We start from the raw sequence: 143046 nt of genomic DNA, 5'->3' as shown, positions 1-143046 counted from the left end.
CTTGAACTTTAATACAAGGCCTATCCCCCCGAGAAGTGCGTCACATTAAAAAAAATCATAATTTTTGAAGGCTTGTAAATAGGTTAAGCGGATCACCCAAAACAGCTTATTTACAGTGATTTTACTATGTAGTAAAGCATGAACGCATAACGACCAAATTTGCTACATTTAGTATCCATGCTTGTTTGATAATTGTATAGATAACATATTTAATATTGTAGAAAGATTGTGAACATGGTTATGGAACTACATGATAGACGTGCTATGTGATTGCTTGTTTGTGTGCTAGTTGCTAGACATGTGTAGGACTTTTGTGCAATGTCCAAACAAAGTCTAATGTACCACGGTAACTATTATAGGGAGTGGTCGGTCGCTCTAGATTTCATACACTTAATCTAATCTGCCGAGCTATTCTAAGGTGAGTTCACACTTCTCTAAAAAAGCATGTAATTCCCGGTGGTTTAGGAATGGAGCAAATAACAACCATCCCCCATAGGTGGGATGCAACCTACGTATTCTCCTTGGGTAGAATACGGGCAACCTCGTCCCCTTGTGAGGGATGGAAACCATTTATTTACTATTTATTTAACATGTCTTAAACGGACTAGACGAAACTCTATCTGAAAGTCCCTACACATTTTATACCGATTAATCGTTGGGCCAATGGCGAACGAGTTATTAGTTAAATAGCGCTATTAGGTTTGACAAGCCTCACACCGTGCCGCAGAGGACGGGCGTGGACTAATATACTTGGGCACTTAGTCAATGACGATAGACATTGACTCGGGGCACTAAACATAACTACAGTCAGTAGTCGGTATGGTACGAGTCTAGTAGTTTAAAACAATGGGGTAGCTCCCCATGACATGTTTTCTAAAGAACAGAGTAATTTAACAAAATTATGTTTTTGGAACAACACTAAACAACTGTGAACTCGCCAACATTTTTGTTGATACGTTACTATATGCTTTGCAGGTCGTTAGGCACTATGCTGGAGCTTGTACGGAGGAATGGTCGTTGTGGCGGGAACCATCTATTGGATTCCTATTAAACTTTATAAACTTAAACTAATTATTGGGTTTTTAACTTTATGCTTCCACTGACACTTGAACACGGTTTTGCTTTTCGTAACACTAATCATATTGATTGAGGTGGTTTTTACTTTACTTTACTTTACTTTATTTACTTTTACTTATTGTTCAATATGATTGGTGGCATGATCCTAGTCAGTCACAGCCTCGCGGTAATACTCCGCATGTGGATTTTGAGGGTGTGACACAAACGATCACGCTAGGCACATCGATCTCGAAGAACATCCGCACGTTCCTGAAATAGTTACTGTTTAGGAACATGGATATCTTTGCCTGTACCCTAATAGATATGGTGGGCGTTCCATGGCATGTAGCAGAGCATCGGTTGAATGTTTCAGAGAATGCCAAACCAGTTGTGCAGACGAAGCGTAACCTCGGCCCAGAAATAAAACGAGGCCATGAAAGAACAAGTGACAGAACTGCTCAATGCAGGAATTATACACGAGGTACGCTACCAGACCTGGGTCTCGAGCCCAGTAATGGTACCAAAAGGAAATGACGGGTGGCGGATGTGTGTTGATCATAAAGACCTCAATAAAGCATGCCCAAGGGATTGCTATTCGTTGCCAGAAATCGATGAAAAAAATCGATTCTTTAGCATCATTCAGATGGAAATGCTTTCTAGACTGTTAGGCCAGAGGGTATGGAGGCGCCACCAAGGCCACCTCATCCCCTATAGCGCCACCCGGCGCCATTGACCCACACCCATAAATCTAACTTGGGGCGCCATTGATGAGGCTCCATCATGGTAACGAGCGTTTTTGGCTTGATTGAGGTAGTTGGTCAAGATTAAGGGGGCGCTATAGGCATTGAGGGGGCTTTATCACACACCCTGCAAGTTAAAGGGGGCGTGATAAAGCCCTCTGGCTGACGTGGATCCTATGTGGCGCTGACATGTCCTGATAAAGCCCCTAGGGGCTCCATCCCACACCCTCCAGCCTTACAAGGGGTACCATCAAGTTCAGATGGCGGTACAAGACGAAGACAATGGGCTATATATGGTTTACGCAATGCACGAAATTAAACAGGTCTTATCGTGTCGACCTGTTATAGACACAAAACCTGTTAACTTCATGTAGGTTCTTGTGTTATTGTGTTCGTATACAAATTGCCAGCCTTAAGTAAGACCGACATGAGTCACAGTTTTATATTTGAGACCCATAAGTATTTGGGACAATTGCATATTTCCCCTTAAAACTTTTTAATTGCATATTTACCCAACTTAAAATTAAAATTGCATATATGCACGTCCTTAACTAATAAAATTGTAAATTTACCCATTATGATTTGTTTCATTAAAACCAAGTTATATAATGACTTTTTTTACCCTTATTTTTACTGGAACTTTAAAAATTACATATCTACTCATTTTTACTAGTTAGTGTAGCTTTTTCACAATTTTTTTTTTGTTTTTATTTTTTTACGTTTTGCTAGTTAGTTTTCTTTTGTTTTTTTTATAATCTAAAAACTGAAATAAACCGATAAAGTACGTATACGCATATCTTTCCATAGAATATAAACAATTTCCGAATAAGTAGGAGCTTAATCAGTGGACTACAGACCAAAGAAAAGAATGCAACTTGCTTTAAACGTATTTTAATATATATATATATATATATATATATTTATAAATCAACTGAAAATCATTCTAGTTAGTTTTTTACTAACTTATTTGTTTTGTGTTGTTTCTTTTAATCATTAAACGTATTTTAATGTCTATATTTTTAAATTAGCTGAAATCACAAACACCCCTAGATATATCTTAGTAAAATAAATAACTTAGTAAAAAGGCAACAAACAACAACTAACTAGCAAAACGTAAAAAACAAAAAATTATGAAAAAGCCATAAAAACTAGTAAAAATGAACAGAGTCTTAGGATCCTGTAAAAAAGACATTTTTCGTGAGAAGTGTGAGAAGGCATTAGAATTGACATGTATGCACATGTTTTGGACTTGGGCATGATGTTTTGGGTTTTGGCAATAAAAACACCAAACGTAACAATTTAAGACATAATTCAATGAATTTTAGGCTTAAAACTTAAAACACAATACCAAGAACGTTAAGTAGTGTGCTTTAAGCGTTAATCAGTGTGTTTTAGTTGTGTATTAAATTTCACGCCCATAATACGTTGCATTGTTTTTTAGATTGTTATGTTTGGTTTTTTCTTGTCAAAATAACCCAAAACATAATGTCTAAGTCCAAAATATGATATCTAAATGTCAATTCCTATGTCTTCTCATTCTTCTCACAAAAATGGTTTTTTTTTTTACAGGAACCTCACCCAATGAATAGATATGTATTTTTCTAAAGTTTCAGTAAAAATAATGGTAAAAAAGTCATTATATAACTTGTTGTCAATGAAATAAATCAACATGGGTAAATTTGCAATTTTATTAGTTAAAAAAGGAATGTATGCAATTTTAATAGTTAAGGAAGAGAATATATGCAATTTTAATTTTAAGTTGAGTAAATACGTAAGTAAGTAGTTTTTTTAAGAGAAATATATGCAATTGCCCCCAGGTATTTTCTACTAACGATTTTTTTATGGGGAAATTACCCAAATGTTACTTGACCAACCAAAATTACCAAAATGTCACCCTCCTGCATCCTTGGACGGACTCCTGCGACATGGAATGCGTCCGTCTGTCAACTTGAATAGTCCATGAACGAGGAGCTTACACGTGTCCGACAAAGGTGATGCGTCGACGGCAGACTCCTCCCATGTACTTGGCCGACTCCTCCCATTATTATACCTGGCAGACTCCTCCCATGTACCTGGCAGACTCCTCCCATTGGCTTGGTTGACTCTTCCCAACGGCTTAGCGGACTCCTCATATTTTGGCTGACTTCTCACATTTCTTTTTAATTTTATCAAATATTTATATCTATTTAATATAACATTATAACATAAAACATTACAACATAACTTAAATATTACAACCTAAAAACGTGACATAGCATATTATTAAAAAAAAAAGAAGACACTCAAAAAAACATTACAACATAACTTCCGCCAAGCCGCTGGGAAGAGTCAGCCGAGCCAATGGGAGAAGTCTGCCAATACATGGGAGGAGTCCGCCGTCGACGCATCACCTTTGTCGGACACGTGTAAGCTCTTCATTCATGGACTCTTCAAGTTGACAGACGAATGCATCCAATGTCGTAGGAGTCCGTCCATAGACACAGGAGGATGACATTTTGATAATTTTGGTTGGTCAAGTTACATTTGGGTAATTTTCTTTTTTTTTTTTATTTGTAATTCAACTCTTAAATTTCTAGATTTGTTACAATTACCGTCTTGTCCTCTTTCTTGGACGCATTAACGCTTTTGTATTCCATTACTTGTCAAATAAAACTAAACAGTGAAACCAAACACATCTTTCGATCAAACCCTCAAAGGTTTTGCCATCATTTAACAATCATCGTCCTCAGCCACCACACCAACTCCCAAGTCCCAACACCCCACCCCCACCCCTACCCCTACCATGGCTGATAACAACAACTCTTCAGAGATCAAAGATTATCAAATTGTAGTTGCAGAAAAACAAACCACCAAACAACAACAACAATTACCAGTCAAACGTAGCTCAAACAAAGACCGCCACACAAAGGTCGATGGTCGAGGTAGAAGAATAAGGATGCCTGCACTTTGTGCAGCCAGAATCTTTCAACTCACTAGAGAATTAGGCCACAAATCCGATGGCGAAACTATCCAATGGCTGTTACAGCAAGCCGAACCCTCAATCATCGCCGCCACCGGAACCGGGACCATCCCCGCTTCCGCGATGGCGGCAGCTGCATCCGCAGCCGCAGAACCCCACGGAGTTTCAATCTCCGTGGGACCACATGTGAATTTGGGGCCCCCAAACCACATGACTACACCACCAGGTATTGCGGGCCTATGGCCCGCGTTACCTACTGGTCTGTCTGCAAATAATTTGAGCAACGATGGCTCGAATTATTTGCAGAAGATTGCGTTTTCGGGGTTTGAGTTACCGGGTGGGTCGAATTTAGGGCAAATGAGTTTCAATTCAATTTTGGGGAATCATAACCATCATCAACAACAACTTCCTGGGTTAGAGCTCGGGTTGTCGCAAGATGCTTGTGTTGCGGGTTTGAATCAACAAGGTTTGAGCCAGATTTACCATGCGAGGATGCACCCGCAACAACAGCCTTCACAGGATGATGATTCTCATGGTTCAGAGGGTCAATAGAATTGCCTGTAGCCTAGTGGTATCACGATGTGTATTAAACGTGTTCGCTCTCAAATGGTTGAGGGTCCTCGTCTTATGGTGGACGTTAGTGTAGATTTAGAGCAGGTTTAAAAGACGTGTGAGTTAGCGGTTTTAAAAAAATGTGTTGTGTTGTATAATTTGCTTAAAAAGAGTAATAATTATTAATTAGTGAACATGGAGATTGATGAAGATGGTTAATGACTTTATCAGTGTCAAAAGAGTTGTAACTTGCAGTTGCTTTTAGGGTTCTCATCTCTGACACCACTTAATCATATAGCTTTGTTTTCTGCTTTTCGATAAAAACTATGATATCCATATCTTTTGGTCCTTTTGGTTGGGTTTATGGAGTGGGGGGGTTAAATTAGGCATCTCCCACAAGTGTTTCATAAGTCATAAATCATTGATTTGTGTTAGATGTGCTTGCTATTTAGAACTCATTGCACCATGTTTTGCTTGATAAGTATGTTTAGTTTTATTGTTTAAGGATTGACTTATCAGCGAAGAGCCGAATTGGATTATTGTATGTGCGGAGGGATTCAAGCAAAACACGTATATAGTTTTTGATTTCGCGTATTGACATGACAAGAGATCTAGTTACACTCTCGGGTAAGATTTGATAAAAGGGTTTTGCGACATGCGTTTATACCATCTTTTGAAGTGTCGAAATTCATATAGATCCGACGTTTGGCTCGATTTGTGGTTACTAGGTTTGAATCATGAGTAGGAATTTGATACTTAGCCGTAAGGACTCTATGTTTGCGGGGTCTGTTTTTCATTTCTTTGTTAAATGGTAAGAGGCGGTAAAATAGTGGGGCGGGCAGGTTGGGTAACAGATACAAACAATTATGTAACAAGACTGTTAATTTTTTTTTCAATGTGGGTCAAAACGAGTCGAGTTCGAGTTTTCTAGTCAAACATTTATTAGGGCTTAAAAACCAAGAGGTTGCGCGCTCAAATCTTTTAACGCGTTAGCGCCTACGAAAATCCAATTTAAGCAACATGTTAACGCGTTGCAACTACAAATCCCTCTACTAAAATATTGGTTAATCATCTCTGAACCTTGTTGTTGAGTTGGTGTTGCACATTTTAAATAATGTTAACTTGCATGGTCAACCACGGGAAGGATCTGGTTTATCGTCGAAGTAAGACCAAAGCGTACCATAACAATATCGAAAAACATATTAATTATACTTTTAGGGACTAACATCGTATTGTAAAAATCCATTTGAAGACGCGGATCCAATTGTACTACATCATAGTTCTTTATAAATCACTTTGTCTTGTATAATTGGGACTATCTTCATATTAAAATTGTTGGTTTACAAATTAGCTCCATGTGTTAATATTAGCATTGGATTCGTTATTTAAATTGTTGTTTTGTTTTGTACTTGTGGAAGATGTTCAAAAGTCTAACTCATTCCTTTAATCATTCGTTACTTCATACGACTTGATTGAAAACGATTTATTTTTTTATTAAATTGTCCTTTATAAATTGATGTTACATGTTACAAACGTATGAATAGGGCTTGAAAGGGAGCATACAAGACAAAGCCTTTTACTTAGGCAAGTTCATCAAGACTTTTTCGATGATTGGTTGTGGGATTCATAACTTATCTCTATGTTATGAATTATTGTTGCTTGGAAATTGAAATTGATATTTTATCCCCTCTTCTTTTAGATAATTATAGAAATGTTCAGTAAACCATTCGTGAACTGTTCAACAGTAAATTCATTTATATTCATTTGATTACTAAACAAGCTGGCATGAACAAAACTTTTTGTTCATATAATTAAATGAACGAACATGAATCCATATCTCGTTATCCATTTATGTTCGTGAAAATTTGTTTACGTTTGTTCATTTAAATTCCTTTATGTTCGTTCGTTTACTTTGTTTATGTTCAGTTATTTGTTTATGTGAATTCATTTAGTTACGTTCCTTTATTTAAAATTCATTTATGTTTGTCTGTTTACTTTGTTTATCTTCAGTTATTTGTTTATGTGAATTCGTTTAATTACGTTCGTTTATTTAAATTCATTTATGTTCGTTTGTTTGCTTTGTTTACTTGTTTCTTTGAGTTCGTTTATTTGCGTTCTTTAATATGTTAATTTATATTTGTTAGCCGCATTACAATTTAGTGTAATTTTATGAAATTGTAATATCACCCATTACAATTTGGTCTAGTTATATTGATTTTATAGGCCCAACACATTATCATTGGTACTTGCTATAATTTGGTGTTAGCTTAGTTATGTTCTTTCATTTATCTTCAATTATGTTTGTTCGTTTACGTTTATGATCCGTTCGTTTATACAGTTAACGAACTAACATAAAGAACGTGAACCATTTTTTTCTTAACGAACGAATACGAACAAGAAAATCCTTTTGTTTAGCTGTTCGAGCTCAATAGTTTGTTTGATTAAAGTTGTGTTCGTTTGATTCCATTACAATTCTATCCACAATTCAATCAATTACACAATTTATTCCTCGTTTAATATGTTTTTGGATTGAAATAATGAGAGTCACGGGTGGTCCCTTATTCTACGTGAACTATAAATTGCAAATTAAACATATCATGCCATTTAGAGTCCCTTTTTTCATAAATTCTCTTTTCCACGTGTCCTTTTTATTATTATGTATTTGGTATTAGTAGAATATTTTGAATAGAAATATCATCCTAAATGTCTTCACAACTTTTAGATAAAAAATGTTTTTCCTATCTCACATCTATTTAGATAACGAGTGCATTAAAATAAACAGAGTTTCTACTTGGCGTAACGCGTAGGTTAAATCCCACTACTGTATTTATATTTTTTAAAATGTTAGCGGCCCATTTTTTTCATTTATTATTATGTTTTATAGTATATAAATATTAACTAATTCATATATATTTATCTTTTCTTTAGAAAACTGAGTTATTGACTTTATATTATAGGGCCGTTTTTTCTACTAGGCCTTGGCCCAAAAATTTTCGAGAATTCTCAGGGACGTCGCAACATACTCAAGTGTTCAAACTATCTTTACCCCATTTATTATAAAGAATATTGGGGGTGTTTGGGATTCCTTTTCAACTTCTCCTTCTCAAAAAGTCCTTCTCAAATCCAGAAGTGAGAAATCCTTACTTCTCAAAAACTCCTTTTTGAAGACATAATTAGTAATGAAAGTCCTTTTTTTCATGGTGTTTGGAATTACTTATGCTTCAAAAGTTTTCTCACATGATGTTTGGGTTTCCTTTTCCTTCTCAAAAGTCCTTATGAGCTCCAAAAGTCACTTTTAAAAGGAATCCAAAACACCCCCATTGTGTGGTGTTTGGCTTACATTTGAGGGTATTTGTTTGATAACATTTGAGTTTGATCAGGCTCAAGCTCATTTAATCTCTACTCAACTCGCTTTCAGCGGGTCAATCCTGGATACCCATAAAAATGGGCATACACCCAACCAATGTTGGGTTTAAAATTTCATCCCCATCCTTGTTCTAATGGCCAACCAAAATACCATATTTCCTTAAGTCATGCTTGAACAACATTGTACAATAAGGATTGAAAACTGGTGTTATGAAAAAAATATAATATTTTATATGAAACACCCCCATTTTAATAGTGCAAGATTTGTAATCAGTCTTACTATATCAATTAATTATATAAAATACAAAAAAAAAGAACATAAAGATGTCGGTGGAACAACCCGACCAGTTTTGACTCGTAAATTTACAATGATCAGATCAATCAAAGTTTACCTTTTTAGACACTGACATGAGCGCGTTTAACTCGACGGAATATGGTAAAACACAAAAGCATTCTGTAATGATAAGAGGCCCGCGAGGACCGGTATTCGCTGCAGCCCAAGCTACAAATGCACAACTTACAACAACAAATTATACATAAAAACACACGACACATAAATGACAAGGATGTGACTTCCCCTCCCCCCAGCACATGCAGCAACGTTGTACGCCACTGTTTACGCATTATTTATCTCGGACCAACCGGTTTTTCAGCCTCAAACTGGAATTCCAACGACCCCACCAGATAATATATCTGAACAAACAAACGAACTTAAAAAAATTCTTACAATATAGTACACCCACAGACGTTCTTTGGAGCCTCGTCAATCTTCTTTTCTGTTTATAAAGAAGAAAAAACAAACATAAGTTTCGGATAATACACTATGAAAAGAGCTACCGTGTTTGTTTACTTTAACTGTCATAAATTAAGAATCAAGATTCGTGCAATTAGATAGTAGATGCAAGGGTGATGTGTAATATTGTACCCAACAATAATTGATTATCTTAAACCAAAACTTCTTTTTGACCAATTTACTCATACAAGGAAAGAAACAAAATTATGAGCGTAAATTTGTAAAAAAAAAAAGTGTGCAAATCAATTATAGAGTCGAGTACCTTAACCCCCCCCCCCCCTCTCTCTGTCTCTCCATAAATTCTACATGACAAACTATCTATGCAGTTAATATCGCAATGTATCACCGATATATTGGTTATCAGTCCCCTGGTGAGATATTGGTGCAAAATATCTCGGCGATATTGGACCGATATATCACTGATTTTCCCGATATCAGTACCTTTGTTCTTAGTTCTCGTCTTTCTTCTTATTGTTGCTATTAGTGTTTTAAGTCTTAATTGTTAATTGTTAGTGTTAAATGTTAGTGTTTTAAGTATCAATCAGTTCCTAGTTGCTACAATTGTTAGTGTTTTGCAAGTTGCAAAAGGTTAATTTGTTAATGGTAGGAGAGTGTACTGAATTGTTAGTGTTTAATGGCTATATATAATAAATTCAGCAAGATATTAAATTACCGATATCCCACCGCGATTACCGATATCTCAAATATCGGTCCTTGACTAATATCCGATTTTTTACCGCATTAACTGCTTAGATGACCAACAGCCACTCTTGTAGATAGTTAGATACCATTGAAGTCAATTGGACTACTTTTGAAGTCAAAAAAAAAAGTTATACGACTTATTTCGTGATTTTTTACACATGGTATTTCTTATATAGTTCATCAAACATAACCAATGATACTAGATTTCATGGAATTATTTGATCTTGAAAAGAGGATCTTCATACTCGATCATTAAATGATTCAAATAAAACCGAATAGGAAAGTGACTTCCTTTCACTCAATTTCTTTACTTAGCGAGTGAACTATAGACATATAGTATGTGTCACTTGTATCATTATCTAAGAATTCAATGTGAGCTCTATAGACCAAATCATCAAATTGCATTACAGAAACTGCATAATAGAGGATACAAATAGAAAAAAACTTAACACATACGCATTGATGAGAAAAACCGGATATAGTTACCTGTTTTTGCTTTGTTTAAAGACATCTGTACAACAGCATGCATGGTGATTACCCCTTTCGGAAGCTCCCCAAACGGTGTTCTGCACTGCCCAACGGTTTTACTGTTTTCCAAAATTTTTCCAGCATTTATTAACTTAATGTCGTTTGCTGATTTGGGCCCCCCTTTTTTATCTGATGAAAAGTTACACTTGTGTTCAGAGATGATTGAATATGATACAGACAAATAAACCAATTTCAGAGAATCATGGGAGATATGATAGCTTTTACTTGCATTCTAGCATTAAAAAACACAAAAATTAATTCATTTATACCAGGATATGAATTTACCACATAACATAACCAAATCATCGGGGTCAAGAGAGTAGTTAATGTTTTCATCAACAAAGTTCATTATTCTTATAAACTATCGTGAATTCGTGATAATATAATTATTGTTAGAAAAAATGGTAACAAGATTCTGAAAGCTAAAAGAAGAGCTTAAGGCTCAGCATATGAAATAAATTCTCACAGTGTTACAAGAGCTCGTTGTAAGAAGTAAGAGCAGTAGATATCACACATGCTCAAAATTTTCGCAAGATATATACTTGCCAAGTTAAGCAACCACCTATTTACATGCTTCCTCATATTGAAATAGGGTTTCAGTGGTTTATCCAATGAAGTCAGAGAAGGGATTAAAAGATCCTTACACTGGAACCAAAAAGTCCATGTATGACGATGACGTGGCACAGGTAAATCTATTTTCTAGGTGGTATTATTTTGGATTACTTATTGAAAGTTTGAAACAACTTATCTGCTTATTGCACTTTTTAAAAATCATCTTTTAAAGTTTGGATGAAAAAAAGTGTTTAAACTCATCCAGTTATCTGCTTATTTAGGGTCAAGTACGCTGTTTGCGATAAACGGTTTGAAAATGCTTGTTTTAAACTGATTAGTCTTGGCAGATTCAAAATCACGTGTTTACCCTAAGCTGTTTTCAACAAGGTGCTTATCCCCTTCTGCTTATAAGCATAAACACATACGCGCTCATCTAATTTTTAACCAAGACCAAGGGATCCAAGTCCACTATGCTGCTCAAACCTCTCTAGGATTTAACAAGTACAAATTGCGGGGAAAACCTAGACGCTAATCCATACTTGACAACTCAACATACAGCTAGAAGCATTTCGGCAAAATATAACAAAAGTTAGAACCTCAAAATTCCAAAACAACAGTTTAAAACACTATACGATACACCTCCTCATAAGTCATAACATACTAGTTAGCCTCTATCTCACATCATTCTTCTTTACTCTAGCCAACAAGTATATCATTTAACTTAATTCATTCAGAACAAAAATCAAACCATCGACCACAAATACTCGACGCACAATTAACATTCATAACAGAGTTACTAACGAATCAAAACATGCACAAAACTTAATAGCAAAAAATCATCATCAACACATCAGAAGCAAAAAACTGCCTAACCTTTAGGCCATTCGGTAACAATTCTCTCCTTGAGCATCGCAACGGTGGAAGCCGGAGGATACATAAACGGACCGATATCCGATCCATCAAGCAACCGAAACTTGAGCTCTAGAAGATCCTCTTCCGGCATTTCAATGTAACAATCTACAATTTCAGCTTCTCTTAAACCCTAGGATCACACCTAACCACAAACTAGTAATATATGTTCTCAAAAACCTGCAACAACGTCAAATTACAAATTTACGATCAATCACATCAACGAAAATGAATCAACAAATGTAACAATCTACAATTAAGCTTAACTGAAGCCCTAGGATCAGACAGTTCCACAAACTAGTAATATATGTTCTGAAAAGCCTACACAAAGTAAAATTAGGATCGATAACAAGTGAAATTACGATGAATAGCATCAACGGACATGAAGAAATGAGTTTTGTAGAAGGTATACCTTTGAATTGTGGTGAAATTGTGTGGAATTGAAGAAGATGAGGAACCCTAGACCCGATCTCGAGGCGGACTGTTGTTAATGAATGTGAATTTTGAAAAGTTAAAACCCCGTTTGGTTTTGGTCTGCTTTTTTTGTACTGATTGCTGGTGGGTTTGAATTCGGTGGTTAATTTATATCGTTGTGTTCAAATCACTTTTTTTGTGTGTTAAAGGTGCATCTGGTTGTTTTCACATTCTGAAAATAGGTATCCTACTATGGTTTGTTATTTTATTACTCTGATTAGGGCTGTAAACGAATCGAACGAACACGAACAAGACTCTGTTCGTGTTCGTTCGTTAAGGAAATAAATGTGTTTACGAACGGTTCATGAACAGTTACCGAACGAGATTTTATGTTCGTGTTCGTTCATTAAGGAAATAAGGAAATGAGCGTGTTTACGAACGGTTCACGAACACAAATAAATTTGACGAATGCGACAAAGGATAAAGGTGGATAGCCCAGAGAGTAGCACTAGAACGTGAATTCCTTATTGTGGAACGGAGGTCGATCGTATTCGTCAATGTAAATAATAAGAAATGAAAGGGAAATGATGCATAAACAAGGTGAAACAGGATTTTCCAAGTTTAATTCTTAAGGTAATAAAATAAATATAAGTTTAATAATATAAAAAGTATAGATAAAATATATGAAAGTACAAAAATGTTTCATTAAAACACAAACATGCAAACATAAACGAACACAAATGAACGAATGTTCACGAACACCTTACCGAACGTTCACGAACACAATTGAACGAACGAGACCTTTGTTCATGTTCGTTCATTTAACTAATCGAACGAAATTCCTTGTTCATGTTTGTTCGTTTATTATACGAACGAACATAAACGAACTTGCCGCCGAACGGTTCAGGAACTATTCGCTGAACGTTCGGTTCGTTTACAGCCCTAACTCTGATAGTCCCTGGGATAGTCCCCTAACAGATAGTCCTCTGAGTAAATGTTAGGGGACTATCCGAGTAACAAAATGACAAACCATAGGGAGCATACCTGCTATTTCCAAAAAGTGGGAACTAAACGTGAAAAAATGTGAAACCATTGGGACCATCCGGTTTATTATAGATATTTATATAAAGCGTATGTGTAAATAAATTTTTAGAGTGAATTACAAATTTTATCTTTATCTTTATACCAAACTAGGGTTATAGTTACCCGCGCGTTGCGCAGGGACACGGTTGAAATTTAGAACGTATAGCACACTGTGATAACCGATAAATAAATTTGTAAAATTAAATAAAATGATATCTAAATGTGTTATGCTATCTGCGTCTTAACTCGGCTTTAAACCTCAAAATAATTAGAAAAGATAAAACAATATAATAAATACAAAGGTAAAAAAAGGTAAACGAAAAAGAAAACGATAGAAACTCGACCGGTTTTGGTGCGCTCATTATAACAAAGAAAAAGAAAAGTTAAAAAATATGTTCAAAAGGGTATCGACATGTTCATTCAAAAAAACCCTTTGCCACACTCGTTATAGCCAAGAAAAAAAGGTAAAAAAATTTAAAACAACATTAACGTGTTCGTTAAAAAAGCTATTTAGAGGTAGAAACGTAATTTGGTAAAATGACGAAATAGACTAAAGGACAAAAAAAACACTACTTATCTTCTTATAATTTATATAGAGATAATATTAGACGGTGTCTTTTATCTTTAAAATTGATGACTTTTGTACTTGTTTCAAATGTTACATGTTATATCCTTTAGCCCTAACTCACTTAATTTCAACCATTTACGGCAATTTCAAGCAATCGAGTACCTAAAGTAAGCCGTATAAGAAGACAATTCGAGAAATCAACGGGTTTGACTCGATTTTGACTCCATCGTCGCTTGTTTTCAATCTCTGATCAAGTCAGATTCAGGATCGGGACTAACCGCTTGCTTTGAAGCGACGTCGTCGAGTACTCGTCTTAGCGGTCACTGAACGCAGTGGAATCTTCGTTGGGACTAATCGTTTGCAGTCGCCCGAGTGGTCACCACAACCGTCGAAACTTCGTCGGGATTAACCGCTTTCAGTCGCTGAACGTGGTGGAATCTTCGTTCATGGTGATATTGATGAAATTGTGGTGATGATTGTTAGTATTTGAAATGGAATGGTAGCGGTGAGGGGATGGATGTATGATGAGAAAGAGTGTGGTGGATGGTTTTGTGATGGGTTTTAACCGTCGTGAAATTTGGTGTGATGATGTAACACCCCAAATTTTGTATGTCATGACTTGTAACACCCCGATATTTTTTGCTTATATTAAAGTATTAATTTTCGGGTGTAAAACTTTAGGAAGAAAGTTGTAGTGTTTAAAATAAAAATTTTCTAAACTAGTAAGATGCCTATATGTGGGAAGGTAGTAATAAACAAACTAAAAGGTGTAAAAGTGATATTGTGTGAAACTTGATATTCTAAACAATAAAAAAAAGGGTAGGGAGAAGTGGGGCAACGGCCAGGAGGAGAAGGGGAGAAGCAAACCAATTTCACCCTAATTTCTCTCAAATCACAACAATTAGTAGGAATTTTTTTAATCACTATTTCATCAATATCATTCCACACGAAAAAGGGCAATTACAAAGCAATGACAGGTAGTCGGGCAACAAGTTGCGCCGCCACCCCCTTTTGAATAGAAAAACCAATTCTACTAAATACACTTGCATTTAGCGTAATCATCATCATCATCCATTCAAGTTCCAAGCAAGTAAGTTTCAATTTTTGCCTTGGTTGAACACCCATGTGATGATTAGTAAGAATTTGTGATTTTGGTGGGTGTTAGGATGTGTATTGACTGAATTCATGTTTCGAAGTTGTATCTATATGTGTGATGTTCTATGTCTTGTGGAAAATTTGAATAAAATCCTTTTAAAGCATGAAATTTAGTTGTTCTAGTAGGTTGAGATGATTAAAAAGACATTAGAAGTGTTGCATGTGTGTTATTTGATGAAATTTATAGTTAGGATTGATAATGTAGCATGAACATGGTTAATTTATTTGATGTTAATGAATTGGATATGACAATGGAAGAAAAGTGCATGATTTACTTGTACCCATGGCTGGAATTTTTTACACACGCCATATGCTCGATAAAATGTCTAAAAGAGCAATGAATATTATTATGCATACGTAAAGTGTTTCAAGAATGTGTAGTATGTGAAATGGATGAATAAGAATGATATAAATTAAGGATGATCATTTAAGAATGTTGGTTTGGAATTGTAGGATTGAAAGAAGGCGGCTCGAGACAACCGGGACGCAAACAAGATAATACAAAGGTAAGTTTAATACTTACTCAACTAGTAGTAAAATAAAGTTTGATTGAGCATTGATGTTGTTTTGTGATATGGAATGTATGTTGGAATGTTATGTAGTCGAACCGTATGAACGGGTCGTACTAATGGAATGTATGATGGAATGTTATATAGTCGAACCGTATGAACGGGTCGTACTAATGGAATGTATGTTGGAATGTTATGTAGTCGAACCGTATGAACGGGTCGTACTAATGGAATGTATGATGGAATGTTATGTAGTCGAACCGTATGAACGGGTCGTACTAATGGGATGTATGTTGGAATGTCATGAAGTCAAACCATATGAACGGGTCCTACTAATAGAATGTATGTTGGAATGTCATGTAGTCGAAACGTGCGAACGGGTCGAATTAATGAAGAATATTATAAAGTTAGACGGGTCTTGGATCAAGTCTTAGTGCGCGAACTTGGTTTGATCATAAAGACCCGTTAGATGGAAAAGTATGTATGATCAAAAACAAAAGAATGATAATTATATATTATAAATTTGTAATAGAAATGGGCATTAGCTAATTGTACCTCATGCTTAAAGTGTGTTTTGTGGATATTATTTATTTATTTATATACTATTATTTTGCAACATGTTAGTGCAATGTAGAGTTGTAAGTGTGGCTTTAGTTGTGGTTTATGCTATTTTTAGTTGTACCCTTTCTTTGGTTATTTGTACATTATTTATAAATTTATATACTATTAATTTGGAACATTTGTATGCATGTTTGGTTGTAAATTGTGCTTAAGTGGTTGTACCCTAATCAAATAATGGTTTCATTACTTTACCAAATTTAATCTGATTTGTATGCATGTATAGTTGTAAATTGTGCTTAAGTGGTTGTACCCTAATCAAATAATGGTTTCATTATCTTACCATATTCAATCAGTTTGATCCATTCTAAATTGTGTTGTTTTATTTGTAAATTATTATTATTATTTATAGATCTAATTTAGCCAAAATCTTGTATAAATATAATTTGCAACATATTGATGCAAAGGTTGTTGTAATGTATGCATTATGGTTTTTATAGTGGTAATGATATATATTATATATAGATTACGATGAACCTGTCAAACGGGGAAAAATAGACGCGGGTTCATCGTAACACGCGAGTGCTAGATGAACTTAGTTATTTTATTCTATGTTTTACGTTTTGTTTTAATTTCTTCGCATTAACACATCGCAACTTCAGTGTCGGTGGTCGCTGGCAGTAGTGTGACATTAATGCTCGCCCCCGCCGCAACGCGGGGGCTACTTAATACTAGTTGTTGAAATAAAAGAATGATTATGTTAGATTATTGTTTTGCATATTTGGTTGACTTGTTAAGAATGTTGTAGGTAAATAGTTCTTTGAAGCTAATCTTGGACCGGAGGAACGAACACACATCGCGCCGTTTAATTGCTTCCGCTCGTCAAGTTCTAAAGGGTGATAGTGTCTTTTAGTTAATGGATGCTTTTATTATGATGTAATGGTTACAACTTTTTGTCTTTTGTAACGTGTCGTAGAATTTAGTTTGAATGATGATTGATAAAAGCAGGGAATCACTTATCATACGAACGGGTCATGCCCAATTTTTGTTAAAATTAATATGTCATTTTATTTTATTCGAATGTGAAATAAGGGCATTTCAAATGAGAGAGAGAGAGTGTGTGTGTGGTGGATGGTGGTGGTGGTGGTGGTGGTGATGGTGATGGTAAATGGGAGAGATAGAGGTGGGGAGGAGAGAGTAGTTTCTTTTTTTAAGTATTTAAAAATGGTTGGATATTTTTAGTTATTTACATATTAAGTCCTTGTAAAGGTAAAATGATGAAAATGCCTTCGTGACATTACCAGATTTAACCATAAAAATTAATTGGGTTAGGGTTAAAGGACAAACCATGTATTATTTTAAAACATTAAGTGCAAAACTCGTCAATCTTAAAGCCAAAAGACACCGTCTAAAATTTTATTATTGTATCAAATCAAAACATAATAAACAAGTAAATAGTGAAGTCCTGATAATTTTGTTCAGCGGTTAATTGGCCTGCCCTCCCTAGTGGAGACGCGGGTTCGATTCCTGCTTTGACCATTTTCGATGGACATCTGGATGAAGGGCGAATCGGGGCTTTAATCCCGGGTTCGAACCTAACAGGGGACGAGGGTTTACACATTTCATCCGGTTCCCACGCATTAAGGGGACACAGTCTCATGGCCGTTGAGGAGTTGACCTTGGACATGGTTTACATGTGAGATTCTTTGCCGTAAAAAAAAAAAAACAAACTGGTGAAAGCCTGAAGGGGCACCACACAACTATTGATGAACCTAAATTAACCACTCAATTATAAAGAGTTACCTCATTACAACTCAAAAAATGAACCCAGTTTAACTGCGGCTATGTTTCTGATTTACCCAAACCTAATTTCCAACCATTTTTTAGTCCCTCTCTTCCATATCACTCTTGGGTTCACCAACCAAAACCTGCAACAATTGCACTGGTGCCTGGTGCATCCGATGAACCCGATTCACTATCCCAAAGGTGCCCCTCACACCTTTATGGATATCAATAAATAGTCACCCCGTATTTAACTTAGCACCCATAACGTTGGCCTGCTTGTCACAATCAATATCTTAGTTTTAAATCGCGCCAATCAACAAGAGAGACAAAAGCACACCCATTAAAACAGGAAAAACAGGAGGGACACTTATTTTGAATAAAACTACTAATTTCTTGTTATAAACCATGTTTCATATACAATGCACCTATTATACATCATAATAACTTCGGATTTAAACATGCTATTAGAGCATTCACAATGAAAACCTTAAATGGATTATTTTATTATTTGGGCTTAATTATCATAAAACTAATTATTTGGGCTTGGTTACTAAAGGTTTTGGGCTTAATGAATAATATCAAGTTTCATAATCTTCTCTTAGGGGAATCCTCGTATATGTTTAGGGGTATCTTATGTATAAAACCGGAAAAAATTACACTGCGAATGTGAATACGGGGTTGAGTCGTAGCTTGTGCTACGACTAAGTCTACATTGGTTCCGCCCCTGCTTTTCGATAACACCAATCCTAACTTTTTCACCTAATTATGTCTTTTTACCTTCCATGACTAGACTCTTAAAACAAATGTAAGTGTGTAATGCTCTCTACGAGTTGTAATAAATCGTCTAGAATGAAGGAATTTCTATATTACTTCCTTAGTGATTTTTCGGTAAAATATCTTACCACTGGCATCACTCATCACTGTACACTAGTATCACATTCGGTGGATAAAGGCAATGAATGCTAGTTCTCCTAGACCCTAGGTCAAGAGCTAGAGCCCGAGCCACCCCGGGTTTTAGTCCACCGTACGTTACGTGACGTGTGCGTATATATACATAATTTTACAATGAATTTTACACACGAACTCGGTTTTAATATTTATAAAAATGATTTATACCTTATCATTAAAACACACACAAAAGGACAGTAAAGTATAGGTAAGAACCAGATATCGATCCATGGATGCGGGCGGATGCATGAGTACTAAACCATTGTCTCTGGTTTACCGGTAAAAATATAGGTGAATAAAGTTTTTAACTAAATTAATCTAAAACTATATTTAAAACATAAAAGACTCCAAATACAAAATATATATTATCTTGTTTTACAAACAATCTAAGCATGTTAACTAAGTTGGAAATGTCACAAAGGCACTTGATCAATCTTCCAATTAAATAGACAATTAGTATCCCTTTCGGGAATCCTAACATGACAATCATTCGGAAAGCTAACGCGATAAACACACTTTAGCCACCTAAAATCGTTCATTAGCGCTCTATTGATATATTTTCATGTAAATCTTCTAAATATAAGTTAGTCATCGGTTAAGAGTTTTCTAACCTCACTTAATCAAGGAAAGTAATACCGACAACACAATACAACCACCGAGACAAGAATAAAGTAGATCATATCACAAACTATTCCATTTTACAAACCTTAACACAAATCTACCAAGATAGTAATTTCAACCAAAACCACTAAACAAAGATCATAAACTGTGTCAAGAACTTGTAACAACACCATCTAACCCGTCAGGGTCCTTACGTGCAAGAAAGTACTCTTGATTAACATTTGATTTACCTTTTATTAAACCAATACCCATTTTTAGTTTCATGGTGTAAACATATTAACAAGTTAATAGCTTACTCATAAGTGCTTAATCAAAGGGTTTTTCAACATATCTCAACTAAACATTCATTAATCATCCAAGATAACCAAATACAATCAAGAATCCAACATCAATGAAACATGTTTGCCATATGATCATCAAGATTTAAACATAAAAAGTACCAAAGTTTCATACAAACAAGATTAACATACTAATGTTTGTTCATAAGACAAGTAAACCAGTATTTTTGCCCTAAGGCTACAATAATACATAATACATCAAATCAATGCTTGAAATGTAACCAAAATCATGGAAAGAACAAGGATTCAAACCATAAGAAAGCAAGGATTAGATGGTTTGGATGATAAATAGGCTTCTTTGCAACTTGAATCCGACCAAAGCAGGCTGTTTCAAACCATAAGGGAAGAAGCGTAAAAGTTTTAATACCCTTAAGGCGCCATTTTACTAAAACTTTTACGCTTCTTCCCTTAGAGTATTAGTAAAATACGATATAATCGTTATGGTTTATTTTGAATTCTAATCATCGTTGTAAAATCCCGACTAGACACCGATTAATTAATCACCGATTACTCCCGATTAATCAAAATTAATCTCGATTAATCGCTAGTCCCCACCCCACCGCCCGAATAGCGATTATTTCAACACTGATTCTAATAAACCCCATGCTTTATATTATTATTATTATTATTTGAGATACAGGTTTTTTAAGTTTTTTTTTTATTTCCATTTTCAAGTGGGTTTTTGTTGTTTCGACCTAGTTACTTTTTTTACAACAGCGTTTTACGTTTTGGTGTATATTTTGCGAGTTAATACGTTGCAACGCGTGTGTGTGGTTCAACGTTTTTACGTCTATTTCTTTTGCAGTTTAATAGCCCGTCGCAACGTGTGGATCCTAAGTCGACTTAGTTATTCTTTTCCATGTTTTACGTTTTTGTCTAATTTTTACGAGTTAACACGCCGCAACACGCGCACGTGATTCAACGTTTTCAAGTCTACTTTTTGTTCGGTTTCACCATAAAGCACGAGTCCTAAATACTAGTTATAATTTATATTCTATTAGCTTGTATGATTTAAGTAGAATAAAAGTAGGACCGTATAATTAACCCATGGGTCGAAACTTGTTAAGTAGATATGTATCATATTGCTACGCGTTTGTCACGTAGCGTGGTGATGACAGTAGCATGTATCATGTATGGGTTGTCGGCCGGTAAACACCTTTGACTTATCATTTCATAAAGACGCACCTATATACCATTCAAGTATATGTAATAATTCAGACAAAAAATATAAATATTATATAATAAAAACAATCTAATCCTTTACTATATAGAATTCAATTTTTAAACATTTCATCAGAAAATGTGTTTATTGTGTAATAGTTTAGGGTACTAATATGCAATATGTCTATATATTTAAGAAAAAATTACGAACCAGACGACCCATAAAAGAATTATCTAGAGAAAATTACCAATCTAGTCAAGACTTTAATCAAATTATCAATCTAGCCATCTCATGCGTCCTTGGAAGGCCACTCACATGTATGGGATGGGTCTTTCAAGCATGAGATGAGTCCTTGGGGAGAAACCCAATAAAAAATAGACACGTGGCCACAGACGCATGGGATGAGTCTGCAGACGCATGGCCGCGGACGCATGGGTTGAGTCTTTCAAACATGGGATGAGTCTTTCAAGCAAGGGATGAGTCCGCGGACGCATGGGATGAGCCGCGGACGCATGGGATGAGTCTTTCATGTGTGGGATGGGATGAGTCTTTCCACGTGTCAGTTGGGGATTGGCGGACGCAATACTTGGCCATGCAGACGCATCAGAAGACTTGGGATCTGTGAGTGGCCTTCCAAGGACGCATGAGGTGGCTAGATTGGTAATTTGACTTTTTTCTTGACTAATTTTGTAATTTTCTCAATTATCTATGAATAAACGTGTTTCAACGGAACATAAAAATCAGATAAATACATATATAATTTATAAAATAATTTTAACATAAAGACGGCCTAAACTAAACAATGCAAACAAGATGCCACTACACCACAATGCAAACAAAAACTCCATACACATGTATCTATTCAACTATGAGCGAGCTATCAATCAATTAATTTCAAGTCTCATCTCATCTATATTACTTATGTAACATTTAAGATTAAAAAAATGTGCAAAAATTTAAACTCGCAGATTTGGTCATTCTACTGCCAAGGCAGATTGTTGGCTATAAAAACCACCTTCAATTTGATAATTCTGGTAACTCTCTAGTGTAAGCGCAGCGACACCTGAAAATCCAGCAGACTGCATGAATTGGGTAACTGGATATGGCTGCACAGGTGGTAGAGATGACGGTGGTGGTGGTGGTTGCTGGTCAGCTGGAAGCGCTGGTTGTCGGTGTTGAGAAGATGGAATGTACGGTTGAGATTCGTTGTTATTGATCTTTGGTTTCTTTTGTAAAGGATGATCGTTTAAGGGTGATGATTGTTTGAGTGAATTTCCGATTACACCCTTGGATGCTAGGAATGAGAAGACATAAGAGAGCATCTCCGCTGAGGAAGTTTGAAGGGGTATGGTCCCAGATCTTGCGCCAGGCTTAGGCGCAAGTGACCATCACCCAATATACTTAGCCACTTAAGGCTAAAAACATGATTCAGTCCCGCGCAAGCTTGCAGGGTGCGCACGCGGACAACATCAGACGGTGGAACTCATCCAACACATGCTACGATCCTGTGCAAGCCTACAGGGCGCACGCGCAAGGGCAGCATCTTATTATAATGCAAATGGAACCTTCCTTTGACTTCTACGTCCAATCGAGAAGTTGCAAACTCTGACACTACACTGCACACTGCAAACTCTTATTATAATGCAAATGGAACCTTCCTTTGAACTCATCCAACACATGCTACCACTTGCATAAAGCTGATGAACAGACTGACAACGAAAGCTAATAGGCCACGTGGCGGCTCCTCCTTCGTGCGCCTGACACAACAGGACACGTGGTATACCTCCACCGTGCGCCTGACACTTCTGCAGTCTGCACACCTGACAGACCAGAAGATAAGCTGATACTTGTCATGTCAGGCTCATTAAACGGCCCATTGGCCTCTCTCCTTCACTCTTCGGCTATAAATACCAGACTTCGAACCAGGTTAAGGTAATGCTAATATGCTCTCTCATATTACTACTTAATCACTTATCTTGCTTCCTAAGCAAATGCTGATTCTCACGCCGAATGGTGGTAACAATGAGCAATCCCTACCTCATTCTCCTTGTTGCGAGTCACGGTTTTTTCATTGCGCAGGCGATAGATACAAGATCAACCAGTCATCGATCAAGGAAAGAAGGGATTAACCCTATCTTGACGAGATTTGACCCGGGACCAACCACTCGGTTAACCACTATTCCTTCAAAGTTGATGCAGTGAGCTTTTCCGCCATTGCGGCCGCCACAGATTTAGTATTCTCAGACTGAAGGTGACCAGGTTGGTTGGGACTGAATGTTATTAGAATTAAGCAATTGTCTGCTAAGATTATCAGCTTTTTGTAAAAAAATCAATGTTTGTTTTCCATGCATGACTGTTAAAAGTGACAAGTGTGAAGAATGTAATGGTTATTAACTTATTATGCACATATTAATAAAATATATATACATTGAAGGTCTAAGAAGATCACAAAGAAGTAAATGACAAAAGCTTCCCATAACATCAAGAGATAAGATTTTACCATTCCCTTGTACATCAAGTTATGGGCTGCAATAACTTTTATTCTTTTTAGTGTTAACAACCTATAAAAAGCTATTTGAGATAAAAAGAACATAATACTAAAAAGCTATATGGCTTCTCTTTGCATCAATGCTGCAATGTACAGAGCTTGCAACTCTCCTCACTTAGCCACCAAAGAACCGTCTCAGCTCGGAACCACACGCTCTTTAGGCACCAAACAGGACTCGACATTCGCAGCTCTGAATATCGAAGGCCATAACAGTCTAGTTGAACAAAACCACAACAAGGAAGTCGAAAACGCGGATGCAACAGAAACCTCTAGTGTCAGATTCGTCGATGAGCGGTGGAAACATGGGACATGGGATTTAAACATGTTTGTGAAATCAGGAAAAATGGATTGGGATGCTTTGATTGTTGCTGGTAAATAATCAATATGACACCATTCAATTGTATATTTGATTTCTTGAATTATTGTCTCACTAAAAGTCAAACTTTGACTCTTTTCGGTTTCGCAGAAGCCAGAAGGAGAAAGTTTCTTGAATTGTTTCCAGAGGCAGCAACAAATCAAGAACCGGTGGTGTTTTTAAGCTCCATTATACCTTGGTGGGCTTGGATTACACATTCTCACCTTCCTGAGGCTGAGTTGCTCAATGGTTAGCCCTCATTATATTTTCAGATCAATCTAATACTCTATAGGGCTCTAATCTAGCCGAGCCAGGTTGAGTTCGAGCTAGAAATTAAACGAGCCGGCTAGGCTCGTTTATTTTATGGAGCTGAAAAGACGAGCTAGACCGCCGCTCGTACAATGTTCGAGCCATATCGAGCCGGCTCGTTAACTTTTTTATTTTATTTTTTTTGAATTTTTTTACAAATATTGGTAACATAAAAATAAAAATTACACATCTCTCTCTCTCTCTCTCTATATATATATATATATATAGGTAGAGGATCCTGTAAAAAGTGCTCAAAGTGTAAGAAGTGTAAGAAGTGTATTATAACACTATATATAATACTATATAACACCATATAAACACCGTATAACAATATGTAACACCATATAATACCATATAACACTATGTAACACTATATATCATTATATAACAAATATTACACTATAGGTTGTCTGATAGCATGTCTATGATAGATGTATAGTGTTATATTTGTTATATAATGATATATAGTGTTACATAGTGTTATATGGTATTATATGGTGTTACATATTGTTATACGGTGTTTATATGGTGTTATATAGTATTATATATAGTGTTATAATACACTTCTTACACTTCTCACACTTTAGGCCCTTTTTACACTATCCTTACCCTATATATATATATATATATTAATATTTTAAAGATCCAAAGGCGTATTAAAAGTATTATATGTATAATTTTTGTTTATTTTCCCATATTTCATATAATAATTGATTAATTAAACTCAAAATGTTAACACTTCAACCCCCTTCCGCATATTTTTTTTATTTTAATACATTTAAAATTAAAATTAATCCATATAAAATAAAAGAATTCAAGCCGGCTTGCGACCTCACGAGATGAGCCAGGCAAAGCTCGAGCAGCTCGTTTAATTACAAATCGAGCCGAGCCGAGCCAACTCGTCTACAACCGAGCTTTTTTGAGTTTTTTTTCGAGCGAGCTTTAAGCGAGCCCCGAGTTGGGAGCTTTTTGAACACCCCTAGTACTCTAGTTAACCTATTTGTCATGATGTAGGTCGAGCTGCAATGATCGGGTTCTTTATGGCTTATCTTGTGGATGTTTTGACCGGGCTTGACGTCGTGGGGCAAAGTGGTAATTTCATATGTAAGATTGGTTTGTTCATGGCAGTCATTGGTGTGGTTGTTTTTAGGCAAACTGAGTCGCTAAAGGATCTCAGGAATCTAGCGGACGAGGCGACATTTTATGATAAACAGTGGCAAGCATCATGGCAAGATCAAGATTCCACAGGCAATGGTGCTTTAAGAGAAAAAATTAAACAAATGTACCATCAACTAATGAAATTTTTTTTTATTTGATCTATAAATCATATCATAGTAGCTTTGCCATGTCTTGTTTTTAAGGTTTATATTGCATTAACGGCGTTGTATGCTATGTTATGTTGCTGACATGTTTTATTCTTTTGACATTTCGGTACATTGATATGCCCAATCAACTATAAGGGTATCCGGGGTACCCACCGAAACCCCCATCGGTGAGCCCCTTTGCCGAGCGGGATGGTACCGCCGTTAAATCGGTGAGGTAGAGAAAGGGTGGAAAACGGTGGGGAGCTGCCGAAGAGAGGGGGAGGAGAGAGAGAGGAGAGAGGGATGAGGGACCAATCAAAAGTTTCTTTTTTTTAAAAAAAAAAAAAAAAAAACCAATTCACCTAAGAGGGGAGTGCCGCCATCAATTTAGGGTGTTAGGGTGTTTAAGAGGGGAGTTGACGTGGCACACGAGGATTGGTTGGACGTAAGAGAGGGGACTCACCTCTTAGGTGAGCACCCCTTACACCCTAACGCTAGTTTGTTACTGTCATAACCAAGTTTGTTTGGCTTTTCACTAAACTCGCTCATATTATTTTGATAAAAATTACTCAAGTTTAAATATTGCTTACTTTTATAACTTTTTTTTTCATAAATACTATTTTTGTATTTTTTTTATAATTGAGTGATCTAAATAGAACATGTATAAAACCTGATTATAAGTGTGTATAATTTTACAAATATTTTTTTTGGGTAGTTGCACGGGTTTTCAAATCTATACTCGTGTACACACACATATACATCTACTATATAATAAAAGAAACCACTTTAGGGACACTTGTCATTATATGAGGCCATCTCTTATAGATAATTAATATAATACAATAAAAAATAAAAAAAAAGTTACGATGTATATTGCATTATAATATACAATTATGGGTGAGGAATTGCGTATTTACTTTTATCTTCTCAAAATCGAAAAAAATAAAATATTAATTAAGTTACACAAAATTCCAAATTAATTGTAGGCCATACAATATAATATAAAACAGTGTTAACAATTACAAATGTTATATACAATTAGGTGATACCCCGTTTGCGTTACGGGGCGATGACCAAATAATTCTCAACTAACTAAAAAAATAGTACTATAGTTTTGCTAGAAAGAAAAAGTAAAAAGAGTGTTATGCAACTACTTAACACGATTTTTAGCTGTGGGCAAAGTCATATTTTTGTTTTTTACTTGGGGGAAAAATCAAAATTTTTATCCCGAAGGTAAAATCCTAACTTTTAGCTAGGGGAAAACCATATTTTTATTTTGTACTTGAGGCAAAAACGTAATTTTGAATTGAGGGTGATATCTTAATTTTGAACCGAGGGGAAAATCGTAACTTTTAGCTGGTGGCAAAAGCATAATTTTATTTTAAACCGGGGGCAAAGACGTAATTTTAAAATGGGGGCAAAACCATAATTTTAAAGTGGGTATAAAATAATAAATTGGTGTAAAATCGTAATTTCTAGCCGGGGGGGGGGGGGGGACAAAATTTTATTTATTTATTTTATTAAACTAAAGTAGTTAAGAATAGAACCTATTTAAAAAATGTTTATAACGGGTAAAAAAAAATATTAATCAATGTTTATTGGTTCTATACTTTTATTTCCGTGTTCAATTCTCAACTCAAATACGGTAATCACTATGTTTACGTGACATTTATAAGAACCATTACCACAATCACCCCATTTATCGTATATCGAGTATATCCGTTAGTTTTTTTAGAGATATTACTACACAAAATTACATTTATGCAACTCGTGTAATACACGAGGTTTTTAAAAAATATAAATTTTTATTATGTAGTGTATAAAATTAGATTTATTCAATCCATATAATACATAGGGTTTATAAAGATATAACTTTTTATTGTTTGGTATATAAATTACATGTGCTTAACCCGTATAACACATGATGTTCTTAAAAATGTAACTTTTTCATTATTTAATATATAGAATTAAATTAACTCAACCGTTACAATACACGGGTTTCTCAAATATATAACTTTTTTTTATTATTTAGTGCATGTTTGGCTAAGCTTTTCAAACTAACTTATTGGCTTATTGACTTATCAAAAAGTCAATAAGGAGTTTATAGTGTCTGACAAATTGAAAAGTGTTTTTTAAAATGACTTTCTGATATGAAGGAAAAGAAGTTTTTGAAAAGTTAAGAGATTGTGACTTCTTGATCAGCTTATAGCTTTTCAAACAACAAATTACCAATATACCCCTTATTTTTTAACACCCCCTTATGAAAGAATGTCCATTTTAGTCATTTTAAATCAATAAGCTAAGCCAAACACTTTTTAAAAAATAACTTATTGATTTATTGACTTTTCCCACCCCATAAGCTAATTCAAACACTATTTTTAAAAAGTCATTTTTCCCAAAAGTCCTTTTTAACTCTAATAAGCTTAGCCAAACATGCCCTTAATATATAAAATTACATTTATTCAACCCGTGTAATACACGGGGTTCTAACCTAGTAGTGTTATATATGACGTCGTATGTTTTTTGAAACCGATACAGCAAACACACATAGCGTTATATATGATGTCGTATGTTTTTTGAAACTGATACGAACCGATAGGACAAATGATTTGATTACGGAAGTTAAAAAATATTGTGTATGTCTATATGAATTATCTTTGCTAACTAGTCTAACTAATAGAACTCTCCAGTGCGATACAATTGGAATTTGGTATACGCACAAAACATAAAAAAAAATAATCCACTAAAATTGTGAGTTACAATATTATATTGCGGTATGGCACCACTTCAGTATCAGTAGTAAAAAAAAAAAATCGAAACTCACTCGCATCGAAACCATAAGCCATAAAAAATAAATACCAGTACTAATACATATGTTGTTCAGGCACTATCGATTTGGTAAAAATTATGTGTATTACAAAATATAAAAAAGAAAGTTATTTATAATGATTTAATTACACAAAAGTTATCACATGTAACCCAAAAAAAGAAAGTCGTGATATATCTAAAAGAATATCATATATCTTTTACATTGATTTGAAAACTATAAAAATTAATACTAATACCGGTACCTATGTTGTTTAGTTGATATCAGTTCATGTCGTCACGACATCGTTACTCGGTATATATATTTTTTATATATATATACATAAAATCAACTATAATCAAGTTACGAAATTACGTTATTCTTCGAATTAGGGTATACGGAGTGGGTCGGTAAACCCATGCGGTACCGATCCCAACTCCAATGCCAACATTGTTTACCGATATCCTTTACCGAATTGAGGGTTTGTTTCGGTGAGTGCTCACCGATTCGGTGAGAGGGAGGGAATGGGAGAGAGAGAGAGTGTGTGTGTGGTGGGGTCCATGCCTTCTCAACCAATCACATATTTTTTTAAAAAAAAAAAATAGTTTATCTATTCTAAAGTGTCTAACCACCGCCAACGTTTATGAGCAATAGGTAAACAAAATAGGTAAAATGACATGGCACTGTTTGATTCGGTGATTTGGGAGTTTACCTATTCAAAGTGTCTAACCACTCCCTACACCCTTAGCCCGGTCGCATGAACTACAATTCGAAACGAATTTGAATTCAAATTCGCTCTAAAAAAACCTTTAACCCAAACAAACCGATTCAAATAACCAAAATAACCCGAACCCTTAAATCTAAATTGAGGGGGCAGAGTGAAAATATGTTCCCAACAGACAAGATTCTTTGCCGGTAAAAACATGATCGTTCAAATTGATCCCCTGTTTGTTCTTCATTTCTTCGAATTTCAAAAACTTTACGAGCAATTTCATCGACAAACCACCTAAGAACGAACACTATGTTGCGTTGGTGGGTCGATGTAGGGATTGAAAATGAATTTAAAAAAATGGGGGTCGAAGACGATCATTGATAATAGGTTGGAGAAGATGGGAGGATTATCATGTTTCTGTTTTCCTGGTCGTCGGAAAGTTAGCCCCGACAACAATGTTGTATCCGAGGAACAACCGAGCTTGAAGCAACCCGATCCTACAGGTCTCGACACAATATATATCTATTTACATGTGTATGTCTTTCTTCTTCGTCTCAATTTTTCGATTTATGTTTTCAAACCATTCATGTTGGTTCATTCGTTTAGCTTTCGAGAATTACAAATGAAGCATTTAAGAAACTGATGTAATCATCGTGGTGATCAACATCTAGGATTAGAAGTCACATGGAAGCATGTATGAATGAATTTGTTAGTTAAATAGTTTGAGCTTGAATGTAGTATGAACTATGAACTAACATAAAAGGGTGTTGTTATCGGTACACCATCGATTTTTGTGTACACCAAGGTACATGTTAATCAATACGGGCTGTATTAGTGGCCGAAAAAAGTTGATATACGCCTCATGGGTTATGAATTGTCTCGTCAGTCATTTTTTTGTCGGATGGTACTTTTATATGGCACGTATGATGTGGGGGAAGCACCATCTCATGCATGTCGTATAGCCATCTTAACCATCTCATACAGCCCATATAATCCATAATGGCCTTGTAAAACGACCCATATAATGTGGGCGAAACACCCTCTCATATGGGTCGTATAGCCATTTTAATCACCCATAATGTACTTGTAATACAACCGGGATGAGGGCTAGTGTCTAGATATCACATCAATCTTAACTGATAACAGTCACCAACATAAACTATTGGTTTAGAAAAGCGTGCCTAGGCGCAAGGGGACCTCAGGCGCATAGGCTTACGCTTCAGACTACAAAAGGCGAGGGTGTACAGCAAGTACACTTGAGGCGCAAAAAGGGCACAGAAAATCGGCATGAGGCGCCCTTTTGTATGGGGAAAGTTTTGTGCATAAGGATGTTGTGCATATAGCTTTTTAGGCTGTGCATATAGGTTATTTACATATTAAACCACATATAGTGCTTATTTATGTCTAGATTTTGGGTAACCGATCCTATAAACCTATGAAAGTAAATAAAAAAATTATATAAAAAATGGTGCCTCGCGTATGAAAAGCGTTATGGTTTTACACTTTTTAAATAAATTGTGCCTCAGATTTAGACCCTATCACCTAGGTGCGCCTCACCCTTTCTAAGACCAAGCATAGATTTGATGCTCACAAGTACAATGTGACCTAGGAAATATGTTAGTTGGGAAATTTGTACAAATTCCTTAGAAATATTTGACCAAAAATTTGCTTCTTACAACACATGTTCTAATGCTGAATTCCATGTTGTGAGAAGCAGTTCCAAAGATCGATAACGAAGATTCACAAACAAAACCAAAGGAGCAGGAATCAAGAACACAACAAGACCTTGATGTTCCTGCAAATACTAAACAAAGGAAATTCAGTTACCAAGAGCTTGTAAAAGCCACTGATAATTTCAAAAGTGACCGTTATATTGGGGAAGGCGGGTTTGGGGAAGTATATAAAGGAAAGCTAGAAAACCCGAAACAAGTATATAACTTTCTCTATCTTTTAATCTTCAACTCATTCATTGCAAGGTATGTTTTTAAACTTTTAATGTAGTAATATAATGGGCAGGTTGTGGCTGTTAAAAAGCTAAACCGAGATGGTCTGCAAGGGCATAAGGAATTTTTAGTTGAAATCACAATGCTTTCGCTTGTGTGTCATCCAAATATCGTTAATTTGATCGGATATTGCTCTGAGAACGAAGAACTGCTACTTGTTTATGAGTTCATGCCTTTAGGATCCTTGGAAGAACACCTACATGGTAACATGTTTCCTGTAGTTATTTCTATAAGTGGTTATTTCAACTAATATACTTAATTTGTCAATATGGATTATGTTTAATCTCAAACGGGTCAAATAGGTTAAAATCAATATTTTAGCTAAAAGAATAGAACAAGCCTGGTACACGAGGCTCCTGCATGCGCTGGTCCAGGGGTGTCAGGCCAGCTTGTAGTACACCCTCCATCCCAAAATTATTTGGCACATTGCTACTTTAGGACTAAAGTACACAGATAGTCCTTGTGGTTTTTCAAAATTTTGGATTTGGGCCCCAGCTTTCTAAAAGTACATGTAAGTCCCTGTGGTTTACACTTTGTAACGCTTTAGTCCCCAACCAACGAATCTAAAGGTTTCAGGAAGTCCAAGTTAGGGACTAAATGTGTTACAAAGTGCAAACCACAAGGACCATCTATGTACTTTTGACAAAAGTTGGGGATTAAATGCGTTAAAAAGTGTAAATCACCGGAATCATTCGTGTACTTTTGGAAAGTTAAGGAGTAAATCCAAAATTTTGAAAAACCAGATGACTATATGTAATCTGTGTACTTTACTCCTACCTTAATTTGTCCCAAATAATTGTCACCTTAAAAAATAAATAGCTATTTACTAATTTTCCCGTTTTCCCCTTGATTACCTTATACATATTTACAACTCAATCTTATCTTATAACGGTAACATTGTCATTTTACTAACTAAAATTTGCATTAATTGCACATATCATGAATTGTGTTTTCGATTTTGAGATTGAGGGAGTAATATCATAATATGGTTTTGTAATCATATTTAACGAATATTTTAATATGACAAGTTTTAAAACCGGAAAAGTGTTTGTGGGTCAACCAAACCGACCTGTTCATTCAGCCATTTTCAGTTTTATCATAGAAACAATATCATTTTCACTAATATGATTATTGTGCAGATCCTAAGCCATATATGAAGCCGCTTGATTGGAATACACGGATAAAAATAGCATTAGGAACCGCTAGGGGGCTCAACCACCTGCACCATCATCGCGAACCTCCTATTATCTATAGAGACATGAAATCAGCCAACATCTTATTGGATGATGGGTACCACCCGAAGATTTCTGATTTGGGTTTGGCTAAGTTCGGGCCACTAGGCAATAAATCTTATGTGTCAACTCGGGTAATGGGTACAATGGGGTATTGTGCACCTGAGTATGGGTACACGGGTCACTTGACCATAAAATCCGATACATACAGTTTTGGGGTGGTTCTTTTAGAACTTGTGACAGGACGACAGGCGTTCGATAAAACTACGGAAGGAGGGCAATATCTTATCGAATGGGTATGTTATTATTAATGATTTATAAACGTAATAATTAGTTTTTAATGTTTGAATAAACAACTTCAGTCTTTGAGTATTATAACTTCAAACGACAAAAGCACATCCAAACACTATCTTATACAGACGTTGTACTATACATAGTTGTATAGTAAAACGGCTGTATAGTACAATGTATAGTTATATAATCACTTTTAATTATCCAACATTGTTTTAACTTGCTAATGTTATGTTTAGGCGGAACCAATGTTGATAGACAAGAGGAGATACGTGAAGCTAGCGGACCCAAAAATGAAAGGGGAGTTCATGCATAGACCGCTGAAAAAGATTGTACAAGTGGCGTTGATGTGTATGAATGATGATTTTGAGAAGCGTCCAGACATGAGTGAAGTTGTTGATAGATTGGATCGAGTTGCATCTTTATCTGATCCGCATGCGGGTTCCAATCAGAATCAAGATTCAGATTCAGATTCAGATAATAATTCAGATTTTATGTTTAAAGATGATAAGGAAGAAAGAGCAAAGGCCATAGCAGAGGCCAAAATGTGGGGAGAGAAATATAGACATGAAAAAACAAGCAGAACACCTATATAATGTTGCATTCGGAATATTTTCGGATGTATGTAAGTGTCAAATCTTTTCTACTGTGCGTGATAACAACATGATGATGATATATATTTATATAGCAAAATCAACAAACACCTAACAACACTTGAATGCACCAATTTTAAACTCAAGTAAGAAACAAGTTCTCAGTTATTTTGATCAATAGTGTCCACTATAGTTGGATATAGAGTTTATTCATACAACTAGTGTAGGAAAAAAAAAAAGGGTAATTAGGGTAATTACAACTACTGTATGCAATAATATGAACACAAAATTTGGTCAAAGTAGTGTAAGTTGATTCCGAACATCGATCGGACAGGTCAGTGATTAATTATTGTTGATTGTATTGAGTATTGATTCTTTAAAAGTATCGAGTATTGATTGAGTAATGATTCTTTAATTGTATTAAGTAATGAATCTTTAATAGGGTTGATTGTATCGAACATGAACATCAGAATAGAAGGTTTAGTGTTAATAGTTATTGTTAAGTATTGAATCTTTAATAAGCACAATGATGTTATTTATAAAAGATAGTTTTCATCATTCGTTCATTTTAGATATAGTAAGGCTTAGTGTTAAATGTTAATTGAGTATTTATTAATTATTCGAATAACATGATTTTCTATTTTTTTCGTAATTGCATTGTTTATGGAATACTATGATTTTGTCATTTTTCGCAATTGCATTGTTTATCATGAAGGCATAAGGGCACATTTTTTTCGAGCTTGACCAGGGTACATAAATTCACAGAGACGCCACTGGGTGAAAGTAACAAATTACTCTCACATGAAAGTTACATGTCATGATTTAACTCTAAAACCAAACGGGGTTTACCTTAAAGGATAAAACATGAAACGTAAAAGATAGCTTGTATAATTTCTAAACATAAAGGTTGAAATCTACACTTTTATATAAACGTAAAAAGACATGCTTTTATAACATTATCAAATATTAATACAATCTTAAAAGAGAAAGTCGGTGGTTTTTACACCAACACTCCAACTTTCGGACATTGTCACAACCAATCTTTCAAAGTTTGCCATAACCATCCCTCTACTTTACTTTTTCGTCATCACCCCCTCAGCTTTTACACACTTACGTCACCATATCATTACTTTTACATTTCCATCACCACCCCCTCATCTTTTACACATTTCCGCCACCGCCACTCTACTTCACTTTGCCTTTTTTTACCCATCCCCAACGCTTTTCCGCCACCCCCCCCCCCCAAAAAAAAAAAAAAAAATTTACACATTTTTGCCACCACTCCTCTACTTTTATACTTTCCATTTTTTATCCTACTACTTCTATTTTCCCTAAAGTTTTAGACTTTGCATTTTTACCTCTTGCACTATTACTCCATTTTTACACCCGCTCAACATTAAAAAATTGCAACTGTAAGCCATAGACTACTACTCTTGCTTTTGCAAATGTCAATGAATTGTGTTTTATATTTTTTTGTAATTGTATTTTACGTATTGTATTTTACATTTTTTTATAATTGTCTTTTACGCATTGTGTTTTACACTATTTTTGTAATTGGCTTTTACACATCGCGTTTTGCGAATTGTTTGTTGTCTTACTATACGTTTCCACCCGCCGCGTGCCGCCGCAATCTTGTAACTTAAAATAGCCCGACACAACTTGTTAAATGCATAAATCCAATCGTCCACTAATGTTGAATCATGGTATGGATAATATTTTTGACGAAAAATTATGTCTTAAAATAATATAATGAAGTTGTCAAAAGTCAGTTTTCAACAAACGCGTATGAAATGTGACGGTGTGCTGGTGTGTCCACGACAAAGGTATCTAGAAAGCATTTTAAATCTGAATTTTTATATTATTGACTCGTGTGAAAGTATAGCTTGACAAAATTGACGACTACATGTTTATAGGACATAAAATGTCTCACAATTTAAGGTTATGGTTTTGCCCCATGTGTTATCTATTTCTTTTCTTCGTCGTCAAGGTCTTTTTTAATACAAATTCAAACTCGTGTCATAACTAACAAAGAAGCTAAAAGAAAAACATATCAAAGATAAGATTGATGAATAGGATGGTAAGTGGACTTTTCTAGGATGGGTATTCATGATTATAGTTTCATATCATATTGTAAAAGTGTGTTTCATATCCGGTTAAATACTTAAATACGTGTCTTGTAGATTATGGGACATACCCACTGGTATTGGATATACCCGTTAGTTTGTTAAAAAATATCCGTTGAGTTTCGAAACAATTTTTTCTTAACATTCTAATATTTATATAAATTTTTGTTCTTGACAACTATAATACATGAAAATATAATCATTACATAGGGTGGGGTTAGGCAGTGTGTTTTTCTTAAAAAAATTTTAAGAAGTGATGTAAAAATTAAGATTAGAATAACTAAGTGATGAAATAAAAGGATTAACAATTTTGTGATATTTATTTTAAATTTATTGATTGATTTATTGGATTACGGGTATAAAGGTAAATTCAGTGTATATTAAATTCAGAAACCCTTATGCAAGTCACATGCAGGGGCGCAGAATAGAAGGGGCCGGGGGGCGCCCGATCCTTCGAACTTTTCACTCATTAGTGTTTGGTATGTAGTTTTCGAATATAGAATTTTTTAGGTATATACGTTTTCGAACCCCCGGTTTTATAATTTTTTTAGGTATATACGTTTTCGACCCCCGGTCGGAAATCTCAAGCTTCGCCATTGGTCACATGCAAGTTTCCCCATTTTTTTTAAATGTCAATAATTTTTATACGTATTTTTTGTAAAAAAAAGTTACACAGCACTAATGAGCGTTTTTATCTTTAATATGAGTATTTAGGTTTCAAACACTAATTTCACTTTAATCCCTCATATTAGTTACAATTTAGTTCTTCATCTTTACCCAAATTATGGATAATTAGTTAGTAGTTGCACTATATCCCCCTTACAAAAAAAACTAACTATCCCTACGTTTTTTAAACGACCATAATTTTTACGTACGTTAATATATATATATATATATATATATATATATATGTGTGTGTGTGTATATATATGTGTGTGTGTGTTTTAATTAAAAAAGTTGATATATTACGTGATTAAGAGTGTCTATGTTAAGCTATAACTGAATCGTTAACAAAAACCGAACCGAAACGAAATAAACCAAAAACTAAATTAACTGAAACCGATTAACTAAAAACCTAATTAACCAAGAACCAATTATTTTTTTACCCATGTTTAACCAAAATTAACCTATCCAAACCGAACAATTCATATTTCTATATTTATAGCTTTTATATCTCCAGTTCATGTATTTCATATGTTATACCTCAGTTTAATATATTTATACTTTCATTTCATTTGTTTATTTATATATCTATTTTACGTATTTATACCTCAGTTTCATTTATTTCTAAATAAAAGTTTTAGCACAAGTTTGGTTTTGGTTATTAAACGAAATTAAATGAAAAGAACAAAAAATCGTCAATCTAACATAATAAACCAAACTGATTAACTAAAAACAGACTAGTTAATAAAATAGACTAATCGATTACTTCGGTTTCAGGTTTGGTTGAGGAACCGAACCAATCAAATCATGCACATCCTTGTAGTGTTTGTGTTTCCTGTCGTATCACGCAGACGCCCTATTAATCTCAAAATATAAGTTAATAGTTCTTAAAAAATTATAAATAATATTATTTAAAAAAAGATAATAAATTAACAAAATTAAACGCGTGAAACACACGTGATCTTCGTTAAATTATAAAAAATAGAGTTAATATTCACACGCCCCTCTTCTTTATCACTCTCTACATATCTAATACTAATAAAAAATATACTTAATGCCACATGACATTCTCATACTAAAACAAGAGCCTACTTAATGTCATATGACATTCTCTCGTTCAATTCACTAATATTATTATTATAATTAATTAATTAATTAATACAAAACAATAAAAAATTCCTAAACAACTTAATACTAATAAATATTTTATTGTCTACTTAGATAATGATTATTTACTTTTGACTTATCTAAAATATATAGTTAGTTATTAATAACAAATCTACTTATAATAAACAATTTCAAATAATGTCCATGTGACAACACCTTCTTTTTCTTTAAAGGGATACTAGGTTATAACCTCGTGTATTACACGGGTTAAATAAATGAATTTTATATACCAAATAATAAGACACTATCTTTTTAAAAGCCTCCTTTATTGCACGGGTTGAAGAAATGTAATTTTATATATTAAATAATAAAATAAGTTATATCTATAAGAACCATATATATTGTACGGGTTGAATAAATGTAATATTATATACCAAATAGTAAAAAAATTATATATCTTTAAAACCATTGTATTACACGGGTTGAATAAATGTAATATTGTTTACCAAATAATAAAAAAAATTATATTTTTAAAAACCCCCACACACAAATAAAAAACTCATAGTTGCACAAAATAAAAAAAAAATCAAAACTCATCAGCATTCAAAACAACGATCCACACAAAACAATCACTAATTCCTCCAATTTAAACCTAACAATAATCCACATATTTCGCACTACAAAATCACAAAATGTACCGATGTGATGGTTCGTAAATTCACATTGCGGTTGCAGACAATTAAAGGGTCGTGAGTTGTGACTTTTTGATTTATATTACTGTCTACAATAGAATCAGTTGCTAAAAACATGAAAATTGTACATAAAAAGATGTAGAGTAAGAATCTAATAACCTTATCATATATATATATATTGAAAGAAGTTGAATATATGATTGAAAGATATTGGCGGTGGAAACGGTTTGGACCAATCAATCAATTCTTATTAGATTTGATTAAATATTATTGATAATAAAAATTTGTATTAGATTAGATTTTAGATTTGATTAAATATTATTAATAATAAGAATTTGTATTAATTTAGATTAAATATTATTATTATTAATAATTTTAATCAATTAAATGAGAGAATGACAAGTGTCCCAAAACAGATTTCTTTTATTATATAGTATAGATATAGATTTTACCTATATGTTTAAAATATCTATTAAATAAATTATTATTTTATATTATAATAATAAAAATGATAAATAATAGGTTAATCAAATATTTGAAAATCGATTTACTTCCATGCGTTGAAAACACTTATAATGTTATTAGACCCGTGCAATAAATGGGTTTAAGGATAGAATATATCTTCATAATAATTTTGATGCAAGTCTATACTCTTTAATGCAACTCTATACTCATTGGATGTCCTTTTTTTTTTAACGACAAATTTGGATCACTGACGGACCACTGGAGTATCATCGTGCCACCAGCGGAACCACCCGATCATATCCATCTCCACTAGGCATAATGCCTATACACCAATTCAGGAGGAAACCCAGTAAATATGGGAAAAACCCCCATTGTGGGAATCGAACCCAGGACCTAGTGGTCCCAAAGTCTTATCTCACCCCAAGATGCCACTAGACTATAAAGCCATGGACACTCATTGGATGTCCTAAATGGATAGGTTTGCCAAACCATTGATAATTACCAAAGGTCAGTATTCCAGTGATGTTATCAATAAATATTGATCGAAAGAATGATTTATGTAACGGAATTCGACTACATGTCCTATCACTGGGTGATCAGGTTATTGAGGCACTCATATTACCGGAAGTAATACTGGCACTTAAACGTTTATCCCTACTAAATTTCGTTTAATACTGCCAAATAGAAGGTTTCCATTTAAATTGAAAAGAAGACAGTTTCCTCTCGCCCTATGTTTTGCCAATGACGATAAATAAAAGTATAGGACAATTTCTATGTAAAGTTGGTTTGTTTCTAAATGAATCGGTTTTTACACATGACCAACTGTTACGTCATCTATGGTAAAAGAAATTCACTTATGTAAAATCTTGAAGAGAATATAAAATAAAATATAAATAAATTTATATCTTTAAACCAGTGTAGTATACGGGTCTAATAATCTAGTGTCTAAATATATAAAGAGAAATAAAGTGAAAATAGATGTAAAAATAAGATATTGTGAGAATAATGAAACCAAAATAAATTACAAACAGAATATTAGGTGGATAGAATATAGATTAGATAAAAGAAAACTTGTAAAAAAAGACACGTTTTATTGCAAAACCGAATATCCAAAGCACAAAGCATAAACTCCTAACGAAAGCGGGAAGTTTCTTAACAAAAAAAGAATATGCCCAGAGAAGATTCCATCTCTGTATCATCCTCTTCGTCATGTTTATTCACCACCATTACTTATAATCACCCCCCAAACCCTAATCTCCCCAATATCTTCACATCTTCCACTTCACACTTCATTCAACCACATTCATCTTCTTCTTCCAATGGCCACCAAAGCTGTTCACGTTTCCGACGTCCCAAATCCCCATACCACATCATTCTCACTCTACTCCAAACCAATTGTTTCCGGTATGAATCTTAATCTTATTATTTCAAAATAATGGTTTCTGGCATGAATGTTAATCTTATTATTTGAAAATAATGGTTTTGACAGTGTGTATATAAAGATTTGACGTTTTGTTTTTTTTTTTTTTTGTGATGAAACAGAGGTCGAGCATTCGCCGAAATTTGTAGTGATCGGTCACAGAGGACACGGGATGAATATGTTGCAGTCTACTGATCGGAGAATGAAGGCGTTTAAGGAGAATTCGATTCTTTCGTTTAATAAGGCTGCGAATCATTCGGTTGATTATATCGAGTTTGACGTTCAGGTATTGCTAAATTCAAATTCATCATACCGTAATTTTAAGCTTAATTGTTTCTTAAATTTTAACTTGAAAACTGACTAATTTTTGCAGGTTACTAAAGATGATGTACCAATTATTTTTCACGATGACTTTATTCTTCATCAAGAACATGTAAGTTGCTTTTACATCCATCCCCAAGAATCCCGAAAATCCAGGACGAAAAAAAATAGGCTTCTAAAATATAATATTTGAAAAAAAATATATAAAATACATTACAAAATAATTATTTAAAAAATAAAATAAAATATACCCTTAACGTAAGAAATGAAGGAGGAACTTTTTTTTAAATCTTTTTTCTCATCTTTATTAAGCACGTTTTTTAGTCTCAGAATTTAAAAAAATATAATTTTACATTACTAGTGTAATTATGTAATTTCGTAAATTTTCTTACAATAATTACTATACTACTGTAAAATCAGAATTTTTTTATTTACATTTTACAATTAAACATCCTTCTTAATCTTAAATAGTAGGGAAAAAATTAAAAAAATAAATAAATAAAAAATTCCCTTCTACGTTAAGTGTATTTTGCATGTTAAGTCTCAATAGTTAGTTATCCAAATCATGTGTTTTTGCACTAATTACTGACCTAAAACCCTAATTGTTTCTCAGGGCGCTATATATGAAAATAGAGTGACTGATTTGACATGTGACGAGGTCTTTAGCTACGGTCCGCAAAGGGAGGCCGGAAGTGTCGGTAAAACTTTGGTCAGGAAAGTGAATGGAAATGTCGTCGGGTGGGATGTCGAATCGGATGATCAGTTGTGTAGTTTGCAAGAAGCATTTGAGAAAGTAAACCCTAAAGTTGGATTTAATGTAGAGTTGAAGTTCGATGATAATGTTGATTATAAACAAGATCATCTCATTCATGTTCTTCAAGTCATCTTGAAGGTATATATGTTAAAAAAAATGTGTATTAGCGACCGGAATTTGTAATTCAATCGCTAAGTTGGTGATAAGTTTAAATGTGTCGCTGATTCGTCGCTTATTATTTGTAGGTGGTTAATGAGCATGCTAAAGAGAGATCTATAATATTTTCAAGTTTTCAACCCGATGCGGCTTTACTTATAAAGAAGCTACAACAAAGATACCCGGTAAGTATATATTACGATGATTTTTTAGGGTTAAGGGTTTAGGGTTTAGGGTTTATTAACTCGATTTAACTGATCGGGTTGAAACCAAAACATAGGTATACTTCTTGACAAATGGAGGAACCGAGTTATACAATGATGTAAGAAGGAATTCATTGGAGGAAGCTAAAAGGTTGGCGTTAGAAGGCGGATTGGATGGAATCGTGTCAGAAGTTAAGGGTGTTTTTAGAAATCCATCGGCGGCAAGAGAGATTAAAGAGGCGAATCTCTCGCTTCTCACATATGGCAAATTGAAGTAAGTACATGTCGCGACTAAACTTGTTAATTTATCTAGATTTATAATTATTTAATGATTCTCATTTGAACTCGTTGTATGAGCCAGTATGCTAAATTTGTGTGTTTTTCTATGGAACAGTAATTACCCAGAAACTGTGCATGTTCAACGTTTAATGGGTGTAGATGGAGTTATTGTTGACTTGGTAGAAGAAATTACGATGGCGGTTGATGAAATGAATACGAGAAAGGGTCGTGGTGGCGTTGAGAAGGGCGAAAATGGTGGCATTGAGTTGTCGTTTCTACTAAACCTAATATCACAAGTGATACAACATTGATAGAAATGGTTTATGGCTATATGGATCCGACCCATATATGCGTGTTTTGTAAATAGGATTAAGTATGGAGATTGTGAGTAATTGGATCGGACCCATAATGTTTTGGTTAATATAATTAGTAACATAACGAATTGGCATTGCTTCAAATTGTTCGACACCTTTTATTTTGGCATTTTTTTCATTTATTTTTGTATCAGAAAATATTATGGGAAATTATGAATAGTGCGTGTTTGGCTACGAGATAATAGACACGGAACAGGTTAATTGAACTTGTCAAAACTATGGAAAATGCCTTTGATGAACTCTCTGGTGCCATCGATTCGTTTAATTCGTTACTCTTAAATATGTACAAATATGTATTTATCAAACATTAAACTTGATATCGTTGATATCAGGAATGTAACTGAGCTGAGCCGAATCTGAGTTTCTCTAAGCTTGAGCCAAACACGTTTTAGCTTCTTTAACTTAAGGGAGCTCGAGCTCTACTCTTCTAAGCATGTTTAGGCACGCAAGCCAGATCAAGCTTGATGTGTGAAACGTGGTCTCAAGCTCATTTAAGCTCGACTCGATTTGATCTTTTAGGAGGGCAATCTTGCTCGACTTGATTGATCGTTTAGGAGGGCAATCTTTCACTAATAGCAGCTAGTTTCTTTTAATTTGATTAAGTTTTTTGAACAAGACAAACACAACTACCACATCTACTACTAAATCTATAACACTCGTCTTCAATGAAACTTGAACCCTCGTCACTTAAAGGAGAAAACCTTCACAATTTAATAGGATTCGACATTGTTTTTGTTTTTAAGGTCATCCATAATGGTTAATGTCCTCTAAGGGACATTTTCCTCCACGTCAAGCATTATAACGCCCCTTCAAAAAATATGTAATGGTTAACGCTTTTTAATGTTCATTTAGTCATTACTTTTCAATTTTTTCTTCTCATTGGGCATTATACTTGAAATGTTTCTCCTCTTCATGCCCTTATAACTCTCACAGGGGTGGTGTTGGGGGCTTTATCAAGGCACTTCACGCCCCTATAATGCCGATTACTCATGGCGAGGGCATTAAAATTTTCTATAATAAAATACCTAAACAATGAAATTATCAAAGATAATGATCTAATTTTCAAATTTGTGTAACTTATATCAAACGTGTGATTAATACATTATTTATTATAATATTTGACTGAATTTTAATTTCAAAAAACGTGTGATTAATACATTATTTATTATAATATTTGACTGAATTTTAATTTCAAAAAACGTGTGATTAATACATTATTTATTATAATATTTGACTGAATTTTAATTTCAAAAACACGTTAAGCGATAATGGCGGAATTTTACATATGGTTCAGGATTATTTTTTTTCTACAAAAAAATTCTTATTTGAATGTTAAATTAGAAAAAAAAAAAAAAAAAAAAAAAAAAAAAAAAAACCCCTTATATTCAAGCAATAATGGTGGAATAACTCAAGTTACCTTCGCCATTACATCCATAAAAGAGCCGGACTTTCGGTATTTCTGGCTCCCGGACCGGTCGATCCGAGTTTGAAAACCATGGTTGCAATTAGAACTATTTTATTTAACTGAAATCCCATATCTTTACTCGTTAGCCAATTTAAAGATTTTTGCTCGAATTTTGTATTGTATATTTTGGGAATAATAAAAGTTTGCAGTGTCGCAAACTTTTGATTTTTAAGTATTGTATATTTTGGGAATAATAAAAGTTTGCAGTTTGCATGTCGATAAAAGTTTGCAGTGTCGCAAACTTTTGATTTTTAAGTATTGTATACCTTGGGGTTTCAAGTTTAAACATCAAACATTGTTATGTGATAAAAACACATACAAAACATCAAACATGAGAGAGAGAAACAAAAGTTGTTAATTCTTGAAAGTCACAAAACCAACTTGCTCAGCTCAGCAGCAGCATCAGCATCTGCAGCAGGTTGAGTTCTTCTATCTAGCGTCACCTACACTAGAACATACACACTGATTAGTGAAAAGAGGTAAATCAAAATTAACTAAAATGACATGTCATTTGCCACGTTTACTATAGATATGAATATTAAGAAAATGTTAGGAAAACAAATTAAAGATAAATAAAACCTGATGGCAAATAAACCCAAGACTGATCTCCATCTTGTTTTACCAGAATTACCCCTTCCAGGATATCCAAACTCACTGGCCTTTCTAACATTGCTATATGACCCCACATATCCATAAAATTGTTGATTTCCATTCTGTTGCCGTTCAGTTTTGTTAGCCATCGTGCAAGTTCCACCCGGACCCGTTTGGCATCCAATTCCCAAACCCTCCCATCTGTTGTACTAGCATAAAGTTCCAAACAATGGCGTGCAAGAACTCGAGAGAATCTACAATAGCCCACTAGATATTCAACAATCTCATTTCCATCAAGTGGGTCGAAACCCGCGTAGCCAGAGACAATTTGGTATAGCACTGCATGAAAGCACAAATCATCAACAATTCTCCAATACCCATTAATCTCTACTGCTCCAACAAGCCTAATAGCAGATTTTAGTTCTTCATCAGTAACGTAAAGCATGCTCTTTAGGCAACCCCATTTATACAAACGGGATGGCGGACCAGCCTCAAATCCCGCGTCTTCTGCAAGTGAGTAAGGATTTTCTAGAAGAAGTGTCTTAAGTCTCTGCTCCAACGTTCCAGCATCTTCATCTATTATTCTTAGTCTGATCAGGTAGTAGTAGTATTATTATTATTATTATTAAATATAACTAAATTATGATTCAGCCAACATTAAGTTAAGAATAATTAGACAACGTTATTACCTTTGTAAGGCATAAAGTTCAATCTCAGCAAGTACCATTTCATCACACCTGAAACATATGGAAGCATTAACCGAAGCGAATATCTCATAAAACCAAATTTCTTCCCTTATATTAATTACATAGCAATAAGAAAATATTCAAAAACAACAGATCGATCCTAGATTAAGAAGAATGAATATGACTAGATAAGAGAATTGAAGAATTACCTGCTAGGATTTCGGAGGTCGGGAGGGCAGGCTTCGGACACTAAAACAGATACAAACACGCTAATTAGTTATGAGATGAAAACATTAATTTTATGGAGAGAAAGTGTTAACAAAATGACTAGACCTGGCAAACGGGTCGGTTCGGGTCAAAACGGGTTCGGGTTAAAACAGGTTCGGGTCAAAACGGGTCAATTAAAAAAAGGATTGTTTTGGTTCAGGTCGACACGGGTTCGGGTCGGAACGGGTCCGGGTCAAAATGGGTTTCGGGTCGGGTCAGAATTCTCTTTTTTTTTACTAATATGCATTAATCAAAGGGTGATTGCACAACAATTAATCGAAGAACATATTTCTTTTAAGTAAAAAATGATTTATTTACCATGGATATATGGAATGGGTATACAAGGAAGTGCTAATTACATAATCAAATTCCCACTTAACAGATTAACACTATACAGCAAATTCTAGACAGCATTAACAGCAGGTTAAACAGCTTAAATACAGCTTTAACAGCAAACATAATCATTAACAGCAGCTTAAACACGTTCAATACAGCTTTAAACAGCAAACAGAATCATTAACAGCAGCTTAAACAGGTTCAATACAGCTTTAACAGCAAACAGAATCATTAACAGCAGGTTAAACAGATTTTATACAGCAAACAGAATAATTAACGACAGCTTTAAACATATCATATACATCAATACATATGTCTTTATGTTCCATCTTAATAAGTTTCAGCAATAATAACAAGCATCAATATTTAACATTTAGTGGAGAAATAGAGATAACATACTGGATGTACAAAATTCCAAATATCAAAATGTTAAAATGTACGTATATATACAGATTAAAGAATAAACAAACCTGATGTAAGAGTTTTATGGTCTGATAGCAAATAAACACAAGCATGATCTCCATGGTCTGCTAACAAAATTTCCTCTTTCAACATATCCAAATTCACTGGCAATCCTACATAACTCCAATGATCCATAAATTTCCGGAGTTCCATTTTATTCCCATTACTTTTTAACACCCATCGTGCAAGTTCCAAAGAAACCCGTTTGGTATCCAATTCCCAACCCTTCCCATCGGTTGTACTAGCATACAGTTCCAGACAATGGCGTGCAACAGCTGGAGAGCATCCCCAAGGGTGAAATCTATCTCCATCAAGTGAGCTTAAAGACCAGTTTAGCGCATTTGCTTTCCATACAAGAGAATATAGCACTCTACCAATGCACAAATCATCAACAATTCTCCAACACCCATTAACCTCTACAGCTGAAACAAGTCTAAGAGCAGAGTTTAATTCTTCATCGCTGGCATGAAGCATGCTCTTTAGGTCTTTCCATTGATACAAACCATACGGTTGACCTCCCTCGGATCCCATTTCTTCTTCACCCTCGGATCCCGTTTCTTCTTCACCCTCGTATAATTCAAGTGTATATGGATTTTGTAGAAGAAGTGCTTTAAGTTTCTGCTCCATGCTTCCAGCCTTTACATCTCTTATGCTTTGTCTGATTTAAGTATAACTAATTAATAATACAGCCAGCATAATATTAATATATATAACTAGATTACCTTTGGTTAACAGGATCAGTTTCATCCATCCTTAACTTGTGAGACCTAAAACATAAAAAAACCCCATCATCGCGACCACAGAAAACAAGATAAACTAAATCACATGCATAGAAGTGTATTAAAAAACCTGCTGAAAACAGAAGCATACGTTAATAGATCGGCGGTCATTAGGACACTCTGATGTCGTGGGAGTCTTGTTACGTGTTGAAGGAATGAGAGATAGTGTCTCTCATTCCTTAAGATCGCACCTATAATTCTCGTTCGTCTTGCTCCTTGATGAACGATATAGCGTAGATCCATTTCTTGACCGGGAATGAAAAGCATCTTCTCTCTAATATGGTCAACAAACATCGCATATGGCGTATCAATTGTCATACAAATTTGTGTTGTTTCGGGCATTTGTGTTGTTCCGGGCCATCCGCTGTAACTCATGGTACCATTATAATAGAATGTTTCCCACTTTCCACCTCTCATGCAGGCAATTTTATATTTTTTCTCAGCCATATCAAAAAGATAACAACAAAACCTAAAACATAGAAAAACCCCATCATCACGACCACAGAAAACAAGATAAACCAAATCACAAGTGTAATAAAAAACCTAGGCCCTAAAACAAACAAACAAGCCACAAATATATCATCCCCTACTTGAATCGCAAATGCTCTGAGAATATGATAACAAGTACCTGTTGCGTGGAATGCAAGTGGGAGGTCGACACGACTACAGAGTGGGAGCTCGTAGATGCGATGGATTTAGCTTCGACAGGGTGAATCTCGGCGATATATCTGCCGACATGTGTGAATGGCGTCCAGTAGATATAGTTTGATTTAGGTTAAAAAATTGGGCCAAAAATAATGTAAATGGGCTTTGATTTGGATATGATCAACCTCTTCAAGTTGCCATTGTTTAACCGACACTTCGACACCCATAACTAGTAGTGGTGCACAAATCGGGTTTGCTGAATACCCGGTTCCGGGTATGGAACCGGGTTCGGGTACGATCGGGTTCTACAAAATCGGGTATTGACAATACCCGGGTCGGGTCTGGGTCCGGGTTTTATATAAAAAATGTATACCCTATATACCTGGGTTCGGGTCGGGTTTTCTAATACCCGGGTATTATAATACCCTATTTTCGGGATCGGGTTGGGTTCGGGTTTGGTGCGGGTATGCCTCGGGTTTTCATTTTTTTTGGATAAATCATAGAAATATAAAATGCAAAACCTTTTTATTTCATAAAACATAAAGATACATGACACCTAAATAATAATTGAACCAGATCGAATACCATGGTTCTTTCTAACAACCCAATTCAAAGATTTATATGTGTTATCGGTTTTACCTCAACCTTTATGTGTCTCAACATAATGTCATGAACACATACACACATTCTAAATAGTTTGGTATGACAATCGAGTCATCCCCGCCCACCGAATAACCGACAACCCACAAAGTTTTAGCAACCACCATCTTATCAAAGCATCACAAACCCAACGAAAGAGGGTAAACATTCTTAGACGCCTGAAGAGTAATTACAAAACGGACGCAATATTATACGGATGCAATATTGTGATACCCCGCTCTGCTAGCACATTATACGGACCCAATATTGTGAGTTCATGTCCGTCTTTTCTTTTAAACTTTTTCGGTTTTATAACTCTCGGTGGGAAACAGATGACACTCCTAATAATCACCACAAAAAAGAGACAAAAAAATTAGAGGTTTTAAACGAACCCAATACTTAAAAATCAAAAGTTTGCGACACTGCAAACTTTTATTATTCCCAAAATATACAATACAAAATTCGAGCAAAAATCTTTAAATTGGCTAACGAGTAAAGATATGGGATTTCAGTTAAAAAAAACTTTGATGTTTTAAATCTTTTCAAATAAAAAGTTGTTATATAAGTTTTTCAACTCCTGTTCAAACAATTTTGTTAAACAAACTTTGTCGATAGTAGATGATCTTTATAAATCGATATATGTTGACTACCTTCTTATATATCAAACATTTTTGTTTCTAGAAAGTTACTCAAAAAACTATTTTGACCAAGATAATATGTGAAGATATTGCTAAACATGCTATGTTGGTAGTTGTGACATTTAGAAGTCGATAAGTTTGTACTACCTACCTTCTTATGTATTAAACCATTTTCTATCAAGAAATCACCTATAACCATTTTGACCAACATAATATTTTAATTTATTTTAAGAGAAAATTATTTTAATTTAAAGAAAAATGATCAAGATAAAATCAACACACGTATATTAAACCATTGATTTTCAACTTGTGTTAAAACAGACATCTAAAAAAGAGCTAATCATAAAATGACAAATAGGATCCTTCATTATAGCGTTATGCCAAACCAAACACCTAGGGACCGCCTTTGGCTTATCACGTGAATTACGAGAGATATCGCATTTTCACTCAGTTCGCTAATATTGCAATTACTAAAAAATGACAAGTTAAATACGATACTCGCCTAAATTACATGATTTCAATTTTCAACTTTAAGAATCAAGTAAATCATGATGTCTCGTAATTCTTGTTGGCCCGGTTTTCTATATTTTTATAGAAGTTTCGCCGTCTAAAAAAAGTAAATTATGAGACATTGGCTTTTCTAAACGCAAAATCGTGTAATATATATAATATGCCGTCTGAAAAAATGATATCACGTTATTCACATTATTCCCAAAAGCATAAAAATCACATCTGAAAAAATGATATCGCGTTATTCACGTTATTCCCAAAAGTATAAAAATCACATCTGAAAAAATGATATCGCGTTATTCACGTTATTCCCAAAAGCATAAAATCACATAATTTGAACACATATCGTCTTTTATTTAACTTCTATAAATGCAAATATAATTTAAAGGTTATTAGATTTTAATAATCCTAACTTTTACTCATTAGCTAGCATTAATCTCGACTTAAAAAATTTCCTATGACAATCTCAACTTCTAAGAATTTGGCCCACATTAATCTTTTTTTAACTGTTATAACCCAGTTAGTTTTTTGCTGACATGGCAGCTTACGTAACACAAACCTAGTTATTGGATTTTAGGGGTTGTTTGGCTGAGCTTTTCAAAACAGCTTATTTGCTTATTTGCTTTTCTGAAAAGCAAATAAGTCAATAAGCTCTTTTGAAAAGCTTTAAAATGGAGCTTTTCAAAACAGCTTATTGACTTATTTGCTTTTCAGAAAGCAAATAAGCAAATAAGCTCTTTTGAAAAGCTCAGCCAAACAACCCCTTAATAATCCTAATTTTCACCACCACCATCATTAGTGGCGGCTGTTGGTGGTAGCGGCTGATGGTGGTTGTTGATGAATGTGGTGAAAGTTAGGATTATTAAAATCCAACAACTAGGTTTGTACCACATAAGCAACCACATCAGTCGATAATAAGGTTTGTGTCACGCAAGCTGCCACGTTAGCAAAAAACCTAACTGGGTTATAACTAGGGATGAGCTCGGTACCGGTATCGAATTTCTCGGTATAGAAAATACCAATTCCGAATTTCTCCAAATATGGGTACCGGTACCATAAATGTTTGGTACGGTACCGGTATTTAAGGGTAAAATTCAATAAAATACCGGTATCGTACCGGTACCGAAAACGCCAAAAAGTGGGTACCGATTCGGTACCGAAAAAATAGTTACGGAAAATTCGGTACCGGTATCAAGTATCATATGCTCATCCCTAGTTATAACCCAGTTAGAAAATGATCGATGGGGGCCAAATTCATACAAATTGAGATTGTGAGAGACAATTTTTTGTGTTAGGATTCATGCTGACTAACTAGAAAAAGCTAAAATAATATATATATATATATATATATATATATATATATATATATATATATATATATGGTTGTTTTAGACTATGGGGTATAGGGAGAGGTTGGGGCGTGGGTTGGAGAGAAACGCCCAAGTCACCACCTCGGGTGGGCTTGGGTTTGGGCGTGGCCCCTTGGGCGGGAGTTTAAGTGTCACACCCCAACCGATGGCGGAAACATCGGGGCGTGGCACTGAGCGAAACAGATTGTCCAGAAGTTTCCATAACAATTATAATTATCAATTAGTACAAATGAAATCTGAGTTGTCGGAACAGAACTATTTGCCTAGATTTTGTCTGTAATAATTGTACTATCTTTTATGACATGGTATGGGACATGTTGTTTTAAGTAATTGATAATTATAATTGTTATGAAAACTTCTGGACAATCTGTTTCGCTCAATGCCACGCCCCGATGTTTCCGCCATCGGTTGGGGTGTGACACTTAAACTCCCGCCCAAGGGGCCACGCCCAAACCCAAGCCCACCCGAGGTGGTGACTTGGGCGTTTCTCTCCAACCCACGCCCCAACCTCGCCCTATACCCCATAGTCTAAAACAACCATATATATATTATTTTAGCTTTTTCTAGTTTTGTACTAAACATTCAATTTTTAATGTACTGTTAAAAACATTCGATTTTGAATATACTAGTGGGATTTAACCCGCGCGTTGCGGCGGGGACTTGACGGAAGCTCGTGTGGATTCAATTTGATTCGTTATAATAATGGCACACGCTATAACAACCAAAAAGAAAAACCTTAAGAATAAAATTATAATATGACCTAAACAATATCTACGCGGTTCACTTCGAAATACAAATAGAAAACATTGCGTGGTAATTAACAAAAACGAAAGAGTTTTGATACACATCTCTTGTTTTTCCATATTTTTAGTTGCTTTTGAAAGTAAGTTATAAACTATAGCACCTATGTACTCCATGCACTAATAATAGTACTTTACTAAATCTGGAACCCATGTTATAAGAATATGTCCTAAAAACATTATAAATATAATTTAAATGAAAAAACAAAAATATTATGAAATACCAATTCTTTTTACCAAAATTTAAATGCAATTATCAGTTTAAATATGCGGGTAGAAGCTCGATTAATGTCGGTGTACTTACCGTATCAAACGAAAAAAAAGCACTCAAAATATGTCGAAAAGGGCATCTCTCGCTTGTTCGGTCCATTAAAAAAGTTCATTTAAACTAAAAAACTTTATGAGATATCAATTTATTTACCAAAATTCAAATACAGTCATCAAATTAACTAATAAAAGTAAAATTTCAAATACTATTAATCAAAATAAAATAAGAAACATTTAATCAAAATAAAATAAAAAACATTTTTAGTTTAAATTATGAAACAAATATATTTATATAATTATGTGATTTCCAGTAAACCTATGGGCTCTAAAACATTGTTTTGTTTTCAAGGTGCTATATACAAAAGGAATGAGATCAAATACAAACACTTAAGTTTGTAAGAACCATAAGAACCAATACATAATTGACAAGTGTCCATCAATAAAAAATTAGTTTAGGGGTAATTTAGACTTTTTGACCATATTTATTTATAACTAATTAAAAATAATTACAAAAAATATAATCAGCACAACACTATATAATTAGCACAACATCATTAATCGTTCTTCATTATCAGCACATCGTCATCGAATCGTTCTCCATTATCAACATAAACGACATTAGCACAACATCTTCAATCGTTCTCCATTATCAGCACACCAGATGTGCTGATTATATCTACTTTTGGTGTTTGTTTGTATTATTTTGTAATTAACACATAATCAGCACCTTATTAGCACAAATATAAAACATCTTTTGTTAACTTTTTTTAAAAAACACTTTTATAAATACAAAAAGGTATAGCAATATGGTACTCATATTAAAGATAAAAAAATACTTGATTTTATGGTATATATTTTTTAAAAAAATAATGAAGTATATAAAAGTTATTTTAGTTTAAAAAACCTTGGTGGAATTTGTATTTAATAGAAAATGGTCAAATGACTAGCAATTTTACAAAATTACCCCTAATTTGTTAGTAGTAATTTTTAATTATAAGAGTTTTATTTATAATCAATATCAACCCTTGATTTAAATTAACAATGGTTCAGATCTGTTCTTACGGTTCTTATAATTAGCACTGTTTGTACAGGATCTCAACCCATATACAAAATGTATGTATCATTGTATCGTTTGGTTTTAATAGTTTTAATATATTAATATAATATCCAGCTAATATACCAAATTAAAAAGATATATTATCAAATCAAATGCTTATCATTTTAATCTTCCCATTCTCTCTCTCCCCTCTGCATTACAACCACCCCAATCCCAATCCCAATCCCAACACCACCACCTAACCACCACATAACCACTCTGTCACCGCCAAACACCTGTTTTCAAGCGAAGATGCGGTTCTAGGCAGTAGATCGGTGCGTGATTATGTATTAATACTGATCGAGATCCGTGTCTCCTTATCTGCTCTCGAACTAACAAATAATCCATAAAATGCAAAATACGACCTCCACGGTGGTTCACCGCTAAGGCAGACGGAGATGATGACGAAACCATCGTTTGCAGGAGGTGACGGCTCTAGTGGGCACCGTGTTTACAATCGTCCGGGGACCCAACATATTAGCTAAACGATGGATGATAACTGCATCTGGGTTTACATCGGCGACTGCGTAATAGAGTATTTCCGGTGTTTTAAGATCATTGCAGTCCCGATCTAGCATTGCATGTGGTTTTCTTGACCCATTTTGTGTCGGATAGGGTTTAAAGGTAAGCTTCTGACCACTTTTCCGATTTTCCAGCTACAATTTTTATTTTTTCCAGCTATTAACGACATTTCTGTCATATTAGGGATATTATCTTAGCAGCGACGAAGTGGGTATGACAGTTGGTGTGGACTGTGATGCCATGCGGTGCGTGAAGACGGTTGCAAATTGTCCGGCAAGGAAGACAATGTTTGCTTGAATAAATTGTAATTTTAAACAGAAGGGTAAAATTGTAATTTGTCGGTGGCACTGTAGCCACCGACCTTTTGTTTTAAGATTATATAAATTGGTGAAAGTTAGTATTATTAAAATCAAATAATCCTAATTTAAAGTGCTCAAGATTATTCATTAAAAAAACATGGTGTAAAATTGTAAATTGTAATAGAACGTCATTCTCATTTCTTGGGTAATCCTTTTTTTATAACTTACTTCCAGTGACAACACGAGACCGAAATATTGAGCGATAATAAGTGGCTTTGTACGTAAACATGCTATTTCTGTTTTACTATTTTTTGTTATTATAACGAGGAAACGCTAACCGCGCGTTGCGGCGGAGTTGGATATAAAATTTAAATAACAAATATAAGATCCGTATGTATAAGCAAAACAATGATTATTGTCTTAAGTTATTTGTCCAAATTATTGGATCACATAACTTTAAAACTATACAAAAAGGTTTATGTTCAATGGTACGGTCACAGTTAATAATCAATGACACGTTCATTATCTCAATTTTAATCTTAATGCATTCCAAACTAAATGAATGATAACATGGTTTTATTTGTTCAAAAGTAACCCAGTTTTCCCTTTTGATATCCGATCATCATTAGCATTATTTGTACTCGGAAATAACAAATGGATCCAAGGATTCGTTAGAGACAATAATAACATAACCATAAAGTATACAGATCCAATCAACAATTACAATAATACCATGAAATAAAAATATAATCCTTGCCTAACTTAAATTTATAGTTTAATATATATGTTTATTTACATACAGTTTGCATCTCCCTAATTTAAAAAAAAAAGACACAGTTCGACATGTATGGAAAACAATAGCATTAATAGTAGTAAATTAAAATATATGTGCTTACATGGCTATCTACAAAAAGATAGCAAAGCTCTTGGCTATTTCCGTACGGTATCCACTTTCTTATTACTCTTATTTGAAGGGGCTCTGCATTATCATGTGGTCTAATCACTGATATTGCAACGAATGGCATGTTGACTGTCCTGTAATGCAAAGTGAGTTAATGATGATTAAACTTAACCGACAAATAATGACGCATCTGTATGCAAACATAATCGTAAAACAAAATATAATAAATGAGATCCAATTGTAAATCAACGAAAAGGAGGAAGTTAAAAAGTAAAAACAAAAACATCCAAGTAAGAAAAGATATCCAAATCGCATTATACAAAACATGGTAAAGGCCCTTAATTTCCCAATCTTTTTCAAAGGACGCATAGATCATGTTGTATTGTTTAAAAATATTAAATTACACATAATGATTTTAATAGGTCTGGTATAAAATCACTTTTGATTGTATGTGGCCAAATGCATGTCAATTAACTTAAAAAAAACACGAAACCTAAAGACTAAATACAAATATGATCAAACCAAAACGAATCAAGCAGCAAATCTATTAATCTATAATACAAACACATTAACACAATGATTAGAATTATCGATAAAAATCACACTTACGACTCCAAAAGTAAAAAAAAAAAAACCCAACGCAAATTACATGTTTAGGCATCAGCATAGTATACGACTTCGATAAATTACAACCATGAAATCAACAGACGCAAAAAAACATGTACCTTGAAGGGTGAATAGATGTTCTTGAATGAATAGCGGCTGACACCGTGAAGAAGAAGATGGGGAAAATGAGAATGAAGATATTGGGAAGATGAAACGGTTGTTGAGAATAAATGGGGTTGAAAAAGCTACGGAGACACCACTGGTGAAGGAATAGTCGTGCCCCTTCAAAACACCCCTTTTGAATAATAACCGGCGTTTGGGGGGAGGTTTGTACACTTTCATCTTCTCTCTCTGTAGGAAACTGATAATATTCTACCCCATATTACATTACTTAGATATGTAAAATCCAATATATAATTCATAACGTAAGATGTGTTATCTAAAGGGTTATTTAATGAATTTAATTGTAAAGTTTAATTAGTACACCGCCGCCGTTTCGGTGCATCACATCACGTTGATTCAGAAATGTTGAAAAGGTTATTTAATTATTTTGAAAAGGTTATTCAATTCTTTTTAGAACAGAAATTTTGAAAAGGTTATTCAATTTTTTTTGAAAAGGTTATTCATTTATTTTTAGAAATTTTGATAGGTTATTCAATTACTTTTTTAGAAATTTTGATAGGTTATTCAATTATTTTTAGATTAAAAGTGTTAACTAATTCAAAGATTAAAAGTGTTAACTAATTCAAATGTATTATTCAAGAGGTGTTATATTGAGACATGTTGGTTTGAGAGGTAATATTTAAGGGGTGTGTATATTGGGATATGTTGGTTTGGGTTATGTGTTTATTAAAACAAAGGTATTAGTTAAGGGTGTGATGTAAAAAGACACAACTTTTAAGTTATCCTAAGTAATATATTATTGAAGGGGTATGTATATTGAGACATGTTGGTTTGGAACATGTTGATCATATCCATTTGCCACGTTCATAATCAAATAATCAAAGAAGTAATTGGGGTGGTTTTAAATTAATTTAGAAAGTAGTGTATATACATTGAATCAAATATTGTTGTAAATTAATATAAACACTTATAAGGTGGCGGCTGGGTATTAATTGTGGAAACGGTGGCATTAATCGTTTCCAAACATTGAAGTTTTCTTTCTTTTCAATAGATTCGGTGTATAAAGTTGAAACGGTTTAGTTGAAACGGTGTCAATTACTGTTAAAAGTAAAAGTTGCAATGGTTAATCGATTTGAACCAAAATATTATATGATTTGCAACGGGTTGCGAAGTTTTACGTATTTAAATTGTTTGACTTAAAAAAGACATGATTCTTGAAGTTTGACTTAGAGAAAAGGGTGTGTATATCGGGACATGTTGGTTTGGGTTACATGTTTATTAAGGCAAGGGTATTAGTAATAGGTGTGATGTAAAGAGACACAACTTTTGATATTGGGACATGTTGGTTTGGGTTACATGTTTAGTAAGGAAATGGTAAAGGTGTGATGTAAAGAGACACAACTTTTGACTTACTCTAAGGCACCCCAAAGGGTATTAGTAAAAGGTGTGATGTAAAGAGACACAACTTTTGACTTACTCTATGGCACCCCAAGTTACTTTTTGTAGGGTATAGTAATATCTAACAACATATGAATGTAAAAGAAGGCATCAATTGAATGTCCGCAATACTCGTTACATCCCTTGTTCCTTGATGATCTACCACCATACATACAATTACACAATGTCTTCGTCCCATTTCTCTACCTCTTTCTTTCGGTCGCCTTCATCGATAACATCCTCCTCCACCGTCCGTACCCATGGGCTGCGGTATGTCCAAGTCCCATCTTTTGGATGAGGGGTTTGGCTCCCGCAACCCCTTTCAATTCCACCATAAAACCGACACCCCTTCTCCCAAATTGCTAAAGGGTTCATCAGAACCATCTATCGCGGACCATCATCCAGTGTTGCAAAAAATCAATACCGCTCCGGTTAATCTTGGTAATGACGATAATGATGCAATGTGGATTGGATCTCCTAGCTTTCGGGTGTACGTTCAATCCGACCGGACAACAGGTGTTGATAATAACTAATAACTGAAAACCAGATCTCTTTATTATATAAAATTGTTAAATTAGCAAAGAATGCAGGTGATGAACAGGAAAAGCAGACCGTAATTGGTACACGTGGAGGTGGAAATTATGTATGCAACGGCGAGGTATGAGAAAGAATTTAAAAGAAATGAAAAATTGTATTGGTTAATGTTATTTTCTTTGTATTGAATAACCGAAAACCAGATCTCTTTATACAGAGATATTACAAGGGAAAGGATAATAATAATATAAGAATAACCAAAAGAAATACAAATCAAATAATAATAACTATAATAGATGATAAACCCGGTAAGTGCATGTATATGATGACAACGAGTTTACAAGGTTAGCCGAATTTAGTTAAAATGAACGTTGATGCGATTGTATGTATGTAGGTTTGCGTATGGAGAGGATCGAATGCGGAGGAACATGAAGATAAACAAGATATAAGAGGAGGAAGATTTAGAAAGGCGTTTCAGGGGCACAGAGTCGCTTTCTGGCATGGCGGGCTGTGGCATGTCGGCCACCCGAAAGCAACCAGAAAAACAGTCGGAGCCTAATCTTAAAGACTTAATCTTACCGCCATCCATGATGAAGCAGACCGGGATTCACTCATTTCTGATGTAAACTAATGTCTATCTCTAAAGGGGTTTGATTATTCTGTACTATGATTGTTTGGGAAGTATGAAATAACATTAAAAATCCTAACAAGTATAAGAAGAGTTTGGCCATAATTATACTAATTTTTACCAAGATGGGGTGCTGTTTAAAGTTTAAGGAATTTATAACTTGTTATAAAAGTAAACCATAAAATTGGCACCTTAATTCTCTTTATTATGAGGAGAATATTGTTATTATATTAGTAAATAAAACCAATAATTTGAAGGGTTACGTTGTGCATACAACGGTGCACTCAAAACCATCCAGGCGCTTCAGTGACGTTCCAGCAAGGTTCCGACCAATTTAAAATCCCTATAAACAATAATTTTATGCTATATGTCTTGCTTATCTCATGCCCTAACTTTTTAAGCACCTTGTACCAAGGCCCAAGGCTCACGTTTTGCTCCTTGAGTGCGTTGTGTGCCGTCAAGGACTATGGTACACAGGTCTCCTCTACCCTTTCAACGACACAACAAAAGCCATTACACGGTGTGCCCCAAAAGTATGTGTATATGACGACCAGCAATTGCATAATCAGATATACGGACCATAAAGTGTTCAACTTGCATCTCTGTCTTGTGTTTTACATATCAGCCTTCTTCAGCACATAAACCATATATAATCTCCTATATCCCTACGTTTTTTACATATCATCCTCATATATTCTAAATTTGCTAAGCAACAGTTAGACCTACATGTGCAAACAGTGCAGACTCCAGGCAAGTTGGGCTCTCGCCTCACGCCTAACCCGCACTTTTTATAACCAATTATCTTTCACTTGCAAAAGATAGATAACCAACTTGGATAAGAAAATCCCAAACACCCTTAAAAGTTAAAACACTTTATAACCTATCCTATGCAGTTAATATCGCAATATATCACCCATATATCAATGATATATCAGTTATCTGTCCCATGGTGAGATATCGGTGCAAAATATCGGTCAGAATATCGGTACCGATATTGTCGGCGCTATTGACCGATGTATCACCAATTTTCCTCATATCAGTACCTTTTTTCTTAGTTCTACCATTCGTCTTTCTTCTTATTGCTACTACTAGTGTTTTAAGTCTTAATTGTTAGTGTTTTAAGTCTTAATCAGTTCCTGCTTGCTACAATTGTAGTGTTTTGCAAGTTGCAAAAGGTTAATTTGTTAATGGTAGGAAAGTAAACTGAATTGCTAGTGTTATATTTGCGATATATATAAATTCAACATGATACCAAAATTACCGATATCCCACCACGATAACCGATATCTCAAATATCGGTCCTTAACCGACATCCAATTTTTTACAGAATTAACCACCTAGAACCTATCTAAATCCATATGCAGAAAAGCAGTTTTATTTCGCAATCCCAAACACTAATATGCAGATGATCAGTTTTAATTCACAATTCCAAACACCAACTTGTTGCATTTCATCTGCACATAAAACAGCCATAACCTAATCCTCTATTTGTATTATCAGTTTCAACTTTCATCTGTTTCAACAAATAACATGTGTGTGCAGTATATATAATGTAAAAAAAAAAAAACAAATAAACAATCATCAATGGCAGATCAATTAGATACCACAAAATATTAAAGTTTGAGCCCAGAGATGATCAACAGGAAAAACATTCCTTCTAAAACCCTAATTTGGCAAAAACTTAACAAAAAACAATTAAAAAGGTGATTGTTGAAGAAAACCTCCATTAACATCAGGCATCGTCACCTTTACCATTGGTGACGTCATCACTGGAAATTTTCACTCCTGATGGAGCCGTACGACGTCGTGTCCTGGACGGAAGAATGTTATCCAAATCAACCTCCGTCAACGGATCATCGGAGAAATCATCATCACCGTCCGATCCACTATCTCCACCACCGTCAGATTCAGAATCATCATCATCATCTTCTTCAGATTCTTCAATCATCTTACCTTTACCTTTATCATCCTTCATTATCCCCTTCCCCTTCCGATCAACTTCATTTCCGCCATTAACATGTTCATCTTCGTCGTCTGAATCACCTGAATCTGTTTTGTCTTCTTCCTCGTAGTCTTCTTCTTCTTCGTCTTCGATTTCGTGTTTTTCGCCATTTTCGTTCGCGATTTTTTCTTCTACGTCGGTGGATACGGCGGCGTCCGGCCGGAGTTTCTTTGTGGAATCGTCTTCGGTTGTTTGCTTGCGTTTGGATGGAAATAACTGTGGTTCTTCGGTGCTGTTGAGGTCTGCCATGGCTTCCCCCAAACCCTCTTCTCTAATTTAGGGCTTTTCAGTAACAATCGAACCACTCCTAATTCTATTACTCTTACTGGATCTGGGTTCCGTATCAACTGGACCGGTTTAGGATCCATTGGGCCCAGCCCACAAGCTCCTTTCATAGTTTCATTTGTATTAGGAAGGGTTAACCCTCATCTTCGTCAATTTGAGTTTCATTTGTATTAGGAAGGGTTAACCCTCATTTTCGTCAATTTGGTTTTTCTAGATATGCCAGTTCAGGACTCCAGGACAAATTTCAAATTTGTACCATTTCCATCTCTTACATTCTTAAAACATACCAATTCCGTTTAAAAACTTAACGTCTGTTAAAACTTGTTGTTTAATGAAAGGTAAAAACATCATTTTCCTTTTTTTATTAACACCCTTTTAAACCCTTTTATGTCCTTTTTATAAACCATATTAACAGGGTTTAAAAAAGGGAGGTTAATAAAAAAGGAAAATGATGGTTTTACTCTTCAATAAACAATACGTTTTAACAGGCGTTAGTTTTTTTGGACGGAACTAGCATGTTTAAAGAATGTCAGGGACGGAAATGGTACATATTTTAATTTGGTCTCAACTGGCATAATTAGACAAACCACATAGACGAAAATGACAGATAACTCTATTAGGAAAATTAGAATTTAATAATAAAAAATATGACCTATAATGGCACTTCCAAAATGTAATTATTTGTTCTTTTATGTAAACTATTTCTCATTATGTAGAAGCCTGGTGTTCTTTTGACCTTCTATGATTATCTCTAGTGTTCTTTCGGACTACTATGTTTATCTTAAGCAGAACCAATGCTTTATTATGGCGCGGGCGGACCAACAGGCTTAGCATTTTAGGCGAAGGTTTAGAGCCACCAAAAAAAGGGGCCTTTAATTTTTTTTCCATATATTACATGTGTATGTGTATTTGGCCCAAATGAATAAACACATAATGACCTAGGGGGAAGTTTATTTGAGAAGAATCTTTTTAAAAGAAGAAAAAAAAAATTAATCTAGACCCTATATTTTTTTATCAATGCTTGTGAATCAAGATATCATTTTTGTCCACTTTTAATTAATGTTTTAATTACTAAGGGTAGGATAGACATTTTGATTTAGAATATTAATTAATATTTTAAAAAGTTACACAAGTCTTATTAATGAAACCATAAATTCCTCCTTCACCATCATTAATGTATTGGCTCCTACACAAATTTTATTAGAAGTGATAAAATTATTTAAAAATGTTGTGTCCTACACATATTTTATTATGAGTCGCAAAATTATTTAAAAGTGTCTGAGTACTACACAATATGTATCCTACACCAAAAAATTGTTTTAATGGTGTAGGAAACGTTGAAAATGTAAGATCATGTGCAAGATTGTCTTTATTGTATAAGGTGCACAACTATTTTATAAGGTAGACTCATTAAATGTTTAGAGTTCATTAATTTGAATAGCAAAAAATAAATAATAAACACAGATTTGTTCAAATTACCTTTGTATCATTTATTCTTTTTATTCTTAATTTTTAATTCTTCTCATTTGAACTCTCCACTAATGACCTAAACAAATTAAGAATATGCACCCAAAACTTGAAGGATTCTTGGCCAAATTTTTTTTTTTTTTATTGAATCAATAAGTTACAAGGTCCTTTTTTTCTTGAACGGGACTATGTGTAATCGATTGCTGTCGATGGTGCGATTTGTGATTGATCAATAACCATTAAAAACAATTTTGCGATCTGATATTTGCGATTTTACGACTTGATATTGCGATTTACTATTGCCATTTGATATTTTTTTAGGTTCAAGTCTCACAGGGGCCCCGACTTTGTACTTCGCTTAGGGCCTCCAAAAATGTTAAACCGGCCTTGGTTATGGCTTGTCAAAGAGACCAAAAGCATAAGCCATAGAAGAGAATGGGGGAAACCCTAGGGTAGCGTTTGGTACGAAGGAATAGAAGGCAGAATGGAATGATCCATTCTATTGGAATGAAAAAAAACATGTTTGGTTGTCAAGTGGTAATGGAATGGAGCATTCCACAAGGAATGTAAACCTTCCAAATATAATAATTTTCATTCCTTAGGAAGGTAGTGTTTTTTTTTCATTCCTTCAAGGAATGGAAAGATATATTATTATTATTATTATTATTATTATTATTATTATTATTATTATTATTATTATTATTATTATTATTATTATGAATAGAAAGAGATGAGGAACAGTGTATTTATTTATTTTCTTAATATTGTTTTCTTTTCTAAGTTTTTTTTTTATCTTTTTATTATTTTAATTGATCTTGAACATATTTTTTTCATATAAGTTATAAGATACTATCAAAGTACCAGTTATTAAACAAGAAACCATAAAAATGAATGTATACAGGTACCGATGTTGTTCGGTGCAGTAAGGTGGCGATACAGTATCAGCTTATCGAAAGCAAAAACAATAAAAATAACTATCGGCACCGATACAAATGTTGTTCAATCAGTTTCGATTGGGTTTGGTACGATAGCGGCACAATATCCGTTTAAAAAAATAATTTATCATAATGTTGAAATAAAAGAAAACATGAATTGAAATGCAAATGAGCCGAACCGATATCAATTGAACAACACACGTACTGTATCGATATGTGTTTTTTTGTTTTCGATCGATGTAGTCTTTTCTCTCTCAATTACTATAGCGAGTACAGGTACAATAACAAACCATATTGATACCGACTTAATCCCCGCCGCGAAGTGCGGGGAATATCACTAGTTATTATTGGTTTTAATAACTCACTCACGGCCGACACCACTACTGCCATAGCTGCCGCAATGACTACCGTCGCCGCCGTCACCCACTTCCGCCACCACCACCACCACCACCCACCTCCACCCCAGTCGTCACCCACCTCCGCAAAACAACACAAAGTAATGATTCATTTCATTCTCACATGGTAACCAAACAAGACACGGAATGGTAATGATCCATTCCATTACATCGTCCATTCCATTACCTCGTACATTCCATTCACCCGTCTATTCCATTATGCCATACCAAACAGGCCCTAGTTGTTATCACTCCGGAAATCAGTGCTTGGTTATGAACCCTACAATGAGTCAAATTAGGGGTGTTCATTCTTCAGTTATAACCAAATTAACCGAAACCAAAACTGAGAAATAGAGTAACCGAATAAGAACTCATTTATTTGGTGCAGTTTGTAACCATAACCGAATTTATTTTCGGTTATTTGATTCAGTTTTTGGTTTAACAATTTATTATATTTGGGTAACTTGGGTTAACCAAGTTAACCAATTTACCTATTTAAACTTTTGAATTACATATATTTAAATTATGTTGCTTGGTTATTGAGCTAGTTTATGTTTTATTAGCCCAACTTCAAGTTACATTTTATTAGCCCAACTCCATTATATTAGCCTAGTTCCATGTCCATCATGTACGATACATCCTCCAAAGTGACAAACCCTAAGACTACTTATTAATTTATATTCATTAACTTCTATTAGTTTGCTTCTAACACAGCTCGTAACTAGGTTTGTTAAAATAAGAACCACCAAATAATTAGAGGCCTCTTTTTACGTTTGATTAAGAAGCAAACAAAAAGAGAACGATTGCGATCTAGGTACTAAAAACGAATCCTAATCATGTCCATGCGTTGGATACTTGGATATGGTGAGCTTGTAGATCCGGCAAAAGTAACCCATACAGCTTATTTTGGGTAACGATAATAACCTCCTGCATTGTTTTGGGTTAATAACGGAACGGGTCAAAATGGATAAAAATAAAAGGAGGCAAAATGTGGAATTGGTTTAAATGGGTCAAGGTAAAAATAGGAACGGCTGAAAATGTTAGAAGAAAAAATTAGGACTTAACGGGTTGGGCTTCTAAATTGAAATTGCCGTTGTCGAACATTCAAACGGGTTGTTCTACAAATCTACAATTATCTTCTGCATCAAACTTGCTGCCCCCAATCACCCAATCATCTCTGAAATCACATCCAAAAGAAAGCTCTAGCCGTGATCGTTTTCCAATCATCGTTTGGTGCACACAATCATCATTTAAATCGATATGTAAGTGCTCACATAAGATCAGATGTATACTTTTGTTCTTATGTAGTTTATTCTGTATTTTATCGTTGATATAGCTCAGGTAACAAGCATTCTTCAATCTTGATTCTAAAGTGTACCAATGGAACGTCCACTATATGTTTGATGAAAGTTCAAGGAGAATTATGGAATAGAATACATAAATTGTGGATGAAAATCAACCGTTGATGTGCAAATTTTGGTTGGATTGAGAGTGCGTGACGGGAATTGTGGAAGATAAAAACAGCCCATGCACACTTTCGACCAGAACAGTTACGACCCAAACCCATTCTAACCTGCACTCGTCCCGACCTAAACCCATCCAGAGCTGACCGGCTCTGACCCAAACCAAATCTTTTGAAGTGACCCGTTAACCCGCCCGTTTTTTACAGGTTTAGTTATTATTCACAGGGTATCCATTGACCACCACAACCAACACCAACCACCTACTAGTTAACCTTGTCACAACCAAGTTGATAACCTACCATGTCAATCATGCATAATTCAAAAAACATTTAAAGCAGAAACTGTAAACATAAACATAAGTTAATGAAAAGGCAGGGCCAGAAGTATAACCAATAGTATATGCCCCCAATTATTATCCAAAGGTGGAAATTGCATTTTGTCTTTTCATAACAAAAACTTCTCCCTCTTTCAATACCAAAAAATAAAATACAAGTTAAAATCTGCACTGCAGTCTGCAGGCCTTTCTAGTGTCCCGAAACAAAAAAGAGTTAACTCTCCAAAATCACCTATGTTTATTGACTCAGTTTGAAGGGGTAAAAAAAGCATCTCAGGCTCCATATCCAAACAAACACCTATGCTTCCGCAGTCTCGGCACCACCTGTTGTTGGTCTGTACGTAGAATGAAATCAAAATTTTCGGTCAGAAAAGAAGGAAATGGGCCACAATACATGAACCGGGCCCAACAGAACTCTGACTAAGAGGGTGTTTGGGATTGAGTTTGAAAATGACTTATTGACTTTTTCGAAAAGCCAAAAAGTTAAAAAAGTTTTGGCAATGCTAAAAGTGCTTTTCATTTGACTTTTTTTAAAAGTAAAAAGTTGGTTTTCAAAAGCCACAAAAACCTGGTTTTTTAAATGACTTTTGGCTTTTTTTATCGTAAAATTACCAATCCATCCTCACCCATAAAAATAAGAACCAAACATGGAAACTTATACTATCCTTTTTGGTCATTTTACTTTTTCCACCACAAAAGTTCATCCAAACACTTTTTTAAAAACTCCATTTAGAAAAGTCACAAGTTAATAATCAATTTTGACAAAAAAAAACACTTTTGGAGTTAAATAAGCAAATCCCAAACACCCTCAAAACCAAAAAATGTGTTCATTTGCGTTCATCAACGTTCGTTTTCATTTGTTGCCTAAAATTAACAACAAACACGAACACGTTCCTTTTCTGAACAAACGAACACGAACATAAATCTCGTTCAGAAAGTGTTCACGAACAGTTCGTGAACACATATTTCTTAACAAGCGAACATGAACAAGGTCTTGTTCGTGTTCGTTCGGTTCATTTGCTGCCCTAATTAGTTCAATTAAAAACCAGACCCTGAACTTTTGGGCTCATGATCAAAGCGTAATTACTTGCGTAAACATTGTTGCTTCATTAAAGCTTTGAGGGGAAAAAAAGTTTTGGACCATATAGGTTTGGTACTTTGGTCTAGTTTCAATTCGGTTTGTCAATTTCAACTTTCAAGACTTTTGGACTGTGTTTTGCACACCCCTATGAATGTGAAATGACAAAAGTTGGATGCACTTACAGCCCAACAAACACTTTAAAAGCATCATAAATTCCCCATTGAGCTCCAGTGAGAGTTCCAATCATGACAATCCTGAGGGGAAGCCCTCGGGTGAAGAGACCCCAAACTCCAAGCTTCTTCACAGCCTGAAGCAAAACAAAAAAAGGGTACATTTATACCATGTAGTTTCGACCCATTTACTTATAAACAGTCAACATGGGTTAGGTTCTAATGGTCAACATGGGTTAGGTTCTTTTTTCTAATAGGTAAAAAATTGAAAGGTTTAGCTCAAAAGTTAAACCTACTGTTGCTTTATCCGAAAAGTTACATTATTATATGTATAATTATTTTCTTAACTATATTTAACACAAAGGATTAATTTCATATATACGCTTACAAACTTTAAAATTTTCATATATACCCAACCAAAACTAAAAATATTATATATGCCCTTACAAAGTAGTTAAAACATCATATATACCTAATTCATTAAAAACAATCTAATAAATGATCATTTTACCCTTATGTTTTTAACTTCAAGTTTTCATATAAGCTCATCTTTTTTTAACCTCATATTTTTACATAATACATTTTTAGCTTAAATTTATTTTTACCCGTTTTTATAATAGTTTTTATTTTTACCCATAAACAACAGTATACTCCATATATAATATTTAAGCTAAATAAATTATGCTAGAAATGAGTAAATATAATATTTGAAATTAACGGTTATATATGAGATTTCAAAGTTTTAGAAAAATAAGGGTAAAATTGTCATTTATTAAATTGTTTTTAGTGAATTGGGTATATATGATATTTCAACTACTTCGTAAGGGTATATATGATATTGTAAGGGTATATATGATATTTATAATTTTGCATGGGTATAAATGATAAGTTTGTATTGTAGTGGTATATATGAAATTGCCCCTACACATAAAAACTAATTACTAAAAAACCAGACGAAAGTGGTAACCCAGCACGAATTGTTTCATGTTAGTTTCGACCCATGCAGAAAGTACACATGTTACCCAAACCCAACCCTCGTTTTGCAACCTCTAAGTTAGAAAATGCTCAAGCATAAGCACTCACATCTCCAACACTTGCACCCTTGGCATTGTTAAGGAAGGAAACAAGATTGTCAGCAGGATGAGAAACAACAGCACAAAGGACACCGGCCACGTATCCACCGGCAAAACTAACTCCAAGTTGCAGGGATTTGCTGCACTCGTTCTTTGGTGTAGGGATCGCGTACTTGTACATCATCTCCACAATTGTCTCAAATGAAGCAAATTTCATCATCGTGTCTGCACATACCAAACAGTTAAGGTAAACTTATGTAATTATGTTGACTTCAAAAACCAAGAAAAGTGAAAGAGTTTCTGGTGATGTTGCAGTAGTGATAAATGATAGGAGTGTAATGACAATTTAAGTATCACATAGTACAGATAATAAAATCTACATCGAGTAAAGAAACCATTATGCAAACAACTGAAAATAACAATGTGGTTCTAGTTTTGTGTGCTAATGGTTACAGACTTACAGTGATACATACAACAGCACAAGCAAAAATACATGCACTTTTATAGCACATCAATATATCAGCCTTACTGAACATGCAAACATGCCATAACTCGTATTTGAGAAGGTAACATCATGCAAACATGCCATAACTCGTATTTGAGAAGGTAACATACTGAATCTAACAATCTGCTGTTAATGTAAACCAAAGTAGAGACCATAAATGAAACACAATAGCAAAGAACAATTACTCCTTCACATTAATTCAGAGCTAGTATGATATGTTTCTTATGTATTACTTTTTAGCAGAAACTAAGTGAGCATAACATATTGCAAAAACTTGCATCTCATATGCCTCACAACTTACATGGTATTTGACGTCCCCAAAGCGGTACCAATCCCTTGTACAACCTATAATATGTAGCAAAACTTAGTGAGGTGAAAATTATTTAAAAAAAAACAAAAACCTACATAATAATTTTCTCCAAAGAAAACCAAGGGAAATAAAAAAATAAATAAATAATATGTATACCCAAGTGCGCCTTCAGATCTGACAAACTTTGGAAGTCCATCTCCCAGACCCCTGGCAAAACCAGGTTGTGTTTGGACACGAACCTTCACTGCCTCCATAGGACAAAGAGCCACATCAGCAATGACCTCAGCGGATGCTGAACCAGCAAGGTAGATCAAAGTCTTGTACTTGGCAGCATACTCTGGGCCAGCAATGTCGGAGTAATATTTCTTGAAGAATTCGTAGAAGCCAAATTTGCAGGCACCCTGAGCACTGTAACCAAGCAGGGTAGGGACCCATCCCCTAAAGAATCCTCTTACACCTTGCTCCTTCAATAGAACTCCGAAACCAGATGAGATGCTCTTATATTTAGCTGGGTCAATCTGAGTGATCAACGAAAGATTTCAAGAATCAGATGTTATGAACACATAAAAGAAGACCATTGACAGAATTGGCATATCATAAAACATTTAGCAGATACAATTTGCCACACAGTATAAGGTTACAGAATTTGCTAGTACACCAATGACTCTGAACCTAATCAGAACCCTTTAGTGGTGTTGTATACGTGTATCTCCTTAAATGTAACGGGGGTGCAAATGTCTAAGACGCATATGCATGAGCAGACCAACATTTGTGGCTCAATGGGAATGCTCGTGACATTCAAACCAGCTCAACTAAGCTACAAGGACTACTTAAATTAAGGGATGCACATCACAGTTATCGCTTCATCGTGAAATCATGTCCACTTATTGCTATTGTTATATAGTCGAAAAGAACCAGAGATAAATATACACAAAACATATATTCAACAACACATCTCATCTCAACCTCATCCACTTTCACAATGGAACCAATAAAATCACATATAAAAGACGACGCTAAGTTGCAACTGCACAGTTTTCAGCATTAGATACCCAATACGCATATACAAAGCACATCAACACACCTATTCCATGCAGAAATGTAGATTGAAAAATCAAACCTTACACTTAATTTATGTACAAGATTACATAATTAAGTATCTCAAAACTACTCAAACTCGCAATTAAGTTACCTAAACTCTACTTAAATTATTCTTCAATCAAGTAGACTTCTGGTTGTTCAGATCAACAATCATACCCATAGGATAAACAATTAAAGGAAACGATAACTTTATCATAAATCACATGTGAATCACTAGTGAATTAGCAATTACTCAATGATTAGTATGTAACTGTAAACAGACAAGAAATGATAAGATATAATAACAAAACCCTCATAAATGTGATATAAATGTTTTCAATAGGTAAACACTAAATAAAACATATACTCCATCAGAATAACTCAAATCCGTAATTGTATGCAAACCAAACTCGCATCCAACATAACATAACCAGTAGATGATAAAACGATCATATCAATCGTAACAAACTCCCAACCAACAGATCCACAAAGGCTGGCAGTAAACGTTAAACATCTATACAGCAAAACATCATAACACAATGGCAAAAAATGATACTACCCTAGCTTCAAACAACAAAAATCAAAAACCGATACATGTTAAAACATCATAACACACGAGCATAATAACATAACCAGTACATGATAAAACAATCAATTCAAACGGAACAAACTACAACCAACAGATCCACAACAGCTACCGGTAAACATTGAATAACTATACAGAAAAAACATCATAGCACACTAGCATAAAAATTGATACTATTCTACCTTCAAACAACAAAAATCAACCAGATCAGAACAAAAACAATTCAACCGGTACATGATAAAACATCATAACACACGAGAACAATAACATAACCGTTAAATGATTAAACAGTCAAAATTTAAACGGAAGAAAATGCAACCAACAGATCCACAACAGCCATCACTGAACATTAAACAGCTATATAGAAAAAAAAACATCATAACACGAAATCATAAAAAACGAGACAAATCTACCTTCAAACAACAAAAATCAAATCAATCGGAACGAACTAGAACCAATAGATCCGAAACAGCTATCACTAAACATTAAACAACCATGAGGAAGAACATCATAACACAATAGCATAAGAAATCACACTAATCTACCTTCAAACAACAAAAACTAGTTAAAAATCAACCAGATCAGAACAAAATCAGTTACCTGCATGTTACATTTCACAAGATCAAGAGGAGTAACCGTCATATGAGTGAGTCCACAGCTGAGAATACCTCCAACAGTACAAGCAGCATAAAACCGAGGAGAATACATCTCGATCTTGCCGAGAGGCTCGTTCGGAGCAGGAATCACGAAGCTATTTTGCTGTTTAGCCGGTGAAGTTGAATGAAACAAGCTAGGGTTTGATGTTTTCGTCATTAACAGGCTGCTAGGAGAACTGGAAGAAGTGTAGATGAAATTAGGGATGAGAGATTGACGAGAGGTGTCGGAAACCGCCATTGTTGTGGATCGGAGAATGCGATTTGAGTGATGACGGAGACGACGACGACTCAAATCGCTGAGATTGTGTTCTCCGTTCCGATAATGGTGATGGAAATGGTTGCCTTTTTATTTACCAATGCAGCAAGTTGGTCTAGCCCTAAATTTCAGCCAATAGCATGCCTTGTTGCTTTACGACGTCGTTTTGATTTGATGGCATATTCTTCCAATTTGCCTGGGATGATTAAATTAAAATAAATATTAACAATTATTAAAAGTTTATGAAATTCTTTGTATTAGGCTATGGGTATGGGGCTTGGGTTGGGGGAAAACGCCTAAGTCACCATCTTGGGTGGGCTTGGGTTGGGGCGTGACCCTTGGGGCTTAGCTTTCAAGCCGGGCGTGGGGCGGTCTTGACAAACCCAAACCCAACCCACGCCCCGCCATACCCCGCGGACACGTCACTAAACGGTGGGGGGCTCCCATTCCACGTGTCAACAAATGCCCCAACCCAAGCCCCACCATACCCCACGATCTTAAGGGGGAAACTTTAATTTTTAAGTGATAGTAAAGAGTTAATTGCCATTTTAGTCCTTGAGGTTTGTCCAGATTTACTATTTTAGTTCAAATAGTTTTTTTTCGTCTCTGGGTCCCTGACTTTTCCCCTTTGTTGTCATTTTGATCGCATACCCTAACTCCATCCAAAACCCCCATTTTTAACTATGGGTATTTTGGGGGTTTTCAGTTTAAATCTTTTCAATTGCCATTTTGATCCAATTCGTTTATTATTATTATTATTATTATTATTATTATTATTATTATTATTATTATTAAATTCAAAAAAATAAAAAAATTAGAAAAACTAAAAACTTGAATCAACATCAGATCTGTTTTTCAGATCTGCATTAACTTCAGATCTGTTCGTCAATTCATCCAGAAACTCATCAGATCTGAATCATCATCAGATTTGAATCAACACCAGAAATCCATCTGATTCACATCCTATTAATCATGTCAACATCCACAACCGATTCAACAACAAATTCAAGGAATCAAGGACCTCCAATACCTAATGTTGCTAATCTGGCTAATCGGATTTCAATTAAACTTGACGGTGAAAACTACTTGGCTTGGAAGCATCGGATCCTGACGATTTTGAAGACTATGGGCTTATTATCTTTCTTAAATCATAACATACTTCCACCAGCAATAAATTCTGCTGAACGAGTTGCTTGGGAACGAACTGACAGTGGTGGGTTACTGGTGGGTAGGCGGTGGCGAGGGGTGTGGCAAATGTGATGGCACAATCTCAAGACAGTGGTGGGTTACTAGTGCAGAGATGAAGATCGACAACAATTTAAATCTCAAATATTTTACTTTCTCGAACGCCACCACTCCTCCTTCGTCTCCATCAATGTCCACTACCACAACACCACCAATCGACCACCCCCCTAATGCCACAACTGTTAATGTCCACTACCACCAGCTCTGTTACGAGTGATGCAGGTTATGGTGATGATGGCCAGATATGTTCACCGGACACCGATGTGTTTTAGGGTTCTGATTTGGGGATGCAGGTTATGGAGGCAGTGATGGGTTTTTATCAGGGTTTTGATGGCGACGGGGGTTTATGGATGGTAATGGTGTTGAAATATAGATGGTGATGACTGATAATGGTGTTGTGGTGGTGGGTGTTCATGAGAGAGAGAGAGAGAGAGAGAGATCGCGCAGAGAGAGAAAGGGTAAAGTGTGTGTATTTATATATTAAAATATATTTTAAAAGAATTGATCAAAATGACAAGTGAAAAGATTTAAATTGAAAATCCCCAAAATACCCTTGGTTAAAAATGAGGTTTTTGGACGGAGTTAGGATATGTGATCAAAATGACAACAAAAGAGAAAAGTCAGGGACCCAGAGGCGAAAAAAAACTATTTGGACTAAAATGACAAATTTGGACAAACCTCAGGGACTAAAATGGCAATTTACTCTGATAGTAAATTTGCTATTGCGTGGTAGGGCGGTTAAGGCTATTTCCATTCACAATCATCTCAACCCAACCTTTTAATAAAAAACTAATTTCTTTCTCTTCCACCTACACAACCCGACCTACTTCAACCTTCTATTCACATTCACAACCCAACCTTTAAAACATTTTTTATTAAATATATATATTTTTATGCTTATTATTTATCCATAAATGTGTTAGAAATAATTATAATTAATATTTTTATTTGAAATCGATTTGTTTTAGAAGCAAAATAAATAACAACAATACAATGCATTTTTTATAACTTATTTGAAACTGATTTGTTTTAGAAGCAAAATAAATAACAACAATATAATGCATTTTTTTATAAAAAAATAATTAAAAATCTATTTTTTGCAAGGAACTCGATTTTTGATAAAATTTATATCGATATGTTCACAAAAAAATATTAACAACATTGTGTTATCAGATTTTTGTAATAATTAAATATTAATAAGTTATTAAAGAAAATCATGTTTTATGTAGAATTAATTGTTATACAACAGAAATTGAAAACATAATTAAAAAACTAACTATTCATTTGTTTACAAGTGGCAACTTAAAATTATTAAAATAATGCACAACCAAAGTTGCACCACCAATTTGGTCGTGAGAATTAAATGGTTTTTTAATTTTTTTTTTTTACTTTTGGGGCAACCAACCTACTAATTGGTCACCAATGAATGTAGCCTAAGGGTTTGAGTTATGAAAACAACTTAATACATAAATGCATACAGGAGAGGGTCAGCTTAATCATTTTAGGGACCCAAAACGAAGTAAAGAAAAAACAGGGCCTTTTTGCGAATGTCAACATCATCTATCTGTTGTGGTTAATTAAAGTTATCAAGTTTATTTCCTAAAAACTAATTACTTGTTGTGATTCAGCCCCATATATCATATGATTAAACATTCTTGCAAATATCAATGGCTTTGGTAAAGACGTAGGGTTTATTATGGGTAAAAGTGATACGCCCCATACCTTATTAAATTAACAAGTATAATACGTATAAAGAATTTTTTTTAAAAATTTCGGCATGACCCATTCGTTTTAAACCACTATTTCCTGTTTTACACAAACAAACTTCAACAACAAACATTTTTGACAAAATCCAAAGACGGACGAAAATTAACATTATATGTAACAAGACTACAACTACTAGGTTTGACACAACGACACGGACATCAACATACTACATAAGATTAAATACATACGACCAAAAGTTTAACCCTTATCAAAACAACTTGTGACGGAAGCGTAAGGCGGGCATGAATCAAGTGTGCACGTTCCAAGCTGTCCAATCGCCTAAGCCGAGGATTTACCTACATTTGACAACAAGCTTTAGAAAGTTAGTTCTATTACTCATTTTGCTTACGTTACCACTTTTTAGTCGCATTCGTTTTTATTCATTCATTATCCTTATGCATTCGATTTACCCATATAAATAGGTAAAGCATATATTCTCATAAAGAGATTCAAGCATACCGCTTTCGACCCGGCATCATCGGGTTAATTGCTTTCAACATAAACCTTTCGTTCTATCCGTATAACGGATTGAACTTCATACATTCGTTTTTGCTTTCACGACCAACCGTTCTTGACGGATGGTATTATATCCTTACTCGACTGAGTTTACTCGAACCGGTCGCTTTGCTTATCTTGACATAAACTTCATTAGCTTAGCCAAATCCGCAAGGGATTTGCTATTTATTTACTAAACACCGTAATCATTATAACAAGGGATAATCATTATAGCAAGAGTTGTTCAACACAATTACTAACAAAATTTAAGTAAAGTTTTGTATGCAACGAAACATACCTCGGTCTTGTGATCCTTCCGTTTTCTTGGAATTTGAACCTTCTTCCTTCACGCCTATATCAACACATTTATTCTTTCGTTTAGTCCTCACAATTTATGCTATCATGTTCCAAATTGCACATCATTTTTCTTTCAAGCATTTCATCGAGCACCTAGTATGCGTTACATTTATAAAGCATAATGTACAATATTTAAAGCATGACTTTACCAGTTCATCATACATGCCATCAATAATTAACCTAGTTCTTACAATTTCTTTAGTCTACACCAATTCATCTAGCATTCAAGTATTACAAGCTGAAACACATATCAAGATTACATATAATCAAAATCCCTAAAAATTCCCTATTCATAACACAAATTTCACAAAGTGGGTTTCATAAAATTTTCTTCCAATAAAACTGAAATCAAGCATAATTTCTATTATAGGGAGTAACCCTAACATCTAATAAACACAAATCATATCACGATTTCATGATTGGGTTGAAACCCTCTTCCTAAAATTCACCAAATTCAGAAATTCGACTTACCACTTCACTAGATATGCTTAGATGTTTGAAACTTTAGAACATGCAGCAATTAAACTTTGATTTCTCCTTGTCAATTGGTGAATTTTTGCAAGAACAAGGTAACCCTTGTTTTCCCCTGCCCTTGATCGATCCCACATACGTACAGAATGTTTATCTTTGGTTTAAACATAATTAAACCCTACTAAGTTATAATTTTTCATATTACCCCCCTTGAATCTTGTTTAATGTTTGATTTAAACACCTCCATGATTTTACTTATTCTTGTGTTAAAATAAATTTTGGGATGTTACAATTCTACCCCCCTTAAAAGAGGTTTCGTCCCCGAAACCTGAACACATAACAAATTAAATATTGACATACCAAAGAGGAAAGGGTAGTATCTTCGCATTTCATCTTCTGATTCCCACGTAAGTTCCGACCCCTTTCGGTGCTGCCATTGCACTAACACTTGTTTAACGGCTTTGTTACGAAGGTTCTTTACTTTTGCGTCTTTAATGGCTATTGGCCTCGCGACATAATTTAACCCCTCGTCTAACTCGATATCATCGAGAGGTACTAATGTTGTTTCATCCGCAAGACACTTTCTCAATTGCGATACGTGGAAGGTACTGTGAATTCCGTCCAGAGTAGGCGGTAATTCTAATCGATATGCAACTTTTCCAACTCTATCTAAGATTTTAAACGGTCCGATGTAATGAGGACCTAACTTACCATGTTTGCGAAAACAGATTATGCCCTTCCATGGTGATACTTTCAATAGAACATAATCTCTGACCCGAAATCCAATAGGACGCCTCCTCTTGTCTGCATAAGCTTTTTGTCGATCCTGGGCTGCTTTCAATCGAGCTCTAATCACTTCAATCTTTTCATTTGTTACTGCTATTAAATCACTTGGCGCGAGCTCCCTTTGCCCCACTTCACCCCAACATACGGGAGTTCTACATTTTCTCCCGTATAGTAGTTCGTAAGGTGCCATTTAAATACCACTATGATAACTATTATTATAAGAAAATTCCACTAGTGGTAAATGGTCATCCCAACTTCCCCCAAAATCTAAGGCACACGCCCTTAGCATATCAACAAGTGTTTGAATGGTTCTTTCTGACTGGCCGTCAGTTTGAGGGTGGTAGGCGGTACTTATGTGTAATTTCGTACCCACACTCTCGTGAAACTTTTGCCAGTAACGAGAAGTCAATCTAGTGTCCCGATCCGAAACAATTGACACAGGCACCCCGTGTCGAGATATAATCTCGTTCATGTAAGTTTCCGCCATTTTCCCAGAAGAGTAAGCTTCTTTGATGGGTAGAAAGTGAGCGCTTTTCTTAAGTCGGTCTACGATTACCCATATTGTATCATGCCCCTTTTTCGTCCTAGGAAGTTTGGTTACTAAATCCATCGTTAGTTCCTCCCATTTCCATACCGGTATCCTCAAAGGTTGTGATTCTCCGTAGGGCTTTTGATGTTCCGCTTTCACTTGGGAGCATGTTAAGCATTTTGCGACATATTTGACGATATCGCGTTTCATGCCCGGCCACCAATAATTGGCCTTCAAGTCCCGATACATCTTTGTAGCCCCGGGGTGGACCGAGTATCGTGACTTATGAGCTTCTTCAAGTAACACAGTCTTGACTTCGCAAAAACGTGGTATCCAAATTCGGCCGAACCTCATCTTGACCACCACAACCAACACCAACCACCTACTAGTTAACCTTGTCACAACCAAGTTGATAACCTACCATGTCAATCATGCATAATTCAAAAAACATTTAAAGCAGAAACTGTAAACATAAACATAAGTTAATGAAAAGGCAGGGCCAGAAGTATAACCAATAGTATATGCCCCCAATTATTATCCAAAGGTGGAAATTGCATTTTGTCTTTTCATAACAAAAACTTCTCCCTCTTTCAATACCAAAAAATAAAATACAAGTTAAAATCTGCACTGCAGTCTGCAGGCCTTTCTAGTGTCCCGAAACAAAAAAGAGTTAACTCTCCAAAATCACCTATGTTTATTGACTCAGTTTGAAGGGGTAAAAAAAGCATCTCAGGCTCCATATCCAAACAAACACCTATGCTTCCGCAGTCTCGGCACCACCTGTTGTTGGTCTGTACGTAGAATGAAATCAAAATTTTCGGTCAGAAAAGAAGGAAATGGGCCACAATACATGAACCGGGCCCAACAGAACTCTGACTAAGAGGGTGTTTGGGATTGAGTTTGAAAATGACTTATTGACTTTTTCGAAAAGCCAAAAAGTTAAAAAAGTTTTGGCAATGCTAAAAGTGCTTTTCATTTGACTTTTTTTAAAAGTAAAAAGTTGGTTTTCAAAAGCCACAAAAACCTGGTTTTTTAAATGACTTTTGGCTTTTTTTATCGTAAAATTACCAATCCATCCTCACCCATAAAAATAAGAACCAAACATGGAAACTTATACTATCCTTTTTGGTCATTTTACTTTTTCCACCACAAAAGTTCATCCAAACACTTTTTTAAAAACTCCATTTAGAAAAGTCACAAGTTAATAATCAATTTTGACAAAAAAAAACACTTTTGGAGTTAAATAAGCAAATCCCAAACACCCTCAAAACCAAAAAATGTGTTCATTTGCGTTCATCAACGTTCGTTTTCATTTGTTGCCTAAAATTAACAACAAACACGAACACGTTCCTTTTCTGAACAAACGAACACGAACATAAATCTCGTTCAGAAAGTGTTCACGAACAGTTCGTGAACACATATTTCTTAACAAGCGAACATGAACAAGGTCTTGTTCGTGTTCGTTCGGTTCATTTGCTGCCCTAATTAGTTCAATTAAAAACCAGACCCTGAACTTTTGGGCTCATGATCAAAGCGTAATTACTTGCGTAAACATTGTTGCTTCATTAAAGCTTTGAGGGGAAAAAAAGTTTTGGACCATATAGGTTTGGTACTTTGGTCTAGTTTCAATTCGGTTTGTCAATTTCAACTTTCAAGACTTTTGGACTGTGTTTTGCACACCCCTATGAATGTGAAATGACAAAAGTTGGATGCACTTACAGCCCAACAAACACTTTAAAAGCATCATAAATTCCCCATTGAGCTCCAGTGAGAGTTCCAATCATGACAATCCTGAGGGGAAGCCCTCGGGTGAAGAGACCCCAAACTCCAAGCTTCTTCACAGCCTGAAGCAAAACAAAAAAAGGGTACATTTATACCATGTAGTTTCGACCCATTTACTTATAAACAGTCAACATGGGTTAGGTTCTAATGGTCAACATGGGTTAGGTTCTTTTTTCTAATAGGTAAAAAATTGAAAGGTTTAGCTCAAAAGTTAAACCTACTGTTGCTTTATCCGAAAAGTTACATTATTATATGTATAATTATTTTCTTAACTATATTTAACACAAAGGATTAATTTCATATATACGCTTACAAACTTTAAAATTTTCATATATACCCAACCAAAACTAAAAATATTATATATGCCCTTACAAAGTAGTTAAAACATCATATATACCTAATTCATTAAAAACAATCTAATAAATGATCATTTTACCCTTATGTTTTTAACTTCAAGTTTTCATATAAGCTCATCTTTTTTTAACCTCATATTTTTACATAATACATTTTTAGCTTAAATTTATTTTTACCCGTTTTTATAATAGTTTTTATTTTTACCCATAAACAACAGTATACTCCATATATAATATTTAAGCTAAATAAATTATGCTAGAAATGAGTAAATATAATATTTGAAATTAACGGTTATATATGAGATTTCAAAGTTTTAGAAAAATAAGGGTAAAATTGTCATTTATTAAATTGTTTTTAGTGAATTGGGTATATATGATATTTCAACTACTTCGTAAGGGTATATATGATATTGTAAGGGTATATATGATATTTATAATTTTGCATGGGTATAAATGATAAGTTTGTATTGTAGTGGTATATATGAAATTGCCCCTACACATAAAAACTAATTACTAAAAAACCAGACGAAAGTGGTAACCCAGCACGAATTGTTTCATGTTAGTTTCGACCCATGCAGAAAGTACACATGTTACCCAAACCCAACCCTCGTTTTGCAACCTCTAAGTTAGAAAATGCTCAAGCATAAGCACTCACATCTCCAACACTTGCACCCTTGGCATTGTTAAGGAAGGAAACAAGATTGTCAGCAGGATGAGAAACAACAGCACAAAGGACACCGGCCACGTATCCACCGGCAAAACTAACTCCAAGTTGCAGGGATTTGCTGCACTCGTTCTTTGGTGTAGGGATCGCGTACTTGTACATCATCTCCACAATTGTCTCAAATGAAGCAAATTTCATCATCGTGTCTGCACATACCAAACAGTTAAGGTAAACTTATGTAATTATGTTGACTTCAAAAACCAAGAAAAGTGAAAGAGTTTCTGGTGATGTTGCAGTAGTGATAAATGATAGGAGTGTAATGACAATTTAAGTATCACATAGTACAGATAATAAAATCTACATCGAGTAAAGAAACCATTATGCAAACAACTGAAAATAACAATGTGGTTCTAGTTTTGTGTGCTAATGGTTACAGACTTACAGTGATACATACAACAGCACAAGCAAAAATACATGCACTTTTATAGCACATCAATATATCAGCCTTACTGAACATGCAAACATGCCATAACTCGTATTTGAGAAGGTAACATCATGCAAACATGCCATAACTCGTATTTGAGAAGGTAACATACTGAATCTAACAATCTGCTGTTAATGTAAACCAAAGTAGAGACCATAAATGAAACACAATAGCAAAGAACAATTACTCCTTCACATTAATTCAGAGCTAGTATGATATGTTTCTTATGTATTACTTTTTAGCAGAAACTAAGTGAGCATAACATATTGCAAAAACTTGCATCTCATATGCCTCACAACTTACATGGTATTTGACGTCCCCAAAGCGGTACCAATCCCTTGTACAACCTATAATATGTAGCAAAACTTAGTGAGGTGAAAATTATTTAAAAAAAAACAAAAACCTACATAATAATTTTCTCCAAAGAAAACCAAGGGAAATAAAAAAATAAATAAATAATATGTATACCCAAGTGCGCCTTCAGATCTGACAAACTTTGGAAGTCCATCTCCCAGACCCCTGGCAAAACCAGGTTGTGTTTGGACACGAACCTTCACTGCCTCCATAGGACAAAGAGCCACATCAGCAATGACCTCAGCGGATGCTGAACCAGCAAGGTAGATCAAAGTCTTGTACTTGGCAGCATACTCTGGGCCAGCAATGTCGGAGTAATATTTCTTGAAGAATTCGTAGAAGCCAAATTTGCAGGCACCCTGAGCACTGTAACCAAGCAGGGTAGGGACCCATCCCCTAAAGAATCCTCTTACACCTTGCTCCTTCAATAGAACTCCGAAACCAGATGAGATGCTCTTATATTTAGCTGGGTCAATCTGAGTGATCAACGAAAGATTTCAAGAATCAGATGTTATGAACACATAAAAGAAGACCATTGACAGAATTGGCATATCATAAAACATTTAGCAGATACAATTTGCCACACAGTATAAGGTTACAGAATTTGCTAGTACACCAATGACTCTGAACCTAATCAGAACCCTTTAGTGGTGTTGTATACGTGTATCTCCTTAAATGTAACGGGGGTGCAAATGTCTAAGACGCATATGCATGAGCAGACCAACATTTGTGGCTCAATGGGAATGCTCGTGACATTCAAACCAGCTCAACTAAGCTACAAGGACTACTTAAATTAAGGGATGCACATCACAGTTATCGCTTCATCGTGAAATCATGTCCACTTATTGCTATTGTTATATAGTCGAAAAGAACCAGAGATAAATATACACAAAACATATATTCAACAACACATCTCATCTCAACCTCATCCACTTTCACAATGGAACCAATAAAATCACATATAAAAGACGACGCTAAGTTGCAACTGCACAGTTTTCAGCATTAGATACCCAATACGCATATACAAAGCACATCAACACACCTATTCCATGCAGAAATGTAGATTGAAAAATCAAACCTTACACTTAATTTATGTACAAGATTACATAATTAAGTATCTCAAAACTACTCAAACTCGCAATTAAGTTACCTAAACTCTACTTAAATTATTCTTCAATCAAGTAGACTTCTGGTTGTTCAGATCAACAATCATACCCATAGGATAAACAATTAAAGGAAACGATAACTTTATCATAAATCACATGTGAATCACTAGTGAATTAGCAATTACTCAATGATTAGTATGTAACTGTAAACAGACAAGAAATGATAAGATATAATAACAAAACCCTCATAAATGTGATATAAATGTTTTCAATAGGTAAACACTAAATAAAACATATACTCCATCAGAATAACTCAAATCCGTAATTGTATGCAAACCAAACTCGCATCCAACATAACATAACCAGTAGATGATAAAACGATCATATCAATCGTAACAAACTCCCAACCAACAGATCCACAAAGGCTGGCAGTAAACGTTAAACATCTATACAGCAAAACATCATAACACAATGGCAAAAAATGATACTACCCTAGCTTCAAACAACAAAAATCAAAAACCGATACATGTTAAAACATCATAACACACGAGCATAATAACATAACCAGTACATGATAAAACAATCAATTCAAACGGAACAAACTACAACCAACAGATCCACAACAGCTACCGGTAAACATTGAATAACTATACAGAAAAAACATCATAGCACACTAGCATAAAAATTGATACTATTCTACCTTCAAACAACAAAAATCAACCAGATCAGAACAAAAACAATTCAACCGGTACATGATAAAACATCATAACACACGAGAACAATAACATAACCGTTAAATGATTAAACAGTCAAAATTTAAACGGAAGAAAATGCAACCAACAGATCCACAACAGCCATCACTGAACATTAAACAGCTATATAGAAAAAAAAAACATCATAACACGAAATCATAAAAAACGAGACAAATCTACCTTCAAACAACAAAAATCAAATCAATCGGAACGAACTAGAACCAATAGATCCGAAACAGCTATCACTAAACATTAAACAACCATGAGGAAGAACATCATAACACAATAGCATAAGAAATCACACTAATCTACCTTCAAACAACAAAAACTAGTTAAAAATCAACCAGATCAGAACAAAATCAGTTACCTGCATGTTACATTTCACAAGATCAAGAGGAGTAACCGTCATATGAGTGAGTCCACAGCTGAGAATACCTCCAACAGTACAAGCAGCATAAAACCGAGGAGAATACATCTCGATCTTGCCGAGAGGCTCGTTCGGAGCAGGAATCACGAAGCTATTTTGCTGTTTAGCCGGTGAAGTTGAATGAAACAAGCTAGGGTTTGATGTTTTCGTCATTAACAGGCTGCTAGGAGAACTGGAAGAAGTGTAGATGAAATTAGGGATGAGAGATTGACGAGAGGTGTCGGAAACCGCCATTGTTGTGGATCGGAGAATGCGATTTGAGTGATGACGGAGACGACGACGACTCAAATCGCTGAGATTGTGTTCTCCGTTCCGATAATGGTGATGGAAATGGTTGCCTTTTTATTTACCAATGCAGCAAGTTGGTCTAGCCCTAAATTTCAGCCAATAGCATGCCTTGTTGCTTTACGACGTCGTTTTGATTTGATGGCATATTCTTCCAATTTGCCTGGGATGATTAAATTAAAATAAATATTAACAATTATTAAAAGTTTATGAAATTCTTTGTATTAGGCTATGGGTATGGGGCTTGGGTTGGGGGAAAACGCCTAAGTCACCATCTTGGGTGGGCTTGGGTTGGGGCGTGACCCTTGGGGCTTAGCTTTCAAGCCGGGCGTGGGGCGGTCTTGACAAACCCAAACCCAACCCACGCCCCGCCATACCCCGCGGACACGTCACTAAACGGTGGGGGGCTCCCATTCCACGTGTCAACAAATGCCCCAACCCAAGCCCCACCATACCCCACGATCTTAAGGGGGAAACTTTAATTTTTAAGTGATAGTAAAGAGTTAATTGCCATTTTAGTCCTTGAGGTTTGTCCAGATTTACTATTTTAGTTCAAATAGTTTTTTTTCGTCTCTGGGTCCCTGACTTTTCCCCTTTGTTGTCATTTTGATCGCATACCCTAACTCCATCCAAAACCCCCATTTTTAACTATGGGTATTTTGGGGGTTTTCAGTTTAAATCTTTTCAATTGCCATTTTGATCCAATTCGTTTATTATTATTATTATTATTATTATTATTATTATTATTATTATTATTATTATTATTATTATTATTAAATTCAAAAAAATAAAAAAATTAGAAAAACTAAAAACTTGAATCAACATCAGATCTGTTTTTCAGATCTGCATTAACTTCAGATCTGTTCGTCAATTCATCCAGAAACTCATCAGATCTGAATCATCATCAGATTTGAATCAACACCAGAAATCCATCTGATTCACATCCTATTAATCATGTCAACATCCACAACCGATTCAACAACAAATTCAAGGAATCAAGGACCTCCAATACCTAATGTTGCTAATCTGGCTAATCGGATTTCAATTAAACTTGACGGTGAAAACTACTTGGCTTGGAAGCATCGGATCCTGACGATTTTGAAGACTATGGGCTTATTATCTTTCTTAAATCATAACATACTTCCACCAGCAATAAATTCTGCTGAACGAGTTGCTTGGGAACGAACTGACAGTGGTGGGTTACTGGTGGGTAGGCGGTGGCGAGGGGTGTGGCAAATGTGATGGCACAATCTCAAGACAGTGGTGGGTTACTAGTGCAGAGATGAAGATCGACAACAATTTAAATCTCAAATATTTTACTTTCTCGAACGCCACCACTCCTCCTTCGTCTCCATCAATGTCCACTACCACAACACCACCAATCGACCACCCCCCTAATGCCACAACTGTTAATGTCCACTACCACCAGCTCTGTTACGAGTGATGCAGGTTATGGTGATGATGGCCAGATATGTTCACCGGACACCGATGTGTTTTAGGGTTCTGATTTGGGGATGCAGGTTATGGAGGCAGTGATGGGTTTTTATCAGGGTTTTGATGGCGACGGGGGTTTATGGATGGTAATGGTGTTGAAATATAGATGGTGATGACTGATAATGGTGTTGTGGTGGTGGGTGTTCATGAGAGAGAGAGAGAGAGAGAGAGATCGCGCAGAGAGAGAAAGGGTAAAGTGTGTGTATTTATATATTAAAATATATTTTAAAAGAATTGATCAAAATGACAAGTGAAAAGATTTAAATTGAAAATCCCCAAAATACCCTTGGTTAAAAATGAGGTTTTTGGACGGAGTTAGGATATGTGATCAAAATGACAACAAAAGAGAAAAGTCAGGGACCCAGAGGCGAAAAAAAACTATTTGGACTAAAATGACAAATTTGGACAAACCTCAGGGACTAAAATGGCAATTTACTCTGATAGTAAATTTGCTATTGCGTGGTAGGGCGGTTAAGGCTATTTCCATTCACAATCATCTCAACCCAACCTTTTAATAAAAAACTAATTTCTTTCTCTTCCACCTACACAACCCGACCTACTTCAACCTTCTATTCACATTCACAACCCAACCTTTAAAACATTTTTTATTAAATATATATATTTTTATGCTTATTATTTATCCATAAATGTGTTAGAAATAATTATAATTAATATTTTTATTTGAAATCGATTTGTTTTAGAAGCAAAATAAATAACAACAATACAATGCATTTTTTATAACTTATTTGAAACTGATTTGTTTTAGAAGCAAAATAAATAACAACAATATAATGCATTTTTTTATAAAAAAATAATTAAAAATCTATTTTTTGCAAGGAACTCGATTTTTGATAAAATTTATATCGATATGTTCACAAAAAAATATTAACAACATTGTGTTATCAGATTTTTGTAATAATTAAATATTAATAAGTTATTAAAGAAAATCATGTTTTATGTAGAATTAATTGTTATACAACAGAAATTGAAAACATAATTAAAAAACTAACTATTCATTTGTTTACAAGTGGCAACTTAAAATTATTAAAATAATGCACAACCAAAGTTGCACCACCAATTTGGTCGTGAGAATTAAATGGTTTTTTAATTTTTTTTTTTTACTTTTGGGGCAACCAACCTACTAATTGGTCACCAATGAATGTAGCCTAAGGGTTTGAGTTATGAAAACAACTTAATACATAAATGCATACAGGAGAGGGTCAGCTTAATCATTTTAGGGACCCAAAACGAAGTAAAGAAAAAACAGGGCCTTTTTGCGAATGTCAACATCATCTATCTGTTGTGGTTAATTAAAGTTATCAAGTTTATTTCCTAAAAACTAATTACTTGTTGTGATTCAGCCCCATATATCATATGATTAAACATTCTTGCAAATATCAATGGCTTTGGTAAAGACGTAGGGTTTATTATGGGTAAAAGTGATACGCCCCATACCTTATTAAATTAACAAGTATAATACGTATAAAGAATTTTTTTTAAAAATTTCGGCATGACCCATTCGTTTTAAACCACTATTTCCTGTTTTACACAAACAAACTTCAACAACAAACATTTTTGACAAAATCCAAAGACGGACGAAAATTAACATTATATGTAACAAGACTACAACTACTAGGTTTGACACAACGACACGGACATCAACATACTACATAAGATTAAATACATACGACCAAAAGTTTAACCCTTATCAAAACAACTTGTGACGGAAGCGTAAGGCGGGCATGAATCAAGTGTGCACGTTCCAAGCTGTCCAATCGCCTAAGCCGAGGATTTACCTACATTTGACAACAAGCTTTAGAAAGTTAGTTCTATTACTCATTTTGCTTACGTTACCACTTTTTAGTCGCATTCGTTTTTATTCATTCATTATCCTTATGCATTCGATTTACCCATATAAATAGGTAAAGCATATATTCTCATAAAGAGATTCAAGCATACCGCTTTCGACCCGGCATCATCGGGTTAATTGCTTTCAACATAAACCTTTCGTTCTATCCGTATAACGGATTGAACTTCATACATTCGTTTTTGCTTTCACGACCAACCGTTCTTGACGGATGGTATTATATCCTTACTCGACTGAGTTTACTCGAACCGGTCGCTTTGCTTATCTTGACATAAACTTCATTAGCTTAGCCAAATCCGCAAGGGATTTGCTATTTATTTACTAAACACCGTAATCATTATAACAAGGGATAATCATTATAGCAAGAGTTGTTCAACACAATTACTAACAAAATTTAAGTAAAGTTTTGTATGCAACGAAACATACCTCGGTCTTGTGATCCTTCCGTTTTCTTGGAATTTGAACCTTCTTCCTTCACGCCTATATCAACACATTTATTCTTTCGTTTAGTCCTCACAATTTATGCTATCATGTTCCAAATTGCACATCATTTTTCTTTCAAGCATTTCATCGAGCACCTAGTATGCGTTACATTTATAAAGCATAATGTACAATATTTAAAGCATGACTTTACCAGTTCATCATACATGCCATCAATAATTAACCTAGTTCTTACAATTTCTTTAGTCTACACCAATTCATCTAGCATTCAAGTATTACAAGCTGAAACACATATCAAGATTACATATAATCAAAATCCCTAAAAATTCCCTATTCATAACACAAATTTCACAAAGTGGGTTTCATAAAATTTTCTTCCAATAAAACTGAAATCAAGCATAATTTCTATTATAGGGAGTAACCCTAACATCTAATAAACACAAATCATATCACGATTTCATGATTGGGTTGAAACCCTCTTCCTAAAATTCACCAAATTCAGAAATTCGACTTACCACTTCACTAGATATGCTTAGATGTTTGAAACTTTAGAACATGCAGCAATTAAACTTTGATTTCTCCTTGTCAATTGGTGAATTTTTGCAAGAACAAGGTAACCCTTGTTTTCCCCTGCCCTTGATCGATCCCACATACGTACAGAATGTTTATCTTTGGTTTAAACATAATTAAACCCTACTAAGTTATAATTTTTCATATTACCCCCCTTGAATCTTGTTTAATGTTTGATTTAAACACCTCCATGATTTTACTTATTCTTGTGTTAAAATAAATTTTGGGATGTTACAATTCTACCCCCCTTAAAAGAGGTTTCGTCCCCGAAACCTGAACACATAACAAATTAAATATTGACATACCAAAGAGGAAAGGGTAGTATCTTCGCATTTCATCTTCTGATTCCCACGTAAGTTCCGACCCCTTTCGGTGCTGCCATTGCACTAACACTTGTTTAACGGCTTTGTTACGAAGGTTCTTTACTTTTGCGTCTTTAATGGCTATTGGCCTCGCGACATAATTTAACCCCTCGTCTAACTCGATATCATCGAGAGGTACTAATGTTGTTTCATCCGCAAGACACTTTCTCAATTGCGATACGTGGAAGGTACTGTGAATTCCGTCCAGAGTAGGCGGTAATTCTAATCGATATGCAACTTTTCCAACTCTATCTAAGATTTTAAACGGTCCGATGTAATGAGGACCTAACTTACCATGTTTGCGAAAACAGATTATGCCCTTCCATGGTGATACTTTCAATAGAACATAATCTCTGACCCGAAATCCAATAGGACGCCTCCTCTTGTCTGCATAAGCTTTTTGTCGATCCTGGGCTGCTTTCAATCGAGCTCTAATCACTTCAATCTTTTCATTTGTTACTGCTATTAAATCACTTGGCGCGAGCTCCCTTTGCCCCACTTCACCCCAACATACGGGAGTTCTACATTTTCTCCCGTATAGTAGTTCGTAAGGTGCCATTTAAATACCACTATGATAACTATTATTATAAGAAAATTCCACTAGTGGTAAATGGTCATCCCAACTTCCCCCAAAATCTAAGGCACACGCCCTTAGCATATCAACAAGTGTTTGAATGGTTCTTTCTGACTGGCCGTCAGTTTGAGGGTGGTAGGCGGTACTTATGTGTAATTTCGTACCCACACTCTCGTGAAACTTTTGCCAGTAACGAGAAGTCAATCTAGTGTCCCGATCCGAAACAATTGACACAGGCACCCCGTGTCGAGATATAATCTCGTTCATGTAAGTTTCCGCCATTTTCCCAGAAGAGTAAGCTTCTTTGATGGGTAGAAAGTGAGCGCTTTTCTTAAGTCGGTCTACGATTACCCATATTGTATCATGCCCCTTTTTCGTCCTAGGAAGTTTGGTTACTAAATCCATCGTTAGTTCCTCCCATTTCCATACCGGTATCCTCAAAGGTTGTGATTCTCCGTAGGGCTTTTGATGTTCCGCTTTCACTTGGGAGCATGTTAAGCATTTTGCGACATATTTGACGATATCGCGTTTCATGCCCGGCCACCAATAATTGGCCTTCAAGTCCCGATACATCTTTGTAGCCCCGGGGTGGACCGAGTATCGTGACTTATGAGCTTCTTCAAGTAACACAGTCTTGACTTCGCAAAAACGTGGTATCCAAATTCGGCCGAACCTCATCTTGAGTCCGGTCGAGTTTTCTTCTAGCTTATCGGCCACACCTTTTAACCGTTCTTTCTTAAAATCTTCTACTTCAAGCGACTTTCTTTGGGAATCCCGTATCATTTCAAGCAAACGTGGTGTAACTATCATTTTCATGGATCTCACACGAATTGAAGGTGGAGTCCCTTTTCGGCTTAGTGCATCCGCCACCACATTCACTTTTCCCGGGTGATAAAGGATATCGCAATCATAGTCTTTAATCAGTTCTAACCATCTTCGTTGCCTTATATTCAAGTCTTTCTGTTCAAAGAAATACTTGAGGCTTTTATGATCCGAGTAAATTGTACATTTCGTACCATATAGGTAGTGTCTCCAAATTTTTAAGGCGAACACTACCGCTGCCAATTCCAGATCATGTGTTGGGTAGTTTACCTCGTGAGGTTTTAGTTGTCGCGAAGCATATGCAATAACCTTTCCCCTTTGCATCAAAACACAACCTAACCCCTGCTGTGAAGCATCTGAATAAACAACCAGATCTTCAGTCCCATCTGGCAATGTCAAGACCGGAGGACTCGACAATTTCTCCTTTAGTATACGAAAGGCCTCTTCCTGTTCTTTACCCCATACAAACTTTTCTTTCTTTCTCGTCAGTCTGGTTAAGGGTAGAGCTATTTTCGAGAAATCTTGTATGAACCGTCTGTAGTATCCCGCGAGGCCTAGAAAACTTCTTATCTCCGTCGGATTCTTTGGGGAAACCCACTTCATTACGGCATCAATTTTTTACGGATCTACTAAGACACCCTCCGTATTGATCACATGCCCCAGAAACTGCACTTCTCTGAGCCAAAAAGCGCATTTTGAGAATTTCGCGTAGAGTTTCTCCTTACGGAGAACTTCAAGTACTTCACGCAGGTGCCTTGCATGCTCGGCTTTGCTTCGCGAGTAAACTAGAATATCGTATATGAATACGATCACAGATTTATCTAACATAGGTCGGCATACCCGGTTCATAAGATCCATAAACGCAGCCGGCGCGTTCGTCAATCCGAACGACATGACTAGAAATTCATAATGCCCATAACGGGTTCTAAACGCGGTCTTTGGAATATCTTCTCCCCGTACTCTAACTTGATGGTAGCCCGAACGCAGGTCTATCTTGGAGAACCAACTCGCCCCTTGTAACTGATAAAAAAGGTCGTCGATTCTAGATAAAGGGTAGCGGTTCTTTATGGTCAGCTGATTTAGTTCTCCATAGTCGATGCACATGCGCATCGACCCGTCTTTCTTTTTAACAAATAAGACAAGTGCTCCCCAAGGTGACACACTTGGGCGTATGAAACCCTTATCTAGAAGATCTTGTAATTGTGTCATTAATTCCCGCATCTCAGTGGGAGCCAACCTATAGGGAGCCTTCGCAACCGGTTTCGCACCCGGATTCAATTCGATTCGAAATTCTACTTCTCGCTCGGGAGGGAGCCCCGGCAATTCTTCCGGAAATACATCTGGAAATTCGTTCACAATTTCGACATCTTCAAGCTTCGGGGAACTTCGTTGAGTATCCACCACGTAAGCTAAATATGCCCTACTCCCATTGAGCACATACTTAATGGCTTGAACGAGGGTACATAGCTCCGCATCCACCTTTCTTTCGCCTTGTATATTTAATCGCCTTCCACTTGGAGATTGGATAAGTATTGTTTTAGTTTCACAATTTATCTCCGCATGGTTTTAGGACATCCAATCCATACCCACTATTACTTTAAATTCCCCCAAAATCATAGGTATAAGATCGATGTCAAACTCCTCATCTTCGATGGTTAATTTACAACTCCTACATATTTCGTGCAACAAATAGTTTTTGCTATCAGCTATTTCTACTTCTAAGGGCATCGACATTCGTTCAACCTTAAATGAAGGATGTTGTACAATGTCGTTTGAAATAAACGACATAGTGGCTCTGATATCAAATAAAACATAAACCGGTATGGAGTTTAATAGAAAGATACCTGAGACCACATTCGGTTGGGACTTGGCTTCTTCATATGTGATTTGAAACATCCTCCCTTTAGCTCTAGAACCTTCTTGCTTCTTATCTTCTTTCTTTGACTCTTGCTGAAGTTTTGGGCATTCCGATTTGATGTGTCCCCTTTCAAAACAACTGAAGCAAGTCTTTGGGTTATTTGGACATTGGTAAGACGAATGTCCCTCCTTACCACACTTGTAGCACCCCTTCTTGCCTAACAAACATTCTCCCGTATGAAACAAGGCGTAATGCCACCCTTCGACTTATCTTTCCTTCCTTGCTCTTGATACTTTCCCTTTTTAGACGGACTCGAAATCGTACCTTTTTCACTTAATCTCTTTTCACCGCGTTCTTCTTGTCTCTTAATTTCAATTTCTCTATCTCGTGCCAGATTGATAAGTTCGTCGAGGGTCTCACATTTCGAAGGAGTGATGAACTCCCTAAATTCCGCCTTTAACACCCCGTAGAAACGATTGATCTTCATCCTTTCAGTCTTCACAAAATCTCCACAAAACTTCATCTTATCCATGAAGATATTTGATATTTCATTTATCAACTCATTTTTCTGTCGGAGGCGCAAGAAATCTTCCTGAATCTTATCAATAGCCGACTGAGGGCAATGGTATCTCATAAAGGGTTCCTTAAATTCTTGCCAGGTCAGTAATTGGAGTCTGTCTTCCCCTATTTCCTTGCTATGCGCATCCCACCAGTCCTTCACCTGAAAGGTGAGTTGACCAGTAGCGAACATCACCTGATCTTCCTTATCACATCGACTTCGTATAAATACCGCTTCTATGTTTGAAATCCATCTTTGGCACGCGATCGGGTCAATTTTACCATCATATGTTGCAGGATTGCATGCCATGAAGTCTTTATATGTGCATCGTCGTTCCTTGCCTTTACTTCTAGACCCCTCAATCAATTCTTTCAATTCCTCAATCTTGCTAGTCATCATAGCATCCACGACTCCCAAAACCCGGCTTTCTACCTCTTGAGCTAATCGTGGAAGATGGGCTTGCATAACCCCTTCCGCCACCTCCGTGACCCTACTGGTAAAGGCTTCTTGACGGGTCGGGTCATCATCCTCATTGACATTTCTTGCATCAGCCATCTACACAATGTCATATTTCGTTTAATACAAATCATAAGCTTTCCGTATATCATAATTCATTAGCCCGTGTTCATTTCATTCATACTTTTACCCGACCTTTATCCATTTTTAAAATTTTCATCATTTGTTCACATCACTCAACATATTACTTTCGGCTTTTATGATTTCATTCGATCGTAACCACTACCCGTGGTTACATCTACCTTTTTAGGTTTTATATGGGCCTTACTCGACTATAAATAGGCTTTCAAACAATTCGGGGACTCGAAATATGAAAAATAACATTAATTGAAAATTTTCAGCGAACCAGGCTTCCGCTAGCCGTCGGCGACGGTCTAGCCTCCCATCGGCAACGGGTTCAGGAATGTGGCTTCACCCGTAAGCAGGAAATTAAGGCGTCAGCACATGGGGGGGCGTCGGCGACCGGCAGAGGCCCGTCGGCGACGGTCGCTCCTCTGCTGAAACGATGCTGAACTTATTTTGGGCTTTTCCGACCATTTCCCGAGTATATTTTCAGCTACCCGGGTCCAGGAACTTATTATTTTACCCGTCTTATAACTTCTTAGCATACTCAATCTTAAAACTCATTCGTGACACATTATACATACTCATACTAAACAAATATTAAAAACTTTACCTCGTTGACGATCTCGGAGCGAGCACACTTTTGCGTGAGCCATCGGTTTGAGTTCAAGCATTATTACTCTTGCTCAAATCTCTCAAACCTGGCTCTGATACCAACTTGATACGCCCCATACCTTATTAAATTAACAAGTATAATACGTATAAAGAATTTTTTTTTTAAATTTCGGTATGACCCATTCGTTTTAAACCACTATTTCCTGTTTTACACAAACAAACTTCAACAACAAACATTTTTGACAAAATCCAAAGACGGACGAAAATTAACATTATATGTAACAAGACTACAACTACTAGGTTTGACCCAACGACACGGACATCAACATACTACATAAGATTAAATACATACGACCAAAAGTTTAACCCTTATCAAAACAACTTGTGACGGAAGCGTAAGGCGGGCATGAATCAAGTGTGCACGTTCCAAGCCGTCCAATCGCCTAAGCCGAGGATTTACCTACATTTGACAACAAGCTTTAGAAAGTTAGTTCTATTACTCATTTTGCTTACGTTACCACTTTTTAGTCGCATTCGTTTTTATTCATTCATTATCCTTATGCATTCGATTTACCCATATAAATAGGTAAAGCATATATTCTCATAAAGAGATTCAAGCATACCGCTTTCGACCCGACATCATCGAGTTAATTGCTTTCAACATAAACCTTTCGTTCTATCCGTATAACGGATTGAACTTCATACATTCGTTTTTGCTTTCACGACCAACCGTTCTTGACGGATGGTATTATATCCTTACTCGACCGAGTTTACTCGAACCGGTCGCTTTGCTTATCTTGACATAAACTTCATTAGCTTAGCCAAATCCGCAAGGGATTTGCTATTTATTTACTAAACACCGTAATCATTATAACAAGGGATAATCATTATAACAAGAGTTGTTCAACACAATTACTAACAAAATTTAAGTAAAGTTTTGTATGCAACGAAACATACCTCGGTCTTGTGATCCTTCCGTTTTCTTGGAATTTGAACCTTCTTCCTTCACGCCTATATCAACACATTTATTCTTTCGTTTAGTCCTCACAATTTATGCTATCATGTTCCAAATTGCACATCATTTTTCTTTCAAGCATTTCATCGAGCACCTAGTGTGCGCTACATTTATAAAGCATAACGTACAATATTTAAAGCATGACTTTACTAGTTCATCATACATGCCATCAATAATTAACCTAGCTCTTACAATTTCTTTAGTCTACACCAATTCATCTAGCATTCAAGTATTACAAGCTGAAACACATATCAAGATTACATATAATCAAAATCCCTAAAAATTCCCTATTCATAACACAAATTTCACAAAGTGGGTTTCATAAAATTTTCTTCCAATAAAACTGAAATCAAGCATAATTTCTATTCTAGGGAGTAACCCTAACATCTAATAAACACAAATCATATCACGATTTCATGATTGGGTTGAAACCCTCTTCCTAAAATCACCAAATTCAGAAATTCGACTTACCACTTCACTAGATATGCTTAGATGTGTCACACCCCGAAATATCAGAGCATGGCGTGACTAGACCGGTATCTTCATTGCACATCGGAAGCAAATAAGCTAAGACTTCTAGGTAACGAACGCCACTAAGTACTCGAATTCCCATGGGTTCTCCTATTCCAACCGTTCCATAGTTTTTGAAAATGCAACCTGAGAAAGAACATGCGAAAAAGTCAACATAAAGTTGAGCGAGTTCATAGTTTGTTTTGAAAAGATTTAAAATAAATCTTTTTGATAACCGGTTTAAAAGTTGTGGAGAAAGCATAGTAAAATCAATTGTCTCGGCATGATATATGAAAGTTGTGAGTCTAGCCCACGAGAGTCTTTGTAAGCAGGACCAACTCGTCCTCTTACTTGTACATAAGTTGAAAACATTATCAAAGTCTGTAAATACATGTATTATGAGTTTGCGTCAAATGAATATTAAAAACATTTGAAAGTGATAGTGTTGTAAGTTGGTAGGTAAAGCGTCTATGAACATGTTGATCATTAATGTTTCGCGAGGACATTAATATATGTGACGACATAGGAGGTACTCAACCCGCGTAGGCAATTTAAGTGTCGAACTCTCGACGCTGGACACAACAGCACTCTAAGTGGTCACCCATGGACCGTGAGTGGGGCTCGCCCGTACCCATTAGATCTAACCCTTGTTCCTTGGTCCTCAAAAGGATTAATGGCACCTCAGTTACAGCCTATGCTCACATGATCTAAGAGTTCATTCCATAACTTAATCATACCTAAGTTTGACATGTATTTCCACCCGAAAGTTGTAAACCGAAAGTTGTAAACCAAAACGTTGAAAGAAAAAGGGGACATGATCTCACTGAGTTGTCTCGTTTTTCGTACGCAGGCCAACCCAGTCCCGTTGTTGTAACTAGGACATTCTCGTCACTAGTCATGAAAATCATGCACGTTTTGTAAAACCGGTATGTTTGTATAAATTGTTTGTAAACCTTTCGAGTTCGTTGAAATTCATTTGCAACATGGTTTATAAATATGTGTTTTCGTTCATCAAAATAGTGTTTGCTTTTGCAAAAACTTGCATGTATTTCCACCCCCGAAAACATTTATAAAAAAAAATGTAAAACAGTAAAAAGTGGGGGTTATGAACTCACCTTGACCTTCTTGTGCAAAGCTAGCTTAGCGTGATTCCAAAGTGTCATTCCAAGAACGTGAATTAGCTAGCGTGCATCTATAGTATTCCTAACAAGGAATAACTCATCAGTTTCTAGTGTAAACATAGCTAAACTACGTGTCCGAGCTCTACCGAGTCGTTAACTAAACGACCCTAAGGTAGTGTTATCTTGACTTAGAATAACCAATCTATGGTTATTTGATCCCGTTTATAATCGGGATAATACTAAGTCTCGAAAACGACTTGGTTTTACGGCGTCGTGTTAGTTGTCGCGAATAGAAATACGTAGAGGGGTAGCGGTACGTGTCGTGTTCGGTTTAGACGTTTGTAACGAATAATTTTTATAAGAATATTCGAAGTCTCAACACTCGAAATAAATATAAATAATTATATTCATTATGTTATATATTTTTCCGAACACTAGACTTTTGAAATACGATTTCCTAATCGTTGACGTTAAGAATAAATATAAAACATTATATTTATTTTATAAAATATTTTCGAATTTTGGGCGTTTGAAATAAATAAAATAAGGTTCGAGTGTTAGTTGTTTAAAATAAAAGTAGGTAACATTTATTTCATATGAGTTTTCGTTAACGAGTAATCGCCGCCAAAATAATTATATCTTTATTTATTTTATAAGAAAACTCGAGTCTCGATAGGTGTCGTTTTTAGGATATAAATACATTCGTATTTTGGGTTTTTAACGGAAAACGGACAGAGTTTCCTCTGTTTTTGGACGATCCCGACATCTAAGTGTCGCTATATTTTTCAAAATTCAACCAATATTTCAATAATATATTAACACTATATGTATAATTTTAATCAAACGTGACTAATATCTAATCGCATCGGTTCAAGCTCGGTCGCGTGCAACTATAACTCTAAAAAAATAATGCAATAACACTTGCTATGCTTAAACTTTACTGGGTCCTGAGTTGACCGCGTTTACTGCTGTTGACTGGGTTTGACTGAGTGGACTCGGTTTGACCGAGTCGTTTCGAACCGAAACTGAGGTTGGCTAGCTATTGACCCAAACCATAACTGCTTTGGACCCGTATCCGCTGACTTGTCGACTTGGTCTGACCGCTGACTTTCATTGACCAATCTTGACCCGTTGTTGACCCGAGTTGACTCGGGTGTTGACCTGTTGTTGACTGAGTTGACTCGGTTTGACCGAGTCAACCGAGTTGAACCATACCAAAACATGTCCGAACCAAAACCCGAACTTCAACCGAAAGCTTCCCGTTTGACTGAATTAACCGGCCGACTGAGTTGACTGCGAAACCGAACCGAGCAAACCGCTGTTGACCCGGATAAAATCTGACCGGTTGGCTAGTGTGGTCTGAACCCGATCCAAAACAACATCATCGTAAGATCTGTCAGAAACAAATAAAGAACCATCGCCGTGATCGGCGGCGCTTCCGCCATGGAGTCCCACTGCCGCCGCCGTCTCCATCATCTCCGACATCAACATCAGCGGCGGAACTCCACCGTCGTTCGTCGTTACCCCCCCCCTCCGACGTCTCTCTCTTGTTCTCTTGTGTCTGCCCGACTTGATGTGGTTCCCGTCGCCGCCACGCCACGCCACCACCGTGGCACTGCCGCCCATGGTGGTGGTTGGTCGGTTTACTAGAAAGAGAGGATGAGAGGTGTAGGAGGTGGGTTGTCTATGAAAGGAAATCGATCGAGAGAGAAGCTGAGTTATATTTTGTGAATCTGGATTTTGATTTTAGTGGGTAAAGTTATGTGTGTGCGTATGTTGAGTGTTCTTTATGTGTGTAAGTTTAGAAAATAAAATGCAGACAAGCAATTGAGAGACAAAGATAAGGGGTAGCGGCTGATGAAATGGATGGATGTAGGGTTTGGCTTCTTTAAATAGGTAGGGTTTGTCAAGTGGGCTTTGGATTTGGGCCCGAAGCCCACAAGCCCAATCCTCGTGTTTAAGTGGCCCGAATTTCCTACGAGACCCGTTATCTAAACCCGATGACTTGTAACGTCGTAAATTATAATTTTAGTATTAAAATATGTAAAACATGATCGGTAGTCGTTGTTGGTGCGCCCGTTCGTCGATTACGTAAAATCGCGTAATTTTCATCGTTGTTCGTTTTTTTTTTTGTATCCTTTTTTCGATCTTGTTTCGACTACGGATATTAACATTTGATTACGAAGCTAAAATATATCATAAAAATTTAATATTAGTCGGCGTTGTCAATATTTTGTTCGGTTTCTGTTCGTTTTTGTTTATCGTTTAGCAGATTTCACGTAGATCGTCATACGCGTACTGTAGAGTCGAGTAGGCACTTCTAGACGCTCCAATGGCCTAATTAAGTTAGTTTGCGTTTTAAACACTATTTATTATCGTCCTAATGTTCGTTAATCACGTAATTAAGAGGCGTTAATTACCGGTTGTCACAAGATGTTTGAAACTTTAGAACATGCAGCAATTAAACCTTGATTTCTCCTTGTCAATTGGTGAATTTTTGCAAGAACAAGGTAACCCTTGTTTTCCCCTGCCCTTGATCGATCCCACATACGTACAAAATGTTTATCTTTGGTTTAAACATAATTAAACCCTACTAAGTTATAATTTTTCATATTACCCCCTTGAATCTTGTTTAATGTTTGATTTAAACACCTCCATGATTTTACTTATTCTTGTGTTACGATAAATTTTGGGATGTTACAAAAAGGGTATTTTGACTGAAAAAAGGAAACGTCAAACACACCACTCGTTGTCACATAAATGATAGAAGCCTCTGAAACGCCATAATGATAAAGTCTCTGAAACGCCAGAGACCTATTGCTTTTCATTTATTGTAAAGAACTCCCACCAAAAAATATGCGCCTAAAACATCACTATATAAAGGAACAATGCATCATTTCCATTTATCATGCTAGAAACAAATGTCATTCTCTACAAAACGCCAAACCTTAAACATCATCTCTTGGATGTTCAAAGCATCAATCAATAGGTTTGTTATCAAATTCGACGACAGAAGAATGGTGATGATGACAACTGTAAAAACCATATTGAACATGGAAGAAGATGTTCAGAGGGGGATACTAGAACTTGACATTCCTCTGGATAACTTGTGTGACAAAACACAGACTGTGATAAAAAGATTGACAAGAAAAATTCAAGGGAATAATCAAAATCAAATTGTTGAGCCCATCATCGAATCATGGTGTTATGATGAAGATTATGAATTGGTAACAGGTATGTTGAACGACGGACAAGAAGATGACCACACAGTTGATGACATACTGACCAACGAGAGACTTGACTTTATAGAACAGTTATGCAATGCAAGATGTTTAAACGATGAGATGACCTCGACATTGGCTTCGTTGGAAGGAATGTTTAAATGGAGGCGTCAAGCACTTGAGGACGAGGACGCCATTAAAATTGAAGATGAAGATGAGTACTTTGAACAAGAACCAGAAGAAGAAGAAGAAGATGAGGGGAGTGATGAGTACTTCTTAGACGTAATTTCATCGGGTGATAAGTTCTGAATAATGTTTTCATGTTTTATGGTGTTTTATGTTTCCTTAAGTTTACTATGAAAATGCCAATAATTACGTGTTAAGTGGTTTGGGGCATTTTCAATAGTTAAAATAGGGACGACTAAAGGTAATTAATAACAAACAGAAACGCCAAAAAAAAATAAAACCTAAGTATAATATTAACACCAAAAATTATGTTATCAGAAAAATAAACCTCAATTTAATATTAACGCCAAAAAAATAAAACGTCAGTTGCAAAAAAAAAGTAAAATATAAGGACAATTTAAAAAAAAACGCCAAAGCTATTCTTCGCTTGTATCCGCTCTGAAAGACCGTGTCGATCTTCTTTTGATTATCGGTTGCGTGCATATGGATGCGTATTGTCTTGATTGTTTACGATTCTTACACTGTCTTTCTTTCGCATCCGACTTTTTTTTTGTCTTTTCAACTCCCTCCTCGTGTTTGGATTTCAATCGCTTGCGAGATCCATATCCTTTAGACTTGTAACCAACCCTGTTATCTCGAATCTATCAGTCGTGCTAGAAGTTGGGGTAACAAACTTCATATCTTGAACCTTCTTCAAGTAGGATTGAACATGATCCTTGTACACGGAAAGTTCCTCCTTGTTGCTTAACAAACGATTCAAAGTATACTCGGTCGTATCATAACTTGAACATCAACATCAAGCTCGGTTATAAAATCATGACTCACTATATAACTAGTATAACAATTTGGCGCAACATATTTACGACATCTATTAAGACTGTATTGTTATTGCCAATTTCCTAATGTTTATGCTTCTTAAAACATATAAGATATGTCTACATAACAAACTAAACTGCTCGAAACGCCTGCATGAACAACTGCTGGTGCAATCCGACTTTCAAAACATTGCCTGAAAACACCATAATATAGTCAGACTAACACTATAAAAGCCAAAACAAACATGCACCCAAAAATAGAAAAAAGGTTGACATAACCTGGAAACGCCATATTATATTAAGAAAAACGCCATTAAACAAAAACACATGCTTACACCAAAAAAACATGCATACTGTAGTGTAAAAGGGGAAAAAAAAACGTCGTAATAAATAAAAACTCCATTTACCTCAAAAAGTGGTGAACATAGCTACTGGAAATCATTTATAAAGTGCTTAACAAACCCATATGGTTGATCTTCATAACGAGCATTTAGGCAATCCCCCATCCTGATTAGCTTAGCCTGTATATCTAGAAATGTGGTTTTGATGTATATGTCCGAAGCCTGGCTCTCCAAAACTTTGTAATTACTTTTCATTTCAAGACGTTTGTATCGCGTCTCATGATCATTTTTCCGATGCGTATGGTGTTGTGCTTCTTTGTAGTCTCATAATGAGTTATTAACTCAACAAGGGTAGATTTGGCATTACATACTTGACCAAATAAGTGGTTTTCACTCTCAGACCTCGATGTCGTAAGCATAAGACCCGATAAAAACCCAATCCTATAGAATGCAGGGATCCATGATTCCTTAAGAGCAAAAACATCAGATAACCAGTCGTTATCAGCTAGATTGAACTCCTTAATAACCTCTTCCCAACCAGATTCAAACTATTCGGGTGTAAATGCATTGGTCCATACAATACTGCATATATGTTCCTTAAAAAAAGATAATAATAATAATAATATACTAATTAAAAAATAGTCCAAAACAAAAGCATTATGGTTGAAAAAACGACAATAAGTTTAAAACGCCAAAAAGGATAAAAGTCGAAAAATAACATTACTACCTTTAGTGAAAATTTATGCATCACTTGCCACGTACATAGCATATGTATGGTATCAAAAAATACAACAAAAATAGTCTTCTTCATTGTTGGATCTTGGTCAGTAACAACAACTTTCGGTTGATCACCAGCAGCTTTTAAAAACACTCTCAACAACCATATGCATGTATCAGTTGTTTCTGACGCCAATACTGCATCACTAAATGTGACATTGTTGTGGTGATTATCTATATCAGCAAAAGGTACAAAACCACAAAGTACCTGTAAAAAACAATAACACGATAATAGTTCGGAAACACCGATAAATCAAAACATCAAAACATCAAACACAAAAAAAATGTATTATATTTCATACTTGTTAGACCGGTACATGGCGTCAAATGAAATCACATCACCAAACACGTGGTAATTACGTTTACATTGACCATCACACCAAAAAAACCCCTTCAACCGATTGTCATCATCTGTGAAATAATCGTACGAAAAATTAGGCCAAGACTGTTTATTTTCATGCAGGTGTCTCAAAACTATATCTGCATCGTAGTCCCTATGAATAGATTAATTACCCTCTTGTAATTCGTAAAATCAACTTTACTTGAGATCACATCTTCAAAACCACCAAAAACAGTCTTCATAACATTAAACGTCTTAACCGGACCCAAAATCAACTTAGACATGCTATGTATAACATGCTTTTGAAGCTTAGTGAAGTGTTGTTCGGATGGAAGGAAATGCTTATTAGGCTGATCAACAAATTCACGGTTGTTCTCTTCAACAAATTTACACATCTTCCAAAATCCGACCTTAAACTCAAGACAAATTTGTGCACCACAACCAGTCCTCTTAGAAAAAATGGATCACACAATCCTTTCCTTCTGCTCCGGGTCCAATGTATCAACTTTCTTTTTCTTATATATACCAGATTTCATACACATATAATACTTTATATGTTTTTCTCCCTTGGCGTTTTTCTTTTCAGTCAATTTCCTGATAGCAAAACCACAAGCCATCGTGTATTTAAGATACAAAGAATAACAATCATCAAGGCTTTCAAAAATCATTCCTAATTTGGGCTTCAAATCTTATGTAACGTCGGGAATGTACAAAGTACACCCAGTTTTTGGAAAAATCCTTTCATTGGCCGCGACATGCTCACTTAAAAAAAACACCATGACAAAATGATATGTGATACGTCAAAAGTAAACAAAGAAAACGCGATATGTTTTCAAATGCCTCAACATTAAAGAATACACGCCATAAGTAAATTCAAAGTTTCATATGTATAAAAAACATAGTGAAAGAACGCTCAAATTATATTAGTTGAAACCGCCATTAAACATATAAATTGATGATTTAAAAGACAAACGCCAATACTAACATAGATGGCAAATAACAAACATAAGTGCCATCGTAACAATAGATAATTAAAAAAAACACCAGATCATCAAACAAGAATTGCTTGACCGAAAAATTTAACAGAAAAAACGCCAAAAATAAAAAAAAAAACAAATGCAAACATAAAAAACGCCAAAACTATATTAATTGAAAGACCATTGAACATATCAATAACGAGTAAAATACAAACGCCAAAACAAACATTTATATTGATATTATTGATGAAATAACAAATAAACGCCATTATAAGTCGGGTAATTAAAAAACGCCAGCTCTTTAACATGAATTGCTCGAACTAATATCTAACAGAGAAAAAATAATTTAAAATATGAACATAATTACTCTGTAACTCGTAATTCGTATCAGACGCCATAAAGCTCACAAAACCTAGAGAGGAGGTAACAACGAATAACAAAATTTTTGGAGTTTGTTTCAAAAGGAATACACGCCTTGACAAAAGAGGAATGTTTCAAAATATAACGTGGAAATGACGATCATATCCCCGCGTGTTATTTAGCGCCTACACCGTGTGTCGCTCCAGGAATCATTCTCACCGTTTTCACACTTTAGGGTGTAACACCACGTCTTGTAGACAAAAATAAAAGTATATGAAATTTATATTTCTTATATTTTTCAAACAAGTAAGTAACAAATAAAATAATTGTTTGAAATATGAACTATCTTGACTAGTCTTAGCTATTATAGGAGACCACATCTATAATCTATCTATACTTTCTATAAAAGGAGAAATCCCAGTGACATAAGAAAAGCTGATGTGTCCGCAGAAGAGCATGTCCAACAAGGTTTTTTCTTATGTCATTATTACATCATAATGCCTAATATTAAAAGCCTTAAAAATTCAAAGTTGGCCCACATTCATGTTCCAAAGGCCTGCCATCAAACCACTGCCTTAAACCTCTGACGATTCAAAATCTTGGCTCCATATTCAATTCAAAATTTTATAATCAAACATATGTTCCCAGTTCAAAATTTAGGCTCCACACTTTCATCTCTCCCTCAAATCCAGTTCCCTCAACATCTGCTCTCAACATTTTATAATCAAATTTTGTTCCCAATTCAAAATTCTATCTCCACATTCAAAATTCAAAATTCAAACCATATATTCTAATTCTATTCTAATCCTACAAATAAGACATAATTATCTGGCTCCACATTCAAATCTCGCTCGCTGATATCTGCGAGCGTGTCTCTCTCTCTCTCAAATGCATCTTTCTCGTGATTCAGCCGCTATTCTCCGATTACACTTCTTTGTTCGAATGTTTGATAATTCTGTTTACATGTTATCATTCTAATATCATTGTTCCAACATCGTCATTTCAATGAAGCTTCCCATCACACATCAACCTTTCAATATCGATGTTGCAGTATAATTGTTGCAACATCATGAAAAGTTGCATGTGCTACCTTCTTTGATGGAAGAGTTGCAACTTCAACGGACGATATGTATCTTCTATCGTGAAAAGTCAGTTGTGCTACAACAGTTGAGAAGAAACCTTTGCATTTTAGGTTTGTTTCTTATTTTGATTAACTGTTGATGATGTTGAGAGTTTTTATTTACACTGACATTTTAGAATATGTTAACATGCATATTTATATTATTAAAATGAACTGCTACATAGAAAAATAGGAATTTAATGAAATATTTATAAAGTATTACACGCTAGGGTTAACACTTGCTAAGATTTCGTAGACTCTGGCCTTTCTCCATGTGATTTCATGCTCTCTTTTTAATTTCAGGTCAGTTAGCATGTTGCAGATTTTCTGATCCTGTTCTAGAAGTTGTGTCAAAAACTCTTCTGTATTCTTCTGGAACTTTGATGGAGGAGAGTGGAGGACTACATCGAGCAATGCTATGTTGTTCCAGGTTTTGTTGTAATTAGTGTCGTTGATTATGTGGACTTTCCTATTTAGTTCTTGGTATGTTCTTTGTTCTTTGAGTGACCACATCGAGAACTGTGTTTTAACATCGCTGGTGTCTGACCAGTGGTAGAAGCTGAAGTTTGCCATGTAGATTTTTTGTTGGTTTTCTGATTTGGAACAATTTTTGACCTAAAGTGATTTGGAGGACAATTTGTTGATGTTTTGAATCAAAAGTAATCATCAGTCTTTTATAGAGTTTGAAAACGCGTCTACATTGTAAATGAAGAGATTAATTGTAATTGTGATAATCTGCTTTTGTTCTTTGAGTTTTGAAATTTTGTTCCTGGACTTTCTTGGTATTTAATTTTATAGTTTTCCCATAAAAGTTGGGGTTTGAAAAGGTTTTTTGCATTAAAATACTGCTATTTGAAATATAAATTAATATGTTTATATATTAAATCTACACGTTTTCATAATTACAAATTTCAGTATATAAACTCATAGTCACTTCACTTGTTTTTCATTACGTTTTCCTACGAAGATATCATACTTTCAGGAAAGTCGAGTAATATAGTTTATTCAAATGGCGTCATTCACAAATGCAAAATCAGATGATTTAAAGCAGCGTTTTGTCAGGCAAATCGAGGAACAGGTGTATGAAGATAGGGCTACTCTTCAAGAGTTGAAGAGTTGTTTTGATGGATTGCAAGTTGGTCTGTTCACTAGAGAGCAGGTTTCCAAAGATCTTATGCGGATGCCTTTAACTTCTGTTCATGAGCTTTGTGTTGTCAGTAATATAGAGTGCGGTGATAGAGATGTGGAGTTCATGGCGATGCTGAAGGACATACATCGAGAGGTTCAGCAATCGATATAGTTGAAGCTAAAGTTTCTTAATTCTTGTTGCTCGTTTGTACACATCTTCTCTTTGTTTTCGTTAGATTTGAGCTTTAATGTTCATTATGTGATGTAATTATTGGACTTTTAATGTCATGAATAAATTTTAATCTTATGAATCTGTGTTGAGTTTTAGCTTTACTTATTTAGTGTTTGAGTTTGATTTAGATTATGTTGATGTTGAATTGTGTCTGAACATCTGTTTGGTAAGTCAACATAAGTTTAATAGTATGAAGGGTTGGTTTGATGGTGAACAGATAATGTTGATGTTGAATTGTGTCTGAACATCTGTTTGGTAAGTCAACAGAGGTTTAATAGTATCAACGGTTGGTTTGATGGTGAACAGAGTATGTTGATGTTGAATTGTGTCTGAACATCTGTTTAGTAAGTCAACAGAGGTTTAATAGTATCAAGGGTTGGTTTGATGGTGAACAGATGAGTGCAAAGATAAAACAAAAGGCGTAAGGTTCATATTCCAAAGGCCTGCCATCAAACCACTGCCTTAAACCTCTGTCGATTCAAAATCCTTGCTCCATATTCAATTCAAAATTTTAAAAATAAAATAACTGCTGAAAGTTATCATCTGTTCTCATAACTTCTGTTTATCTAACGACTGTTTGACTCACACTGTTTCCAACGACCAACAGAGGTTTCCAAGCAACTGTGTAAAAGGTCTGTTGTAGTTAAAGTTTGGTAAAATAGAACATCTGCTGATGATGAAACAACTGTGTATGCTAACGACTGTTTGATTTACCATTGTTGACTAAATGAATATATTTTAATAGTATTAATCTTTGTTGTCGCATCTTCATTTTAATTATTTCAGTCATTCCTAACAGTGGTTGGTCTAATAGCAGATGTTAGACTTACGACTGTTGAGTTACACCAATTGAAAACAACTGTTTTTGAAACTTATGCTTGCCTAAAAATACATCCACTGCTAAATGGCATCGTCTGTTGTCTTAATTTATGTTTATCCTAATGACTGTTGATTTACTATAGTGCTGACTGTCATCCATTATGACAACAGAGGTTCTGATGTGGACAAATGTTAGCTAAACATAAAACAACTGCTGAAAGTTATCATCTGTTCTCATAACTTCTGTTTATCTAATGACTGTTTGACTCACACTGTTTCCAACGACCAACAGAGGTTCCCAAACACATTTTGTTAGACATCTTTTAGACATCTTTTATTAAGTTTGTTAAATATGTTTTATATTTACCTATAGTTGTCTTTTAACTATAATAGATAACACATTTTCGTACAATATCTATACATGTATCTATATGTTCTATCAATATGTGTTATGCATGGTTTTCAATGTAAATGTAAATAACAAATTCAATAAAGGGTGTATGTGTAAATATTTTTCATTTGTTGAAAATATGAGAAAACGAAAACACAACCGTCATTATTTCTTTAGCATCATTACAAATCAAACATCTATCATCTGACTTCTTTCAACTTTCTTATTCTCCGTCTTCTACACTTCAATCACTGGAGGTTTTGTTGTTTTTTCTTCAACAACTGGTATGTAAATTCATATTGTAATGAACTTTATATTGTTTAACCGATTTTTAGTTCAAAAAAAAAAATTCAAATCCTATCTTGCTACGAATAGGATTTTAAACGTTTATTGCTATACATTCAAGAAGGGTTTAGTTAGGTATTTGAATCATTTGTTGAGAACATATTAAAATAGTTATTATTTGCAGAAAATTTTTAACTCATACTCTGTTTCTATGATTAATTTCAGTAGATACTATGTTAATACAAAAAGTTAATGTTCATCTTCGAAGCCAACTTTTTAATTTCAATGTTTTAACACCTTTACTGATTCAGGTTTTATCATGTATACTACATTTGTCAAGTTTCTTGATAACCCAGAATCTTTGAAACTGGCATGACATGTTTTTATATACATAATTTATTTTTATCGAGATATATATTTAACAGTTGTTATGGTTTATATTTTCTTACACTACTTAAAAATTATATACATGATGTACCTCTAGCCTTTGCTTATCAAAAGTGGGAGATTGTTGGCAAAAAAATAAGTTGCGAATCTATCATGAGTCTGGTAAAAAATGGGTTGTGAGGGTCAGAACAGAAAATTCAACGCCAATAATAACTGATGGTTGGGACAGTGTTGTTAAAGATCTCAATTTGCCGAGGGATATTTTGTTGGTTTTCAGACCGTTATGTGATTTTGGGCTTGAACTTTCATGTTTTGTTGATGGCATGTGTGGTGAATCTTATTTCACGTTTAATCGTTATGCAAGATTTGGCTTTACGATATGACTATTGATCTTAACTTGAATCCTTTTGCATCTTAAATGTGTCAACACTTATTCTCATAAGTTACAAACTTCACGTATAGTATTCATTATTTTTAATTTTATGCAGGTAATCGAAGACTGCTTCATTAAACAATTTTACGTAAATAGCCTACCAAGTGGCAAATTTCAAATCTGTTATAAGGGTTCCTATTGGAATGTTGAGGTGTTTAAGGTTGATACCAACTTTGTATTTGCTAGAGGATGGCCGGAAATGTGCAACGATGTTGGGATACTAGAGGATGATTTGCTTGTGTTTAGCAGAACTGATGATGTTGTTTTTGACATAGTAGTTTATAGAGATGAGACTGAGATTTGCTTTTCGAAGAAACCTGAATCTGACGATGATAGTGTACTTGAGATATCGAAGGCTGATTATGTTGATAATGTATTCAAGGTACGTATGTATTTAGCATTAGTGACGACGGGGGTAGCCCAAAGATAAATAAAATTATTAATATGCAAAGAGCTTAAAAGGTTGAAAGGTTCATCGGATGAAAAGCTGTAAAATGAGGGAATCGAGAAACAGTAACTAGTCATGTCTAGAGGCTCGTCCCACCAACTCACGCTCACCAACTCACAAAGTCAGAGCAGGTCTGCACAGGCACACTCTATTAACCAGGGGTCCAAAGCCTTCAACCCCAAAAGGGGAAACCCTCCATAAGCAAACAGGTCTTGCTAGTATAGTCCATGCCATTTCGGGAGGTGTCTTCCACTATAAGAAGACAGCTCATAAACACTTCAAAGACATTCCAAAAAGCAGAGAGATTCCTTAATCTCTAGTCATTCAAAGAGTTCTTTGTCACTTCCAAATAACTCTTCATCAGATTCGCCTCATTCATTCTATTTGCTTTCTTTTCTGGATCCGAGCCGGCCTTGGAGAAAGAACTTCAAAGCAAATAATTCAAACATACTAGTGAACCTCCTTCCACGTTTTGCAAACGTGGAGGGACCCCGCGACCTGCGTTAGGCAAAACTGAACCCTTCAGCCCTTTTGCCTGACCAGCCCAGCTACCATCCTTGGTCCCGTGTTTGTTGCATCAACAAGTTGGCGCCATCCGTGGGACTACGCCGCTGTTTCTCCTCAAAAGAGACCTGGTACGTGTAGCTCCTTCCATTCAAAACCACCATGTCAGAAAGTGGATCTCCGGGAGAGGTAAACCAGATCCCTAACACCTCTACCCCGGGAAGTGGTCAAGCTCACACAACAATAACAACGCCTTTTTCAACTCCGGGGAGTACACCCGAGTTTCTTACCTTTAACACACCAACCTCGGGAGGTGTCTTCCACTATAAGAAGACAGCTCATAAACACTTCAAAGACATTCCAAAAAGCAGAGAGATTCCTTAATCTCTAGTCATTCAAAGAGTTCTTTGTCACTTCCAAATAACTCATCATCAGATTCGCCTCATTCATTCTATTTGCTTTCTTTTCTGGATCCGAGCCGACCTTGGAGAAAGAACTTCAAAGCAAATAATTCAAACATACTAGTGAACCTCCTTCCACGTTTTGCAAACGTGGAGGGACCCCGCGACCTGCGTTAGGCAAAACTGAACCCTTCAGCCCTTTTGCCTGACCAGCCCAGCTACCATCCTTGGTCCCGTGTTTGTTGCATCAACAAGTTGGCGCCATCCGTGGGACTACGCCGCTGTTTCTCCTCAAAAGAGACCTGGTACGTGTAGCTCCTTCCATTCAAAACCACCATGTCAGAAAGTGGATCTCCGGGAGAGGTAAACCAGATCCCTAACACCTCTACCCCGGGAAGTGGTCAAGCTCACACAACAATAACAACGCCTTTTTCAACTCCGGGGAGTACACCCGAGTTTCTTACCTTTAACACACCAACCCCATCTAGATCTGGAGCTCCGTCTCCCAACGTTGGTGTGTCAGACACTCCGGCACGTGTTGAACTTACCCCCGAGGGGGTCGCTAATAACTTCCTTGAGCTAAGATCACTCCTTAACCAACATGTGAACAGAGAAAGGGAAAAAGGTGTAAGGATTCGTCTAGATTACGACGAACCTGAGCCAACGTTGTCTCCTGGACCACCTCTACCACCCTTCGGTACAAGAAGTGAAGCCGGTCCCAGCAACCCTTCAAACCTTCACCCTTATCTGTCCACTGTGACAAACCCCACTGTTCATCCTATTCTCTCTTCCCAACCAACTGTTAGTGGTACTCCTCTGGGACACGAGTTAACACTCGACCAACTCCTACAATCCCCGGTAACCAGTTGTCCCACTTCTCTAACTACCACATGGGAGCAAGCCCTATCCGTGCTCCCTTTAGCACGAAGTGCCGTTGCCAGCACCCCTCTTGGGGTAAGTTGCTCAGTTGGTCCGGGAAGACTTCAAGGTTTCAATTTTATACCCAACATGATGTCTCAGATGATGGCCAACTTCCCCTGGCAACACTTCATCAATCAGGTGCTTGCCACCCAGGGAAACCATGGCAATAACAACAACGTGGGTACAAGACATGAAGAAGACCTGGCTAAACCTTACAAGCCAAGTAACCTTTCATGCTTTTCTAGACAGATAGCTGATTATGATTTTCAGTCTAAAATCAAGATGCCAGCTCACATCAGAACGTATGATGGGACTGAAGATCCCGAAGATCATCTTCAGATCTTCACTGGAGCTGCTCGAATAGAAAAATGGACGAACGCTGAATGCTGCCTAATGTTCATGCAGACTCTTGTTGGGTCCGCTAGAATCTGGTTCAACGACCTACCTGCTCAAAGCATTCGAAGCTTCGACGATCTCAGCAGAGGCTTTCTGGCAAACTTCTCCCAACAAAGGAGATACGTTAAAGACGCAACAGTGATCTTTCAGATAAAACAACGAGATGATGAAAGCCTACGGGCACTCATTGAACGGTACAAGAAAGAAGGGCTAACCTACGTGGGGGCTGATGAGAAAATGAGGGTTGCCGGTTTTATGAACGCCATAACCTCCAAGTATCTCACACGAGATTTCAATAAATCTCTGCCCAAAACCTTGGAAGAAGCCCTTGAGAGAGCCGAGGCTCACATTCGGGGAGAGGAAGCTGTGGATATCAAAGAACAAAGAAAAAGGGGTTCTGGCTGGCGAAGCAGTAGCCCAGCCAGAAAGAGAGGAAACTTTAACTCTTACGACAGACGCTCAAAGGGTTCAGACCCTCGAAGGGTTGAAGGGCGAAACCCTTCAAGCAGAGATAAAGGAATGAGTTTCACTCCCCTCACCAAAACCCCTCAAGAAATCCTGGCGACGGAAGAAGTCAAGCAAAACTTTAGACCTCCCAGACCTCTTCCCAAGAGTCGAAAAAATGAGAACTCCTCTCAGTTCTGTGAATTCCATGAAGAAAAAGGACACCACACCAACGATTGCTTCCAGCTCAAAAAGAGAATTGAAGAGGCTGTCAAGTCAGGAGAACTTGCCCACTTGGTCAAAGGAGTTCGAGATAAGATGGCTGAAGGCAAAGGGAAGGAAGTAAACATGGTATATTCTGACGAAAAGGTCCCTTACAAGAAGCAACGGTTGGAGGATTGGGAGCTTCAGTGTGTCTGCTTCCCCCCAACAAGGAAGGACCCACTCCCTGGTCCCCTTGTGGTTGAAGCCATCGTGGGTACCTTACAAACATGCAAAGCATACGTAGACACGGGAGCAGCCACTGAAATCATGTTCGAGAAGTTTTTCAATCAACTAAGCAACGAGGAGCGTTCAAGGCTTCAACCCTCCGGGACCTCCATAAAGGGTATCGCTGATATAACCCTGAAGCCTTTGGGGCAAATAACCCTTGATGTCTGTCTTAAGGAGGGATCAAGGGAAAGAACCCGATCACTAACCTTCGTGGTTATCAACATCCCTTCCAACTACGACGTAATCATAGGGAGGCCCGGACAATGTGCATTTTACATGGCTGTATCTGTTGGCCATGGCACTGTCAAGTTTCCCACTGAAAGAGGGATTGCAACCCTTCAACCCTCTCAGGAAGCTTACCTGATTGAAGGAGAAAGTTCTAATGACGAGAAAGACAAGCAGGGGTTAGCCATCAACCCTAAGTACCCCGAACAGCGGATAAGGGTCAACCCCAACCTCTCTCAAGAGACTCTCTCATACCTTGAAAAGCTGCTAAAACATCACAGCGATGTGTTCGCCTGGTCTCCCGAAGACATGACCGGGATCCCTCGAAACATTGCTGAACATGAGCTAAGAATACCGCCGAATGTCAAGCCAGTGGTTCAAAAGAAAAGAAGTTTGGCACCCGAAAGAAGCCTGGCAGCTTGCCAAGAGGTTGAAAAGCTTGTATCAGCTGGCATTCTCCGAGAAGTTAAGTACCAATCATGGATTGCTAATCCTGTCATGGTCCGGAAACCCGACAACTCTTGGAGAATGTGTATAGATTTCAAGGATCTTAACAAGGCTTGTCCTAAAGATTGCTACCCACTCCCAGAAATTGATCTTAAGGTTGATTCCCTCACGGGATACCCGTTCAAATGCTTTCTTGACGCATACAAAGGCTATCACCAGATCCTCATGAAAAAAGAGGATGAAGAGAAGACGGCTTTCCACACAGACAAGGGCATTTTCTGTTACCAAAAGATGCCTTTTGGCCTCAAGAACGCGGGAGCTACTTACCAACGACTCGTCGATAAAGCCTTCGAAAACCAAATTGGTAGAAACATGGAAGCATATGTCGATGACCTGGTGATCAAAAGCAAAATGGAATACCAGATGCTTGATGACATCCAAGAAACCTTCAAGAATCTTAGAAAAATCAACATGAAGCTTAACCCGGAAAAATGCTCGTTTGGATTTGAGGAAGGAAAATTCCTGGGTCATATTGTTGGAAAGCAAAACATCAAGGCCAACCCCAACAAAGTAAAAGCCGTTCTCGAAGCCAAACCACCAAGAACCAAGAAGGAGGTTGAAAGCTTGAATGGGAAGCTTGCAGCCTTGAAGCGTTTTACCTCAAAACTGGCCGAAAGGTCTCTACCATTCTACAAAACGCTCAAGAATTGTTCAGATAAGAAAGATTTCAGATGGACCGATGAGGCTGAGGAAGCTTTCAATCAAATGAAGCAGCACCTTGCTTCACTACCGGATATTGCAGCACCAGAAACTGGGGAGCTCATATCGGTGTACCTCTCAGTCGCCGACGAAGCCATCAGTGCAGTCCTCACCATTGAAAGAGATAAGGCTCAGGTACCCGTCTATTTTTTCAGCAAAACTTTAAAACTAGCTGAAACCAAATATCCTCCCCTTGAAAAACTAGCCCTAGCCTTGGTCCAAACAGCCAGAAGGCTTAGAAGATACTTCCAAGCACATCCTATACAAGTGGTCACTGACCATGTCACACCCCAACCGATGGCGGAATCATCGGGGCGCGGCACTAGGCGAATCAGATTGCTCAAGAGAATCCATAACAACTATATTGCGATAATATTTATTACATTTGTCATCCCATACTAACAAACAATACAATCACATAAGTTATCACAGATTTCTTGTCCTCTCGAACAATTCAAATCCGACAACCTATAATTTAGATGAGTTTCTAGACTTCCTAGCTTGATTTGATGTAAACTTCGGCTAAACCTGCAACATACGTTAAAACTTTGTCAATACAAAAGTATTGGCGAGTATACAGGTTTGATATGTGATAGTGTGATAGATTGAAAGTGCTGCGAATTTCCACATGCATAAACGTAATACGCAACATATATACTCACAAAACTGATACTACCAGCTAAGTCCTCGATGCTCGACTCTTGATGGCATAACTAGACCCCGTCGGGCGAAATAGTACTATACTAGTCTTGGTGGGACGTCACGAGTATAAGTCCTAGCATACATGTACTAGCATCACGTATATCTATGCAAACAGTTATTCGCAAGTGATAAATAGTCCAATTAAATCATTCGTTTGATAAGTTTGGTTTTTATGGAACGTATGTTACACCCAAAATTCGATAAAAGGGGTCAAGTATACTCACAGCGCGTATTCGGTTAGGTTTGCGGAATCGGTGCCGGAGAATGTCCTGATTTCAGACAATTTTTGTGAGTGATAGATTACTATGCGTTCAACGGTATCGATTTGCGTGAAATCGGGCAAAATTGGGTTAAAATTGGACAAATTGGTGAAATTGGGCTGGCCCAGTCGAACAGGCCACTCGATCGAGTGGGCCTGGTCGATCGGACAGACTTGGTCCTGATCGATCGGACAGCCTGATCGATCGAATGGCTGTTCGATCGACCAGCTGTTCGATCGACCAGCTGTTCGATCGACCAGCTGTTCGTTCGACCAGCTGTTCGATCGACCAGCTGTTCGATCGACCAGCTGTTCGATCGACCAGCTGTTCGATCGACTAGCTGTTCGATCGACTAGCTGTTCGATCGACTTAGCTGTTCGATCGACTAGCTGTTCGATTGGCCATCCTGTTCGGCTGTTTTCGATGATTTTTCGAGCGTTTTTCGGCGTTTTGGGTCGAGACGTTACGATGAGGTGTTAAGCAACTGAAATCCCGTCAATTCCAACCTGTTTCATCGGCCGGGAATCACCCCGTTCGTCGGAACTTGGTCGTTTTTGTCGGTTTTTCCGTGTTTAACTCGAAATCGATCATTTTATCACTAGAAATGTGTAGGAGATTGGTCTAAGTTCTGGTTTTACCATTTTTATGTATAGATCTGATGTAAAAACCTTGATTTTACTTAGGAAATGCCCTGGATCTAAGTTGTTCTTGATGATATGAGGTCAACACCTTGAAGTTCATAAGAACTTGTGATGAAATCAGTCAGAACATCTCAGATCCATGCCCATCTTGTTAGGAAAACACTGATTTGGTTGAGATTCATGAAAAATCGTATGTAAATCATCCGAATCTGAGTTGTTCTTCATGGGATGACATCACCTTTGAAGAACTTTGTGGTGACATCACCTTAGATCACCCCAAATCCGTTGATTTCACGGTTAAAAATTGAGATTTGAAAGGTAGAAAGATGAAGGATTGCATTTGGATCAAGAAAGTACAAGATTCGGGTTGAAAACTTACAAGAATCGGAAGAAATCGAGAGATTTGAGGGCTGGAACGTCTTGGTCGGTTAGGAGCAGCAACACAAGTGTTTGGGAGTGAATGGAGGGGTATTTATAGGCAAGGAAGGGGAAAGGAAGGCAAAACAGCGACTGGATCGGCTGGCCCAGTCGATCGGCTGGCCCAGTCGATCGGTTGGCCCAGTCGATCGGCTGGCCCAGTCGATCGGCTGGCCCAGTCGATCGGCTGGCCCAGTCGATCGGCTGGCCCAGTCGATCGGCTGGCCCAGTCGATCGGCTGGCCCAGTCGATCGGCTGGCCCAGTCGATCGGCTGGCCCAGTCGATCGGCTGGCCCAGTCGATCGGCTGGCCCAGTCGATCGGCTGGTCCATTCGATCGGCTGGTCCATCCGATCGGACTGGCCCATCCGATCGGACTGGCCTATCTGATTGGGCCGGTCTGACCAATTGGACTAGTCTGATCGAATTGATCCGTTCGGAAGCCTTTTGATCCCGTTTTTGGTGCGATTTCGACGGTTTGAGCCATATTTTCATATATTTATATAATTATTAAATTATTTATTATTATTAATCACAAAAGGGCCGTATATACGTATTTATGTATCCAATTCTCAGTGCGGTGATTGAATTACGCGTGCCTTCGAGTGCGTTCTTCGATGTGATGTGCCACAATGATTATCGGGGCACCACTTACTCATATTGCCATCATCGTCATGACGGTTAGAGTCATAGTACTCACCCGATAGCCCTCGTTAGCGTTGATTACTCACATTTTGACACCTCACGCTCATCGAGAAGGGTAGTTTAGGCCCATATTCGACATCATCGTGAGTGTTATGCGAAATAGGTTTGTAATAGCGATAGGATATGCGTAATTTATTCGATTGTACCTCGATTTAGCGATAAAATTGGTATGATTACATTATGATCCGAATCTCCGGTGCTAGGCGTAACGAGTGTATCGAGTAGTAACAACGCACAAAGGTGCGGGTTGTTACAGACCAACCTGTCAAGAACGTGCTTGAAAAGCCTGAAAACTCAGGTAGATTGGCAAAATGGGCAGTGGAACTAGGTGAACATAACATCACCTACGTCCCACGAAAAGCAATCAAAGCTCAGGTTTTGGCTGACTTCCTAATAGAAGTCCCAATCCAAAAGACTGAAGAAGTAAACACCACAACCACTGAACCCTCCAACCCTGAAGCCTGGAAACTATTCACCGACGGGGCTTCAAGCGTTGAAGGGTCAGGAGCTGGTGTAATCCTAATCAACCCTGAGGGGCTAGAATTCACATATGCTCTTCGTTTCAACTTTCAGACCACCAATAACGAGGCTGAATACGAAGCACTGATCGCTGGTCTCCGGCTAGCCAAAGAAATGAAAGTCAAAAAGCTTGAAGTGTTCACTGATTCGCTACTAGTATCAAGCCAAGTCAATGACAGCTATGTCGCCAAGGAGCCCAACATGAGAAGGTACAAAGAAAAATCGAAGGAATTAATGAACACCTTCCAGGCATGCAACATCAAACAGATTCCAAGATCCCAAAACAAAAAGGCTGATGCCTTAAGCAAATTAGCGTCCCTCACATTCGCCCACCTCACAAAAAAGGTGTTGGTTGAAGTGTTGAAGGCTCGTTCAATTGACGAATTGGAAGTACAAGATGTGGTCACCGAGGAAGATCCAAATTGGATGACTCCCATAAAGAAATTCCTTCAAAACAACGAACTACCCAACGATCAAATAGAAGCTGAAAGGGTAAAGATCAAAGCAAGACAGTATGTGTTGCAAGGAGAAATCCTCTATAAAAAAGGATACCTTGCACCATTGCTAAGGTGTGTGGGCCCTGAACAAAGCAAGTATTTGGTTAAAGAAGTGCATGAAGGAATATGTGGAGCTCATTTTGGAGCTAGATCGGTGGTTGCAAAGCTCATGAACTTGGGATATTTCTGGCCTTCAATGCATCGTGACACCGTTGAGCAATTGAAGAAATGTGATGCCTGTCAAATCCACTCCCCAATACCAAAAAGTCCCAAACATGACTTGGTCCCCATAACCTCAGCATGGCCATTCCATAAATGGGGAATGGACATTGTTGGACCATTCCCTCCAAGCAAAGGGGGAGTAAAATTCCTGTTGGTAGCAATTGATTACTTCAGCAAATGGCCAGAGGTCAAACCCCTTGCCAAGATCACAGGAAAGCAAATCATAGACTTTGTATGGGAGAATATCATATGCCGCTATGGGCTGCCAGGGGTAATTGTGACCGATAATGGGAAACAATTCGCTGAGAAACCCTTCAACCTTTGGTGCAAGGAGTACAGGATCAACCAAATCTTCAGCTCAGTGGCTTACCCGCAGTCAAACGGTCAGGTTGAAAGGACCAACAGAAGCATAGTGGAAGGCATCAAAACAAGATTGGGGAGATATGAAAGTAATTGGCTGGAAGAATTGCCTAGCGTTTTATGGGCAATCAGAACAACAGAAAAAGCAAGTCACAGAAAGACACCTTACAGCTTGGTATTCGGATCTGAAGCCGTAATCCCCGCTGAAATAGGAGTTGTAACCCAACGAATTGTCAACATGGATCCCGAGGTAAACACACAAGAGACCATGTTGAACTTACAACTCCTAGAGGAGGCCCGGGATCAAGCAGCAATACAAGAAGCCAAATACAAGCAAAGGATGGAAAGCTACTACAACAGGAAGGTCAAGAACGAACGATTCAGGCCAGGGGATCTAGTCCTCAGAAACAACGAAGCAAGCAAAAAAGAAAATCAAGGGAAACTAGGCCCGAAATGGGAAGGTCCATACACCATCCTCGAAGCACACAAAGGAGGGTCCTACAAGCTGGGAGATCTAGAAGGCAAAAGGCTCCCAAGGCACTGGAACGGAAAAACTTTAAGAAAATTCTATGTTTAGAAAGTTTGGTTTGTAGCAAAACAAAAACCTTTTGTAAAAGCAAATGTTGCTTGAATGAATGAAGTTACTTTATCAAACTTGTCTTTCTATCCTAATATCAGGTTGAGAACCTAGCAAAAAACTCCATGGCAAGGGCCATGTAAGGGGATGAGCTCCCAGGCCATATCGCTCAATAGGTTCAAGGGTTGAATGGACCTATATAAGGGGTGAGTTCCTAGATCAATACAACTCCATGAGACTTATCAAAGAAAAACAACAATGTCTCATAGACAGGTTTGAACAGCCTACACCAATCGTTCCTTAAGTCTAAAAAATGTACTCAATAAATAGACTTACGAAATCAAACAAATTACAACGAAATAAAAGAAAAGGATAGATACTACGTCTTGATGATAAACACTAAGGCAAAGTGACTGCAGCACTGAACCCTTTAAAGTGTAAAAAACATAAAGACAAAGTAAACAAAGACAAGGCAAGAACAAATAAACAAGCCTATCAACCAAACATACAAACCAAATCAGAAGCTACCCAAAGTTCAACCAGCAGGTACTGAGCTTGAAAGGTTAAAAGCTTCAACCCATCAGCAACTATACAAAAAGCTTGAAGGGTTGAAACCCCACAAAACAAACCAAGCAAATGGAACAAACAAAAACACCAACGACAACCATCATGTCATAGTTAGAAAGGCCATAAAAGACCTTCATAAGATAGTCAAAGCAAGCCCTAAGGACTTGCAAATAAAACTAGTGTTCAACGGCCGTATAGGCCTAACCAACCATAGGAACCTTAAGGGTTCCCAAAACCTAAACATTGTTTAAAACATTACAAAACATTAAAGTGTTTGCTAAGAAAGCTACGAATAAATGTCAGTTATCAGAGGGCCTAGAACCTTCACCCTTAGACTTTTTGGCTTTCTTAGTCTTCTTCACCTTGCCACCTTCTTCACCACCAACCGCAGAGGTTTCCAAACCAGCATCCTTCGAAGTTTCAGGCAGACTCGAAAGGGTATCATCACTGTCCCCAGAGTAAGACCTCTTCCTCGACAAAGAACCCAAAACCTCAGCACAAACCTTCTCATTCAACCCCTCAGGCTTCAATCCCTGTAAAACAGACAAAGGCTTACCAAAGCAAGAGGATACCTCATGAATGAAAGGGTAGGTTAGCCTCTCCATCTGCTCAACAGAAGCCTTGAAGATATCAGAAGCCTCGGGGCGAAACATGGGGGACTTCTCCAAGGGTTGTCCAGATTCATGAAGTTTATAGCCAGCAGTAAGGCCTTGATGCTTCCCCAGGTTCAGCAGCTTTGTGTAAACATCACCAAGGGCAGAGTTAAATTCCTTGGAATGCAAAAGGTAAGTAACCACTTGCTGGAAACCATGCTCGATCAACCATTGATTGTCCGCAGTCACCTGACCAACTGAAGCTTTCAACCCTTCCTTTTCTTCACGAAAAGCCTGCTGCTGGACAGACAAGGCCTCTCGATCAGCCTTCAACTTCAACAAATTTGCTTCAAAGCTCTTCCTCAGGTCACCCATCTCAATGGCATGAATCTTCTTCAGATCATCAACCTCTTTCTTCCACGCCGCCTCCTTCTCTGCAAACCCAGCCACTTCCTTCTTCATCGATGCTAGGGAGGATTTCATTTTGTCCTTCTTCTTAGAGAAGTCCTCATACTCCCGCATCCTTTGGCGAAAGCGTGTAATCCCTTGGGGAAGCATGGCAGCAAGGTTGCAAGTAGTTAAAACCATGCGAGATAACATAAAGTCATCGTCCATCTCAGCAATGGTTTCACGAACAGAGGGAGGAGCAAGATGACTAAGAGCATCCTCACAAATGGCAGCATCCTTGAAGGTATCATCATTCTTCACTTGCCAAGCAGGCACATAAACACCTTCAGGGTCCAACCCTCCAGCGTCCCTGCTTGATGATTCTTGAACAGGAGTAACCTTCTTACCTCGAACCTTCTTGCCATGAACAACCAACTCCTTATCTTGTTCAACACCCGCTTCAACCTGATCCTCCGAAACCTCAATATCATCAGTCAAATCCACTGGCTCAGTGGAAGTGGATTGAGGCCCAGCTTTCAGCAAACGTCGAGAAGATCGGCGACTTGAAGACTTAGGGGCAGTAGACTTGGTAAAACCCTTAACATTGGCAACATTAGCATAACCCGTGCCCTCAAACCTTTGCTCGGAAGTTCTCACCACAACATTCTCACCCGGAACAGTCGGGGCATCCTCAAAAACAACATCAGACGTGTCGTCACTTTTGATAAAATCCAAAGCAGACATAACTGGCAAAAAACAAATAAAGAAAAATAAGTCACAAACAAAGTAAAGTAAAAAGGCATAAAAGGGGAAAATGCATACCAAGGCCATTTCTCATTAACACCGGATCCCGATCGGCTTTTGCCCAAATATTACTAACCCCTAAAAGCACTAACAAATCTTCGGGAAAGGGACGAACCCTCGAAGGGCACCCCCGAATGGCTGAAAGAAAGGCATCGTTCAAATCAGACTCAGAAGGTTCCGGATCATTGAGAACAGCATCCGGACGCCTCCATACCATTTTAAAAGGAATGATAGAATCAGAAACCCAGAAAAACTGATCCTTCCAGGATCCAAGGGTTGTAACCATTGATGAAACGAGACAAGTATCAACCTTTGTCGCTTCAAAAGTAAACCAATCGCCATTTTTGGCTAAACGAAAAAACCTCCGGAAAAGCAACAGAGAGGGATCATAGCCAAGAGCACGACAGAGCACTTCAAAGTGCAAAACCCTAGCCATTCCTTTTGGATGAACTTGCCCAAAAGACACTCGGTAATACTCAAGCAAGTTTAGAACAAAAAGCGAAAAAGGGTAACGAAGATTGGACCATTGAAAATGGCGACAATACAAAGCAATCGAACCCGGAATCGGTTTGTCAATAGAAACATCACAAGAAGGGGCGGTTGGATTAAACTTTTTATCAATACCATATTTAAGGCAAAACAGGTCTACTTCCTCTTGTGTCATCCGAGAGAATGACCTCGCTAAATCCTTAAGGGCACCCATGATAGAACAAAGTAAAAGTGAAAATGGAGAAGAGAAACTAACCTGAGGAAGGAAAACTGTGAATGATTGAAAGAAAAATGAAGAAATTTTGCAACCGTTAAAATAAATATGAGAGTAAAGTAGGGGTATTAAAGGTAAATAAATAATCCCTGCCAATCCGCCGCCTGACACATGTCAATCAAATCAACTGTCAAATCGTTTCAAATTCAAAATTCAAAAAAGTAACTGCATCAAACCCTTCAAGCCTCCAAACAACGAACCCTTGAAGCCTTTAAAAGACATGCATAAAAGTCAGAAGTCTTTGAGCATGATACCCCAAAAACCTCTGACTTGGGGGGCTGACGACGGGGGTAGCCCAAAGATAAATAAAATTATTAATATGCAAAGAGCTTAAAAGGTTGAAAGGTTCATCGGATGAAAAGCTGTAAAATGAGGGAATCGAGAAACAGTAACTAGTCATGTCTAGAGGCTCGTCCCACCAACTCACGCTCACCAACTCACAAAGTCAGAGCAGGTCTGCACAGGCACACTCTATTAACCAGGGGTCCAAAGCCTTCAACCCCAAAAGGGGAAACCCTCCATAAGCAAACAGGTCTCGCTAGTATAGTCCATGCCATTTCGGGAGGTGTCTTCCACTATAAGAAGACAGCTCATAAACACTTCAAAGACATTCTAAAAAGCAGAGAGATTCCTTAATCTCTAGTCATTCAAAGAGTTCTTTGTCACTTCCAAATAACTCTTCATCAGATTCGCCTCATTCATTCTATTTGCTTTCTTTTCTGGATCCGAGCCGGCCTTGGAGAAAGAACTTCAAAGCAAATAATTCAAACATACTAGTGAACCTCCTTCCACGTTTTGCAAACGTGGAGGGACCCCGCGACCTGCGTTAGGCAAAACTGAACCCTTCAGCCCTTTTGCCTGACCAGCCCAGCTACCATCCTTGGTCCCGTGTTTGTTGCATCAACAATTAGCAATAAAAGTTTTAATTATTTTAGCATTATATTAATTATTTCATTAATGTTGACCAGGACATCTATGAGGATGAAGAAGTTGTGTCTGTAGGTGAAGGAAGAACCGTTACTCAGGTACTTACTAAATTATTAAAATTATTTATTTTTAATTTAACACATATAAAAATTTAATGTTTTTACAACTATTAGTAATGCTCTTTACTGATGTTATGTTTATCCAATAACGTATTATTTAGAAGAAGTTACCAACCAATGCCGAATGCACGTCGAAAAGACGCATATCTTCACGATTGAATAAAACACAAGATGTAAGTTTATCATCTTAAAGATTGTTATATTACAATGGTTATTAAAGTTACTCTATGACAACATGTTAAGAAGAAAGGTAAAGTTACTTCTGAGAGAAAGGAGACAGTCAAGAATATGACTAAGGGAAATGCTGCCTTACATGTCGACACAAGTGATCATATTGGATGTTCTACATCTGCTCACAAAGTTAAGGTATCTATACTCGCCACTTAATTAGTATATCTTATATAAACTGTTTTTTTTTTGTGCATATATTCAACATTTCTTTAATTCACATGTATATGTTTACTTTTTCATCAAGGGGAAGAGAGCCGCCAACGTTCAGAAAAAGCTTATCTGTAGAAATAAGATTACAAAGACTGCAAAAAAAAAAAAAAAAACATTCTGGACATCTTCTCGACCCTGAGTTCTTTCACTTTGATCGCAAAGGAGACTATAGGCTGGTATACCATTTTTTATAACAAACTAATGATTTATGTTTATTTGTCTGACTATTATTTTTTTCTACAAAATACATGTAGCGTCTTCCTGTTGAAGTTGCCAGACGAGCAGGTCTTTCTATTGATCTTCATCCTTTGAAAGTTCAAAACATGGTTGGAGTTGTGGAGGTTTATGATGTTAAGTCGGAGTTAAATGAATTGAAGCCACGTTATGCGTTAGACGGTTGACGAAAGTTTATGACTGAGAATAACTTGAGGTTTGGTGATATGTTGCACTTCACATACGTGTCTTCGCAACAGAAGATCGTATTAAATCAAGTTACCTCAGTTTAACAACGACATTTAAGTATGTTCTGATATCAGATATTATAACTATGAATTTTTTGATGGTGATGTTGTATGTTTTTTTTAAATTATTAACTTGATGTTTTGTTGCTATGTATAGCTTAAATGATAAAACATTGTTATTAGCACTTTATGTTATATATATATAGATGATATCATGCTTCTTTTTGCTAATAGTAACTGCAATTAGTAGAAACTTGGTTTATTAATCGCAAATGTGACATTCTTCTGCATTTATGGGTTTATGAATTCAGAATAATGGATGGATATATATGACTGTGTTTGGCATGATGATGTTGTGTTTCATGTTGTAAAAACCATGGAATTGTCAGATAATAGATTGCATACCCCGATTAGATTATGTGTTAAATTATAGTTCTATAAGTAATTGTTTCGTTTTCTTGAATTTTATGTAATTTTGTAAATAACTACAATAACAAACAGTGGTTTTAACATCTGTTTGCCTTTTGGTCAATAGTTAATGGAAACCCATGTTAGGTTCAACAGTGTTTTGAAGAGGAAAACAGTGTGAGAAGACAGTAGATCTGATTAAGTTAAACATCTGTTCAGACTTAAACAGATGTTTAGCCTTAAACAGATGTTTGGCCTTAAACAAATGTTTGGCCTTTTATATCAGAGGTTTGGACTTAAACAGTTGTTTCACCTTATGTTTTGCCATAAACAGATGTTTCACCTTAAACAGATGTTTTGCCTTAAACAGATGTTTGGCCTTCTATATCAGATATTTGGACTTAAATAGATGTTTTACCTTAAACAAATGTTTGGCCATTAACATATGTGTGGCCTTAAACCAAACATCTGTTTAAGCTCATCATCTGTTTGAATATTGCTCAACATCTGATTGACTTTTGTTCAACATCTGTTTGAATTTTGGTCAACATCTCATTTAGTATTCAACAGAACTTTCAATAACTCAACATCTGTTTAATTTGTTGTTTTGTTTTCTTGAATTCTATGTAATTTTGTAAAGTAGTACAAAAACAAACATTTTTACAAAATCACAAATCACCTTATCATTTAAGTAATTTTTTTAAGTAGTTTGCTATCAACATAATGGAATTGTTGTTGAATAAACCTATTGACCATTAATGTATATCAATTTTATAAGTCTGCACTAATTATTTTTTTACTCTCTGTCAACATGTTATGCATGGTTTTCTAAGAAACGACCCGTGTTTGCACACGGGTCTTACCGCTAGTAAATAAATTATAATAAATCAAAACAAGCTTAGGCCACTTGGCAGCCTCTTACACCAATTATTGCCACTTGGCATCTCCTTAGGTCTTCTTTTGTTCGTTTAGGAGGGAAAACTTCTTCCACTTCTTTTATAAAGCCGTGATTGAACAATTTCTTTTACAAACCCCGCTCGAACCCTAAAAAACTATAACACCGCACATTGCATCTTCTTCAATCGATCTTTTCGATCCTCTTATTTGATGAACCGAAGAATTCTTAAATCGGTAAGTTTTTAGCCACAATCCTCCACTTTTAAGATTACTATGAACCACAATCCTCTGTCGTATCTTGGTGAATCGAAGAATTCTTAAATCAATAAGTTCTTAGCCACAAATACGATCCATCTTATTGTCTGATTCATCCAGTCTTTGTATTCTTTGGCGTATAAGATTTGTTTGGCGTTTATTTATATTCAATAACTATCTGGCGTTTTACTGGTCTTTCTTAGATCTGTATCGTTCAATTAATCGTTCTTGTGTCACACAGATAGCAGTTTGGCGTTTTCAAATTCAATAAAATTAATTAATGATTTTAACATCTTTGGCGTCAATGGTGTTACCAAAATCATTATATACATTTAGTAATTCAAACTATACATTTTTTGGCGTTTTTACAGATTTTACCAGTTGAAACAATCCCATATATCTGATAAATATATATTTTTTTGGCATTCATGGCATTCTTAATAATTCATTAATAATTCAAAAGATTACAATAAGACGAGATCAAAACAGACTAACAGTCTTCTGTGTATGGGATTACATCTAAGATGTACCCATCGTTTTGTTCATCGCTTTCTTCAGATTCATCATGATCATGTTGTGCATTGGCGTATAACGCCATTATGTCGTCTCATCTCTTCTGCAACCTATATTTAAATATCATAACAACCCTAGATCTTGCGTCGTTCGAAGATGCTAAATCACAGAGTTGTTCAAGAAGATGTAGTCTCTCTGTCTTCAGCATTTCTTCCATCGACAATGAATATTCGAACCCGTGCTGATAAGACACTTTAACCGTTCTTTTTTTTTTTCATCAAAACTCCAACTGTTAACTGTTGGTAGAGGAGTATCATCAATATCATCATCATCATCATCATCATCATCTTCTGCCAGAAATTTTCTCTCCAATCTTCTTATTACCTTTCGAATTCTTTCACAATCATTTGCCATTGGAATTCCAAGGGCCAGAATATCCATCTGAACCCCTTCATCCATATTAAGTATGGCCTTGGTTGTCTTGATTTTCACCCTTCTTCTGTCAGAGAAATTTAGAATGAAACGTTTCTCCGACCCATCAAACCTCCATGCAACAACCTGAGCCACTTTTTATTTTTTTTTTATTTTTTTTGGCGTTTTAGTCAAGGTGTGGCGTGTTAGACAATATGTGGAGTGTTAATTTTTGTTTACTTGTTCTACTTATATAATGGCTTTTTTTGCTGCCATGTAGGTTGCAGTCCTATAACATCAGGTAATTATGACGTTTTTTGAAAAGAAAAATAAATTCAAGTACCGATGTAGTGGCTTTTAATTATAATGTTAGTAATAAATTTTCCGTCGCTTCAGTTTACTGTTTGTTTCAGCTTCATCTGTTTTATGACTGTAACATGTCCCATCTAAAAAATGCTTGTAAAATCCCAAGATGCCACAAATTTTATTATATTTGTAGAGTTTGGCGTTTGTGGCATCTTGGCGTTTTACAAGTTATTTTTTAATAGAAACAATGTATATTCTTATTGTAAAATTAGAAAACAAACCACATAAAGAAAAAAAATAGAAGCGAAAAAAATAAATTAAAAATCTTAATCGAATTTCTATTCCAAATCTTCACTATCACCAGTCTCTTTCTTCTTTGAAACTACAAGAACCGTAACAAACATATGGCGTTTTTGACTTTGGTATGATTCATTTGTTTTTTTGTTGTTGAAGTAGTTTTTTTTGTGGATGTTTGGAACACAAAATGACATGGGTTTTTTGTTTGAACTTCATCTTTATCTTCATCCCATTTTCAGTGGCATCTGTCTCTTCACGCCATTCAAATATTCATCAAGAACAAAACACAAAAAATGACATATGTCTGTCATCAGTCTATTTTTCTTGAAGATTTATCAATCTCATTCAGCAAAATGTTATTGAGTTACACCCCTCAGCTAACAATCCATTCGGAGAAACTTCACGTAGAACAATATTGAATATCCAAGAAACGATGTTTGCCATTTGTGATTTTTTTTTTAACTTTTTGGCGTTTTACAGTGAGTGGTTTTGGGGGAACCATGGCGTTTGTTTTTTGGTTTAATTAATGGAAGGTGCTGAGACGTTCCTGTTTATAAGAAGTATTTGGCGCGTAGTTTAGGCAGAATATTATTAGTAAGTGCAATTAATAAAATGTCCATCGTTTTTCAGTTACTGTTTGTATTTCCTGTTTTGCTCAGCTTTATCTGTTAAGTCTGTAACACGTCCCATCTTTAATGGCGTTTTATCTTTAATGGCGTTTTATATTTAACGGCGTTTTATTTAGTTGGCATTTTGTATTTAGTTGGCGTTTTGTATTTAGTTTGCGTTTTATATTTAATGGCGTTTACGGAGAAACAATGTTTACCTTTTTTACCCTTAATGAAGCATGTTCCAAGTAATAAAATTGATGTTATTTACGAAAACGTCACCGCGCCAATCTTGTCCATAGATTGTTTTGATTTGACGATCCATAAGCGTTATCACCGTGCTCACAACTTTCACCGTTTTCCCTAAATCCCGACCCTATATATATTAACTATTTAATAAAAATAATTTGAGCGAAACCGAGCGATCGACGAGCGAGCGGACTTTTGCTCATGCTTGGCTCGTTTTCAAATCGAACCGAGCCGAGCGGCTCATTTAAAAACTGAGCGGGAATCGAACGAGCATTTTTCGAGCATTTTTCAAACGATCATCGAGCGATACTCGATCGTCGATCAGTTTGAACAGCCCTACATAAGGTAATCAATCAATATTTATTAATTCACAGTATAAAATAAATAACAAATGTTGTTAATTTATACTATTCTATTAATAATTATTTCACCAAATGATAAATATATGCATAACTAGTTTTGATGCGGTTTACCATTTCGTTTAAGCTTGACTCGATCAATCTTTTAACAAGCTGATCTCGAATAGTTCATGAGCAACTTGGCTTATTCTCACTGAAAGAGGCGCTCTAGTGGACATACACCTCCCCTCATTTTCTCCTCACATTGGCCGAAAAGGCCGTAATGAGCTGTCACATCCTCCACACGACTCATCAACACCCTCCACAAACACCCATTAAACCTACTCTTATTACATGTGGCATACACGTGATATGTAACCATGTAGAAATAGTTTAGAAACATCTAATGTGGCCTATCTTTGCCAACCTGATAGGGATATAACTAAATTGTAGAGAAAGAAGCTAAGAGATAGGGAATAATTTGACTCAAATTCTGCTTATTCTCATTCCATACGTAACATCTACATAAATAGATAGAAACTTACATAAGACACCCCCCACTAAACCAAAATAGCATACTAATCCCTTGACTTACAATAGTAATAAAAATAAAAATAAGATACGTAACAATACTCCCCCCTTAACCTACTTTTTGCCCTCAAAAAGTACTTCAAGAAACCTTGTCTTCATCCTCTTCCGTTGCTTGTTTCTCATCATCTACCACTTCAAGCATGTAGAGTTGTTTTTTCTTACACTTGTGCCCTGGAACGAACCTTTCGGTACACCAGAAACATTCCCCCTTTGCCCTTTTTTGCTTAAGTTAATCACTCGTCAAACGCCTCGATCTAAGGATTCCCGGTGTAGAACTTGATGGCTCGGTTGTTGGACTTGGCAGCAAGGGTAGTTTTGAACCATTAACGGAAGGTGTTATTTTGACATCTTCGGGTTGCAGCCCATCCTCCACAGCGTTGAAACGCTTCATCAAGCATGTGTTGTTGATAGTTTGAATTCTTGCTAACCCATATGCCTCACGTAGTGTTTGAGGCTTGAAAATCTTTACCGGCCCTTTTATTTCCGGCTTCAAACCCTTCAAATATAAGCTAACAGCATAAAGTTCGCTAATGGTAACCTTGTTAAGCAAGCGATCGAAACCTGAATTATATTCTTGTAGACCCTTGGCGTCATCAGTAAGTTGAACGAGAGATGCAATCTCTTCCATAGGGTCTTCAAACATTGCATCAGAAAACGGGTAGAGATCGAACGAACATGGTCCGCCCATGGGACCTCGGCAACCGTGGCATTACGGGTCTTCAAGTAGGCACGGTGCCATTGGAGGGCATCGCCTTCCAAGTGAACCGCAGCACAACGTAATTTCGAGTCATCGGGGGTGTCATCCATCGAAAAAAAATGTTCACAAAGATAGACCCACCCCTCAACATCGTCCCCCTGAAAATTTAGGGAAGTCAATCTTACCGATACGGAATGGTTTGGATGTTCGTGAGTCACCATCTGGGTCGGAGAAGGACCCGAAGGAACTACCCGACGACTGCACGGCTTTATCACGCACCGCCTTCAAAATCTCTTCCTGCTGCTTCGAAGATTGTTCCTGTTGCTTCATCAGGGCCGCTAACGCAGCTTGGACGTCGTTGATTGCCTTACCATGGGACTTGAGGGTGTTGTCGATTTCATTATTGCGGGTGTTAGTCATGGCTGCGGCAAGGGATTCCGGTGAGGAATCGGCTGGAGCTCTGATACCCTTGATAGGGATATAACTAAATTGTAGAGAAAGAAGCTAAGAGATAGGGAATAATTTGACTCAAATTCTGCTTATTCTCATTCCATATGTAACATCTACATAAATAGATAGAAACTTACATAAGACACCCCCCACTAAACCAAAATAGCATACTAATCCCTTGACTTACAATAGTAATAAAAATAAAAATAAGATACGTAACACAACCCTTGCCTTACATACACACTCTACATCCTACATCATAATATCGGTTGTTTGACAACATCTGAATGGTTGAGTGCTGAATCAGCAAGATGTCTAAACCATTATGAGTATTCAGAGGCAAATGTTTGACCCATTCTATTAGAGGTCTAAACCATTCAGACTCTGTATAATGTTTAACCATTCAGAGGCAAATGTCTGAACCATTTAGATATCTGCTCATGAAACAAACCGTCTAAACCATTAACAATTAAACCGGTAAGAGTTCTAAATTATTAAGAGCCTCTAAACCCACATAGATTGTTTATAAATGAGTGGAAAATGACAATGCAGTGAGAGTGAAAGGATATCAAACCAAAACCAAAGAAGCTGCATCACGCCATTTTTAACATCACCACCACTAGTCACTCTCTCTCGGTCCCGCCATTTTCCGATTTTCCATTGCTACACTGCGCCGCGGCGATTCAATTCAGCCCTAATCCAATCCACAATCTATATCTTCATCTGTTTCTACACAGGTACGCCATTCAGTTTACGAATTACGATCTGTTTTTCACTGTTTCGTTCAATTTCTCGCATTAATTTCATGCACAATGACCTAATTAGAAGCCGATATCATACTGTTTGTTTTGAATCAGTTGTGTTGAAAATGCTGATCTGAATCCAGTACAAACCTTATTTGATTTGATTTATCATTTATGATCTGTTTTCACTGTTTCGTTCAATTTCTGGCATTAATTTTGTGCACAATGACCTAATCAGAAGCCGACATCATGCTATTTTGAATCAGTTTTGTTTAGAGTGCCGATCTGAAGCCAATACGAACCTCATTTGAATTGATTTGATTTATTATTGTTACGTACAGTAATCGTTGTAGGATATTGGGTGTGTGAATGAGTGATTATGTATGAACACGTAGCATACAAAGGATTTCAATAGTTAGATGGAGCTAGACAAAAATTACATGAATGTCTTGCCTATCAAACCTGAAAATTAGTTAACAAACCTAATCGAACTAGACAACAAGGAGATTCAAGGCTGTTAATGGTCATCAGAGAGTTCCATATCATTGAGAGCCTAGTATATATGCGTTGTCATTAATTTTTATCTTTGCTTAATGATCATCACATACAATTTTTATTTGTTCATCACATCAGCACCAACATCTTTTAATTAGCAATGAATATAACAGATTCAATAGTTGCAGTTCTAATGGCAAACAAATGCAAACAAAATCAAAGTGTACAAAGAGAAGTCAATAATTATGAGAAAGTATGCTATTTATATTTCATGAAAACAAAAAGGAGACCCGAATACCAGATCTGGGATTAAAAAGGATTGCAAATTCATTCTAGACAATTTATTTATGGCTAGTATTTTCTTTTTTGAGTTTTCTATTAGCTAAAGTCGTTTATATTAATGTGTATCCAGAAGTGTTGTTCGCGTGTTAAGGAAATGTGCATGTCTCAAAAAATTATGCACACAGCCGACCCAAAAATTTTTGCTAGAATTAGCGAAGAGTCTCAATTTGGTAAAAACTCCTTGTCCCACATCGGAGTGGGAACAAAAGAATAGATGATTTATAAGGTAAAAGGTTTACCTCACTTATATATCTATATGTCATGTTTTACCACAACTCCTACCCGCGCGCGCACAGGGGGGTGCAAAAAATGGAACTGGAATCACGTCCTGTGGACACGAATGCAGTTCCGAAAACCTGGGTCCGCGTGGAGCGGTTTTTGCACTTGAGACTCTTGACTACTGTTATGTTTTTTATGTTTTTTGAAACTGAAATTAATGTGACATTATTTCGGTTTTAAATTCTGAAACTGAAATTAATGTGACATTATTTCGGTTTTAAATTCTAACAGTTTTGCTCATGAATTATCAGTTTCGTAACCGATATACTAATGACCATTATTTGGTCTTTAATTCGCTGCAATCAAGAGCAGGATTTCGGTTATGTTTCTAGCACTATAAAATGATGGCTAGACTGATTCCTGCAATCAAGAGCAGGATCAGTTGACACACACCAAAAACAACTTCTCCTTTCTTCTCTCTCGGTCTCTGCAACATCATTCCGGTTTCTTTTCAGGCAAGTGCTCAAGTCCGGCAGTGCGCGGTGCTGCTTCGAACCGGCGTACCCTGGGAACAGACGACGAATCTGTTTAAGGGAATTGTGTCAAACACAAGCCCGGTTCACTCGTTAACTGTTTCTTTTCTGTCTCTAATTATTTTGCAGTTCTTGCAGTAGTAATTTTCTAACAATCGTTAATCATAAGCAGCGTTTTACGTTTCGTGTGTGCATGTTTTGTAGGAATTAGGATCTGTTTTCACTGTTTCGTTCAATTTCTCGCATTAATTTCGTGTAAGAAGACTAATTAGAAGCTGAGATCATAGTATTGTGAATAAGTTTCGTTAAGAATGCTGATCTGAAGCGAATACGAACCTCATTTGATTCGATTTATGATTGTTATGTATAGTAATTGTTAACAGTAAGCAGCATTTACTGTTTCGTGTGCCTCAAACACACTGTGCTTGTTTTGTACGAATTATGATCTGTTTTTCACCGTTTTGTTCAATTTCTAGCAATAAGTTCGTGTGTACGAAGCGGATATCATACTGTTTTGAATCAGTTTTGTGTTAAGAATGCTGATCTGAAGCCAATACGAACCTCATTTGATTTGATTTGATTTGATTTATGACTGTATCATAAGCAGCGGTTATCATTTCGTGTGCCTCAAACACACGGTCCATGTTTTGCACGAGTTTGAATACCGATCTGAAGCGAATATGATATTTCATTTGATTTGAGTTATGATTAGTATGCAGTATGCACAGTAATTGTGTTTCATTTCGTGCGTCTCAAACAACCTGCATGTTTTGCACAAGTTTTATACCTTTAAGCTGTTCATATTGGCAAATTGTTAACTTTAGTGTTAGATTGGCTTGTTGCTGCTACTAATTCAAGTATTCAACCACTGTGTTTCAATGCTTGCAGGTCCTTTATAGATCCTGTAACAATTTTATAAACAGTGCTTGTTATCAGTTCAAATCCTTGAAGGTTTTCGTTTGTAGCAGGGAGAGCTAAGCTAGTTAGTTAGCTCTCTCAGCCTATTAATACACAGTCTAGCTGTTTTAACTTTCAATGGCGACAACTACACACTTATGTGGAATCAAAACACCTTATTGTTTCTCGAAGAGCAATCTACGGTCCCGATATTTGTGCTCACAGCCACGGATTAACTTTGATCCACTTACTGAACTGCGTGGAGTGATTAGGGTTTCGGCTCCGAGCATGGGAAGAGGTCTGAAGGTTGTTTGTGATGCGAGAAAGAATGACGTTTTGGTACAAAATAAGACGACAGTCGAAGGTTTAGAAGGATCAGCTAACCAACTATCATGTGTGATGAAGTTTGGTGGATCTTCGGTTGCATCGGCAGATAGAATGAAAGAAGTAGCTGAGCTTATCCTCAGCTTTCCAGAAGAGAATCCTGTGATAGTTTTGTCTGCTATGGGCAAAACTACGAACAAGCTTATAGCGGTTTGTGCAATCCTTAATATATATTAAATTGATATTTTATCTCTTTTTACAAGAAGGTTTAAAGTTAAATATTTGTTGTATCATAAAGGCTGGAGAAAAGGCTGCAAGCTGTATTTCGGATGTGTCTGAAATCGATGAGTTGAGTTTTGTGAAAGAACTGCACTACAGGTAAACATCTGGATTAATATAAAGTTACAGACATTAGTTTATGCTGACTGTGCATTGGTGTATATATGCAGGACAGTGGATGAGCTTGGTTTAGACAGATCAATCATTACAGGTAAGCTTCCAGTTTTTACAATTATTTAATCATTAAAGAGTTTTATGTTTAATATATCATCTGCTTCCATTTGATTAAATAATGAGGTGTTTAATACCTCTAATGAGCATGATTGCCTGCTCATTTGGGCTGAGCTTTTTTTGTTGCTTCATATGGCTATGTGGTTACATATTTTGCGGCATATGCTTCACAGACCACTTAGACAAGCTAGAGAAGCTGCTGAATGGGATTTATGTACTGAAAGAGTTGACTCCACGTGCAAGAGATTACATAGTCTCGTTTGGGGAGTGCATGTCCACCAGAATATTTGCAGCTTACTTGAATAAAATCGGTGTCAAAGCCCGCCAAGTATGTGGTTTCTTGACTCCTGATTACTTGAATATAATCAATGACCATATATTCCTATTCGGTGGATATTATACCAGTTCATTTCCTGTCTAAAATATATGTTGATTGGATTTTGTTTTTTAAATGAAAGCAATAGGCTCATAGCAAGTACTTGTATTCCCGTCTTGTTTTTATTTTCTTTGAAGTAACAGAGTACACTTAACAACGATAACCTTAAATAATGCCACAAGGTCGGATTTAGGAAGAACTTCTTTGTTATATGCTTTATGTATTTTACTGTTTTACATAACATGAAAAATGACTGCATTTGTGTATTATTTTAACTTGCAGTGTAACCTTGGTTTAAAAAAGCACGAGGTGTTTCGAGGCGTGCACATCACGTATGTGAGGCGCGTGTCTATGTACAACCAAACAAACTTTATTTTACAACCACAAGCTTCATATATCTCATCTGTTTACATACAAACCTATATATCAAGTACACCTTTCATAATTTCATCATCCCTTAGGTTGTTTTTACATATAAACCTCATATGCACCATAATATTGATTCAGAACTACGTTATCCCATGATGCGATGTGACATTAAAATTTCATGTAATAATATTGTTTATACATCATGACTTCATAGAATGAGCTGAGGGATTGATTCAGCATATGTTATTAGTGCAAGACATCGAAAAACAACACCAAATTGTGACCCGAAATCACAGGAACAACTGTTTTTTCACGCATTGCTAACTCTTTGCTTCTTTACTCCTTTTTTCTCTTTTGCAGTACGATGCATTTGATATTGGTTTTATAACAACAGATGACTTTACTAACGCGGATATTCTAGAAGCAACTTATCCAGCTATAGCAAACAGACTTCTTGGTGATTGGATTAGTGATCCTGCAATCCCTATAGTTACTGGCTTTCTTGGGAAGGTTTTTAATTTATATGTTTCCGCATTTTTTTTAAAATTTATTTGAAGTCTCACTCACACGAAAATGACTAATTAAATCCATATATTGTTTTATAGGGTTGGAGAACTTGTGCAGTGACTACATTGGGCAGAGGTGGTAGTGATTTGACCGCCACCACCATCGGTAAAGGATTGAACTTGCGAGAAATTCAGGTTGAGTAATTAAGTGCAAGTGTAACCTGTTGTGTGTTATCTTGAAAAAATAAATTTACTGTTTGTTCGTCATACAGGTTTGGAAAGACGTGGACGGTGTTTTGACGTGTGATCCTAACATATATCCAGGTGCAGAACCTGTGCCATATTTAACATTTGATGAGGCTGCTGAACTTGCATATTTTGGTGCTCAGGTGTTCGTTTACTTCTCCTATTAATGTGCATCATGTTTAACGCATACAACCTTCCAAACCGTTTTTATTCAAATATTTAGATTATTATTGTAACAGTATATATATAATATATTATGTAATCATATTACTGGATTAATAATTGGGTTTTGCTTATCATATGTCCTAAGCTATGGTTAAGAGTATAACTACCAACCAGTTTTAAAGAAATATATTAAAAGCAAAATAATCACGAAGCGTATCTTGACTAGTAATGACCACCATATGACTGTGATCGGACGATCTCATGATCAAATAATAACTGTTTCTGCCAACTAACCACCTCATGGCCTATGGCCTACGGTTAGCAACACCCTTAATTATTTTTTTATTATAGAAATGAACTAGAAAAGTGTTTTTTTTGGTCAACCTAATCCAACCCAGTCCATTTCAACCCGAGCTCATTCTGACACGTAACCCACCCCAGCCATTTAGTCACTATCTATGCAGTTAATATCGGTGATATATCACCGGTATATCGGTTATCGGTCCCCACATAAAATATCGGTGTCAAATATCAGTCAGAATATCGGTAGCGATATTATAGGCAATATTGACCAATATTTGACCAATATATCACCGATTTTCCCAATATCGGTACCTTTCTTCTTAGTTCTACCATTCGTTTTTCTTCTTATTGCTGATATTAGTGTTTTAAGTCTTAATTGTTAATTGTTAGTGTTTTAAGTCTTAATTAGTTCCTACTTGCTACGATTGTAGTGTTTTGCAAGTTGCAAAAGGTTAATTTGTTAACGGTAGGAGAGTATACTGAATTGTTAGTGTTAAATTGCTATATATATATATAAGTTCTGCATGATATTAAAATTAACGATATCCCACCGCGATATCCGATATCTCAAATATCGGTCCTTTTTTTACTGCATTTACTGTATAGGCCACTATTAATAACTATCTTTATTAGACTAAGTAGCCTTCCTTTTTTTCGTTTGCAAAATTGCTTTCAATATCTCAAGATAAAAAGTTTGAGAAGATCTGGAGTTCAAGACACTTTACTTTCTCCATTTTAATTCTTATTCTCCCATTGTTTTGTCAACGGCCTGTTTTTCTCTTCCTGCAGGTGCTGCATCCACAGTCTATGAGGCCTGCAAGAGAGGGTGATATTCCCGTTAGGGTTAAAAATTCGTACAACCGTAATGCTCCAGGTACCCTAATCACTAAATCAAGGGACATGTCAAAGGTCAGTAGCACAGTACTCGTTATAATCGAAAACCTTTCATCAGAGTTCTGAAACCCTTAACGTCTGTCAACGTCGATTTCAGGCAATACTTACTAGCATTGTTTTGAAACGTAATGTAACAATGCTGGATATTGTTAGCACTCGCATGCTTGGACAATTTGGATTCCTCGCCAAGGTAAATGAATGGTGTTGTTATCAAAAGATGGGAAGTTCGTTTGTGTTCGTTCGTTTATTAAACAAACGAACACAAACAAGAAATTTCGTTCGTTTAATTAAATGAACGAACATGAACAGAGGTCGTATTCGTTCATTTATGTTTGTGACCGATCGGTAACGTGTTTGTTTATGTTCGATTGTGTTCGATAGTTCATTAGTGTTTTTAGTTTTTATATTTCATTTAAATACTTCAAAATTCCGACAAACAAAATATTTAATAAGTGTTAGTGTATTATATATTATGTTCATGAACGCTTGTTTGTGTTCGTTTGTTTCCATTTGTGTTCATCAGCGTTCGTTGCCTAAAATTAACAAACCTTAACAAACGAACACGAACATAAAATCTCATTCGGTAAGTGTTCATGAACAGTTCGTGAACACATATCTTTCTTACCAAATGTGTTTGTTCCGTTCGTTTGCAGCCCTACCAAAAAGGAAACGTGACAAATGGGACAGGATTAGAGATTTAACTAAGAAGGAAACGGTCAAATGGGTTGATCATTGTCTAATGACTAATATATACTCAAATGCGCAAAAAGTCAAAAACCTTCAAAGTTGTTTTGTTAAAAAAGTTACAAGGATTATATAGTTATTTAATCATATTTAACACATTAGTTATTTAGATAAAAAAGGAATAAAAAAATGGCAATGGATCATCCTGGGTCGCATCCCATTTTGAAACATACTAAAATGTTATGTGTTTTTCTCATGATTAGGTATTCGCTACTTTTGAAGATTTGGGTATTTCAGTGGATGTTGTGGCTACTAGTGAAGTTAGTCTTTCATTAACATTGGATCCATCAAAACTGTGGAGCAGAGAGTTGATTCAGCAGGCAAGTATTAAGTATTTTAAGTACTAAACATTATTAGTAAAAACTACTTAATATAATATATGTTAGTAAAACAATGTCACTGAGACCTTTATGAGCAGCATATTGAATATGGTTTTTAATCTTTCATGATCATTCATATATAAGAGCATTCACAATGGATTCTCTTACTCCATCTTTATAATTACACTAAAAACATTACATTTTCTCTCTCCTTTCCAATTAAATAATATTTTTTAGAGTTAATTTCCCGGATGGTCCCTGTGGTTTCATGTTTTTTCACATTTAGTCCCCAATTAAATTAAAATTGCAGGTATGCTCCCCGTGGTTTGTTATTTTGTTACTCGGATAGTCCCTGAGTATATGTCAGTTAGTTTGGAAATAGCAGGTATGCTCCCTATGGTTTGTCATTTTGTTACTCGGATAGTCCCCTGAGTAAATGTCAGGGGACTATCCGAGTAACAAAATGACAAACCATAGGGAGCATACCTGCTATTTCCAAAAGGTGGGGACTAAACGTGAAAAAACATGAAACCACAGGGACCATCCGAGCAATTAACTCTATTTTTTATACTTTTATCATTACCTTTTCTCTCTCCTCCACTCACAACCAGAGTCAAAAATATTAAAAAAATGATAAGAGGCAATTTACTGATGAACAATAACCTTTTCTCCTTTTTCTCTCTCTCTTCCACTCACAACCACTATAAAAAATATTAAGGTTACACTCACATAAATATGGAGGATCCATTGTGAATGCTCTAAGTGATAGTAAAAAGTTATTAAATTGAGAGTACATGGATGGTCCCTGTGGTTTACCAAAGTTTTGGATTTGGTCTCTAGCTTTTCAGAAGTACACGGATGGTCCCTGTGGTTTGCACTTTGTAACGTAATTAGTCCCTGGCCAACAAATCTAAAGGTTTCAGCAGGTCTAAGTTAGGGGTTAAATGCGTTACAAAGTGCAAATCACAGGGACCATCCAATCATCTATGTACTTTTGGCAAAGCAGGGGACTAATTGCGTTACAAAGTGCAAACCACATGGACTATCCGTGTAGTTTGGAAAGCTAGGGACCAAATCCAAAATTTTGATAAACCACAGGGACCATATGTGTACTTTACTCTTAAGTAAATATAAGATTAAAATAAACGTTTGGTACATAACTAGAGATCTGTATGGTTTAACGGTGTCGGTTTTTGACAAGCAGGAACTTGATAATGTTGTTGAAGAACTTGAGAAGATTGCTAAAGTGAATCTTTTACAACACCGGTCAATTATTTCACTGATCGGGAATGTTCAGAGGTCCTCACTAATATTAGAGAAGGTATTGTTACATGCTCAAAAGTCAAAAAGTCAAACCTGATTTAGTAATGAAGTTTTCCAGTCCATTGACTTTTTGTGTGTAATGTTTCTTGATTTGATTGTTTTGACTTTACTTTAGGTATTTCATGTTCTTCGTAAAAAGGGGGTCAATGTTCAGATGATATCTCAAGGAGCATCCAAGGTATTCAACTCATGTTATTATTGCAATTAGAGGCGTCAACTTTAACACACATTTATATAAAAAATACGTAAATTTGGTCGTGTTATTGATAATGGGTAACTTGTTATATATAACTAAAAATGAAACGGGTCAAATGGATAGAGTGACTAACCTAATGAAAGTTGCTTGCGGTGTATTTTAGATATTTACGTCACAAATTGTCTTATTAGAAAGAAATATGTTACTTTTTTAAGTAAATTGTTAAAGACGGCCAACAATGTATTCAACTTTTTTTTCCATCAAGAGTCAAGACTACCTGTGTTTTGTTATGCTTTCGTTTATACCATATTTTGGCAAAATATGCCTTATGACGAAATTCCTTTAAAAATTCTGAAAATACAGAAATACCCTTGTACCAATCTAGTAAAAGACAAGAAGTGATGGTAAAAATCTAGGTTGTTTTTGTCATTTACTATCTTCCGCCATATATTTTTGGTATATAAACAAAACCGGATACATACTTTGGTGGCTTGTTAGTAGTTCTACTATACGGGTGAATGGCATATCGTGTCAACCTCACCTGTAAGACACGGACACGAAAAGACACGAACCCGAAACAGGTAAACACGACACGAAATCTTATCGTGTCAGATTTTCCAAACACGAACACGGAACTGATAATAAACAGATTACACGAATTGACCTGTTAAGACACGAAAAAATTACGAGTGTATCATACAACCTGTTAAGACACGGACACGCCTTGTTATTAAATTTATAAACTTTACTTCTAGGTATTTTTTTAATTTAAAATTAGGAGCCCCACATATTTCTTTTATTTAAAACTAGTATTAAGCCCCCGCGTTGCGTTGCAGCGGTTGTCATAAAACTGTATTAAGTAGCAGCAATACTATACCATTGTCAGCGACCACCAACACTGGAAAAGCTTGTAAAAACAAAATAAATAAAAACGGGAAAAAACAACGCCGAGCGAAAAGCAGAAGTAAAATCTTTGAATCACGCACGCTCGTTGCTGAGAAATTAAACCGAAACGTAAAACATAGAAAAAAATAACTAAGTCCATCCAGGACCCGCGTGTTGGACGAACTTGTCGAACGCAGAAAAATAAATGTGACGCGACATGCCAGTCAAACGGGAAAAAAATATACGAAAAATGTTGAACCACACACGCGCGTTGCGGTGCATTAACTCACAAAATTTAGAACGAAAGGAAAAACTTGGGAAAGATGAAAAGTATGGTGTAACAAAATTGAAAATAAAAAAGAGTTTGGATTAAATTGCAAAAGATGAAAAACTTTGGGTTAAAAGTAAAAAAAAACAAAGGGTCTAAATTGCAAAATTGAAGTTATTTATTAATTTTAGATAAAGATAAGGATAAAAATAAGTGAAATCTATATATTGGTTATTAATTAATATTAATATTGAAATTTATTAAACAAATATAAATAAAATTTATGAAGTTGAAGAAGAGAATGCCATGTGGCATTATTTGGAGTCTTTTATTATAAGTTAGATTATAAACGTGTCATTAACGGGTCTTAATAGGTTAACACGTATTTAAACAAAATTAAACAGGTCTTAATGTGTCGATCTGTTATAGACACGAAACCTGTTAAGGTTAAACATGAAACTTGCTAACTTCGTGTGGGTTCGTGTGTGCTATAGTGTTCGTGTAGAAATTGCCAGCCCTAGGTGAACCTGATGAAAAGAAAAGTGTTTGCTTGGGTGCCTCTATAGTTGTATTTACAATTTACATAATTCAGAAACATGTTGACTAATATCGGGTCTGCTAGTATAAATACCCGAACCCATTTGATGACCTGCCTCCCCTCTCTTGATTTGTGCAGGTGAACATATCATTGATAGTTAACGACGATGAATCAGAAAAATGTGTGAGGGCTCTTCATGAGGCTTTCTTTGAGAGTGATCTAGCCGACCTGGTCCACGAGAATGGTTCATCACCACATGGTAGCTAATTCTTTAGCCCCAACAATATTGGTTGTTTGGGGGTTGCAATTGTTGGTTCTTTCGTTTCAGAATAGTTAAGATATGTGTCGTTTCTGTAATAGAGGTGAGTTTTCACGCTACGGGGGTGTTTGGGATTCGGTTATTAAAATTGTTCGTTTGCTTATAACGTTTTAGTATAGCTAGTTAACTTTGGTTATGTTTGCAGTTTCATAATCAACCATACACTATTCTATTAGGTTCTTCTCCTTTTCTAGTTGTATGTATTTTTCTTATTTAAATTAACGGCTTCTAGTGATAAAAGGATTATTTTATATTAGACTAGTTATATAATTATCATATCTAATAGGTATTCTAGTGTGTAATATACAATTTAATATTACACTAGTAATATGATAGTTATTAATATCCAATCAACATCTTCGTTCTAGTTTTCTACTTTGTTTTTGAGAACTTCAATCTTACATGCTTTAGCCACCCAATAAGATTTCAACCTTATCGATTGGTATTTCAAACTGATCGTATTTTGTTAGAATTGTAAGTCGAAATAAAAAATAAAGTACTTCTGAATTATGTATGGTATTATCCGGTTGTCGAATCCGGTCAGCCTGAATCCAGGAATAGATATAGGACGATAACTGTTGATAAACTCCCTGTCTATAAGGACTTCAGGAAAGCATCACCTATATATCCTAATAGTGGCGAAATGCCAACTAATTACCTCAGTGACCAGTGCTAACATTGGTGGATTTTCAGGTTGTGGGTTCGCAAGTCGGCGGGTTGAAATGGGTAACACAAACCCGGCCCATATTATTATTCGTGTCAAAGATTTTAACCCTATCCCGCACAAATGTAAATTCGGGTCAACCCAACATGACCCCTTTAACCCATTTTTAAGTGAGTCATACATGTTGACAAATTTGGGTTGACCCACTTAAAACCAATATTATTATGACTCACCATGTAAAACGGAAAAAAAAAAAACAAAAACAAAAGCATAAAGTTTATTTTTCTAAATATTTAAACGGGTCAACCCGTTTTTTATACATGTTAACCTGAACCCGAGCTGTTTCTAATACGAGTCAACCCGAACTTGACCCATTTTTTAAACAGGTCCTGTTTGTCAACCCAAAACCTAAACCTTTTTTGTCAGGTTCGGATCGGATTTCTGATCGTGAATTGCTGCCCTAGAGTTAATATTTACTAGGAATGATATAATTTATTTCAACATGGAATTGAAACACATAAATTTTGTTTTTGGATAAAAAAAATATTTGATTTTGATTATGTGTTTATTCAGTGACCAAGATTCCATTCAAAGGAAGACTTTAACAAGTTATTTACCTTTTTTTAAACTTAAATTACAAAATTGTTCCTTACAAATTTTTATTGATAAAAATACAATTAGAAATGAAGACGACTTTTTAAAATTATACATGATTACAAAAATAATACTAGATAAAATAATTTGTTATATTCTAAATTTAAATAAAATTTATGAGAATATACTTTTTCATTATGTGGTAATAAAATGTCAACTAATTTTGATATATTAAAGTCTTCGAATTTGTTTAAAATGCATGTATTCGTGAAATCAACAATAAACATAGGTTACTAGCACACTCGTAACACATGAAGAATAGAAAGATAATTTACTATTGTATTTCATGTAGACTAGACTCTTTTGTTCATGTTGAACACCAGCTTAACACTTTATCATATTAATATAACTTTTTAATCCATTTTTAGTATTTTTGCATATTTGGAATGCCAATTCTGCAGACCGACAATGTATAAATTATATATAACATAAATTATACGAACCCCTTTTTATAATACTTATATCAAAATTGAGATAAAACTAAGCACATTGTAACATCATATCCGAATTTCTACAAAGCATCATATAAAAATGGTTATAAAGAAAACCAAAATGGTATATTTTTTGAAAGTGATGTAAAATTTGTTTTAAACGTTAACCTTTTAAAACTAGGTTATCAGTTGTTTAAATGTAATAGCTTATTATTTGTGTGTAAAACACTTTTTTTATATATGATACTAGGTTAGAAACTACTGAATTACATAGGTTAAATAAATAAAAAAGTAAATTGTAAAATCGTTCCTCAGGTTTAGACATATTTACCTGTTTCAGCCAAAACGACTTTTTTGTACATTGTAGTCTTTCACATTTGAGATTTTTTTTTTGTCATTTTCATCTAAACTACTAACAAGGTTAAAAAGAAGCGTTTAATGAGAGGCATGTTTGTACTTTTACATTGTTAAGTGGGGCTATTTTGGTCTTTTGATTTTACCTTTTTATTTTAATGAAAAAACCATTTATCTTCTTCATCCATTACATAAGCATAAGCCTGATTAAACCCTAGAAATTACCCTTCTTTTGTTGACACCTGCATCTTCATGAATTCAACGATGGTGGTATGCAACTGTGGGGCACAAACCATCATTCGCACTTCCCTAGACTTCGTTAAACCGTGGATGTCGATTCCATTGTTGCAATAAACTGGTATGTATATCCACTATTATGACATAATTAGTTGCAAAATCAAGTGAAATATTCAGCCATATAAAATGACCGAATTGCTCTTCTTGTTGACTGAAAAATGGATGAAGTTAACCCAGTGGACTAAAATGACAAAATGACAATGATGAAACCTTTTTGGACACATAGGCGAAAAATGAAACCTTTAGACTATACTGACAAAATGGCCCAAACCACATGGACTAAAATGACATTTAACTCTAAAATAAAAAAAGGTAAAGATAAAAGACCAAAATACCCCTACTTAACAATGTAAAAGTACCAACTTGTCCCTCATTAAACGTTACCTTTTAACCTCGTTAGTAGTTTGAATGAAAATGACAAAGAATCCCAAATGTGAAGGATTGCAATGACCAAAAAAGTTGTTTTTAATGAAACAGATAAATATGCCCAAACCTCAGGATCGATTTGGCGAGTTATCCTAAATAGAATGTTAATGATCTTTTGCTAATTTGTTTGTAGAGGAAAATAAGGAAACAATGCTCTGGATGCAAAGAAAAATAAAGAAACGATTTTGGAACTTCAAAAAGCGAATTGCAATCGTGATCAAGCTAGATTAATAAAAGATGGGTCCTATTATGCATACACTCAATTAGATATTTAACACCCAATATAGGACTCGTATATGCATTGTTGGATGATGTGTTGATATACGAGTCCTTTAATTCATGTAAAGAAGTATATACAACTCGTATATTCGTATACAACTCATATATTCTATATAAAAAGTATATACAAATCGTGTATTTGCATACAAATCATACGGTTTATATAAAAAGGACATATTAGTCATATATAAGTCATACAAAAAAGTATATACAAACTGTGTATCTGCATACAAATCATAGGTTTATATGAAAAGGACATATGTGTCATATATAAAAGTCATACGAGTCATATATAATTACACTGCCAATATGGTATAGCCTAGTTGGTTAGAGGATTTTCCACTAAGTGGTTTCCTTTGGGGGAGGTCTCAGGTTTGATTTTATGTAAATATGGGAGAACACCTCTAGGAGGGATTCAAACTTAGGATGAGGGATTTAAACAACATATGTCGGCCCTTTGGAGCTGGAAATCCTGCCGTTTAAAAAAATACATGATTACACGACATGGAGTGTGTCATTATCTTAGTGGGGTCACAATAGAATAATGCCAAGTATAAAGACAAAAGATTAAAATAATAAATGGTTAAAAAGAAAGAAAGAAGGATAACATACATGTCGGCGTTAGTAGTTGCATTGACCCCATGTGACTGTTTTCTTTCCTTGCCCGTTTCAACATAGAATCAAATATAATCAAACGCTATTCTGTCTCGACTTTCAGAAGCTTCATCATCACAACTACAATAATAATAACTTAGCTTCGCTTCCATCATCTCTCTATCTCTATCTCTATCTGCTTTCTTCAACAACCCTAAATTGTTAGCTACAGAAAACGAAAGAAAATGAGCAGCACTAAGAAGGAAGTGATTCGATTGGAGCGTGAAGCCGTCATCCCCGTTCTGAAGCCCAGAATCATCATGCATCTCACCAATCTCATCGGTAACAACAGCAATTTTATGTTTAAATTGTTGTTTTTGGTTCGTATGCTGTTCAATTTTGGCTGAATGTTAGCATTGGTTGTTATTTGTTTGAATATACAGGGCTAGTGTTTCTAAAGTTGTTGCAGATTTATTTTGGTTGTTATTCTATAGGGTTAGTGTTAGGGTTTGCTAGATGATCATTATAAGGTTAATTTAGAATCTCTGTTT

General features: G+C 36.0%; 16 protein-coding genes and 1 long non-coding RNA gene across 20 annotated transcripts in view; 7 read left to right on the top strand and 10 right to left on the bottom strand.

Annotated features, from left to right (window-relative positions):
* The first annotated feature begins 4453 nt into the window (after positions 1-4453).
* LOC110868579 (transcription factor TCP20) lies at positions 4454-5546 on the top strand. The gene has a single exon (XM_022117779.2). It carries the CDS (start codon positions 4579-4581, stop codon positions 5305-5307), a length of 729 nt encoding a protein of 242 aa, XP_021973471.1. The 5' UTR covers positions 4454-4578; the 3' UTR covers positions 5308-5546.
* A 3407-nt stretch (positions 5547-8953) lies between these two features.
* LOC110868578 (membrane-anchored ubiquitin-fold protein 4) lies at positions 8954-12726 on the bottom strand. 2 transcript variants are annotated; one of them, XM_022117777.2, is made up of 5 exons: positions 12570-12726; positions 12425-12478; positions 12122-12337; positions 10655-10825; positions 8954-9449 (listed from the first exon to the last, which is right to left on the bottom strand). In XM_022117777.2, the coding sequence occupies exons 3-5, from the start codon at positions 12249-12251 to the stop codon at positions 9397-9399; spliced, it is 354 nt and encodes a 117-aa protein (XP_021973469.1). In that variant the 5' UTR covers positions 12252-12337; positions 12425-12478; positions 12570-12726; the 3' UTR covers positions 8954-9396. The 2 variants fall into 2 exon arrangements, with proteins under 2 accessions (XP_021973469.1, XP_021973470.1); XM_022117778.2 differs by lacking the exon at positions 12425-12478 and having other exon boundaries at positions 12570-12719.
* Positions 12727-22319: 9593 nt separating this feature from the next.
* Positions 22320-25826, top strand: LOC110866931 (light-harvesting complex-like protein 3 isotype 1, chloroplastic). The gene is made up of 5 exons (XM_022116076.2): positions 22320-23230; positions 23378-23557; positions 23733-24217; positions 24313-24450; positions 25525-25826. Exons 3-5 carry the CDS (start codon positions 23908-23910, stop codon positions 25824-25826), a joined length of 750 nt encoding a protein of 249 aa, XP_021971768.1. The 5' UTR covers positions 22320-23230; positions 23378-23557; positions 23733-23907.
* A 3849-nt stretch (positions 25827-29675) lies between these two features.
* LOC110866930 (probable serine/threonine-protein kinase PBL7) lies at positions 29676-33454 on the top strand. Its single transcript, XM_035975039.1, has 5 exons — positions 29676-29835; positions 31050-31261; positions 31349-31538; positions 32475-32863; positions 33098-33454. The coding sequence occupies exons 1-5, from the start codon at positions 29676-29678 to the stop codon at positions 33452-33454; spliced, it is 1308 nt and encodes a 435-aa protein (XP_035830932.1).
* A 6248-nt stretch (positions 33455-39702) lies between these two features.
* Positions 39703-42182, top strand: LOC110868577 (glycerophosphodiester phosphodiesterase GDPD1, chloroplastic). Its single transcript, XM_022117776.2, has 7 exons — positions 39703-39905; positions 40044-40207; positions 40295-40354; positions 40856-41134; positions 41242-41337; positions 41433-41629; positions 41750-42182. Exons 1-7 carry the CDS (start codon positions 39821-39823, stop codon positions 41943-41945), a joined length of 1077 nt encoding a protein of 358 aa, XP_021973468.1. The 5' UTR covers positions 39703-39820; the 3' UTR covers positions 41946-42182.
* Positions 42183-43665: 1483 nt separating this feature from the next.
* On the bottom strand, positions 43666-47602 carry LOC110868576. Of its 3 annotated transcripts, none has more exons than XM_022117774.2 (8): positions 47223-47602; positions 46665-47063; positions 46538-46582; positions 45824-46473; positions 44960-44999; positions 44754-44801; positions 44053-44654; positions 43666-43921 (listed from the first exon to the last, which is right to left on the bottom strand). In XM_022117774.2, the coding sequence occupies exons 2-8, from the start codon at positions 47039-47041 to the stop codon at positions 43917-43919; spliced, it is 1767 nt and encodes a 588-aa protein (XP_021973466.1). In that variant the 5' UTR covers positions 47042-47063; positions 47223-47602; the 3' UTR covers positions 43666-43916. The 3 variants fall into 3 exon arrangements, with proteins under 3 accessions (XP_021973466.1, XP_021973465.1, XP_021973467.1); XM_022117773.2 differs by having other exon boundaries at positions 43666-43916; XM_022117775.2 differs by having other exon boundaries at positions 43667-43916; positions 46686-47063.
* Positions 47603-56590: 8988 nt separating this feature from the next.
* LOC110868575 lies at positions 56591-57704 on the top strand. Its single transcript, XM_022117772.2, has 3 exons — positions 56591-56963; positions 57038-57105; positions 57376-57704. Exons 1-3 carry the CDS (start codon positions 56708-56710, stop codon positions 57538-57540), a joined length of 489 nt encoding a protein of 162 aa, XP_021973464.1. The 5' UTR covers positions 56591-56707; the 3' UTR covers positions 57541-57704.
* Positions 57705-59341: 1637 nt separating this feature from the next.
* LOC110866929 (prothymosin alpha-A-like) lies at positions 59342-59860 on the bottom strand. Its single transcript, XM_022116074.1, has one exon. It carries the CDS (start codon positions 59858-59860, stop codon positions 59342-59344), a length of 519 nt encoding a protein of 172 aa, XP_021971766.1.
* A 4640-nt stretch (positions 59861-64500) lies between these two features.
* LOC110868574 (mitochondrial phosphate carrier protein 3, mitochondrial) lies at positions 64501-70309 on the bottom strand. The gene is made up of 6 exons (XM_022117771.2): positions 69896-70309; positions 67786-68147; positions 67621-67664; positions 66825-67039; positions 65754-65878; positions 64501-64825 (listed from the first exon to the last, which is right to left on the bottom strand). Exons 1-6 carry the CDS (start codon positions 70187-70189, stop codon positions 64789-64791), a joined length of 1077 nt encoding a protein of 358 aa, XP_021973463.1. The 5' UTR covers positions 70190-70309; the 3' UTR covers positions 64501-64788.
* A 2928-nt stretch (positions 70310-73237) lies between these two features.
* On the bottom strand, positions 73238-76384 carry LOC110868573. The gene is made up of 3 exons (XM_022117770.2): positions 74903-76384; positions 74013-74066; positions 73238-73515 (listed from the first exon to the last, which is right to left on the bottom strand). The coding sequence occupies exons 1-3, from the start codon at positions 75516-75518 to the stop codon at positions 73499-73501; spliced, it is 687 nt and encodes a 228-aa protein (XP_021973462.1). The 5' UTR covers positions 75519-76384; the 3' UTR covers positions 73238-73498.
* LOC110868572 (mitochondrial phosphate carrier protein 3, mitochondrial) lies at positions 76322-82133 on the bottom strand. The gene is made up of 6 exons (XM_022117769.2): positions 81720-82133; positions 79609-79970; positions 79444-79487; positions 78648-78862; positions 77577-77701; positions 76322-76648 (listed from the first exon to the last, which is right to left on the bottom strand). The coding sequence occupies exons 1-6, from the start codon at positions 82011-82013 to the stop codon at positions 76612-76614; spliced, it is 1077 nt and encodes a 358-aa protein (XP_021973461.1). The 5' UTR covers positions 82014-82133; the 3' UTR covers positions 76322-76611.
* A 2943-nt stretch (positions 82134-85076) lies between these two features.
* On the bottom strand, positions 85077-88059 carry LOC110868571. The gene is made up of 3 exons (XM_022117768.2): positions 86742-88059; positions 85852-85905; positions 85077-85354 (listed from the first exon to the last, which is right to left on the bottom strand). The coding sequence occupies exons 1-3, from the start codon at positions 87355-87357 to the stop codon at positions 85338-85340; spliced, it is 687 nt and encodes a 228-aa protein (XP_021973460.1). The 5' UTR covers positions 87358-88059; the 3' UTR covers positions 85077-85337.
* Positions 88060-89760: 1701 nt separating this feature from the next.
* On the bottom strand, positions 89761-91272 carry LOC110866928. Its single transcript, XM_022116072.1, has 3 exons — positions 91258-91272; positions 90377-91166; positions 89761-90269 (listed from the first exon to the last, which is right to left on the bottom strand). The coding sequence occupies exons 1-3, from the start codon at positions 91270-91272 to the stop codon at positions 89761-89763; spliced, it is 1314 nt and encodes a 437-aa protein (XP_021971764.1).
* Positions 91273-91987: 715 nt separating this feature from the next.
* LOC110867322 lies at positions 91988-92910 on the bottom strand. The gene is made up of 2 exons (XR_002551519.2): positions 92763-92910; positions 91988-92265 (listed from the first exon to the last, which is right to left on the bottom strand). It is a non-coding gene; the product is annotated as an uncharacterized LOC110867322 (long non-coding RNA).
* Positions 92911-98805: 5895 nt separating this feature from the next.
* On the bottom strand, positions 98806-100526 carry LOC110866927. Its single transcript, XM_022116071.1, has 5 exons — positions 100305-100526; positions 99805-99999; positions 99386-99562; positions 98919-98952; positions 98806-98867 (listed from the first exon to the last, which is right to left on the bottom strand). The coding sequence occupies exons 1-5, from the start codon at positions 100524-100526 to the stop codon at positions 98806-98808; spliced, it is 690 nt and encodes a 229-aa protein (XP_021971763.1).
* Positions 100527-127837: 27311 nt separating this feature from the next.
* On the top strand, positions 127838-139018 carry LOC110868570 (aspartokinase 2, chloroplastic). Its single transcript, XM_022117767.2, has 14 exons — positions 127838-128018; positions 130502-131044; positions 131133-131212; positions 131284-131324; positions 131518-131672; positions 132450-132599; positions 132695-132790; positions 132868-132984; positions 134099-134218; positions 134301-134393; positions 135151-135267; positions 136472-136588; positions 136706-136768; positions 138616-139018. Exons 2-14 carry the CDS (start codon positions 130649-130651, stop codon positions 138742-138744), a joined length of 1674 nt encoding a protein of 557 aa, XP_021973459.1. The 5' UTR covers positions 127838-128018; positions 130502-130648; the 3' UTR covers positions 138745-139018.
* A 3496-nt stretch (positions 139019-142514) lies between these two features.
* Positions 142515-143046, top strand: part of LOC110868569 — a 9969-nt gene continuing 9437 nt past the window's right edge. Inside the window, exon 1 of the mRNA XM_022117766.2 lies at positions 142515-142837. Coding sequence (XP_021973458.1) covers positions 142741-142837 — 97 coding nt within the window. The 5' untranslated portion in view covers positions 142515-142740. The remainder of the gene's footprint in view (positions 142838-143046) is intronic.

Source organism: Helianthus annuus, chromosome 7, assembly GCF_002127325.2.
Source record: "Helianthus annuus cultivar XRQ/B chromosome 7, HanXRQr2.0-SUNRISE, whole genome shotgun sequence".
NCBI lineage: Eukaryota > Viridiplantae > Streptophyta > Magnoliopsida > Asterales > Asteraceae > Helianthus > Helianthus annuus.
The sequence above is the reverse complement of the archived record's forward strand: the minus strand, read 5'-3'. Positions and strand labels throughout refer to the sequence as shown.

What these genes read in the sequence shown, in the direction of transcription:
- LOC110868579 (XM_022117779.2), top strand. Translation starts at nt 4,579, where the DNA reads ATGGCTGATAACAACAACTCTTCAGAGATCAAAGATTATCAAATTGTA.
- LOC110868578 (XM_022117777.2), bottom strand. Translation starts at nt 12,251, where the DNA reads ATGCCGGAAGAGGATCTTCTAGAGCTCAAGTTTCGGTTGCTTGATGGA. An exon ending in TGTTACCGAATGGCCTAAAG is followed by an intron (nt 10,826 to 12,121) that starts GTTAGGCAGTTT and finishes ACTTTTCATCAG; the next exon opens with ATAAAAAAGGGGGGCCCAAA. An exon ending in TTTAAACAAAGCAAAAACAG is followed by an intron (nt 9,450 to 10,654) that starts GTAACTATATCC and finishes CTTTATAAACAG; the next exon opens with AAAAGAAGATTGACGAGGCT.
- LOC110866931 (XM_022116076.2), top strand. Translation starts at nt 23,908, where the DNA reads ATGGCTTCTCTTTGCATCAATGCTGCAATGTACAGAGCTTGCAACTCT. An exon ending in GGATGCTTTGATTGTTGCTG is followed by an intron (nt 24,218 to 24,312) that starts GTAAATAATCAA and finishes TCGGTTTCGCAG; the next exon opens with AAGCCAGAAGGAGAAAGTTT. An exon ending in TGAGGCTGAGTTGCTCAATG is followed by an intron (nt 24,451 to 25,524) that starts GTTAGCCCTCAT and finishes GTCATGATGTAG; the next exon opens with GTCGAGCTGCAATGATCGGG.
- LOC110866930 (XM_035975039.1), top strand. Translation starts at nt 29,676, where the DNA reads ATGAATTTAAAAAAATGGGGGTCGAAGACGATCATTGATAATAGGTTG. An exon ending in AGCTAGAAAACCCGAAACAA is followed by an intron (nt 31,262 to 31,348) that starts GTATATAACTTT and finishes TATAATGGGCAG; the next exon opens with GTTGTGGCTGTTAAAAAGCT. An exon ending in GGCAATATCTTATCGAATGG is followed by an intron (nt 32,864 to 33,097) that starts GTATGTTATTAT and finishes TGTTATGTTTAG; the next exon opens with GCGGAACCAATGTTGATAGA.
- LOC110868577 (XM_022117776.2), top strand. Translation starts at nt 39,821, where the DNA reads ATGGCCACCAAAGCTGTTCACGTTTCCGACGTCCCAAATCCCCATACC. An exon ending in AGCTACAACAAAGATACCCG is followed by an intron (nt 41,338 to 41,432) that starts GTAAGTATATAT and finishes ACCAAAACATAG; the next exon opens with GTATACTTCTTGACAAATGG. An exon ending in CTCACATATGGCAAATTGAA is followed by an intron (nt 41,630 to 41,749) that starts GTAAGTACATGT and finishes TCTATGGAACAG; the next exon opens with TAATTACCCAGAAACTGTGC.
- LOC110868576 (XM_022117773.2), bottom strand. Translation starts at nt 47,041, where the DNA reads ATGGCTGAGAAAAAATATAAAATTGCCTGCATGAGAGGTGGAAAGTGG. An exon ending in CCATAAAACTCTTACATCAG is followed by an intron (nt 45,000 to 45,823) that starts GTTTGTTTATTC and finishes TATCTGTTTTAG; the next exon opens with TGTCCGAAGCCTGCCCTCCC. An exon ending in GAACTTTATGCCTTACAAAG is followed by an intron (nt 44,655 to 44,753) that starts GTAATAACGTTG and finishes CTACCTGATCAG; the next exon opens with ACTAAGAATAATAGATGAAG.
- LOC110868575 (XM_022117772.2), top strand. Translation starts at nt 56,708, where the DNA reads ATGGGCTGCGGTATGTCCAAGTCCCATCTTTTGGATGAGGGGTTTGGC. An exon ending in TCAATCCGACCGGACAACAG is followed by an intron (nt 56,964 to 57,037) that starts GTGTTGATAATA and finishes CAAAGAATGCAG; the next exon opens with GTGATGAACAGGAAAAGCAG. An exon ending in ATTATGTATGCAACGGCGAG is followed by an intron (nt 57,106 to 57,375) that starts GTATGAGAAAGA and finishes GTATGTATGTAG; the next exon opens with GTTTGCGTATGGAGAGGATC.
- LOC110866929 (XM_022116074.1), bottom strand. Translation starts at nt 59,860, where the DNA reads ATGGCAGACCTCAACAGCACCGAAGAACCACAGTTATTTCCATCCAAA.
- LOC110868574 (XM_022117771.2), bottom strand. Translation starts at nt 70,189, where the DNA reads ATGGCGGTTTCCGACACCTCTCGTCAATCTCTCATCCCTAATTTCATC. An exon ending in TTGTGAAATGTAACATGCAG is followed by an intron (nt 68,148 to 69,895) that starts GTAACTGATTTT and finishes TTGATCACTCAG; the next exon opens with ATTGACCCAGCTAAATATAA. An exon ending in TTTAAAGTGTTTGTTGGGCT is followed by an intron (nt 64,826 to 65,753) that starts GTAAGTGCATCC and finishes TTCTACGTACAG; the next exon opens with ACCAACAACAGGTGGTGCCG.
- LOC110868573 (XM_022117770.2), bottom strand. Translation starts at nt 75,518, where the DNA reads ATGGCACCTTACGAACTACTATACGGGAGAAAATGTAGAACTCCCGTA. An exon ending in ATACTACCCTTTCCTCTTTG is followed by an intron (nt 74,067 to 74,902) that starts GTATGTCAATAT and finishes GTGTTGATATAG; the next exon opens with GCGTGAAGGAAGAAGGTTCA.
- LOC110868572 (XM_022117769.2), bottom strand. Translation starts at nt 82,013, where the DNA reads ATGGCGGTTTCCGACACCTCTCGTCAATCTCTCATCCCTAATTTCATC. An exon ending in AGATCTGAAGGCGCACTTGG is followed by an intron (nt 79,488 to 79,608) that starts GTATACATATTA and finishes TACATATTATAG; the next exon opens with GTTGTACAAGGGATTGGTAC. An exon ending in AGGGTGCAAGTGTTGGAGAT is followed by an intron (nt 77,702 to 78,647) that starts GTGAGTGCTTAT and finishes GTTTTGCTTCAG; the next exon opens with GCTGTGAAGAAGCTTGGAGT.
- LOC110868571 (XM_022117768.2), bottom strand. Translation starts at nt 87,357, where the DNA reads ATGGCACCTTACGAACTACTATACGGGAGAAAATGTAGAACTCCCGTA. An exon ending in ATACTACCCTTTCCTCTTTG is followed by an intron (nt 85,906 to 86,741) that starts GTATGTCAATAT and finishes GTGTTGATATAG; the next exon opens with GCGTGAAGGAAGAAGGTTCA.
- LOC110866928 (XM_022116072.1), bottom strand. An exon ending in AAAGAGATTAAGTGAAAAAG is followed by an intron (nt 90,270 to 90,376) that starts GTACGATTTCGA and finishes AATGTTTGTTAG; the next exon opens with GCAAGAAGGGGTGCTACAAG.
- LOC110866927 (XM_022116071.1), bottom strand. Translation starts at nt 100,526, where the DNA reads ATGTGTAAATTTGTTGAAGAGAACAACCGTGAATTTGTTGATCAGCCT. An exon ending in ATTTTACGAATTACAAGAGG is followed by an intron (nt 100,000 to 100,304) that starts GTAATTAATCTA and finishes TGTTTTTTACAG; the next exon opens with GTACTTTGTGGTTTTGTACC. An exon ending in TGAAGAAGACTATTTTTGTT is followed by an intron (nt 99,563 to 99,804) that starts GTATTTTTTGAT and finishes ACACCCGAATAG; the next exon opens with TTTGAATCTGGTTGGGAAGA.
- LOC110868570 (XM_022117767.2), top strand. Translation starts at nt 130,649, where the DNA reads ATGGCGACAACTACACACTTATGTGGAATCAAAACACCTTATTGTTTC. An exon ending in AATTTGGATTCCTCGCCAAG is followed by an intron (nt 134,394 to 135,150) that starts GTAAATGAATGG and finishes TCTCATGATTAG; the next exon opens with GTATTCGCTACTTTTGAAGA. An exon ending in GCAGAGAGTTGATTCAGCAG is followed by an intron (nt 135,268 to 136,471) that starts GCAAGTATTAAG and finishes TTTGACAAGCAG; the next exon opens with GAACTTGATAATGTTGTTGA.